The following is a 139,493-nucleotide window of genomic DNA, read 5'->3' as shown; positions in this document are numbered from 1 at the left end:
TTTTGTGTTCTCCGGTCTTTTCGGTGGAAGCAAATATTTGAAGTAGGGGGTCATTTCATTGGAAGCGTGTTCTCTGTGCTAGGGAGTCATTTCGTAGGAAGCAAGCTTTTTGTCTTCTGGGGTGATTTAGTTGCAAGCAAATTTTTTGTGTTCAGGGTTAATTTCATTGGAAGCGAATTTTTTGTGTTCTCAGGTGATTTCGATGGAAGCAAATTTTTGAAGTATGGGGTCATATCGTTGGAAGCGTGTTTTCTGTGCTCTGGAGTCATTTCTTTGGAAGCGAATTTTTTGTCCTCTTGGGTGGTTTCGTTGGAAGCGAATTTTTTGTGTTCTCAGGTGATTTCCTTGAAAGGGAATTTTTTGTGTCCTGGGGTCATTTCGTTGGAAGCAAATTTTTTGTGTTCTGGGGTGATTTCAATGGAAGCGAATATTTTGTGTTCTGTGTTGATTTCATTGGAAATGAATATTTGTGTTCCAGGAGATTTCGTTGCAAGCGAATTTTTTGTGCTCTGGGGTGATTTCGTTGGAAGGGAATTTTTTGTGTTCTGGGGTGATTCCATTGAAAGGGAATTTTTTGTGTTCTGGGGTCATTTCGTTGGAAGCGTGTTTTCTGTGCTCTGGAGTCATTTCTTTGGAAGGGAATTTTTTGTGCTCTGGGGTGATTTCGTTGGAAGCGAATTTTTTGTGTTCTCAGGTGATTTCGTTGAAAGGGAATTTTTTGTGTTCTAGGGTGATTTCGTTGGAAGAGAATTTTCTCTGTTATGGGGTGACTTCGATGGAAGTGAATTTTTTGTGTTCTCCGGTTTTTTCGAAGTAGGGGGTGATTTCATTAGAATCGTGTTTTCTGTGCTTTGGAGTCATTTCGTTGGAAGGGAATTTTTTGTGCTCTGTGGTGATTTCGATGTAAGCAAATTTTTTCTGTTCTGTGGTAATTTCGTTGGACGTGAATTTTTTGTTTTCTCTGGTTTTTTTGATGGAAGCAAATTTTTGAAGCAGGGGGTCATTTCGTTGGAAGCGTGTTTTCTGTTCTCTGGAGTCATTTCGTTGGGAGCGAATTTTTTTGTGCTCTGGGATGATTTCTTTGGAAGCAAATATTTGTGTTTTCAGGAGGTATCGTTGGAAGCGAATTTATTGTGTTCTGGGGTAATTTCGTTGGAAGCAAATTTTTGAAGTATGGGATCATTTCGTTGAAAGCGTGTTTTCTCTGCTCTGGAGTCATTATGTTGGAAGCTAATTTTTTGTGTTCTGGGATGATTTCGTTGGAAGCGAATATATTGTTCTCAGAAGATTTTGTTGCAAACGAATTTTTTGTGTTCTGGCGTAATTTCGTTGGAAGCGATTTTTTTGTGTTCTCGGGTGATTTCGATGGAAGCAAATTTTTGAAGTATGGGATCATTTCGTTGGGAGCATGTTTTCTGTGCTCTGGAGTCATTTCGTTGGAAGCGAATTTTTTGTGTTCTGGGGTGATTTCATTGAAGCAAATTTTTTGTGTTCTGGGGTAATTTCGTTGGAAGCAAATTTTTTGTGTTCTGGGGTATTTTCGTTCGAAGGGAATTTTTTGTGTTCTCGGGTCATTTCAATGGAAGCAAATTTTTGAAGTATGGTATCATTTCGTTCGAAGCGTGTTTTCTGTGCTCTGGAGTCATTTCGTTGGAAGCGAATATTTGTGTTCTCAGACGATTTCGTTGCAAGCGAATTTTTTGTGTTCTCCTGTTTTTTTGATGGAAGCAAATTTTTGAAGTAGGGGGTCATTTCGTTGGAAGCTTGTTTTCTGTGCTCTGGAGTAATTTCATTGGAAGGGAATTTTTTGTGCTTTGGGCTGATTTCGTTGGAAGTGAATTTTTTGTGTTCTAGTGTGATTTCGTTGAAAGGGAATGTTTTGTGTTCTAGGGTGATTTTGTTGGAAGTGAATTTTTTGTGTTCTGTGGTGATTTCGAAGGAAGCAATTTTTTTCTGTTCTGTGGTAATTTCGTTGGACGTGAATTTTTGGTTTTCTCCGGTTTTTTTGATGGAAGCAAATATTTGAAGCAGGGGGTCATTTCGTTGGAAGCGTGTTTTCTGTGCTCTGGAGTCATTTCGTTGGAAGCGAATTTTTTGTGCTCTGGGGTTATTTGATTGGAAGCTAATATTTGTGTTCTCAGGATATTTCGTTGCAAGCGAATTTTTTGTGTTTTGGGGTAATTTCGTTGGAAGCGAATTTTTTGTGTTCTCCGATTTTTTCGATGGAAGCAAATTTTTTAAGTAGAGGGTCATTTCGTTGGAAGCGTGTTTTCTGTGCTCTGGAGTCATTTCTTTGGCAGTGAATTTTTAATGCTCTGGGGTGATTTCGTTGGAAGCGAATTTTTTCTATTCTCCCGTGATTTCATTGAAAGCGATTTTTTTATGTTCTAGGGTGATTTCGTTGGAAGCGAATTTTTTGTGCTCTGGGGTGATTTGGTTAGAAGGGAATTTTTTTCTTCTGTGGTTATTTCGATGGAAGCCAATTTTTTATGTTCTAGGGTGATTTCTTTGGAAGCGAATTTTTTGTGTTCTCGGGTCATTTCATTGGTACATTGTTTTCTGTGCTCTGGAATCATTTCGTTGGTAGCGAATTTTTTGTGCTCTCGGATGATTTCATTGGAAGCGTTATTTTTGTATTCTCGGGTGATTTCATTGAAAGGGAATTTTTGTGTTCTAAGCTGATTTCGTTGGTAGCGAATTTTTTGTGCTCTGGGATGATATCTTTGGAAGCGAATTTTTGTGTTCTCAGGAGTTTTCGTTGGAAAAGAATTTTTTGTCTTCTGGGGTAATATCGTTGGAAGAGAATTTTTTCTGTTCTTCGGTATTTTCGATGGAAGCAAATTTTGAAATAGTGTGTCATTTCGTTGGAAGCATGTTTTCTGTGCTCTGGAGTCATTTCGTTGGAAGCGAATTTTTTGTACTCTGTGGTGATTTCATTGGAAGTGAATTTTTTTGTGTTCTCGGGTGATTTCGTTGAAAGGGAATTTTTTGTGTTCTGGGGTCATTTCTTTGGAAGCCTATTTTCTGTGCTCTGGAGTCATTTCGTTGGAAGCGAATTTTTTGTGTTCTGGGGTGATTTCGATGGAAGCAAATTTTTTGTGTTCTCGGGTGATTTCGATGGAAGCAAATTTTTGAAGTATGTTATCATTTCGTTCGAAGCGTGTTTTCTGTGCTCTGGAGTCATTTCGTTGGAAGCGAATTTTTTGTGTTCTTGGGTGATTTCGTTGAAAGGGAATGTTTAGTGTTCAGGGTGATTTCGTGGAAGCGATTTTTTGTGTTCTGAGTTGATTTCGTTGGAAGCGAATTTTTTGTGTTCTGGGATGATTTCAGTGGAGGCAAATTTTTTGTGTTCTAGGGTGTTTTTGTTGGAAGCGTATTTTTTGTGTTCAGGTTTTCTCGATGGAAGCAAATTTTTGAAGTAGGGGGTCATTTCGTTGGAAGCATGTTTTCTGTGCTCTGGAGTCATTTCGTTGGAAGCGAATTTTTTGTGTTCTGGGGTGATTTCCTTGGAAGCGAATTTATTTTGTTCTGGGGTAATTTAGTTGGAAGCGAATTTTTTGTGTTCTCGGTTGATTTCGATGGAAGCAAATTTCTGAAGTATGGTATTTCATTCAAAGCGTGTTTTCTGTGCTCTGGAGTCATTACGTTGGAGCGAATTTTTTGTGTTCTAGGGTGATTTCGTTGAAAGGGAGTTTTTCTATTGTAGGGTGATTTCGTTGGAAGCGAATTTATTGTGTTCTGGGGTGATTTCAATGGAAGCAAATTTTTTCTGTTCTGTGGTAATTTCGTCGGACGTGAATTTTTTGTGTTCTCGGGTGATTTCGTTGAAAGGGAATTTTTTGTGCTCTATTGTGATTTCGTTGGAAGTGAATTTTTTTGTGCTCTGGGATGATTTCTTTCGAAACGAATATTTGTGTTCTCAGGAGATTTCGTTGGAAGCAAATTTTTTGTGTTCTGGGGTTATTTCGATAGAAGCGAATTTTTTGTGTTCTTCGGTTTTTCGATGGAAGCAAAATTTTTGAAGTAGGGGGTCATTTCGTTGGAAGCGTGTTTTCTGGAGTGCTCTGGAGTCATTTCGTTGGAAGGGAATTTTTTGTGCTCTTTGGTTATTTCGTTGGAAGCAAATTTTTTGTGTTCTCAGATGATTTCGTTTAAAGGGAATTTTTCGTGTTCTCGGTGACTTCGTTGGAAACGAATTTTTTGTGTTCTGGGGTCATTTCGTCGGAAGCGTGTTTTCTGTGCTCTGGAGTCAGTTCGTTGGAAGCGAATTTTTTGTGCTCTCACGTGATTTCCTTTAAAGCTAATTTTTTGTGTTCTAGGGTGATTTCGTTGGCAGCGAATTTTTTGTGTTCAGGGGTGATTTCGATGGAAGCAAAATTTTTCTGTTCTGGGGTAATTTCGTTGGACGTGAATTTTTTGTGTTCTCGGGTGATTTGGTTGAAAGGGAATTTTTTGTGTTCCAGGGTGATTTCATTGGAAACGAATTTTTTTGTGCTCTGGGATGATTTCTTTGGAAGCAAATATTTGTGTTCTTAGGAGGTATCGTTGGAAGCGAATTTATTGTGTTCTGGGGTAATTTCGTTGGAAGTGAATTTTTTGTGTTTTCGCGTGATTTCGATGGAAGCAAATTTTTGAAATATGGGGTCATTTCGTTGGAAGCGTGTTTTCTCTGCTCTGGAGTCATTATGTTGGAAGCTAATTTTTTGTGTTCTGGGGTGATTTCGTTGGAAGAGAATATATTGTTCTCAGAAGATTTTGTTGCAAGCAAATTATTTGTGTTCTGGCATAATTTCGTTGGAAGCGAATTTTTTGTGTTCTCGGGTGATTTCGATGGAAGCAAATTTTTGAAGTAATGGATCATTTTGTTGGGAGCCTGTTTTCTGTGCTCTGGAGTCATTCCATTGAAAGCGAATTATTTGTGTTCTGGGGTGATTTCGTTGGAAGCGAATATTAGTGTTCTCAGAAGATTTCGTTGCAAGCGAATTTTTTTGTGTTCTAGGGTAATTTCGTTGGAAGCGAACTTTTTGTTTTCTCCGGTTTTTTCGATGGAAGGAAATTTTTGAAGCAGGGGGTCGTTTCATTGGAAGTGTGTTTTCTGTGCTCTGGAGTCATTCCGTTGGAAGCGAATTTTTTGTGTTCTAGGGTGATTTCATGGAAGCAAATTTTTGTGTTCTGGGGTAATTTCGTTGGAAGCGAATTTTTTGTGTTCTGGGGTCATTTCGTTGGAAGCAAATTTTTTGTGTTCTGCGGTAATTTCGTTTGAAGTGAATTTTTTGTGTTCTCGGGTCATTTCAATGGAAGCAAATTTTTGAAGTATGGTATCATTTCGTTCGAAGCGTGTTTTCTGTGCTCTGGAGTCATTTCGTTGGAAGCGAATATTTGTGTTCTCAGACGATTTCGTTGCAAGCGAATTTTTTGTGTTCTCCGGTTTTTTCGATGGAAGAAAATTTTTGAAGTAGGGGGTCATTTCGTTGGAAGCTCGTTTTCTGTGCTCTGGAGTTATTTTGTTGGAAGGGAATTTTTTGTGCTTTGGGCTGATTTCGTTGGAAGCGAATTTTTTGTGTTCTAGTGTGATTTCTTTGAAAGGGAATTTTTTGTCTTCTAGGGTGATTTTGTTGGAAGCGAATTTTTTGTGTTCTGTGGTGATATTTTGATAGAAGCAATTTTTTTCTGTTCTGTGGTAATTTGGTTGGAAGTGAATTTTTGGTTTTCTCCTGTTTTTTTGAAGGAAGCAAATTTTTGAAGCAGGGGGTCATTTCGTTGGGGGCGTGCTTTCTGTACTCTGGAGTCATTTCGTTGGAAGCGAATTTTTTGTGTTCTGGGTTGATTTCGTTGGAAGCGAATTTTTGGTGCTCTGGGGTGATTTGATTGGAAGCTAATATTTGTGTTCTCAGGATATTTCGTTGCAAGCAAATTTTTTGTGTTCTGGAGTAATTTCGTTGGAAGCGAATTTTTTGTGTTCTCCGGTTTTTTCGATGGAAGCAAATTTTTTAAGTAGAGGGTCATTTTGTTGGAAGCATGTTTTCTGTGCTCTGGAGTCATTTCTTTGGCAGTGAATATTTTGTGCTCTGGGGTGATTTCGTTGGAAGCGAAATTTTTGTGTTCTCGGGTGATTTCGTTGAAAGGGAATTTTTGCGTTCTAGGGTGATTTCGTTTGAAGCAAATTTTTTGTGCTCTGGGATGATATCTTTGGAAGCGAATACTTGTGTGCTCAGGAGTTTTTGTTGGAAAAGAATTTTTTGTCTTCTGGGGTAATATCTTTGGAAGAGAATTTTTTGTGTTCTCTGGTCTTTTCGATGGAAGCAAATTTTGAAATAGTGTGTCATTTCGTTGGAAGCATGTTTTCTGTGCTCTGGAGTCATTAGGTTGGAAGCGAATATTTTGTACTCTATGGTGATTTCGTTGGCAGTGAATTTTTTGTGTTCTCGGGTGATTTCGTTGAAAGGGAATTTTTTGTGTTCTGGGGTCATCTCTTTGGAAGCCTGTTTTCTGTGCTCTGGAGTCATTTCGTTGGAAGCGTATTTTTTGTGTTCTCTGGTGATTTCGTTGGAAGCGAATTTTTTGTGTTCTGTGGAAATTTTGTTGGAAGCGAATTTTTTGTGTTCTCCGGTTTTGTCGATGGAAGCAAATTTTTGAAGTATGGGGTCATTTTGTTGGAAGCGTGTTTTCTGTGCTCTGGAGTCACTTGGTTGGAAGAGAATTTTTGGTGCTCTGGAGTGATTTCGTTGGAAATGAATTTTTTGTGTTCTGGGGTGATTTCGTTGGAAGCAAATTTTGTGAGTTCTGGGGTAATTTCGATAGAAGCGATTTTTTTGTTTCTGGGGTCATTTCGTTGGAAGAGAATTTTTTGTGTTCTTGGGTAATTTCGTTTTTTTGTGCTTTGGGCTGATTTCTTTGGAAGCGAATTTTTTGTGTTCTAGTGTGAATTCGTTGAAAGGGAATTTTTTGTGTTCTAGGGTGATTTTGTTGGAAGCAAATTTTTTGTGCTCTGTGGTGATTTCGATGGAAGCAAATTTTTTCTGTTCTGTGGTAATTTTGTTGGACCTGAATTTTTGGTTTTCTCCGTTTTTTTTGATGGAAGCAAATTTTTGAAGCAGGGGGTCATTTCATTGGAAGCGTGTTTTCTGTGCTCTGGAGTCATTTCGTTGGAAGCAAATTTTTTTGTTTTCTGGGGTGATTTCGTTGGAAGCAAATTTTTTGTGTTCTGGTGTAATTTCGTTGGAAGCGAATTTTTTGTGTTCTGGGGTCATTTCTATGGAAGCAAATTTTTGAAGTGGGGGGACTTTTCGTTGGAAGCTTGTTTTCTGTGCTCTGGAGACAGATCGTTGGAAGGGAATTTTTTGTGCTTTGGGGTGATTTCGTTGGAAGCGAATTTTTTGTGTTCTAGTGTGATTTCGTTGAAAGGAAATTTTTTGTGTTCTAGGGTGATTTCGTTGGACATGAATTTTTTGTGTTCTCGGGTAATTTCATCGAAAGGGAATTTTTTGTGTTCTAGGGTGATTTCGTTGGAAGCGAACTTTTTTTTGCTCTGGGATGATTTCTTTGGAAGCGAATATCTGTGTTCTCAGGAGATTTCGTTGCAAGCGAATTTATTTTGTTCTGGGGTAATTTCGTTGGAAGCTAATTTTTTGTATTCTCAAGTGATTTCGTTGGAAGCAAATTTTTGAAATATGGGGTCATTTCGCTGGAAGCATGTTTTCTGTGCTTTGGAGTCATTTCTTTGGAAGCGAATTTTTTGTGCTCTGGGGTGATTTCTTTGGAAGCTAATATTTGTGTTCTCAGGACATTTCGTTGCAAGTGAATTTTTTGGGTTCTGGGGTAATTTCTTTGGAAGCGAATTTTTTGTGTTCTCCGGTTTTTTCGATGGAAGCAAATTTTTTAAGTAGAGGGTCATTTCGTTGGAAGCGTGTTTTCTGTGCTCTGGAGTCTTTTCTTTGGTAGCGAATTTTTTGTGCTCTGGGGTGATTTCGTTGGAAGCGAATATTTGTGTTCTCAGGAGATTTCATTGCAAGCGAATTTTTTGTGTTCTGGGGTAATTTCGTTGGAAGCGTATTTTTGTGTTCTCCGGTTTTTTTGATGGAAGCGAATTTTTTAAGTAGGGGGTCATTCCATAGGAAGCGTGTTTTCTGTGCTCTGGAGTCATTTCGTTGGAAGGGAATTTTTTGTGTTCTGGGGTGATTTCGTTGGAAGCGAATATTTGTTTTCTCAGAAAATTTCGTTGCAAGCGAATTTTTTGTGTTCTGTGGTAATTTTGTTGGAAGCGAATTTTTTATGTTCTCCGGTTTTTCGATGGCAACAAATTTTTTAAGTAGGGGGTCATTTCGTTGGAATCGTGTTTTATGTGCTCTGGAGTCATTTCGTTGGAAGGGAATTTTTTGTGCTCTGGGGTGATTTCATTGAAAGCTAACTTTTTTGTGTTCTAGCGTGATTTCTTTGGTAGCGATTTTTTTGTGTTGTGGGGTTATTTCGATGGAAGCAAATATTTTCTCTTCTGTGGTAATTTCGTTGGACGTGAATTTTTTGTGTTATCAGGTGATTTCGTTGAAAGGGATTTTTTGTGTTCTAGGGTGATTTCGTTGTAAGCGAATTTTTTGTGCTCTGGGATTATTTCTTTGGAAGCGAATATTTGTGTTCTCAGGAGACTTCGTTGCAAGCGAATTTTTTGTGTTCTGGGGTAATTTCGTTGGAAGCGTATTTTTGTGTTCTCCGGTTTTTTCGATGGAAGCGAAATTTTTAAGTAGGGGGTCATTTCGTTGGAAGCGTGTTTTCTGTGCTCTGGAGTCATTTCGTTGGAAGCGAATTTTTTGTGTTCTCTGGTGATTTCGAAGGAAGCAAATTTTTGAAGTATGAGATCATTTTGTTGAAAGCATGTTTTCTGTGCTCTGGAGTAATTTCGCTGGAAGCGAATTTTTTTTGTTCTGGAGTGATTTTGTTGGAAGCGAATATTTGTGTTCTCAGAAAATTTCGTTGCAAGCAAATTTTTTGTGTTCTGGGGTAATTTCGTTGGAAGCTAATTTTTTGTGTTCTCCGGTTTTTTCAATGGAAGCAAATTATTGAAATAGGGGGTCATTTCATTGGAAGCGTGTTTTCTGTGATCTGGAGTCATTTCAATGGAAGCGAATTTTTTGTGTTCTGGGGTGATTTCGTTGGAAGCGAATATATGTGTTCTCAGAAGATTTCATTGAAAGCAAATTTTTTGTGCTCTGGGGTGATTGCTTTGGAAGCAAATATTTGTGTTCTCAGGAGACTTCGTTGCAAGCAAATTTTTTGTGTTCTGGGGTAATTTCGTTGGAAGCTAATTTTTTGTGTTCTCCGGTTTTTTCAATGGAAGCAAATTATTGAAATAGGGGGTCATTTCATTGGAAACGTGTTTTCTGTGATCTGGAGTCATTTCAATGGAAGCGAATTTTTTGTGTTCTGGGGTGATTTCGTTGGAAGCGAATATATGTGTTCTCAGAAGATTTCGTTGAAAGCGAATTTTTTGTGTTCTGGGGTAATTTCGTTGGAAACGTATTTTTGTGTTCTCCGGTTTTTTCGATGGAAGCAAATTTTTTAAGTAGGGGGTCATTTCGTTGGAAGTGTGTTTTCTGTGCTCTGGAGTCATTTCGTTGGAAGCGAATTTTTTGTGTTCTCGGGTGATTTCGATGGAAGCAAATTTTTGAAGTAAGGGTTCATTTCGTTGGAAGCATGTTTTCTGTGCTCTGGGGTAATTTCGTTGGAAGCTAATTTTTTGTGTTCTGGGGTGATTTCGTTTAATGCGAATATTTGTGTTCTCAGAAAATTTTGTTGCAAGCAAATTTTTTGTGTTCTGGGGTTATTTCGTTGGAAGCGAATTTTTTATCTTCTCCGGTTTTTCGATGGAAGCAAGTTTTTGAAGTAGGGGGTCATTTCGTTGGAATCGTGTTTTCTGTGCTCTGGAGTCATTTCGTTGGAAGGGAATTTTTTGTGCTCTGGGGTGATTACGTTGGAAGCCTATTTTTTGTGTTCTTGGGTGATTTCATTGAAAGCTAATTTTTGTGTTCTGCCGTGATTTCATTAGAAGCGAATTTTTTGTGTTCTGGGGTGATTTCGATGGAAGCAAATTATTTCTGTTCTGTGGTAATTTCGTTGGACGTGAATTTTTTTGTGTTCTCGGGTGATTTCGTTGAAAGGGAATTTTTTGTGTTCTAGGGTGATTTCGTTGGAAGCGAATTTTTTTGTGCTCTGTGATGATTTCTTTGGAAGCAGATATTGTGTTCCAAGGAAATTTCGTCGGAAGCGATTTTTTTGTGTTCTGGGGTAATTTCGTTAGAAGCGAAATTTTTGTGTTCTTGGATGATTTCGATGGAAGCAAATTTTTGAAATATGGGGTCATATCGTTGGAAGCATGTTTTCAGTGCTCTGGAGTCATTTCTTTGGAAGTGAATTTTTCGTACTCTAGGGTGATTTCGTTCGAAGCGAATTTTTTGTGCTCTGGAATGATATCTTTGGAAGCGAATATGTGTCCTCTCAGGAGATTTTGTTGGAAAAGAATTTTTTGTCTTCTGGGGTAATATCGTTGGAAGAGAATTTTTTGTGTTCTCGGTTGATTTCGATGGAAGCAAATTTTTGAAATAGGGGGTCATTTCGTTGGAAGCATGTTTTCTATGCTCTGGAATCATTTCGTTCGAAGCGAATTTTTTGTGCTCTGGAGTGTTTTCGTTGGAAGCGAATTTTTTGTGCTCTAGGAGGATATCTTTGGAAGAGAATATTTGTGTTCTCAGGAGATTTCATTGGAAAAGAATTTTTTATCTTCTGGGGTAATATCTTTGAAAGAGAATTTTTTGTGTTCTCCGGTCTTTTCGGTGGAAGCAAATATTTGAAGTAGGGGGTCATTTCATTGGAAGCGTGTTCTCTGTGCTAGGGAGTCATTTCGTAGGAAGCGAGCTTTTTGTCTTCTGGGGTGATTTAGTTGCAAGCAAATTTTTTGTGTTCAGGGTTAATTTCGTTGGAAGCGAATTTTTTGTGTTCTCAGGTGATTTCGATGGAAGCAAATTTTTGAAGTATGGGGTCATATCGTTGGAAGCGTGTTTTCTGTGCTCTGGAATCATTTCTTTGGAAGCGAATTTTTCTTGCCCTGGGGTGATTTTGTTGGAAGCGAATTTTTTGTGTTCTCGGGTGATTTCGTTGAAAGTGAATTTTTTATGTTCTAGGGTGATTTCGTTGGAAGTGAATATTTTTCTGCTCTGGGGTGATTTGGTTGGAAGCGAATTTTTTGGCTTCTGTGGTGATTTCGATGGAAGCGAATTTTTATGTTCTATGGTGTTTTCGTTGGAAGCGATTTTTTGTGCTCTGGGGTGATTTCGTTGGAAGCGAATATTTGTGTTCTCAGGAGATTTCGTTGCAAGCGAATTTTTTGTTTTCTGGGCTAATTTTGTTGGTGCGAATTTTTGGTGTTCTCAGGTGATTTCGATGGAAACAAATTTTTGAAGTAGGGAGTCATTTCTTTGGAAGCCTGTTTTCTGTGCCCTGGAGTCATTTCGTTGGAAGCGAATTTTTTGTGCTCTGGGTTGATTTCTTCGGAAGCGAATTTTTTGTGTTCTCGGGTGATTTAGATGGAAGCAAATTTTTGAAGGAAGGGGTCATTTCGTTGGAAGCGTGTTTTCTGTGCTCTGGAGTCATTTCGTTGGAAGCGAATTTTTTGTCCTCTGGGGTGATTTCGTTGGAAGCGAATTTTTTTGTTCTCAGGTGATTTCCTTGAAAGGGAATTTTTTGTGTTCTGGGGTCATTTCGTTGGAAGCAAATTTTTTGTGTTCCGGGGAGATTTCGTTGGAAGCGAATATTTGTGTTCTCAGAAGATTTCGTTGCAAGCGAATTTTTTCTGTTCACCGGTTTTATCGATGGAAGTAAATTTTTGAAGTAGGAGGTCATTTCGTTGGAAGCATGTTTTCGGAGCTCTGGAGACATTTCGTTGGACGTGAATTTTTTGTGCTCTGGGTTGATTTCGTTGGAAGCGAATTTTTTGTTCTCTGGGGTGATTTCGTTAGAAGCGAATTTTTTGTGTTCTGGGGTGATTTCGTTGAAAGGGAATTTTTGGTGTTCTGGGGTGATTTCGTTGGAAGCGAATTTTTTGTGCTCTGGGATGTTTTCTTTGGATGCGAATATTTGTGTTCTCAGGAGATTTCGTTGCAAGCGAATTTTTTGTGTTCTAGGGTAATTTCATTGAAATGGAATTTTTTATGTTCTAGGGTGATTTCGTTAGAAGCAAATGTTTTGTGCTCTGGAGTGATTTGGTTGGAAGCGAATTTTTTGTCTTCTATGGTGATTTCGATGGAAGCGAATTTTGTATGTTCTATGGTGATTTCGTTGAAAGCAAATTTTTTGTGTTCTGGAGTCATTTCATTGGAAGCGTGTTTTCTGTGCTCTGGAGTCATTTTGTTGGAAGCGAATTTTTTATGCTCTGGGTTGATTATGTTGGAAGCGAATTTTTTTGTATTCTCGGGTGATTTCGTTGAAAGGGAAGTTTTTTGTGTTCTAGGGTGATTTTGTTGGAAGCGAATTTTTTGTGCTCTGGGATGATTTCTTTAGAAGTGAATATTTGTGTTCTCAGAAGATTTCATTGGAAGCGAATTTTTTTGTGTTCTGGTTTCATTTCGATGGAAGCGAATTTTTTGTATTCTGGGGAGATTTCGTTGGAAGCGAATATTTGTGTTCTCAGAAGATTTCGTTGCAAGAGATTTTTTTCTGTTTTCCGGTTTTTTCGGTGGAAGTAAATTTTTGAAGTAGGAGGTCATTTCGTTGGAAGCATGTTTTCGGAGCTCTGGAGTCATTTCGTTGGAAGCGAATTTTTTGTGCTCTGGGTTGATTATGTTGGAAGCGAATTTTTTGTATGCTTGGGTGATTTCGTTGAAAGGGAATTTTTTATGTTCTAGGGTGATTTTGTTGGAAGCGAATTTTTTGTGCTCTGGGATGATTTCTTTAGAAGTGAATATTTGTGTTCTCAGAAGATTTCATTGGAAGCGAATTTTTTGTGCTCTGGGTTGATTATGTTGGAAGCGAATTTTTTTTGTTCTCGGGTGATTTCCTTGAAAGGGAATTTTTTTATTCTGGGGTCATTTCGTTGGAAGCGAATTTTTTGTGCTCTGGGGTGATTTCGTTGGTAGCGCATTTTCTGTGTTCTGGGATAATTTCATTGGAAGCGAATTTTTTGTGTTCTCGGGTGATTTCAATGGAAGCCAATTTTTGAAGTATGGGATCATTTCCTGGAAGCGTGTTTTCTGTGCTCTGGAGTCATTTCGTTGGAAGAGAATTTTTTGTGGTCTGGGGTGATTTTGTTGGAAGCAAAATTTTTGTGTTCTAGGGTAATTTCGTTGGAAGCGAATTTCTTGTGTTCTGGGGTAATTTCGTTGGACGTGAATTTTTTGTGTTCTCGGGTGATTTCTTTGAAAGAAATTTTTTTTATGATTTAGGGTTATTTTGTTGGAAGCGAATTTTTCTGTGCTCTGGGATGATTTCTTTAGAAGTGAGTATTTGTGTTCTCAGAAGATTTCGTTGGAAACGAATTTTTTTGTGTTCTGGGGTCATTTCTTTGGAAATGAATTTTTTGTGTTCTCCGGTTTGTTTGATGGAAACAAATTTTTGAAGGAGGGGGTCATTTCGTTGGAAGTGTGTTTTCTGTGCTCTGGAGTCATTTCGTTGGAAGTGAATTTTTGTGTCCTCGGGTGATTTCCTTGAAAGGGAATTTTTTGTGTTCTGGGGTGATTTCGTTGGAAGCGAATATTTTGTGTTCTGGGGAGATTTCATTGGAAGCGAATATTGGTCTTCTCAGAAGATTTCGTTGCAAGCGAAATTTTTCTGTTCTCCGGTTTTTTCGATGGAAGTAAATTTTTGAAGTAGGAGGCCATTTTGTTGGAAGCATGTTTTCGGAGCTCTGGAGTCATTTCGTTGGAAGCGAATTTTTTGTGCTCTGGGTTGATTTCGTTGGAAGCAAATTTTTTGTGTTCTGGGGTGATTTCGTTGAAAGGGAATTTTTGGTGTTCTGGGGTGATTTCGTTGGAAGCGAATTTTTTGTGCTCTGGGATGTTTTCTTTGGAAGCGAATATTTGTGTTCTCAGGAGATTTCGTTGCAAGCGAAATTTTTGTCTTCTGGGGTAATTTCATTGAAAGGGAATTTTTTATGTTCTAGGGTGATTTCGTTGAAAGCGAATTTTTTGTGTTCAGGAGTCACTTCATTGGAAGCGTGTTTTCTGTGCTCTGGAGTCATTGTGTTGGAAGCGAATTTTTTGTGCTCTGGGATGTTATCTTTGGAAGCAAATATTTTTGGTCTCAGGAGATTTCATTGGAAGCGAATTTCTTGTGTTCTGGGGTAATTTCGATGGAATAGAAATTTTTGTGCTCTCACGACTTTTGGATGGATGCAAATTTTTGAAGTAGGGAGTCATTTCGTTGAAAGCGAATTTTTTTGTGCTCTAATATGATTTCGTTGGTAGCGCATTTTCTGTGTTCTGGGATAATTTCGTTGGAAGTGAATTTTTTGTGGTCTGGGGTGATTTTGATGGAAGCCAATTTTTGAAGTATGGGATCATTTCCTTGGAAGCGTGTTTTCTGTGCTCTGGAGTCATTTCGTTGGAAGAGAATGTTTTGTGGTCTGGGGTGATATTGTTGGAAGCGAAATTTTTGTGTTCTAGGGTAATTTCGTTGGACGTGAATTTTTTGTGTTCTCGGGTGATTTCTTTGAAAGGAAATTTTTTATGTTCTAGGGTGATTTTATTGGAAACGAATTTTTTTGTGCTCTGGGATGATTTCTTTAGAAGTGAATATTTGTGTTCTCAAAAGATTTCGTTGGAAGCGGATTTTTTTGTGTTCTGGGGTCATTTCTTTGGAAATGAATTTTTTGTGTTCTCCGGATTGTTTGATGGAAACAAATTTTTGAAAAAGTGGGTCATTTCGTTGGAAGCGTGTTTTCTGTGCTCTGGAGTCATTTCGTTGGAAGCGAATTTTTTGTCCTCTGGGGTGATTTCGTTGGTAGCGCATGTTCTGTGTTCTGGGATAATTTCGTTGGAAATGAATTTTTTTTTGTTCTCGGGTGATTTCGATGGAATCCAATTTTTGAAGTATGAGATCATTTCCTTGGATGCGTGTTTTCTGTGCTCTGGAGTCATTTCGTTGGAAGCAAATTTTTTGTGTTCTGTGGTGATTTCGTTGGAAGCGAATATTTTGTGTTCTGGGGAGATTTCGTTGGAAGCGAATATTTGTGTTCTCAGAAGATTTCGTTGCAAGCAAATTTTTTCTGTTCTCCGGTTTTTTCGATGGAAGTAAATTTTGAAGTAGGAGGTCATTTCGTTGGAAGCGAATATTTTGTGTTCTGTGCTGATTTCGTTGGAATCGAGTATTTTGTGTTCTGGGGAGATTTCGTTGGAAGCAAATATTTGTGTTCTCAGAAGATTTCGTTGCAAGCGAATTTTTTCTGTTCTCTGGTTTTTTCGATGGAAGTAAATTTTTGAAGTAGGAGGTCATTTCGTTGGAAGCATGTTTTCGGAGCTCTGGAGTCATTTCGTTGGAAGCAAATTTTTTTGTGTTCTGGGGTGATTTTGTTGAAAGGGAATTTTGGGTGTTCTGTGGTGATTTCGTTGGAAGCGAATTTTTTGTGCTCTGGGATGTTTTCTTTGGAAGCGAATATTTGTGTTTTCAGGAGATTTCATTGCAAGCTAATTTTTTGTGTTCTGGGGTAATTTCATTGAAAGGGAATTTTTTGTGTTCTAGGGTGATTTCGTTGGAAGCGAATTTTTTGTGCTCTGGGATGATATCTTTGGAAGCGAATATTTGTGTTCTCAGGAGATTTCGTTGGAAAAGAATTTTTTCTTCTGGGGTAATATCGTTGGAAGTGAATTTTTTGTGTTCTCCTTTTTCTTTGATGGAAGCAAATTTTTGAAGTAGGGGGTCATTTCATTGGAAGCCTGTTTTCTGTGCTCTGGAGTCACTTCGTTGGAAGGGAATTTTTGGTGCTCAGGGGTGATTTCGTTGGAAGCACTTTTTTTGTGTTCTTGGGTGATTTCTTTAAAAGAGAATATTTTGTGTTCTAGGGTGATTTCATTGGAAGCGAATTTTTTGTGTTCTTTGGTGATTTCGTGGGAAAAGAATTTTTTGTCTTCTTGGGTAATATCTTTGGAAGAGAATTTTCTGTGTTCTTATATTATTTCAATGGAAGCAAATTTTTGAAATATGGGGTCATTTCGTTGGAAGAGTGTTTTCTGTGCTCTAGAGGCATTTCTTTGGAAGCGAATTTTTTTTGTTCTGGGGTGATTTGGTTGGAAGCGAATATATGTGTTCTCAGAAGATTTCATTGCAAGCGAATTTTTGTGATCTTGGGTAATTTCTTTGAAAGAGAAATTTTTATGTTCTAGGGTAATTCCGTTGGAAGAGAAGTTTTTGTGTTCTCAGGATTTTTCGATGGAAGCAAATTTTTGAAGTACAGAGTCATTTCGTTGGAAGCGTGTTTTCTGTGCTCTGGAGTCACTTTGTTGGAAGCAAAATTTTTGTGCTCTGGGGTGATTTCGTTGGAAGCGCATTTTTTGTGTTCAGGGATAATTTCGTTGGAAGTGAATTTTTTGTGTTCTCGGGTGATTTCGATGGAAGCCAATTTTTGAAGTATTGGATCATTTCCTCGGAAGCGTGTTTTCTGTGCTCTGGAGTCATTTCGTTGGAATCGAATTTTTTGTGCTCTGGGGTGATTTTGTTGGAAGCGAAATTTTTGTGTTCTCAGGTAATTTCGTTGGAAGCGATTTTCTTGTTTTCTGGGGTAATTTCCTTGGAAGCGAATTTTTTTGTGCTCTGGGATGATTTCTTTGGAAGCAAATATTTGTGTTCTCAGAAGATTTCCTTGCAAGCGAATTTTTTGTGTTCTGGGGTAATTTCATTGGAAGCCAATTTTTGGTGTTCTGGGGTGATTTCGTTGGAAGCGAATATTTTGTGTTCTCGGGTGATTTCAATGGAAACAAATTTTTGAAGTATGGTATCATTTCGTTCGAAGCGTTTTTTCTGTGCTCTGGAGTCATTTCGTTGGAAGCGAATTTTTTGTGTTCTGGGGAGATTTCGTTGGAAGTGAATATTTGTGTTCTCAGAAGACTTCATTGCAATCGAATTTTTTCTGTTCTCCGGTTTTTTCGATGGAAGTAAATTTTTGAAGTAGGAGGTCATTTCGTTGGAAGCGTGTTTTCAGTGCTCTGGAGTCATTTCGTTGGAAGCGAATTTTTTGTGCTCTGGGTTGATTTCGTTGGAAGCGAATTTTTTGTGTTCTCGGGTGATTTCTTTGAAAGGGAATTATTTTTATGTTCTAGGGTGATTTCGTTGGAAGCGAATTTTTTTTGTGCTCTGGGATGATTTCTTTCGAAGCGAATATTTGTGTTCTCAGGAGATTTCGTTGGAAGCGAATATTTTGTGTTCTGGGGTAATTTCGTTGAAAGCGAATTTTTTGTGTTCTCACGTGATTTCCTTTAAAGCTAATTTTTTGTGTTCTAGGGTGATTTCGTTGGAAGCGAATTTTTTGTGTTCAGGGGTGATTTCGATGGAAGCAAATTTTTTCTATTCCGTGGTAATTTCGTTGGATGTGAATTTTTTGTGTTCTCGGGTGATTTGGTTGAAAGGGAATGTTTTGTGTTCCAGGGTGATTTCATTGGAAGCGATTTTTTTTGTTGTCTGGGATGATTTCCTTGGAAGCAAATATTTGTGTTCTTAGGAGGTATCGTTGGAAGCGAATTTATTGTGTTCTTCGGTTTTTCGATGGAAGCAAATTTTTGAAGTATGGGGTCATTTCATTGGAAGCGTGTTTTCTGGAGTGCTCTGTAGTCATTTCATTGGAAGGGAATTTTTTGTGCTCTGGGGTGATTTCGTTGGAAACAAATTTTTTGTGTTCTCAGATGATTTCGTTTAAAGGGAATTTTTCGTGTTCTCGGTGATTTCGTTGGAAGCGAATTTTTTTTGTTCTGGGGTCATTTCGTCGGAAGCGTGTTTTCTGTGCTCTGGAGTCAGTTCGTTGGAAGCGAATTTTTTGTGCTCTGGTGTGATTTCATTGGAAGCGAATTTTATGTGTTCTCAGGTGATTTCCTTTAAAGCTAATTTTTTATGTTCTAGGGTGATTTCGTTGGCAGCGAATTTTTTGTGTTCAGGGGTGATTTTGATGGAAGCAAAATTTTTCTGTTCTGTGGTAATTTCGTTGGACGTGAATTTTTTGTGTTCTCGGGTGATTTGGTTGAAAGGGAATTTTTTGTGTTCCAGGGTGATTTCATTGGAAGCGATTTTTTTTTGTGCTCTGGGATGATTTCCTTGGAAGCAAATATTTGTGTTCTTAGGAGGTATCGTTGGAAGCAAATTTATTGTGTTCTGGGGTAATTTCGTTGGAAGTGAATTTTTTGTGTTTTCGGGTGATTTCTATGTAAGCAAGTTTTTGAAATATGGGGTCATTTCGTTGGAACCGTGTTTTCTCTGCTCTGGAGTCATTATGTTGGAAGCTAATTTATTGTGTTCTGGGGTAATTTCGTTGGAAGAGAATATATTGTTCTCAGAAGATTGTGTTGCAAGCAAATTTTTTGTGTTCTGGCGTAATTTCGTTGGAAGCGAATTTTTTGTTTTCTCGGGTGATTTCGATGGAAGCAAATTTTTGAAGTATGGGATCATTTCGTTGGGAGCGTGTTTTCTGTGCTCTGGAGTCACTTGGTTGGAAGAGAATTTTTGGTGCTCTGGAGTGATTTCTTTGGAAGCGAATTTTGTGAGTTCTGGGGTAATTTCGATAGAAGCGATTTTTTTGTCTCTGGGGTCATTTTGTTGGAAGAGAATTTTTTGTGTTCTGGTGTGATTTCGTTGGAAGCAAATTTTTTGTGTTCTGGGGTAATTTCGTAGGAAGCGAATTTTTTGTCTTCTCGGGGGATTTCGAAGGAAGCAAATTTTTGAAGTAGGGGGACATTTCGTTGGAAGCTTGTTTTCTGTGCTCTGGAGTCATATCTTTGGAAGGGAATTTTTTATGCTTTGGGGTGATTTCGTTGGAAGCGAATTTTTTGTGTTCTAGTGTGATTTCGTTGAAAGGGAATTTTTTGTGTTCTAGGATGATTTCGTTGAAAGGGAATTTTTTGTGTTCTCGGGTCATTTCGTTGGAATCGTGTTTTCTGTGCTATGGAGTCATTTTGTTGGAAGGGAATTTTTTGTACTCTGTGGTGATTTCGTTGGAAGTCAATTTTTTGTGTTCTCCTGTGATTTCGTTGAAAGGGAATTTTTGGTGTTCTGGGGTCATTTCGTTGGAAGCCTGTTTTCTGGGCTCTAGAGTCATTTGTTTGGAAGCGAATTTTTTGTGTTCTGCTGTGATTTCATTGGAAGCTAATTTTTTGTGTTCTCGGGTGATTTTGTCGAAAGGGAATTTTTGTGTTCCAGGGTGATTTCGTTGGAAGCGAATTTTTTTGTGCTCTTGGATGATTTCTTTGGAAGCAGATATTTGTGTTCTCAGGAGAGATTGTTTTAAGCGAATTTATTGTGTTCTGGGGTAATTTCGTTGGAAGCGAATTTTTTGTGTTTTCGGGTGATTTCGATGGAAGCAAATTTTTGAAATATGGGGTCATTTCGTTGGAACCGTGTTTTCTCTGTTCTGGAGTCATTATGTTGGAAACTAATTTTTTGTGTTCTGGGGTGATTTCGTTGGAAGCAAATTTTTTGTGTTCCCGGGTGATTTCAATGGAAGCAAATTTTTGAAGTATGGGATCATTTCTTTGGGAGCGTGTATTCTGTGCTCTGGAGTCATTCCGTTTAAAAGCAAATTTTTTGTGTTCTGGGGTGATTTCGTTGAAAGCGAATATTCGTGTTCTCAGAAGTTTTCGTTGGAAGCGAATTTTTTGTTTTCTCCGGTTTTTTCAATGGAAGCAAATTTTTGAAATATGGGGTCATTTCGTTGGAAGTGTGTTTTCTATGCTCTGGAGTCATTTCGTTGGAAGCGAATTTTTTGTGTTTTGGGGTGATTTCATGGAAGCAAATTTTTTGTGTTCTGTGGTAATTTCTTTGGAAGCAATTTTTTGTGTTCTGGGGTCATTTCGGTGGATGTAAATTTTTTGTGTTCTGGGGTAATTTCGTTGGAAGTGAATTTTTTGTGTTCTCGGGTCATTTCAATGGAAGCAAATTTTTGAAGTATGGTATCATTTCGTTCGAAGCGTGTTTTCTATGCTCTGGAGTCATTTTGTTGGAAGCGAATATTTGTGTTCTAAGATGATTTCGTTGCAAGCGAATTTTTTGTGTTCTCAGGTTTTTTCGATGGAAGCAAATTTTTGAAGTAGGGGGTCATTTCGTTGGAAGCTTGTTATCTATGCTTTGGAGTAATTTCATTGGAACGGAATTTTTTGTGCTTTGGGCTGATTTCTTTGGAAGCTAATTTTTTGTGTTCTAGTGTGATTTCGTTGAAAGGGAATTTTTTGTGTTCTAGGGTGATTTTGTTGGAAGCAAATTTTTTGTGCTCTGTGGTGATTTCGATGGAAGCAAATTTTTTCTGTTCTGTGGTAATTTTGTTGGACCTGAATTTTTTGTTTTCTTCGGTTTTTTTGATGGAAGCAAATTTTTGAAGCAGGGGGTCATTTCGTTGGAAGCGTGTTTTCTGTGCTCTGGAGTCATTTCGTTGGAAGCGAATTTTTTGTTTTCTGGGGTGATTTCGTTGGAAGCAAATTTTTTGTGTTCTGGTGTAATTTCGTTGGAAGCGAATTTTTTGTATTCTGGGGTCATTTCGATGGAAGCAAATTTTTGAAATAGGGGGACTTTTCGTTGGAAGCTTGTTTTCTGTGCTTTGGAGTCAGATCTTTGGAAGGGAATTATTTGTGCTTTGGGGTGATTTCGTTGGAAGCGAATTTTTTGTGTTCTAGTGTGATTTCGTTGAAAGGAAATTTTTTGTGTTCTAGGGTGATTTCGTTGGAAATGAATTTTTTTGTTCTCGGGTGATTTCATCGAAAGGGAATTTTTTGTGTTCTAGGGTGATTTCGTTGGAATCGAACTTTTTTTTGCTCTGGGATGATTTCTTTGGAAGCGAATATCTGTGTTCTCAGGAGATTTCGTTGGAAGCGAATTTTTTTTGTTCTGGGGTCATTTCGTCGGAAGCGTGTTTTCTGTGCTCTGGAGTCAGTTCGTTGGAAGCGAATTTTTTGTGCTCTGGTGTGATTTCATTGGAAGCGAATTTTTTGTGCTCTCAGGTGATTTCCTTTAAAGCTAATTTTTTATGTTCTAGGGTGATTTCGTTGGCAGCGAATTTTTTGTGTTCAGGGGTGATTTTGATGGAAGCAAAATTTTTCTGTTCTGTGGTAATTTCGTTGGACGTGAATTTTTTGTGTTCTCGGGTGATTTGGTTGAAAGGGAATTTTTTGTGTTCCAGGGTGATTTCATTGGAAGCGATTTTTTTTGTGCTCTGGGATGATTTCCTTGGAAGCAAATATTTGTGTTCTTAGGAGGTATCGTTGGAAGCAAATTTATTGTGTTCTGGGGTAATTTCGTTGGAAGTGAATTTTTTGTGTTTTCGGTTGATTTCTATGTAAGCAAGTTTTTGAAATATGGGGTCATTTCGTTGGAACCGTGTTTTCTCTGCTCTGGAGTCATTATGTTGGAAGCTAATTTTTTGTGTTCTGGGGTAATTTCATTGGAAGAGAATATATTGTTCTCAGACGATTGTGTTGCAAGCAAATTTTTTGTGTTCTGGCGTAATTTCGTTGGAAGCGAATTTTTTGTTTTCTCGGGTGATTTCGATGGAAGCAAATTTTTGAAGTATGGGATCATTTCGTTGGGAGCGTGTTTTCTGTGCTCTGGAGTCACTTGGTTGGAAGAGAATTTTTGGTGCTCTGGAGTGATTTCTTTGGAAGCGAATTTTGTGAGTTCTGGGGTAATTTCGATAGAAGCGATTTTTTTGTCTCTTGGGTCATTTTGTTGGAAGAGAATTTTTTGTGTTCTGGTGTGATTTCGTTGGAAGCAAATTTTTTGTGTTCTGGGGTAATTTCGTAGGAAGCGAATTTTTTGTCTTCTCGGGGGATTTCGAAGGAAGCAAATTTTTGAAGTAGGGGGACATTTCGTTGGAAGCTTGTTTTCTGTGCTCTGGAGTCATATCTTTGGAAGGGAATTTTTTATGCTTTGGGGTGATTTCGTTGGAAGCGAATTTTTTGTGTTCTGGTGTGATTTCGTTGAAAGGGAATTTTTTGTGTTCTAGGGTGATTTAGTTGGACATGAATTTTTTGTGTTCTCGGGTGATTTCGTCGTAAGTGAATTTTTTGTATTCTAGGGTGATTTCGTTGAAAGGGAATTTTTTTGTGTTCTAGGGTGATTTCGTTGAAAGGGAATTTTTTGTGTTCTCGGGTCATTTCGTTGGAATCGTGTTTTCTGTGCTATGGAGTCATTTTGTTGGAAGGGAATTTTTTGTACTCTGTGGTGATTTCGTTGGAAGTCAATTTTTTGTGTTCTCCTGTGATTTCGTTGAAAGGGAATTTTTGGTGTTCTGGGGTCATTTCGTTGGAAGCCTGTTTTCTGGGTTCTAGAGTCATTTGTTTGGAAGCGAATTTTTTGTGTTCTGCTGTGATTTCGTTGGAAGCTAATTTTTTGTGTTCTCGGGTGATTTTGTCGAAAGGGAATTTTTGTGTTCCAGGGTGATTTCGTTGGAAGCGAATTTTTTTGTGCTCTTGGATGATTTCTTTGGAAGCAGATATTTGTGTTCTCAGGAGAGATTGTTTTAAGCGAATTTATTGTGTTCTGGGGTAATTTCGTTGGAAGCGAATTTTTTGTGTTTTCGGGTGATTTCGATGGAAGCAAATTTTTGAAATATGGGGTCATTTCGTTGGAACCGTGTTTTCTCTGTTCTGGAGTCATTATGTTGGAAACTAATTTTTTGTGTTCTGGGGTGATTTCGTTGGAAGCAAATTTTTTGTGTTCCCGGGTGATTTCAATGGAAGCAAATTTTTGAAGTATGGGATCATTTCTTTGGGAGCGTGTATTCTGTGCTCTGGAGTCATTCCGTTTAAAAGCGAATTTTTTGTGTTCTGGGGTGATTTCGTTGGAAGCGATTATTCGTGTTCTCAGAAGATTTCGTTGGAAGCGAATTTTTTGTTTTCTCCGGTTTTTTCAATGGAAGCAAATTTTTGAAATATGGGGTCATTTCGTTGGAAGTGTGTTTTCTATGCTCTGGAGTCATTTCGTTGGAAGCGAATTTTTTGTGTTTTGGGGTGATTTCATGGAAGCAAATTTTTTGTGTTCTGTGGTAATTTCGTTGGAAGCAATTTTTTGTGTTCTGGGGTCATTTCGTTGAATGTAAATTTTTTGTGTTCTGGGGTAATTTCGTTGGAAGTGAATTTTTTGTGTTCTCGGGTCATTTCAATGGAAGCAAATTTTTGAAGTATGGTATCTTTTCGTTCGAAGCGTGTTTTCTATGCTCTGGAGTCATTTTGTTGGAAGCGAATATTTGTGTTCTAAGATGATTTCGTTGCAAGCGAATTTTTTGTTTTCTTCGGTTTTTCTGATGGAAGCAAATTTTTGAAGCAGGGTTCATTTCGTTGGAAGCGTGTTTTCTGTGCTCTGGAGTCAGATCTTTGGAAGGGAATTTTTTGTGCTTTGGGGTGATTTCGTTGGAAGCGAATTTTTTGTGTTCTAGTGTGATTTCGTTGAAAGGAAATTTTTTGTGTTCTAGGGTGATTTCGTTGGAAATGAATTTTTTTGTTCTCGGGTGATTTCATCGAAAGGGAATTTTTTGTGTTCTAGGGTGATTTCGTTGGAAGCGAACTTTTTTTTGCTCTGGGATGATTTCTTTGGAAGCGAATATCTGTGTTCTCAGGAGATTTCGTTGCAAGCGAATTTATTTTGTTCTGGGGTAATTTCGTTGGAAGCTAATTTTTTGTATTCTCAAGTGATTTCGATGGAAGCAAATTTTTGAAATATGGGGTCATTTCCCTGGAAGCATGTTTTCTATGCTTTGGAGTCATTTCTTTGGAAGCAAATTTTTGTGCTCTGGGGTGATTTCTTTGGAAGCTAATATTTGAGTTCTCAGGACATTTCGTTGCAAGCGAATTTTTTGGGTTCTGTGGTAATTCTTTGTAAGCGAATTTTTTGTGTTCTCCGGTTTTTTCGATGGAAGCAAATTTTTTAAGTAGAGGGTCATTTCGTTGGAAGCGTGTTTTCTGTGCTCTGGAGTCATTTCTTTGGTAGCGAATTTTTTGTGCTCTGGGGTGATTTCGTTGGAAGCAAATATTTGTGTTCTCAGGAGATTTTGTTGCAAGCGAATTTTTTGTGTTCTGGGGTAATTTCGTTGGAAGCGTATTTTTGTGTTCTTTTTGATGGAAGGGAATTTTTTTAAGTAGGGGGTCATTTCATTGGAAGCGTGTTTTCTGTGCTCTGGAGTCATTTTGTTGGAAGGGATTTTTTGTGTTCTGGGGTGATTTCGTTGGAAGCGAATATTTGTTTTCTCAGAAAATTTCGTTGCAAGTGAATTTTTTGTGTTCTGTGGTAATTTTGTTGGAAGTGAATTTTTTATGTTCTCCGGTTTTTCGATGGCAGCAAATTTTTTAAGTAGGGGGTCATTTCGTTGGAATCGTGTTTTATGTGCTCTGGAGTCATTTCCTTGGAAGGGAATTTTTTGTGCTCTGGGGTGATTTCATTGAAAGCGAATTTTTTGGGGTTCTAGCATGATTTCGTTGGAAGCGAATTTTTTGTGTTGTGGGGTTATTTCGATGGAAGCAAATATTTTCTCTTCTGTGGTAATTTCGTTGGACGTGAATTTTTTGTGTTCTCAGGTGATTTCATTGAAAGGGAATTTTTTGTGCTCTGGGATGATTTCTTTGGAAGCGAATATTTGTGTTCCCAGGAGATTTCGTTGGAAGCGATTTTTTTGTTCTCAGGAGATTTCGTTGGAAAAGAATTTTTTTGTCCTCTGGGGTAATATCATTGGAAGAGAATTTTTTATGTTGTTCGGTTTTTTCGATGGAAGCAAATTTTTGATGTAGGGGGTCATTTCTTTGTAAGCGTGTTTTCTGTGCTCTGGAGTCATTTCGTTGGAAGCAAATTTTTTGTGCTCTGGGGTGCTATGGTTGGAATCGAATTTTTTGTGTTCTCGGGTGATTTCGATTGAAGCAAATTTTTGAAGTAAGGGATCATTTCATTGGAAGCGTGTTTTCTGTGCTCTGGAGCAATTTCGTTGGAAGCAAATTTTTTGTGTTCTGGGGAGATTTCGTTGGAAGCGAATATTCGTGTTCTCAGAAGATTTCGTTGCAAGCGAATTTTTTTGTGTTCTGGGGTAATTTCGTTGGAAGCGAATATTTTGTTTTCTCCGGTTTTTTCGATGGAAGCAAATTTTTGAAGCAGGGTGTCATTTCATTGGAAGTGTGTTTTCTGTGCTCTGGAATCATTTCGTTGGAAGCGAGTATTTGTGTTCTGGGGTGATTTCATGGAAGCGAATTTTTTGTGTTCTGGGGTGATTTTGTTGGAAGCGAATTTTTTGTGTTCTGGGGTGATTTCGATGGTAGCAAATTTTTGAAGTACGAGGTCATTTCGTTGGAAGCGTGTTTTCTATGATCTGGAGTCATTTCTTTGGAAGTGAATTTTTTGTGCTCTGGGGTGATTTCCTTGGAATCGAATATTTGTGTTCTCGGGAGATTTCATTACAAGCGAATTTGTTGTGTTCTTGGGTAATTTCATTGGAAGCGAATTTTTTGTGTTCTTGTGTGATTTCGTTGAAAAGGAATTTTTTATGTTCTAGGGTGATTTCATTGGAAGCGAATTTTTTTGTGTTCTAGGGTCATTTCATTGGAAGCATGTTGTCTGTGCTGTGGAGTCATTTCATTGGAAGTGAATTTTTTTTGCTCTGGGGTGATTTCGTTGGAAGCCAATTTTTTGTCTTCTCGGGTGATTTCTTTGAAAGCTAATTTTTTGTGTTTTAGCGTTGTTTCGTTGGAAGCGAAGTTTTTGTGTTCTGGGTTGATTTCGTTGGAAGCAAATTTTTTCTGTTCTGTGGGAATTTCATTGGACGTGTATTTTTTGTGTTCTTTGGTGATTTATTTGAAAGGGAATTTTTTGTGTTCTACGGTGATTTCCTTGGAAGTGAAGTTTTTTCTGCTCTGGGGTGATTTGGTTGGAAGCGAATTTTTTGTCTTCTGTGGTGATTTCGATGGAAGCGAATTTTTTATGTTCTAGGGTGATTTCGTTGGAAGCGAATTTTTTGTGCTCTGGGGTGATTTAGTTGGAAGCGAATTTTTTCTGTTCTCGTGTGATTTCGTTGAAAGGGAATTTTTGTGTTCTGGGGTAATTTCGTTGGAAGCATATTTTTGTGTTCTCCGGTTTTTTCGATGGAAGCGAATTTTTTAAATAGGGGGTCATTTCGTTGGAAGTGTGTTTTCTGTGCTCTGGAGTCATTTCGTTGGAAGCGAATTTTTTGTGTTCTCGGGTGATTTCGATGGAAGCAAATTTTTGAAGTAAGGGTTCATTTCGTTGGAAGCATGTTTTCTGTGCTCTGGGGTAATTTCGTTGGAAGCTAATTTTTTGTGTTCTGGGGTGATTTCGTTGGAAGCGAATATTTGTGTTCTCAGAAAATTTCGTTGCAAGCAAATTTTTTGTGTTCTGGGGTTATTTCGTTGGAAGCGAATTTTTTATATTCTCCGGTTTTTCGATGGAAGCAAGTTTTTGAAGTAGGGGGTCATTTCGTTGGAATCGTGTTTTCTGTGCTCTGGAGTCATTTCGTTGGAAGGGAATTTTTCGTGCTCTGGGGTGATTTCGTTGGAAGCCTATTTTTTGTATTCTCGGGTGATTTCATTGAAAGCTAATTTTTGTGTTCTAGCGTGATTTCATTAGAAGCGAATTTTTTGTGTTCTGGGTGATTTCGATGGAAGCAAATTATTTCTGTTCTGTGGTAATTTCGTTGGACGTGAATTTTTTGTGTTCTCGGGTGATTTCGTTGAAAGGGAATATTTTGTGTTCTATGTTGATTTCGTTGGAAGCGAATTTTTTTGTGCTCTGTGATGATTTCTTTGGAAGCAGATATTGTGTTCCCAGGAAATTTCGTCGGAAGCGATTTTTTGTGTTCTGGGTAATTTCGTTGGAAGCGAAATTTTTGTGTTCTCGGGTGATTTCGATGGAAGCAAATTTTTGAAATATGAGGTCATATCGTTGGAAGCATGTTTTTGGTGCTCTGGAGTCATTTCTTTGGAAGTGAATTCGTCGTACTCTAGGGTGATTTCGTTCAAAGCAAATTTTTTGTGCTCTTGAATGATATCTTTGGAAGCGAATATTTGTGCTCTCAGGAGATTTTGTTGGAAAAGAATTTTTTGTCTTCTGGGGTAATATCGTTGGAAGAGAATTTTTTGTGTTCTCGGTTGATTTCGATGGAAGCAAATTTTTGAAATAGGGGGTCATTTTGTTGGAAGCGTGTTTTCTGTGCTCTGGAGTCATTTCGTTCGAAGCGAATTTTTTGTGCTCTGGCGTGTTATTGTTGGAAGCGAATTTTTTGTGCTCTAGGAGGATATCTTTGGAAGAGAATATTTGTGTTCTCAGGAGATTTCATTGGAAAGGAATTTTTTGTCTTCTGGGGTAATATCTTTGAAAGAGAATTTTTTGTGTTCTCAGGTGATTTCGATGGAAGCAAATTTTTGAAGTATGGGGTCATACCGTTGGAAGCGTGTTTTCTGTGCCCTGGAGTCATTTCTTTGGAAGCGAATTTTTCGTGCCCTGGGGTGATTTTGTTGGAAGCGAATTTTTTGTGTTCTAGGGTGATTTCGTTGGAAGTGAATATTTTTCTGCTCTGGGGTGATTTGGTTGGAAGCGAGTTTTTTGGCTTCTGTAGTGATTTCGATGGAAGCGAATTTTTATGTTCTAGGGTGTTTTCGTTGGAAGCGATTTTTTGTGCTCTGGGGTGATTTCGTTGGAAGCGAATTTTTTGTGTTCTGGGGTAATTACGTTGGAAGCGATTTTTTTGTGTTCTCGGGTGATTTCGTTGGCCGCGAATTTTTCGTGTTCTGGGGTCATTTCGTTGGAAGCCTGTTTTCTGTGCTCTGGAGTCATTTCGTTCGATGCGAATTTTTTGTGTTCCGGGGTGATTTCGTTGGAAGCGAATTTTTTGTGTTCTGTGGAAATTGTGTTGGAAGCGAATTTTTTGTGTTGTCCGGTTTTTTCGATGGAAGTAAATTTTTGAAGTAGGGTGTCATTTTGTTGGAAGCGTGTTTTCTGTGCTCTGGAGTCACTTGGTTGGAAGAGAATTTTTGGTGCTCTGGGTTGATTTCGTTGGAAGCGAATTTTTTGTGTTCTCGGGTGATTTCATTTAAAGGGAATTTTTTGTGTTCTCGGGTGATTTCGTTTAAAGGAAATTTTTAGTGTTCTGGCATCATTTCATTGGAAGCGTGTTTTCTGTGCTCTGGAGTCATTTCGTTTAAAGCGAATTTTTTGTGCTCTTGGGTGATTTCGTTGGAAGGAAATTTTTTTAGTTCTCGGGAGATTTCGTTGAAAGGGAAAGTTTTGTGTTCTGGGATCATTTTGTTGGAAGCCTGTTTTCTGTGCTCTGTAGTCATTTCGTTGGAAGGGAATTTTTTGTGCTCTGGGGTGATTTCGTTGGAAGCGAATATTTTGTGTTCTCGGGTGATTTCATTGAAAAGGAATTTTTTGTGTTCTAGGGTGATTTCGTTGAAAGTGAATTTTCTGTGTCCTGGGGTGATTTCGATGGAAGTGAATTTTTTGTGTCCTCCGGTTTTTTCGATCGAAGCAAATTTTTGAAGTAGCAGATCATTTCGTTGGAATCGTGTTTTCTGTGCTCTGGAGTCATTTCGTTGGAAGGTAATTTTTTGTTCTCTGGGGTGATTTCGTTGGAAGCGAATTTTTTGTGTTCTGGGGTAGTTACATTGGAAGCGAATTTTTTGTGTTCTCGGGTGATTTCTTTGGCCGCGAATTTTTAGTGTTCTGGGGTCATTTAGTTGGAAGCTTGTTTTCTGTGCTCTGGAGTCATTTCGTAGGAAGCGAATATTTTGTGATCTGGGGTGATTTCGTTGGTAGCAAATTTTTTGTGTTCTGGGAGATTTCGTTGGCAGCGAATTTTTTGTGTTCAGGGGTGATTTCGATGGAAGCAAAATTTTTCTGTTCTGTGGTAATTTCATTGGATGTGAATTTTTTCTGTTCTCGGGTGATTTTGTTGAAATGGAATTTTTTGTGTTCCAGGGTGATTTCGTTGGAAGCGAATTTTTTTGTGCTCTGGGATGATTTCTTTGGAAGCAAATATTTGTGTTCTCAGGAGGTATCGTTGGAAGCGAATTTATTGTGTTCCGGGGTAATTTTGTTGGAAGCAAATATTTTGTTTTCTCCGGTTTTTTCGATGGAAGCAAATTTTTGAAGCAGGGGGTCATTTCGTTGGAAGTATGTTTTCTGTGCTCTGGAGTCATTTCGGTGGAAGCGAATTTTTTGTGTTCTGGGGTGTTTTCATGGAAGCAATTTTTTGTGTTCTGGGGTAATTTCATTGGAAGCGAATTTTTTGTGCTCTGGGGTGATTTGATTGGAAGCTAATATTTGTGTTCTCAGGATATTTCGTTGCAAGCGAATTTTTTGTGCTCTGGGGTGATTTCGTTGGAAGCGAATTTTTTCTATTCTCGGGTGATTTCGTTGGAAGCGAATTTTTTGAGCTCTGGGGTGATTTGGTTAGAAGGGAATTTTTTGTCTTCTGTGGTTATTTCGATGGAAGCCAATTTTTATGTTCTAGGGTGATTTCTTTGGAAGCGATTTTTTTGTGTTCTCAGGTCATTTCATTGCTATATTATTTTATGTCCTCTCGAGTCATTTCGTTGGAAGCGAATTTTTTGTGCTCTGTGGTGATTTCATTGGAAACAAATATTTGTGTCCTCAGGAGATTTCGTTGGAAAAGAAATTTTTGTCTTCTGAGGTAATTTCGTTGGAAGCGAATTTTTTGTGTTCTCAGATTATTTCAATGGAAGCAAATTTTTGAAGTATGGGATCATTTCGTTGGAAGCTTGTTTTCTGTGCTCTGGATTCATTTCGTTGGAAGCCTATTTTTTGTGTTCTGGGGTAATTTCGAAGGAAGCTAATTTTTTGTGTTCTCTGGTTTTTTCAATGGAAGCAAATTATTGAAATAGGGGGTCATTTCATTGGAAGCGTGTTTTCTGTGATCTGGAGTCATTTCAATGGAAGCGAATTTTTTGTGTTCTGGGGTGATTTCGTTGGAAGCGAATATATGTGTTCTCAGAAGATTTCGTTGAAAGCGAATTTTTTGTGCTCTGGGGTGATTGCTTTGGAAGCGAATATTTGTGTTCTCAGGAGATTTCGTTGCAAGCGAATTATTTGTGTTCTGGGATAATTTCGTTGGAAGCGTATTTTTGTGTTCTCCAGTTTTATCGATGGAAGCGAATTATTTAAGTAGGGGGTCATTTCGTTTGAAGCGTGTTTTCTGTGCTCTGGAGTCATTTCGTTGGAAGCGAATTTTTTGTGTTCTCTGGTGATTTCGATGGAAGCAAATTTTTGAAGTATGAGATCATTTTGTTGAAAGCATGTTTTCTGTGCTCTGGAGTAATTTCGTTGGAAGCGAATTTTTGGGTTCTGGGGTGATTTCGTTGGAAGCGAATATTTGTGTTCTCAGAAAATTTCGTTGCAAGCGAATTTTTTGTGTTCTGGGGTAATTTCGTTGGAAGCGAATATTTGTGTTCTCAGAAAATTTCGTTGCAAGCAAATTTTTTTGTTGTGGGGTGATTTCGTTGGAAGCGAATATTTGTGTTCTCAGAAAATTTCGTTGCAAGCGAATTTTTTGTGTTCTGTGGTAATTTCTTTGGAAGCGAATTTTTTATCTTCTCCGGTTTTTCGATGGAAGCAAATTTTTTAAGTAGGGGGTCATTTCTTTGGAAGCTTGTTTTCTGTGCTCTGGAGTCCTTTCGTTGGAAGGGAACTTTTTGTGTTCTGGGGTGATTTCGTAGGAAGCGAATTTTTTGTGTTCTCGGGTGATTTCATTGAAAGGGAATTTTTGCGTTCTAGGGTGGTTTCGTTGGAAGCGAATCTTTTGTGCTCTGGGACGATTTCGTTGGAAGCGAATATTTGTGTTCTCAGGAGATTTCATTGCAAGCGAATTTTTTGTGTTCTGGGGTGATTTCATTGGAAACGAATTTTTTGTGTTCTCGGGTGATTTCTTTGAAAGGAAATTTTGTGTTTTCGGGTGATTTCGTTGAAAAAGCTAATTTTTTGTGTTGTAGCGTGATTTCGTTGGAAGAAAATTTTTTTTATTCTGGGGTGATTTCGATGGAAGCAAATTTTTTTCTGTTCTGTGATAATTTCTTTGGACGTGAATTTTTTGTGTTATCGGGGGCTTTTGTTGGAAGCGAATTTTTTTGTGCTCTGGGATGGTTTCTTTGGAAGCGAATATTTGTGTTCTCAGGAGATTTCGTTGGAAAAGAATTTTTTGTCCTCTGGGGTAATCTCGTTGGAAGAGAATTTTTTGTGTTCTCTGGTTTATTCGATGGAAGCAAATTTTTGAAGTAGGGGGTCATTTCTTTGGAAGCGTGTTTTCTGAGCCCTGGAATCATTTCGTTGGAAACGAGTTTTTTTGTGCTCTGGGGTGATTTCATTGGAAACAAATATTTGTGTCCACAGGAGATTTCGTTGGAAAAGAAATTTTTGTCTTCTGAGGTAATTTGGTTGGAAGCAAATTTTTTGTGTTCTCAGATTATTTCAATGGAAGCAAATTTTTGAAGTATGGGATCATTTCGTTGGAAGCTTGTTTTCTGTGCTCTGGATTCATTTCGTTGGAAGCCTATTTTTTGTGTTCTGGGGTAATTTCGAAGGAAGCTAATTTTTTGTGTTCTCTGGTTTTTTCAATGGAAGCAAATTATTGAAATAGAGGGTCATTTCATTGGAAGCGTGTTTTCTGTGATCTTGAGTCATTTCATTGGAAGCAAATTTTTTGTGTTCTGGGGTGATTTCGTTGGAAGCGAATATATGTGTTCTCAGAAGATTTCGTTGAAAGCGAATTTTTTGTGCTCTGGGGTGATTGCTTTGGAAGCGAATATTTGTGTTCTCAGGAGATTTCGTTGGAAGCGAATTTTTTGTGTTCTGGGGTAATTTCGTTGGAAGCGTATTTTTGTGTTCTCCGGTTTTTTCGATGGAAGCGAATTTTCTAAGTAGGGGGTCATTTCGTTGGAAGCGTGTTTTCTGTGCTCTGGAGTAATTTCGTTGGAAGCGAATTTTTTGTGTTCTCTGGTGATTTCGAAGGAAGCAAATTTTTGAAGTATGAGATCATTTTGTTGAAAGCATGTTTTCTGTGCTCTGGAGTAATTTCGCTGGAAGCGAATTTTTGTTATTCTGGAGTGATTTCGTTGGAAGCGAATATTTGTGTTCTCAGGAGATTTCATTGGAAAAGAATTTTTTGTCTTCTGGGGTAATCTCGTTGGAAGAGAATTTTTTGTGTTCTCCGGTTTATTCGAAGGAAGCAAATTTTTGAAGTAGGGGTCATTTCGTTGCAAGCGTGTTTTCTGTGCTCTGGAGTCATTTCGTTGGATGCGAATTTTTTGTGCTTTGGTGTGATTTCGCTGGAAGCGAATATTTGTGTTCTCAGGAGATTTCGTTGCAAGCGAATTTTTTATGTTCTGGGGTGATTTCGTTGGAAGTGAATTTTTTGTGTTCTCAGGTGATTTCGATGGAAACAAATTTTTGAAGTAGGGGGTAATTTCGTTGGAAGCGTGCTTTCTGTGCCCTGGAGTCATTTCGTTGGACACGACTTTTTTGTGCTCTGGGGTGATTTCATTGGAAACGAATATTTGTGTTCTCAGGAGATTTCATTGCAAGCGAATTTTTTGTGTTCTGGGGTAATTTCTTTGGAAGCGAATTTTTTGTATTCTCAGGTGATATCGTTGAAAGCGAATTTTTTATATTCTAGGGTGATTTCTTTGGAAGCGAGTTTTTTGTGCTCTGGGGTGAGTTCGTTGGAAGCGAATATTTGTGTTCTCAGGAGGTTTCGTTGGAAAAGAAATTTTTGTCTTCTGGGGTAATTTAGTTGGAAGCGAATTTTTTGTGTTCTCAGGTGATTTCCATGGAAGCAAATATTTGAAAGAGGGGGTCATGTCGTTGGATTCGTGTTTTCTGTGCTCTGGAGTCCTTTCGTTGGAAGGGAATTTTTTGTGCTCTGGCGTTATTTCGTTGGAAGGAATTTCTTGTAATCTGGGGTAATTTCGTTGGAATCGAATTTTTTGTGTTCTCGGGTGATTTTGATCGAAGCGAATTTTTTATATTCTTGGATTATTTCTTTGGAAGCGAATTTTTTATATTCTTGGGTTATTTCTTTGGAAGCGAATTTTTTTGTATTCTGGGGTGATTTCGTTGGAAGCGAATGTTTTGTGCTCTGGGGTAATTTCGTTGGAAGCGAATTTTTTGTTCTCTGGGATGATATCTTTGGAAGCGAATATTTGTGTTCTCACGAGATTTCGTTGGAAAAGAATTTTTTGTCTCTGGGGTAATATTGTTGGAAGAGAATTTTTTGTGTTCTCCTGTCTTTTCGATGGAAGCAAATTTTTCAAGTAGGGGATCATTTCTTTGGAAGCGTGTTTTCTGTGCTCTGGAGTCAACTCATTGGAAGCGAAATTTTTGTTCTCTGGGGTGATTTCATTGGAAGCGAATTTTTTTTTGTTCTCGGGTGATTTCTTTGAAAGGGAATTTTTGTGTTCTAGGGTGATTTTGTTAGAAGCGAATTTTTTGTGTTCTGGGGTGATTTCGTTGGAAGCCAATATTTGGGTTCTTGGGTGATTTTGTTGGAAGGGAATTTTTGTACTCTGGGGTGATTTCTTTGGAAGCAAATTTTTTGTGCTAAGGGTGATTTCTTTGGAAGCGAATATTTGTGTTCTTAGGAGATTTCGTTGGAAGCAAATTTTTTTTCTTCTGGGGTAATATCGTTGGAAGCGAATTTTTTGTGTTCTGGGGTGATTTCGTGGAAGGCGAATTCTTTGTGTCTCCGGTTTTTTCGAATGAAGCAAATTTTTGAAATAGGGGGTCATTTCGTTGGAAGCGTGTTTTTTTACGTGCTCTGGAGTCTTTTCGTTGGACGTGAATTTTTGTGTTTTTCGGTGATTTCGATGGAAGCGAAATTTTTGTTTTCTAGGGTCATTTCACTGGAAGCGTGTTTTCTGTGCTCTGGAGTCATTTCGTTGGATGCGAATTTTTTGTGTTCTAGGATGATTTCGTTGGAAGCAAATTTTTTGTGTTCTCGGGTGAGTTCGTTGGTAGCGTTTTTTCTGTGTTCTGGAGTCTTTTCGTTCGATGTGAATTTTTGTGTTTTGCGGTGATTTCGATGGAAGCGAACTTTTTGTTTTCTGGGGTCATTTCATTGGAAGTGTGTTTTCTGTGCTCTGGAGTCATTTCGTTGGATGCGAATTTTTTGTGTTCTAGGATGATTTCGTTGGAAGCGAATTATTTGTGTTCTCGAGTGATTCCGTTGGTAGCGTTTTTTCTGTGTTCTGGAGTCATTTCGTTGGAAGCGAAATTTTTGTGTTCTGCGGTGATTTCTTTGGGAGCAAATTTTTTGTGTTCTGGGGTGATTTTGTTGGAAGCGAATTTTTGTGTTCTGTGGTGATTTCTTTGGAAGCAAAGTTTTGTGTTCTGGGGTGATTTCGATGGAAGCAAATTTTTTCTGTTCTGGGGTAATTTCATTGTTAGCAAATATATGCGTACTCAGGTGATTTTATTCAGTTCTGGGGTAATTTCGTTGGAAGCCAATATTTGTGTTCTTGGGTGATTTTGTTGGAAGGGAATTTTTTGTGCTCTGGGTTGATTCGGTTGGAAGTAATTTTTTTCTATTCTGGCTTAATTTTTTTGGATGCGAATTTTTTGTGTTCTTCGGTTTTCGTCGGAAGCGAATATTTGTGTTCTCAGGAGATTTCGTTGCAAGCTAATTTTTTGTGTTTTGGTGTAATTTCATTGGAAGCTAATTTTTTGTGTTCGCTGGTTGTTTCGATGGAAGAAAATTTTTCAAGTAGGCGGTCATTTCGTTGGAAGCGTGTTTTCTGTGCTTTGGAGTCTTTTCATTGGAGGTGAATTTTTGTGTTTTGCGGTGATTTCGATGGAAGCGAATTTTTTATGTTCTAGGGTGATTTCGTTGGAAGCGAAATTTTTGTTTTCTGGGGTCATTTCATTGGAAGCGTGTTTTCTGTGCTCTGGAGTCATTTCGTTGGAAGCGAATTTTTTATGTTCTCCGGTTTTTTCGATGGAAGCAAATTTTGGAATTAGGGGGTCATTTCGTTGGAAGCGTGTTTTCTGTGCTCTGGAGTCATTTTATTGGAAGCGAATTTTTTATGTTCTGGGGTGATTTCGTTGGAAGCATATATATGTGTTCTCAGAAGATTTCGTTGCAAGCAAATTTTTTGTGTTCTGGGGTAATTTCGTGGGAAGTGAATTTTTTATGTTCTCCGGTTTTTCGATGGAGTCATTTCGTTCGAAGGGAATTTTTTGTGCTCTGGGGTGATTTCATTGAAAGCTAATTTTCGTTGGAAGAGAATTTTTTCTGTTCTGTGATAATTTCGCTGGACATGAATTTTTTGTGTTATCAGATGATTTCTTTGAAAGGGAATTTTTTGTGTTCTAGGTTGATTTCATAGAAAGCGAATTTTTTTGTGCTCTGGGATGATTTCCTTGGAAGCGAATATTTGTGTTCTCAGGAGATTTCTTTGAAAAGAATTTTTTGTGTTCTGGGGTAATTTCTTTGGAAGCGAATTTTTTGTGCTCTGGGATGATATCTTTGGAAGCGAATGTTTGTGTTCTGATGTAATTACGTTAGAAGACAATGTTTTGTGTTTTGGGGTGATTTCGTTGGAAGCGTGTTTTCTGTGCTCTGGAGTCCTTTCGTTGGAAGTGAACATTTATGTTCTCAGGAGATTTCATTGCAAGCGAATTTTTTGTGCTCTGGGGTGATTTCATTGGAAGCGAATTTTTTGTGTTCTCGGGTGATTTCGTTGAAAAAGCTAATTTTTTGTGTTCTAGCGTGATTTCGTTGGAAGTGAATTTTTTGTGTTCTGGTGTGATTACATTGGGAACGAATATTTCGTGCTCTGTGGTGACTACGATAGAAGCAAATTTTTTCTATCCTGGGGTAATTTCGTTGAAAGGGAATTTTTTGTGTTCTAGGATGATTTCGTCGATATCGAATTTTTTGTGCTTTAGGGTGATTTCGTTGCAAGCGAATTTTTTGTACTCTGGGGTGATTTCGTTGGAAGCAAATGTTTTCTGCTCTGGGATAATTTCGTTGGACGAGAATATTTTTAAGTATGGGGTGATTTCGTTAGAAGCGTGTTTTCTGTGCTCAGGAGTCATTTCGTAGGAAGCGAATGTTTTATGTTCTGGGGAGATTTCATTGGAAGCGAATTTTTTGTGTTCTCGGGTGATTTCGTTGGAAGCAAATGTTTGAAGTAGGGGGTCATTTTGTTCGAAGCATGTTTTCTAGCTATGGAGTCATTTCGTTGGAAGCAAATTTTTTGTGCTCTTGGGTGATTTCGTTGGAAGCGAATTTTTTGTGTTCTGGGGTAATTTCGTTGGAAATGAATTTTTTTGTGCTCTGGGGTGATTTTGTTGGAAGAGTGTGTCTTGTGTTCTGGGGTAATTTCGTTGTAATTGAATTTTTTGTGCTCTGGGGTGATCTCGTTGAAAGGAAAAGATTTTGTTCTGGGGTGATTTTGTTGGAAGCGAATTTTTTTGAAGTATGGGTTTCTTTTGTAGGTAGGGTGTTTTCTGTTCTCTAGAGTAATTTTTTGGAAGCAAATTTTTTGTGTTCTGGGGTGATTTCGTTGGAGGCGAATTCTTTGTGTCTCCAGTTTTTTTGAATGAAGCAAATTTTTGAAATAGGGGGTCATTTCGTTGAAAGCATATTTTCTGTGCTCTGGGTCTTTTCGTTGGATGTGAATTTTTGTGTTTTGCGGGGATTACGATGGAAGCGAAATTTTTGTTTTCTGGGGTCATTTCATTGGAAGCGTGCTTTCTGTGCTCTGGAGTCATTTCGTTGGATGCGAATTTTTTGTGTTCTAGGATGATTTCGTTGGAAGCGAATTTTTTTGTTCTAGGGTGATTTCGTTGGAAGTGAAATTTTTGTTTTCTGGGGTCATTTCATTGGAAGCGTGTTTTCTGTGCTCTGGAGTCATTTCTTTGGAAGCGAATTTTTTATGTTCTCCGGTTTTTTCGATGGAAGCAAATTTTAGAATTAGGGGGTCGTTTCGTTGGAAGAGTGTTTTCTGTGATCTTGAGTCATTTCATTGGAAGCGAATTTTTTGTGTTCTGGGGTGATTTCGTTGGAAGCGAATATATGTGTTTTCAGAAGATTGCGTTGCAAGCGAATTTTTTTGTTCTCTGTGGTGATTTCTTTGGAAGCGAATATTTGTGTTCTCAGGAGATTTCCTTCCAAGCAAATTTTTTGTGTTCTGGGGTAATTTCTTTGGAAGCGTATTTTTGTGTTCTCCGGTTTTTTCGATGGAAGCGAATTTTTGAAGTAGGGGGTCATTTTGTTGGAAGCGTGTTTTCTGTGCTCTGGAGTCATTTCGTTGGAAGCGAATTTTTTTGTTCTGGGGTGATTTCGTTGGAAGTGAATATTTGTCTTCTTAGAAAATTTCGTTGCAAGAGAATTTTTTGTGTTCTGGGGTAATTTCAGTGGAAGCGAATTTTTTATGTTCTCCGGTTTTTCGATGGAAGCGTGTTTTCTGTGCTCTTGAGTCATTTCGTTGGAAGCGAAATTTTTGTGTTCTGGGGTGATTTCAATGGAAGCCAATATTTGTGTTCTTGGGTGATTTTGTTGGAAGGGAATTTTTGTACTCTGGGGTGATTTCTTTGGAAGCAAATTTTTTGTGCTCTGGGATGATTTCTTTGGAAGCCAATATTTGTATTCTCAATAGTTTTCTTTAGAAGTGAATTTTTTGTGTTCAGGGGTAATTTTTTTGAAAGCGAATTTTATGTGTTCTCTGGTCTTTTCGATGGAAGAAAATTTTTGAAGTCTGAGTTCATTTCTTTGGAAGCGAATTTTTTATGTTTTCGGGTGATTTCGATGGAAACAAATTTTTGAAGTATGGGGTCATTTCTTTGCAAGCGTGTTTTCTGTGCTCTGGAGTCACTTCGTTGTAAGCGAATTTTTTATGCTCTAGTGTGATTTCTTTGGAAGCGAATATTTGTGTTCTCCGAAGATTTGGTTGCAAGCGAATTTTTTGTTTTCTTGGGTAATTTCGTAGGAAGCGAATTTTTTGTGTTCTACTGTTTTTCGCTGGAAGAAAATTTTTGACGTAGGGGGTTATTTCGTTGGAAGAGAATTTTTTGTGCTCGGGTGATTTCGTTGGAAGCGAATTTTTTGTATCCCCTGTTCATTTTGTTGAAAGCGAAGTTTTTATGTTCCAGGGTGATTTCGTTGTAAGCAATTTTTTTTGTGCTCTGGGGTATTTGGTTGGAAGCGCATATTTTGTCTTCTCTGGTGATTTCGATTGAAGCGAATTTTTTATGTTATAGGGTCATTTTACGGGAAGCGAATTTTTTGTGCTCTGTGGTGATTACGTTGGAAGTGAATTTTTTTTCTCGGATGATTTCGTTGAAAGCGAATTTTTTGTGTTCTAGGTGATTTTGTTGGCAGTGAATTTTTTGTGTTCTGGGGTCATTTCTTTGGAAGCGTGTTTTCTGTGCTCTGGAGTCATTTCGTTGGAAGCTAATTTTTTGTGCTCTGTGGTGATTTCGTTGGAAGCGAATTTTTTTTGTTCTCGGGTGTTTTCGTTGAAAGAGAATTTTTTGTGTTCTAGGGTGATTTCGTTGGAAGTGAATTTTTTGTGCTAAGGGTGATTTCTTTGGAAGCGAATATTTGTGTTCTCAGGAGATTTCGTTGGAAGCGAATTTTTTTTCTTCTGGGGTAATATCGTTGGAAGCGAATTTTTTGTGTTCTTGGGTATTTAGTTGGAAGCGAATTTTTTGTGCTGTCTGGTGATTTTGTTTGAAGCGAATTTTTTCTCTTCAGGGTTAATTTCGTTGGAAGCTAATTTCTTGTGTTCAGGTGTGATAACATTGGAATGAATATTTCGTGCTCTGTGGTGACTACGATAGAAGCAAATTTTTTCTCTCCTGGGGTAATTTCGTTGAAAGGGAATTTTTTGTGTTCTAGGATGATTTCGTTGATATCAAATTTTTTGTGCTTTAGGGTGATTTTGTTGGAAGCGAATTTTTTGTGCTTTGGGGTGATTTCGTTGGAAGCAAATGTTTTCTGCTCTGGGATAATTTTGTTGGACGAGAATATTTTTAAGTATGGGGTGATTTCCTTAGAAGCGTGTTTTCTATGCTCAGGAGTCATTTTGTTGGAAGCGAATGTTTTATGTTCTGGGGTGATTTTGTTGGAAGCGAATTTTTTGTGTTCTCGGGTGATTTCGATGGAAGCAAATGTTTGAAATAGGGGGTCATTTCGTTCGAAGCGTGTTTTCTAGCTATGGAGTCATTTCGTTGGAAGCAAATTTTTTGTGCTCTGGGGTGATTTCGTTGGAAGCGAATTTTTTGTGTTCTGGGGTAATTTCATTGGAAGCAAATTTTTTTGTGTTCTCGGGTGATTTTGTAGAAAGCCAATTTTTTGTGTTCCAGGGTGATTTCGTTGGAAACGAATTTTTTGTGCTCTGGGGCGATTTTGTTGGAAGAGTATTTCTTGTGTTCTGGGGTAATTTTGTTGTAATCGAATTTTTTGAGCTCTGGGGTGATTTCGTTGAAAGAAAAAGATTTTGTTCTGGGGTGATTTTGTTGGAAGCGAATTTTTTGTGTTCTGGGGTGATTTCGTTGGAGGCGAATTCTTTGTGTCTCCGGTTTTTTCGAATGAAGCAAATTTTTGAAATAGGGGGTCATTTCGTTGGAAGCGTGTTTTCTGTGCTCTGGAGTCTTTTTATTGGATGTGAATTTTTGTCTTTTGCGGTGATTTCGATGGAATCGAAATTTTTGTTTTCTGGGGTCATTTCATTGGAACCGTGTTTTCTGTGCTCTGGAGTCATTTCATTGGATGCGAATTTTTTGTGTTCTAGGATGATTTCGTTGGAAACGAATTTTTTTGTGTTTTCGGGTGATTTCGTTGGTAGCGTTTTTTCTGTGTTCTGGAGTCATTTCGTTGGAAGCAAAATTTTTGTGTTCTGTGGTGATTTCTTTGGGAGCAAAGTTTTGTGTTCTTGGGTGATTTCGTTGGAAGCCAATATTTGTGTTCCTGGGTGATTTTGTTGGAAGGGAATTTTTTGTGCTCTGGGTTGATTTGGTTGGAAGTAATTTTTTTCTATTCTGGGGTAATTTCGTTGGATGCGAATTTTTTCTGTTCTTCGGTGATTTCGTTGGAAGCGAATATTTGTGTTTTTGCTTGATTTGGTCGGAAGCAAATATTTGTGTTCTCAGGAGATTTCGTTGCAAGCTAATTTTTTGTCTTTTGAGGTAATTTCATTGGAAGCTAATTTTTTGTGTTCGGTGATTTTTCCGATGGAAGAAAATTTTTCAAGTAGGGGGTCATTTCTTTGGAAGTGTGTTTTCTGTGCTCTGGAGTCTTTTCGTTGGATGTGAATTTTTGTGTTTTGCGGTGATTTCGATGGAAGCGAATTTTTTATGTTCTAGGGTGATTTCGTTGGAAGTGAAATTTTTGTTTTCTGGGGTCATTTCATTGGAAGCGTGTTTTCTGTGCTCTGGAGTCCTTTCTTTGGAAGCGAATTTTTTGTGTTCTCGGGTGATTTCGTTGAAAGCGAATTTTTTATGTTCTAGGGTGATTTTGTTGGAAGCAAATTTTTTGTGCTCAGGAGGGCTTTAGTTGGAAGCGTGTTTTCTGTGCTCTGGAGTCATTTCTTTGGAAGCAAATTTTTTGTGCTCTGGGGTGATTTTGTTGGAAGCGAATTTTTTGTGTTCTGTGGATTTTTCAATTGAAGCAAATTTTTGAAGTAGGGGGTCATTTCGTTGGAAGCGTGTTTTCATTGCTCTGGAGTCATTTGTTGGAAGCCAATTTTTTGTGCTCTGGGGTGATTTCTATGGAAGCAAATTTTTTGTGTTCTCTGGTGATTTCGTTGAAAGCGAATATTTGTGTTCCCAGGTGATTTCATTGGAAGCGAATTTTTTGTCTTCTGGGGTAATATCGTTGGAAGAAAATTTTTTGTGTTCTCCGGTTTTTTCGATGGAAGCAAATTTTTGAAATACGGGGTCATTTCGTTGGAAGCGTGTTTTCTGTGCTCTGGAGTCACTTCGTTGGAAGCGAATTTTTGTGCTCTGGGGTGATTTCGTTGGAAGCGAATTTTTTGTGTTCTCGCGTGATTTCGTTGAAAGGGAATTTTTGCGTTCTAGGGTGATTTCGTTGGAAGCGAATATTTTGTGCTCTGGGATGATATTTTTGGAAGCGAAAATTTGTGTTCTCAGGAGATTTCGTTGTAAAAGAATTTTTTGTCTTCTGGGGTAATATCGTTGGAAGAGAATTTTTTGTGTTCTCCGGTTTTTTCGATGGAAGCAAATTTTTGAAGTAGTGGGTCATTTCGTTTTTAGCGTGTTTTCTGTGCTCTGGAGTCGTTTCTTTGGAAGCGAATTTTCTGTGTTCTGGGGTGATTTCTTTGGAAGCGAATTTTTTGTGTTCTGTGGTAATTTCGTTGGAAGCGAATTTTTTGTGCTTTGGGGTGATTTCGATGGAAGCGAATTTCTTGTGTTCTGGGGTATTTTAGTTGGAAGCTATTTTTTTGTGTTTTAAGGTGATTTCGATGGAAGCAAATTTTTGAAGTATGGGTAATTTCATTGGAAGCGAATTTTTTTGTATTCTCGGGTGATTTCGGTGGTCCCGAATTTCTTGTGTTCTGGGTAGATGTCGTTGGAAGCAAATTTTTTGTGTTCTGGGTTAAGTACGTTGGAAGGAAATTTTTTGTGTTTTGGGGTGATTTCTTTGTAAGCATGTTTTCTGTGCATTGGAGTCATTTCCTTGAAAGCAAATTTTTTGTGTTCTGGGGTGATTTTTTTGGAAGCGAATTTTTTGTGTTCTAGGGTGATTTCTTTGGAAGCAATTTTTTGTGCTCTGCGGGAATTTCGTTGGAAGCGAATTTTTTGTGTTCTGGGGGATTTCGATGGAAGTAAAAATTTTCCGTTCTGGGGTAATTTCTTTGGAAGCCAATATTTGTGTTCTCGGGTGATTTTTTTGGAAGGGAATTTTTCGTGCTCTGGCTTGATTTGGGTGGAAGTAAATTTATCTATTCTGGGGTAATTTTTTGGAAGCGAATTTTTTCTGTTCTCGGGTGATTTGGATAGAAGCACATTTTTTGTGTTCTGGGTTGATTTTGTTGGAAGCGAATTTTTTGTGCTCTTGGGTGATTTCATTGGAAGCGTGTTTTCTGTGTTTTGGAGTCATTTCGTTGGAAGGGAAATTTTTATGTTCTGTGTGATTTCTTTGGATGCGAATTTTTTGTGTCCTGGGTTGATTTCGTTGGACGCGAATTTTTTGTGTTCTCAGGTGATTTCGTTGAAAGTGAATTTTTTTTTTTTTTTTTTGCCTTGGGTAAATTCGTTGTAAGCGAATTTTTTGTGCTCTGGGTTGATTTCTTTGGAAGGGAATATTTGTGTTCTCAGGAGATTTCGTTGGAAGCAAATTTTTTGTGCTTTAGGATGATTTCATTGGAAGCTAATATTTGTGTTCCCGGGTGATTTCGTTAGAAACGAATTTTTTCTTTTCTCGGGTGATTTCGATGGAAGCAAATTTTTTGTGTTCTGGGTTGATTTCGTTGGAAGCGAATTTTTTGTGTTCTGGGGCAATTTAGTTGGAAGCGAATTTTTTTGAAGTATGGGGTGATTTCATTGGAAGCGTGTTTTCTGTGCTCTGGAGTCATTTCTTTGGAATCAAATTTTTTGTGCTCTGGGGTGATTTCTTTGGAAGCGAATATTTGTCTTCTCAGGACATTTCTTTGCAAGCGAATTTTTTGTGTTCTGTGGTAATTTCGTGGAAGTGAATTATTTGTGTTCTGGGGTGATTTTGATGGAAGCGAATATTTTGTGTTCTGGGTTGATTTCGTTGGAAGAGAATTTTTTGTGTTCTGGGCAATTTTTTGAAAGCGAATTTTTTTGAATTATGGGGTGATTTTGTTGGAAGCGTATTTTCTGTGCATTGGAGTCATTTCTTTGGAAGCAAATTTTTTGTGTTCTGGGGTGATTTTGTTGGAAGCGATTTTTTGTGTTCTAGGGTGATTTCTTTGGAAGCAATTTTTTTTGTGCTCTGCGGGGATTTCTATGGAAGCGAATTTTTTGTATTCTGGGGTAATTTCTTTGGAAGCGCATTTTTTCTGTTCTCAGGTGATTTGGATAGAAGCAAATTTTTTGTGTTCTAGGTTGATTTCGTTGGAAGCCAATTTTTTGTGCTCTGGGGTGATTTCATTGGAAGCGTGTTTTCTGTGTTTTGGAGTCATTTCGTTGGAAGGGAAATTTTTGTGTTCTGAGTGATTTCTTTGGATGCGAATTTTTTGTGTTCTGGGTTGATTTCATTGGACACGAATTTTTTGTGTTCTCAGGTGATTTCGTTGAAAGTGAAATTTTTTTCCTTAGGGTTATTTCGTTGGAAGTGAATTTTTGGTGCTCTGGGGTGATTTCTTTGGAAGCGAATATTTGTGTTCTCAGGAGATTTCGTTGGAAAAGAATTTTTTGATTTTAGGGTGATTTCATTGGAAGCTAATATTTGTGTTCCCGGGTGATTTCGTTAGAAGCGATTTTTTCTGTTCTCGGGTGATTTCGATGGAAGCAATTTTTTTGTGTTCTGGGTTGATTTCGTTGGAAGCGAATTTTTTGTGTTCTGGGGCAATTTAGTTGGAAGTGAATTTTTCTGAAGTATGGGGTGATTTCATTGGAAGCATGTTTTCTGTGCTCTGGAGTCATTTCTTTGGAAGCAAATTTTTTGTGTTCTGGGGTGATTTCCTTGGAAGCGAATTTTTGTGTTCTGGGGTAATTTCTTTGGAAGCGAATTTTTTGTGTTCTCGGGTGATTTCGATGAAGCAAATTTTTCAAGTATGGGCTCATTTCATTGAAAGCGAATTTTTTGTGCTTGGGGTGATTTCGTTGGAAGCGAATTTTTTGTGCTCTGGGGTGATTTCTTTGGAAGCGAATATTTGTCTTCTCAGGAGATTTCTTTGCAAGCGAATTTTTTGTGTTCTGGGGTAATTTCGTTGGAAGCGAATTTTTTGTGTTCTCAGGTAATTTCGATGGAAGCAAATTTTTGAAGTATAGGGACATTTCGTTGGAAGCGAATTTATTATGTTCCTGGGTGATTTCGTTGGATGCAAATATTTTTGTTCCCTGGTGATTTCGTTGGAAGCTAATTTTTCATGTTCTGGGGTATTTTTGTTGGAAGCGAATTTTGCTCTGTTCTCGGGTGATTTCAATAGAAGCAAATTTTTCGTGTTCTGGGTTGATTTCTTTGGAAGTAAATTTTTTGTGTGTTGGGGTGATTTCGTTGGAAGCGATTTTTTTGTGTTCTGGGGTGATTTCGATGGAAGCAAACTTTCCATTCTGGGGTAATTTCGTGGGAAGTCAATATTTGTGTTCTCGGGTGATTTTGTTGGAAGGGAATTTTTTGTGCTCTAGGTTGATTTGGTTGGAAGTAAATTTTTTCAATTCTCGGGTAATTTCGTTGTATGTGAATTTTTTGTGTTCTCGGGTGATTTCGTTGAAAGTGAATTTTTTTTGCTTTAGGGTGATTTCGTTGAAAGCGAATTTTTTGTGCTCTGTGGTGATTTCTTTGGAAGCGAATTTTTTGTGTTCTGGGGTGATTTTATTGGAAGCGAATTTTTTGTGTTCTAGGGAGATTTCGTTGGAAGCGAATTTTTTGTGTTCTCTGTTTTTTTCGATGGAAGCAAATTTTTGAAGTAGGGGGTCATTTCATTGGAAGCGTGTTTTCTGTACTCTGGAGCCATTTCGTTGGAAGGGAATTTCTTCTGTTCTGAGGTAATTTCGTTGGAAGCGAATTTTTTTGTGTTCTCGGGTGATTTCGATGGAAGCGATTTTTTTATGTTGTAGCGTGATTTCGTTTGAAGCTAATATTTTTGTTCTCATGTGATTTCATTGGATGCGAATTTTTGGTTGTCTGGCGTAATTTCTTTGGAAGCGAATTTTTTCTGTTCTCGGGTGATTTCGATGTAAGTAAATTTTTTGTGTTATGGGTTCATGTCGTTGGAAGCGAATTTTTTGTGTTCTGGGGTAATTTCGTTTGAAGCGAATTTTTGGTGTTCTTGGGTGATTTCGATGGAAGCAAATTTTTGAAGTATGGGATCATTTCTTTGGAAGCGTTTTTTCTGTACTCTGAAGTCTTTTCGTTGGCAGCTAATTTTTTGTGCTCTGCGGTGATTTCTTTGGAAGCGAATATTTTGTGTTCTCGGGTGATTTCGTTGAAAGCGAATTTTTTATGTTCTAGGGTAATTTCGTAAAAGCGAATTTTTTGAGCTCTGGGGTGATTTGGTTGGAAGTGAATTTTTTGTCTTCTTTGGTGATTTCGATGGAAGCGAATTTTTTATGTTCTAGGGTGATTTCATTGGAAGCGAATTTTTTGTGTTCTAGGGTAATTTCATTTGAAGCTTCTTTTCTGTGCTCTGGAGTCATTTCGTTGGAAGCGAATTTTTTGTGCTCTGCGGTGATTTTGTTGGAAGCGAATTTTTTGTGTTCTCTGGGGATTTCGATGGAAGCATATTTTTGAAATATGGGGTCATTTCATTGGAATCATATTTTCTGTGCTCTGGAGTCTTTTCTTTGGAAGCGAATTTTTTGTGCTCTGTGGTGATTTCGTTGGAAGCGAATTTTTTGTGTTCTCGGGTGATTTCGTAGAAAGGGAATTTTTGTGTTCTAGGGTGATTTAATTGGAAGCAATTTTTTTCTGATCTGGGATGATATCTTTGGAAGTGAATATTGGTGTTCTCAGGAGATTTCCTTGGAAAAGATTTTTTTGTCTTCTGGGGCAATATCTTTAAAAGAGAATTTTTTGTGTACTACGGTCTTTTCGATGGAAGCAAATTTTTGAAGTAGAGGGTCATTTCGTTGGAAGCGTGTTTTCTGTGCTCTGCAGTCATTTCATTGGAACCAAATTTTTTGTGTTCTGGGGTGATTTCGTTGGAAGTGAATTTTTTGTGTTCTGGGTTGATTTCTTTGGAAGCGAATTTTATTGTGTTCTGGGGTAATTTCGTTGGAAGAGAATATTTTGTATTCTCGGGTGATTTCGATGGAAGCAAATTTTTGAAGTATGGTATCATTTCGTTCGAAACGTGTTTTCTGTGCTCTGGAGTCATTTCGGTGGAAGCAAATTTTTTCTGCTCTGGGGTGATTTCTTTGGAAGGGAATTTTTTTGTTCTAAGGTGATTTCGATGGTAGCAAAATTTTGTGCTCTGGGATGATATCTTTGGAAGAGAATATTTGTGTTCTCAGGAGATTTCGTTAGAAAAGAATATTTCGTCTTCTGGGGTAATATGGTTGGAAGCGAATTTTTTGTGTTCTCTGGTTTTTTCGATGGACGCAAATTTTTGAAGTAGGGGGTCATTTCGTTGGAAGCATGTTTTCTGTGCTCTGGAGTCATTTCATTGGAAGCGAATTTTTTGTGCTCCGCGGTGATTTCGTTTGAAGCGAATATTTGTGTTCTCAGGAGATTTCGTTGTAAGCGAATTTTTTGTGTTCTAGGGTAATTTCGCTGGAAGCGAATTTTTTGTGTTCTCGGGTGATTTCGTTGAAAGCGAATTTTTTATGTTCTATGGTGATTTCTTTGGAAGCGAATTTTTTGTCTTTTGGGTCCTTTCATTGGAAGCTTGTTTTCTGTGCTCTGCAGTTATTTCATTGGAAACAAATTTTTTGTGTTCTGTTGTGATTTCGTTGGAAGTGAATTTTTTGTGTTCTGGGTTGATTTCTTTGGAAGCGAATTTTTTTGTGTTCTGGGGTAATTTCGTTGGAAGAGAATATTTTGTATTCTCAGGTGATTTCGATTGAAGCAAATTTTTGAAGTATGGTATCATTTCGTTCGAAACGTGTTTTCTGTGCTCTGGAGTCAGTTCTTTGGAAGCGAATTTTTTTGTGTTCTCGGGTGATTTATTTGAAAGCGAATTTTTTATGTTCTAGGGTGATTTTGTTGGAAGCGAATTTTTTGAGCTCAGGAGGTCTTTAGTTGGAAGCGTGTTTTCTTGTGCTCTGGAGTCATTTCGTTGGAAGCAAATTTTTTGTGCTCTGGGGTGATTTTGTTGGAAGCGAATTTTTTGTGTTCTGGGGTAATTTCGTTGGAAGGAAATTTTTTGTTTTCTGGGTTGATTTCGTTGGACACGAATTTTTTTGTTCTGGGGTGACTTCGTTGAAAGCGAATTTTGAGTGCTCTAGGTTGATTTCGTTGGAAGGGAATTTTTTGTGCTCTGGGTTGATTTCGTTGGAAGCAAATTTTTTCTGTTCTGGGGTAATTTCGTTGGAAGTGATTTTGAAGTATGGGGTGATTTCGTTAGTAGCTTGTTTTCTGTGTTCTTGAGTCATTTTGTTGGAAGCGAATATTTGTGTTCCGGTTGATTTTGTTGGAAGCGAATTTTTTGTGTTCTGTGGTAATTACGTTGGAAGCAAATTTTTTGTGTTCTGGGGTCATTTCCTTGGAAGCGTCTTTTTTGTGCTCTGGAGTCATTTCGTTGGTAGAGAATATTTTGTGCTCTGGAGTTGTTTCATTGGAAGCGAATTTTTTTGTGTTCCTGGGTGACTTTTTGAAGTGTGTTTTCTGTGTTAAGGAGTCATTTCGTTGAAAGCGAATTTTTTGTGCTCTGGGGTGATTTCTTTGGAAGCAAATATTTGTGTTTTCTGGAGCTTTCGTTGGAAGTGAATTTTTTGTCTTCTGGGGTAATATCGTTGGAAGAGAATTTTTTGTGTTCTGGGGTGATTTCGTTGGAAGTGAAATTTTTGTGTTCTGGGGTGATTTCGATGGAAGCAAATTTTTTCTGTTCTGGGGTAATTTCGTTGTTAGCAAATATTTGCGTACTCGGGTGATTTTATTGGAAGGGAATGTTTTGTGCTCTGGATTGATATGGTTGGAAGTAAATTTTCTCTATTGTGGGGTAATTTCGTTGGACGCGAATTTTTTGTGTTCTCGGGTGATTTCGTTGAAGGGAATTTTTTGTGTTCTAGGGTAATTTTGTTGGAAACGAATTTTTTGTGCTCTGGGATGATTTCTTTGGAAGCGAATATTTGTGTTCTCAGGAGATTTTGTTGGAAGCGATTTTTTTTTGTTCTGGGGTAATTTCTTTGGAAGCGAATTTTTTGTGTTCTTGGGTGATCTAGATGGAAGCAAATTTTTGAAGTATGGGGTCATGTCGTTGGAAGCGTGTTTTCTGTGACCTGGAGTCATTTTGTTGGAACCAAATTTTTTGTGTTCTGTGGAGATTTAGTTGGAAGCGAATATTTGTGTTCTCAGAAGATTTCGTTACGAGCGAATTATTTTTTCTGGGGCAATTTCATTGCAAGCGACTTTTTTGTGTTCTCCGGTTTTTTCGATGGAAGCAAATTTTTGAAGTATGGGGTCATTTCGATGGAAGCGTGTTTTCTGTGCTCTGGAGTCATTTCTTTGAGAGCGAATTTTTTGTGCGCTGTGATGATTTCGTTGGAAGCGATATTGGTGTTCTCTGGAGATTTCATTGCAAGCAATTTTTTGTGTTCTGCGTAAATTTCGGTGGAAGCGAATTTTTTGTGTTCTCTGGTTTTTTCGATTGAAGCAAATTTTTGAAGTAGGGGGTCATATCGTTAGAAGCGTGTTTTTTGTGCCCTGGAGTCATTTCGCTGGAAACGTGTTTTTTGTGCTCTGGGGTGATTTCGATGGAAGCGAATATTTGTGTTCTCAGGAGATTTTGTTAGAAAAGAATTTTTTGTCTTCTGGGGTAATTTCGTTGAAAGAGAATTTTTGTGTTCTCCGGTTTTTTCGATGGAAGCAAATTTTTGAAGTAGGGGGTCATTTTGTTGGAAGTGTGTTTTCTGTGCTCTGGAGTCATTTAGTTGGAAGCGAATTTTTTGTGTTCTGGGGTGATTTCGTTGGAAGCGAATTTTTTGTGTTCTCTGGTTTTTTCGATTGAAGCAAATTTTTGAAGTAGGGGGTCATTTCGTTGGAAGCATGTTTTCATTGCTCTGGAGTCATTCGTTGGAAGCCAATTTTTTGTGCTCTGGGGTGATTTCTTTGGAAGCAAATTTTTTGTGTTCTCGGGTGATTTCGTTGAAAGCGAATATTTGTGTTCCCAGGTGATTTCATTGGAAGCGAATTTTTTGTCTTATGGGGTAATATCGTTGGAAGAGAATTTTTTGTGTTCTCCGGTTTTTTCGATGGAAGCATATTTTTGAAATACGGGGTCATTTCGTTGGAAGCGTGTTTTCTGTGCTCTGGAGTCATTTCGTTGGAAGCGAATTTTTGTGCTCTGGGGTGATTCGTTGGTAGCAAATTTTTTGTGTTCTCGGGTGATTTCGTTGAAAGGGAATTTTTGCGTTCTAGGGTGATTTCGTTGGAAGCGAATTTTTTGTGCTCTGGGATGATATTTTTGGAAGCGAATATTTGTGTTCTCAGGAGATTTAGTTGGAAGCGAATTTTTTGTCTTCTGGGGTAATATCGTTGGAAGAGAATTTTTTGTTTTCTCCTTTTTTTTTTTTTTTGATGGAAGCAAGTTTTTGAAGTAGTAGGTCATTTTGTTGGAAGCGTGTTTTCTGTGCTCTGGAGTCATTTCGTTGGATGCAAAATTTTTGTGTTCTGTGGTGATTTCTTTGGAAGCGAATTTTTTGTGTTCTGGGGTAATTTCAATAGAAGCAATTTTTGTGTTCTGGGGTAATTACTTTGGAATCAAATTTTTTGTTTTCTGGGCTGATTTCGATGGAAACGAATTTTTTGTGTTCTGGGGTGATTTTGATGGAAGCGAATATTTTGTGTTCTGGGTTGATTTCTTTGGAAGAGAAATTTTTGTGTTCTGGGGCAATTTTGTTGAAAGTGATTTTTTTTGAAGTATGGGGTGATTTCGTTGGAAGCTCTTTTTCTGTGCATTGGAGTCATTTCCTTGGAAGCAAATTTTTTGTGTTCTGGGGTGATTTTGTTGGAAGCGAATTTTTTGTGTTCTAGGGTGATTTCTTTGGAAGCAATTTTTTTGTGCTCTGCGGGAATTTCGTTGGAAGCGAATTTTTTGTGTTCTGGGGGATTTCGATGGAAGTAAAAATTTTCCGTTCTGGGGTAATTTCGTTGGAAGCCAATATTTGTGTTCTCGGGTGATTTTTTTGGAAGGGAATTTTTTGTGCTCTGGCTTGATTTGGGTGGAAGTAAGTTTATCTATTCTGGGGTAATTTCTTTGGAAGCGAATTTTTTCTGTTCTCGGGTGATTTGGGTAGAAGCACATTTTTTGTGTTCTGGGTTGATTTTGTTGGAAGTGAATTTTTTGTGCTCTGGGGTGATTTAATTGGAAGCGTGTTTTCTGTGTTTTGGAGTCATTTCGTTGGAAGGAAAATTTTTGTGTTCTGGGTGATTTCTTTGGATGCGAATTTTTTGTGTTCTGGGTTGATTTCGTTGGACGCGAATTTTTTGTGTTCTCAGGTGATTTCGTTGAAAGTGAATTTTTCTTTTTTTTTGCCTTAGGGTAAATTCGTTGGAAGCGAATTTATTTGTGCTTTAGGATGATTTCATTGGAAGCTAATATTTGTGTTCGCTGGGTATTTCGTTAGAAAGGAATTTTTTTTGTTCTCGTGTGATTTCGATGGAAGCAAAGTTTTTGTGTTCTGGGTTGATTTCGTTGGACACGAATTTTTTGTGTTCTCAGGTGATTTCGTTGAAAGTGAAATTTTTTCCTTAGGGTTATTTCGTTGGAAGTGAATTTTTGGTGCTCTGGGGTGATTTCTTTGGAAGCGAATATTTGTGTTCTCAGGAGATTTCGTTGGAAAAGAATTTATTGATTTTAGGGTGATTTCATTGGAAGCTAATATTTGTGTTCCCGGGTGATTTCATTAGAAGCGAATTTTTTCTGTTCTCGGGTGATTTCGATGGAAGCAAATTTTTTGTGTTCTGGGTTGATTTCGTTGGAAGCGAATTTTTTGTGTTCTGGGGCAATTTAGTTGGAAGCGAATTTTTTTGAAGTATGGGGTTATTTCATTGGTAGCATGTTTTCTGTGCTCTGGAGTCATTTCTTTGGAATCAAATTTTTTGTGTTCTGGGGTGATTTCGTTGGAAGTGAATTTTTGTGTTCTGGGGTAATTTCGTTGGAAGCGAATTTTTTGTGTTGTTCGGTGATTTCGATGGAAGCAAATTTTTGAAGTATGGGCTCATTTCGTTGAAAGCGAATTTTTTGTGCTTGGTGTGATTTTGTTGGAAGCGAATTTTTTGTGCTCTGGGGTGATTTCTTTGGAAGCGAATATTTGTCTTCTCAGGACATTTCTTTTCAAGCGATTTTTTTTTTGTTCTGGGGTAATTTCGTGGAAGTGAATTTTTTGTGTTCTGGGGTGACTTTGATGGAAGCGAATATTTTGTGTTCTGGGGTGATTTCGTTGAAAGCAAATTTTTTGTGCTTGGTGTGATTTTGTTGGAAGGGAATTTTTTGTGCTCTGGATGATATCTTTGGAAGCGAATATTTGTGTTCTCAGGAGATTTCATTGTAAAAGAATTTTTTCTCTTCTGGGGTAATATCGTTGGAAGAGAATTTTTTGTGTTCCCCGGTTTCTTCAATGGAAGCAAATATTTGAAGTAAGGGGTCATTTCGTTCGAAACGAGTTTTCTGTGCTCTGGAGTCATTTCATTGGAAGCAAATTTTTTGTGCTCTGGGGTGATTTCGTTGGAAGCGAATTTTTTGTTTTCTTGGGTGATTTCTCTAAAAGGGAATTTTTGTGTTCTAGGGTGATTTCGTTGGAAGCGAATTTTTTTTTGTGCTCTGGGATGATATCTTTGGAAGCGAATATTTGTGTTCTCAGGAGATTTCGTTGGAAAAGAATTTTTTCTCTTCTGGGGTAATAGCGTTGGAAGAGAATTTTTTGTGTTCTCCGGTTTCTTCAATGGAAGCAAATTTTTGAAGTAAGGGGTCATTTCGTTCGAAACGAGTTTTCTGTGCTCTGGAGTCATTTCTTTGGAAGCGAATTTTTTGTGTTCTCAGATGATTTCAACGGAAACAAATTTTTGAAGTATGGTATCATTTCGTTCGAAGCGTGTTTTCTGTGCTCTGGAGTCATTTCGTTGGAAGCGAATATTTTGTGTTCTGGGGAGATTTCGTTGGAAGCGAATATTTTGTATTCTGGAGAGATTTCGTTGTAAGTGAATATTTGTGTTCTCAGAAGATTTCGTTGCAAGCGAATTTTTTCTGTTCTCCGGTTTTTTCGATGGAAGTAAATTTTTGAAGTAGGAGGTCATTTGGTTGGAAGTATGTTTTCGGAGCTCAGGAGTAATTTCGTTGGAAGCGAATTTTTTCTGCTCTGGGTTGATTTCGTTGAAAGGGAAATTTTGGTGTTCTGGGGTGATTTCGTTGGAAGTGAATTTTTTGTGCTCTGGGATGTTTTTTTTGGAAGCGAATATTTGTGTTCTCAGGAGATTTCGTTGGAAGCGAATTTTTTGTGTTCTGGGGTAATTTCATTGAAAGGGAATTTTTTATGTTCTAGGGTGATTGTGTTCGAAGCAAATTTTTTGTGCTCTGGAGTGATTTGGTTGGAAGCGAATTTTTTGTCTTCTATGGTGATTTCGATGGAAGCGAATTTTTTATGTTCTAGGGTGATTTCGTTGAAAGCAAATTTATTGTGTTCTGGAGTCATTTCATTGGAAGCGTGTTTTCTGTGCTCTGGAGTCATTTTTTTGGAAGCAAATTTTTTGTCCTCTGGGTTGATTATGTTGGAAGCGAATTTTTTGTATTTTCGGTGATTTCGTTGAAAGGGAATTTTTTGTTCGAGGGTGATTTCGTTGGAAGCGAATTTTTTTCGCTCTGGGATGTTTTCTTTGGAAGCAAATGATTTCGTTAGAAGCAAATTTTTTGTGTTCTGGAGTAATTTCGATGGAATAGAAATTTTTGTGCTCTCAGGATTTTTCGATGGAAGCAAATTTTTGAAGTAGGGAGTCATTTTGTTGGAAGCGTGTTTTCTGTGCTCTGGAGTCATTTTGTTGTAAGTGAATTTTTTGTGCTCTGGGGTGATTTCGTTGGTAGCTCATTTTCTGTGTTCTGGGATAATTTCGTTGGAAATGAATTTTTTGTGTTCTCGGGTGATTTCGATGGAAGCCAATTTTTGAAGTATGGGATCATTTCCTTGGAAGCGTGTTTTCTGTGCTCTGGAGTCATTTCGTTGGAAGAGAATGTTTTGTGGTTTGGGGTGATTTTGTTGGAAGCGAAATTTTTGTGTTCTAGGTTAATTTCGTTGGAAGCGAATTTCTTGTGTTCTGGGGTAATTTCGTTGGACGTGAATTTTTTGTGTTCTCGGGTGATTTCTTTGAAAGGAAATTTTTTATATTCTAGGGTTATTTTGTTGGAAGCGAATTTTTTTGTGCTCTGGGATGATTTCTTTAGAAGTGAGTATTTGTGTTCTCAGAAGATTTCGTTGGAAGCGAATTTTTTTGTGTTCTGGGGTCATTTCTTTGGAAATGAATTTTTTGTGTTCTCCGGTTTGTTTGATGGAAGCAAATTTTTGAAGGAAGGGGTCATTTCGTTGGAAGCGTGTTTTCTGTGCTCTGGAGTCATTTCGTTGGAAGCGAATTTTTTGTCCTCTGGGGTGATTTCGTTGGAAGCGAATTTTTTTGTTCTCAGGTGATTTCCTTGAAAGGGAATTTTTTGTGTTCTGGGGTCATTTCGTTGGAAGCAAATTTTTTGTGTTCCGGGGAGATTTCGTTGGAAGCGAATATTTGTGTTCTCAGAAGATTTCGTTGCAAGCGAATTTTTTCTGTTCACCGGTTTTATCGATGGAAGTAAATTTTTGAAGTAGGAGGTCATTTCGTTGGAAGCATGTTTTCGGAGCTCTGGAGACATTTCGTTGGACGTGAATTTTTTGTGCTCTGGGTTGATTTCGTTGGAAGCGAATTTTTTGTTCTCTGGGGTGATTTCGTTAGAAGCGAATTTTTTGTGTTCTGGGGTGATTTCGTTGAAAGGGAATTTTTGGTGTTCTGGGGTGATTTCGTTGGAAGCGAATTTTTTGTGCTCTGGGATGTTTTCTTTGGATGCGAATATATGTGTTCTCAGGAGATTTCGTTGCAAGCGAATTTTTTGTGTTCTAGGGTAATTTCATTGAAATGGAATTTTTTATGTTCTAGGGTGATTTCGTTGGAAGCAAATGTTTTGTGCTCTGGAGTGATTTGGTTGGAAGCGAATTTTTTGTCTTCTATGGTGATTTCGATGGATGCGAATTTTTTATGTTCTATGGTGATTTCGTTGAAAGCAAATTTTTTGTGTTCTGGAGTCATTTCATTGGAAGCGTGTTTTCTGTGCTCTGGAGTCATTTTGTTGGAAGCGAATTTTTTATGCTCTGCGTTGATTATGTTGGAAGCGAATTTTTTTGTATTCTCGGGTGATTTCGTTGAAAGGGAATTTTTTGTGTTCTAGGGTGATTTTGTTGGAAGCGAATTTTTTGTGCTCTGGGATGATTTCTTTAGAAGTGAATATTTGTGTTCTCAGAAGATTTCATTGGAAGCGAATTTTTTTGTGTTCTGGTTTCATTTCGATGGAAGCGAATTTTTTGTATTCTGGGGAGATTTCGTTGGAAGCGAATATTTGTGTTCTCAGAAGATTTCGTTGCAAGAGAATTTTTTCTGTTTTCCGGTTTTTTCGGTGGAAGTAAATTTTTGAAGTAGGAGGTCATTTCGTTGGAAGCATGTTTTCGGAGCTCTGGAGTCATTTCGTTGGAAGCGAATTTTTTGTGCTCTGGGTTGATTATGTTGGAAGCGAATTTTTTGTATGCTCGGGTGATTTCTTTGAAAGGGAATTTTTTGTGTTCTAGGGTGATTTTGTTGTAAGCGAATTTTTTGTGCTCTGGGATGATTTCTTTAGGAGTGAATATTTGTGTTCTCAGAAGATTTCATTGGAAGCGAATTTTTTGTGCTCTGGGTTGATTATTTTGGAAGCGAATTTTTTGTGTTCTCGGGTGATTTCCTTGAAAGGGAATTTTTTGTATTCTGGGGTCATTTCGTTGGAAGCGAATTTATTGTGCTCTGAGGTGATTTCGTTGGTAGCGCATTTTCTGTGTTCTGGGATAATTTCATTGGAAGCGAATTTTTTGTGTTCTCGGGTGATTTCAATGGAAGCCAATTTTTGAAGTATGGGATCATTTCCTGGAAGCGTGTTTTCTGTGCTCTGGAGTCATTTCGTTGGAAGAGAATTTTTTGTGGTCTGGGGTGATTTTTTTGGAAGCAAAATTTTTGTGTTCTAGGGTAATTTCGTTGGAAGCGAATTTCTTGTGTTCTGGGGTAATTTCGTTGGACGTGAATTTTTTGTGTTCTCGGGTGATTTCTTTGAAAGGAATTTTTTTCATGATTTAGGGTTATTTTGTTGGAAGCGAATTTTTCTGTGCTCTGGGATGATTTCTTTAGAAGTGAGTATTTGTGTTCTCAGAAGATTTCGTTGGAAACGAATTTTTTTGTGTTCTGGGGTCATTTCTTTGGAAATGAATTTTTTGTGTTCTCCGGTTTGTTTGATGGAAGCAAATTTTTGAAGGAGGGGGTCATTTCGTTGGAAGTGTGTTTTCTGTGCTCTGGAGTCATTTCGTTGGAAGTGAATTTTTGTGTAATCGGGTGAATTCCTTGAAAGGGAATTTTTTGTGTTCTGGGGTGATTTCGTTGGAAGCGAATATTTTGTGTTCTGGGGAGATTTCATTGGAAGCGAATATTGGTCTTCTCAGAAGATTTCGTTGCAAGCGAAATTTTTCTGTTCTCCGGTTTTTTCAATGGAAGTAAATTTTTGAAGTAGGAGGCCATTTTGTTGGAAGCATGTTTTCGGAGCTCTGGAGTCATTTCGTTGGAAGCGAATTTTTTGTGCTCTGGGTTGATTTCGTTGGAAGCAAATTTTTTGTGTTCTGGGGTGATTTCGTTGAAAGGGAATATTTGGTGTTCTGGGGTGATTTCGTTGGAAGCGAATTTTTTGTGCTCTGGGATGTTTTCTTTGGAAGCGAATATTTGTGTTCTCAGGAGATTTCGTTGCAAGCGAAATTTTTGTCTTCTGGGGTAATTTCATTGAAAGGGAATTTTTTATGTTCTAGGGTGATTTCGTTGAAAGCGAATTTTTTGTGTTCTGGAGTCACTTCATTGGAAGCGTGTTTTCTGTGCTCTGGAGTCATTTTGTTGGAAGCGAATTTTTTGTGCTCTGGGATGTTTTCTTTGGAAGCAAATATTTTTGGTCTCAGGAGATTTCATTGGAAGCGAATTTGTTGTGTTCTGGGGTAATTTCGATGGAATAGAAATTTTTGTGCTCTCACGACTTTTGGATGGATGCAAATTTTTGAAGTAGGGAGTCATTTCGTTGGAAGCGAATTTTTTGTGCTCTAATATGATTTCGTTGGTAGCGCATTTTCTGTGTTCTGGGATAATTTCGTTGGAAGTGAATTTTTTGTGGTCTGGGGTGATTTTGATGGAAGCCAATTTTTGAAGTATGGGATCATTTCCTTGGAAGCGTGTTTTCTGTGCTCTTGAGTCATTTCGTTGGAAGAGAATGTTTTGTGGTCTGGGGTGATTTTGTTGGAAGCGAAATTTTTGTGTTCTAGGGTAATTTCGTTGGACGTGAATTTTTTGTGTTCTCGGGTGATTTCTTTGAAAGGAAATTTTTTATGTTCTAGGGTGATTTTATTGGAAACGAATTTTTTTGTGCTCTGGGATGATTTCTTTAGAAGTGAATATTTGTGTTCTCAAAAGATTTCGTTGGAAGCGGATTTTTTTGTGTTCTGGGGTCATTTCTTTGGAAATGAATTTTTTGTGTTCTCCGGATTGTTTGATGGAAACAAATTTTTGAAAAAGGGGGTCATTTCGTTGGAAGCGTGTTTTCTGTGCTCTGGAGTCATTTCGTTGGAAGCGAATTTTTTGTCCTCTGGGGTGATTTCGTTGGAAGCGAATTTTTTGTGTTCTCGGGTGATTTCCTTGAAAGGGAATTTTTTGTGTTCTGGGGTCATTTCGTTGGAAGTGAATTTTTTGTGTTCTGGAGTGATTTCGTTGGAAGCGAATATTTTGTTTTCTGGGGAGATTTCATTGGAAGCAAATATTTGTGTTCTCAGTAGATTTCGTTGCAAGCGAATTTTTTCTGTTCTCCGGTTTTTTCGATGGAAGTAAATTTTTGAAGTAGGAGGTCATTTCGTTGGAAGCATGTTTTCGGAGCTCTGGAGTCATTTCGTTGGAAGCGAATTTTTTGTGCTCTGGGTTGATTTTGTTGGAAGCGAATTTTTTGTGTTCTGGGGTTATTTCATTGAAAGGGTATTTTTGGTGTTCTGGGGTGATTTCGTTGGAAGCGAATTTTTTGTGATCTGGGATGTTTTCTTTGGAAGCGAATATTTGTGTTCTCAGGAGATTTCGTTGGAAGCGAATTTTTTGTGTTCTGGGCTAATTTCATTGAAAGGGAATTTTTTATGTTCTAGGGTGATTTCGTTGAAAGCAAATTTTTTGTGTTCTGGAGTCATTTCATTGGAAGCGTGTTTTCTATGCTCTGGAGTCATTTTTTTGGAAGCAAATTTTTTGTGCTCTGGGTTGATTATGTTTGAAGCGAACTTTTTGTATTCTCGGGTGATTTCGTTGAAAGGGAATTTTTTGTGTTCGAGGGTGATTTCGTTGGAAGCGAATTTTTTGTGCTCTGGGATGTTTTCTTTGGAAGTGAATATTTGTGTTCTCAGGAGATTTCGTTGGAAGCGAATTTTTTGTGTTCTGGTGTAATTTCGTTGGAATAGAAATATTTGTGCTCTCAGGATTTTTGATGGAAGCAAATTTTTGAAGAATGGAGTCATTTCGTTGGAAGCATGTTTTCTGTGCTCTGGAGTCATTTCGTTGGAAGCGAATTTTTTGTGCTCTGGGGTGATTTCGTTGGTAGCGCATGTTCTGTGTTCTGGGATAATTTCGTTGGAAGTGAATTTTTTTTTTGTTCTCGGGTGATTTCGATGGAATCCAATTTTTGAAGTATGGGATCATTTTCTTGGATGCGTGTTTTCTGTGCTCTGGAGTCATTTCGTTGGAAGCAAATTTTTTGTGTTCTGTGGTGATTTCGTTGGAAGCGAATATTTTGTGTTCTGGGGAGATTTCGTTGGAAGCGAATATTTGTGTTCTCAGAAGATTTCGTTGCAAGCAAATTTTTTCTGTTCTCCGGTTTTTTCGATGGAAGTAAATTTTGAAGTAGGAGGTCATTTCGTTGAAAGCGAATATTTTGTGTTCTGTGCTGATTTCGTTGGAAGCGAATATTTTGTGTTCTGGGGAGATTTCGTTGGAAGCAAATATTTGTGTTCTCAGAAGATTTCGTTGCAAGCGAATTTTTTCTGTTCTCTGGTTTTTTCGATGGAAGTAAATTTTTGAAGTAGGAGGTCATTTCGTTGGAAGCATGTTTTCAGAGCTCTGGAGTCATTTCGTTGGAAGCGAATTTTTTTGTGTTCTGGGGTGATTACTTTGAAATGGAATTTTGGGTGTTCTGGGGTGATTTCGTTGGAAGCGAATTTTTTGTGCTCTGGGATGTTTTCTTTGGAAGCGAATATTTGTGTTCTCAGGAGATTTCATTGCAAGCTAATTTTTTGTGTTCTGGGGTAATTTCATTGAAAGGGAATTTTTTATGTTCTAGGGTGATTTCATTGAAAGCAAATTTTTTGTGCTCAGGAGTGATTTGCTTGGAAGCGAATTTTTTGTCTTCTATGGTGATTTCGTTGGAAGCGAATATTTTGTGTTCTGGGGAGATTTCGTTGGAAGCGAATATTTGTGTTCTCAGAAGATTTCGTTGCAATCAAAATTTTCTGTTCTCCGGTTTTTTGATGGAAGTAAATTTTTGAAGTAGGAGGTCATTTCGTTGGAAGCATGTTTCGGTGCTCTGGAGTCATTTCGTTGGAAGCGAATTTTTTGTGCTCTGGGTTGATTTCGTTGGAAGCGAATTTTTTGTGTTCTCGGGTGATTTCTTTGAAAGGGAATTATTTGTGTTCTAGGGTGATTTCGTTGGAAGCGAATTTTTTTGTGCTCTGGGATGATTTCTTTCGAAGGGAATATTTGTGTTCTCAGGAGATTTCGTTGGAAGCGAATATTTGTGTTCTGGGGTAATTTCATTGAAAGCGAATTTTTTGTGTTCTCGGGTGATTTCAATGGAACCAAATTTTTGAAATATGGGGTCATTTCGTTGGAAGCTTGTTTTCTCTGCTCTCGAGTCATGTTGGAAGTGAATTTTTTGTGTTCTGGGGTGATTTCGTTGGAAGCGAATGTATGTGCTTTCAGAACATTTCGTTGCAAGCGAATATATCGTGTACTGGCGTAATTTCGTTGGAAGCGAATTTTGTGTGTTCTCGGGTGATTTCGATGGAAGCAAATTTTTGAAGATTGGGATCATTTCGTTGGGAGTGTGTTTTCTGTGCACTGGAGTCATTGCGTTGAAAGCGAATTTTTTGTGTTCTGGGGTGATTTCGTTGGAAGCGAATATTCGTGTTCTCAGAAGATTTCGTTGCAAGCGAATCTTTTTGTGTTCTGGGGTAATTTCCTTTGAAGGGAATTTTTTGTTTTCTCCGGTTTTTTCCAATGAAGCAAATTTTTGAAGCAGGGGGTCATTTCGTTGGAAGTGTGTTTTCTGTGCTCTGGAGTCATTTCGTTGGAAGCGAAATTTTTGTGTTCTGCGGTGATTTCGTTGGAAGCAAATTTTTTGTGTTCTGGGGCAATTTCGTTGGAAGCGAATTTTTTGTGTTCTGGGGTGATTTCGTTGGAAGCGAATTTTTGGTGGTCTGGGGTGATTTCGTTGGAAGCGTGTTTTCTGTGGTCTGGAATGATTACTTTGGAAGCGAATATTTGTGTTCTCCGGAGATTTCGTTGGAAGCGAATTTTTTGTGTTCTGGGGTAATATCATTGGAAGCAGGTTTTATGTCCTTTGGAGTCATTTTGTTAGAAGCGAATTATTCTCTGTTTTGGTTTGATTTCTTTGGAAATGAAGTTTTTGAGATCTGGGTTGATTTGGTTGGAAACGAATTTTTTTGTTCTGGTGTGATTTCTTTGGAAAGAATTTCTTGTCCTCTGGGATGATATCATTGGAAGCAAATTTCATCTGTTCTGGGGTAATTTTGTTGGAAGCGATTTTTTTCTGCTCTGGGGTGGTTTCGTTGGAAGCGAATTTTTTGTGTTCTCTGGTTATTTCGATGGAAGCGAATTTTTTTGTTCTGGGTTGATTTCGTTGGAAGCGAATTTTTTGTGTTCTGGGATGATTTCAGTGGATTCAAATTTTTGGTGTTCTGGCGTAATTTCTTAGGAAGCAGGTTTTATGTCCTTTGGAGTAATTTCGTTAGAAGCGAATTTTTCTCTGTTCTGGTGTGATTTTTTTGGAAATGAAGTTTTTGTGATCTGCGGTGATTTCGTTGGAAACGAATTTTTTGTGCTCTGGGGTGATTTCCTTTGAAGCTAATTTTTTGCCTTCTTGGGTAATTTCATTGGAAGCTAATTTTTTTGTGTTCTCCGGTGATTTCTTTGTAAGCTAATTTTTTGTGATCTCGGGTGATTTCGATGGAAGCAAATTTTTTGTGATCTTGATTTTGTTGGAAATGATGTTTTTGTGATCGGGGTAATTTTTTTTGGAAGCGAACTTTTTTGTTCTGGGTTGATTTCGATCGAAGCGAATTTTTTTTGTGTTGTGGGGTGATTTCGTTGGAAGCGAATTCTTTGTGTTCTGGGGTAATATCTCTGGAAGCAGGTGTTATGTCCTTTGGAGTCATTTCGTTAGAAGCAAATTTTTCTCTTTTCTGGTGCGATTTCTTTGGAAATGAAGTTTTTGTGATCTGGGGTGATTTCGTTGGAAGAGAATTTTTTGTGTTCTGGTGTGATTTCTTTGGAAACGAATTTTTTGTCCTCTGTGGTGATTTCGTTGTAAGCAAATTTTTGTGTTCTGGGGTAATTTGTTTGGAAGCAAATTTTTTGCATTCTCGGGTGATTTCGTTGGAAGCAAATTATTTGTGTTCTAGGGTGTTTTCGTTGAAAACGAATTTTTTGTGCTCTGGGGTGATTTTGTTGGAAGCGAATATTTTGTGTTCCTCTGGTGATTTCGATGGAAGTGAATTTTTTGTGTTCTCGGGTGATTATGTTGAAAGGGAATTTTTAGTGTTCTGGCGTCATTTCGTTGGAAGTGTGTTTTCTGTCCTCTGGATTCATTTCTTTGGAAGCGAATTTTTTGTGTTCTGGGGTGATTTCGTTGGAAGCGAATTTTTGGTGGTCTGGGGTGATTTCGTTGGAAGCGTGTTTTCTGTGGTCTGGGGTGATTACTTTTGAAGCGAATATTTGTGTTCTCAGGAGATTTCGTTGGAAGTGAATTTTTTGTGTTCTGGGGGTGATATTGTTGGAAGCGAATTTTTTGTGTTCTGTTGTGATATAGTTGGAAGTGAATTTTTTGTTTTCTGGGGTAATATCCTTGGAAGCGGGTTTTATGTCCTTTGGAGTCATTTTGTTAGAAGCGAATTTTTCTCTGTTCTGGTGTGATTTCTTTGGAAATGAAGTTTTTGAGATCTGGGGTGATTTCATTGGAAGCAAATTTTTTGTGTCCTGGTGTAATTTTGTTGGAATCGAATTTTTTGCGTCTTCGGGTGATTTCGTTGAAAGGGAATTTTTAGTGTTCTGGCGTCATTTCGTTGGAAGCGTGTTTTCTGTGCTCTGGATTCATTTCGTTGGAAGCGAATTTTTTGTGCTCTGGGGTGATTTCGTTGAAAACAAATTTTTTGTGTTCTGTGGTGATTTTGTTGAAAGGGAATTTTTTGTGTTCTGGGGTCAATTCGTTGGAAGAGAATTTTCTGTGTTTTGGGGTGATTTCGATGGAAGTGAATTTTTTGTATTCTCCGGTTTTTTCAATGGAAGCAAATTTTTGAAGTAGGGGGTCATTTCGTTGGAAGCATGTTTTCTGTGCTCTGGAGTCATTTCATTGGAAGGGAATTTTTTGTGCTCTGGGGTGATTTCGTTGGAAGCGAAGTTTATGTGTTCTCGGGTGATTTCGTTTAAAGCGAATTTTTTGTGTTCAAGGGTGATTTCGTTGGAGGCGAATTTTTTGTGTTCTGGGGTAATTACGTTGGAAGCGAATATTTTGTGTTCTCGGGTGATTTCGTTGGCCGCGAATTTTTCGTGGTCTGGGGTCATTTAGTTGGAAGCGTGTTTTCTGTGCTCTGGAGTCATTTCGTTGGAAGCAAATTTTTTGTGCTCTGTGGTGATTTCGTTGGAAGCGAATTTTTTGTGTTCTGGGATGATTTCGATGGAAGCAAATTTTTGAAATATGGTATCATTTCGTTCAAAGCGGGTTTCCTGTGCTCTGGTGTCATTTCTTTGGAAGCGAATTTTTTGTGTTCTCGGGTGATTTCGTTGAAAGGGAATGTTTTGTTTTCTAGGGTGATTTCGTTGGAAGCGAATTTTTTGTGTTCTGGGTTGATTTCGTTGGAAGCTAATTTTTTGTGTTCTGGGATGATTTCAGTGGAGGCGAATTTTTTGTGTTCTAGGGTATTTTCGTTGGAAGTGTATTTTTTGTGTTCTCAGGTTTTCTCGATGGAAGCAAATTTTTGAAGTAGGGGGTCATTTCGTTGGAAGCATGTTTTCTGTGCTCTGGAGTCATTTCGTTGGAAGCGAATTTTTTGTGTTCTGGGGTGATTTCCTTGGAAGCGAATTTGTTCTGTTCTGGGGTAATTTCTTTGGACGCGAATTTTTTGTGTTCTGGGGTGAGTTTTTTGGAAGAGAATTTTTTGTGTTCTGGGGCAATTTTGTTGAAAGGGAATTTTTTGGAAGTATGGGGTGATTTCGTTGAAAGAGTGTTTTCTTTGCTCTGGAGTCATTTTTTGGAAGCAAATTTTTTGTGTTCTGAGTTGATTTCATTGGAAGCAAATTTTTTGTGTTCTGGGGTATTTTCGTTGGAAGCGAATTTTTTTGTGTTCTCCGGTTTTTTCGATAGAAGCAAATTTTTGAAGTAGGGGGTCACCTCGTTGGAAGTGAAATTTTTTGTGTTCAGGGGTGATTTCGTTGGAAGCAAATGTTTTGTGTTCTGGGGTAATTTCGTTGGAAGCGAATTATTTTGTGTTCTCAGGTGATTTCGATGGAAGCAAATTTTCGAAGTATGGGGACATTTCGTTGGAAGCTAATTTATGTGCTTTGGTGTGATTTCGTTGGAAGCGAATTTCTTGTGTTCAGGGGTAATTTCTTTTGAAGCAAATTTTTTGTGTTCTGGGGTGATTTCAATGGAAGCGAATATTTTGTGTTCTGTGTTGATTTCATTGGAAATGAATATTTGTGTTCCAGGAGATTTCGTTGCAAGCGAATTTTTTGTGCTCTGGGGTGATTTCGTTGGAAGGGAATTTTTTGTGTTCTGGGGTGATTCCATTGAAAGGGAATTTTTTGTGTTCTGGGGTCATTTCGTTGGAAGCGTGTTTTCTGTGCTCTGGAGTCATTTCTTTGGAAGGGAATTTTTTGTGCTCTGGGGTGATTTCGTTGGAAGCGAATTTTTTGTGTTCTCAGGTGATTTCGTTGAAAGGGAATTTTTTGTGTTCTAGGGTGATTTCGTTGGAAGAGAATTTTCTCTGTTATGGGGTGACTTCGATGGAAGTGAATTTTTTGTGTTCTCCGGTTTTTTCGAAGTAGGGGGTGATTTCATTAGAATCGTGTTTTCTGTGCTTTGGAGTCATTTCGTTGGAAGGGAATTTTTTGTGCTCTGTGGTGATTTCGATGTAAGCAAATTTTTTCTGTTCTGTGGTAATTTCGTTGGACGTGAATTTTTTGTTTTCTCTGGTTTTTTTGATGGAAGCAAATTTTTGAAGCAGGGGGTCATTTCGTTGGAAGCGTGTTTTCTGTTCTCTGGAGTCATTTCGTTGGGAGCGAATTTTTTTGTGCTCTGGGATGATTTCTTTGGAAGCAAATATTTGTGTTTTCAGGAGGTATCGTTGGAAGCGAATTTATTGTGTTCTGGGGTAATTTCGTTGGAAGCAAATTTTTGAAGTATGGGATCATTTCGTTGAAAGCGTGTTTTCTCTGCTCTGGAGTCATTATGTTGGAAGCTAATTTTTTGTGTTCTGGGATGATTTCGTTGGAAGCGAATATATTGTTCTCAGAAGATTTTGTTGCAAACGAATTTTTTGTGTTCTGGCGTAATTTCGTTGGAAGCGATTTTTTTGTGTTCTCGGGTGATTTCGATGGAAGCAAATTTTTGAAGTATGGGATCATTTCGTTGGGAGCATGTTTTCTGTGCTCTGGAGTCATTTCGTTGGAAGCGAATTTTTTGTGTTCTGGGGTGATTTCATTGAAGCAAATTTTTTGTGTTCTGGGGTAATTTCGTTGGAAGCAAATTTTTTGTGTTCTGGGGTATTTTCGTTCGAAGGGAATTTTTTGTGTTCTCGGGTCATTTCAATGGAAGCAAATTTTTGAAGTATGGTATCATTTCGTTCGAAGCGTGTTTTCTGTGCTCTGGAGTCATTTCGTTGGAAGCGAATATTTGTGTTCTCAGACGATTTCATTGCAAGCGAATTTTTTGTGTTCTCCTGTTTTTTTGATGGAAGCAAATTTTTGAAGAAGGGGGTCATTTCGTTGGAAGCTTGTTTTCTGTGCTCTGGAGTAATTTCATTGGAAGGGAATTTTTTGTGCTTTGGGCTGATTTCGTTGGAAGTGAATTTTTTGTGTTCTAGTGTGATTTCGTTGAAAGGGAATGTTTTGTGTTCTAGGGTGATTTTGTTGGAAGCGAATTTTTTGTGTTCTGTGGTGATTTCGAAGGAAGCAATTTTTTTCTGTTCTGTGGTAATTTCGTTGGACGTGAATTTTTGGTTTTCTCCGGTTTTTTTGATGGAAGCAAATATTTGAAGCAGGGGGTCATTTCGTTGGAAGCGTGTTTTCTGTGCTCTGGAGTCATTTCGTTGGAAGCGAATTTTTTGTGCTCTGGGGTTATTTGATTGGAAGCTAATATTTGTGTTCTCAGGATATTTCGTTGCAAGCGAATTTTTTGTGTTTTGGGGTAATTTCGTTGGAAGTGAATTTTTTGTGTTCTCCGATTTTTTCGATGGAAGCAAATTTTTTAAGTAGAGGGTCATTTCGTTGGAAGCGTGTTTTCTGTGCTCTGGAGTCATTTCTTTGGCAGTGAATTTTTTATGCTCTGTGGTGATTTCGTTGGAAGCGAATTTTTTCTATTCTCCCGTGATTTCATTGAAAGCGAATTTTTTATGTTCTAGGGTGATTTCGTTGGAAGCGAATTTTTTGTGCTCTGGGGTGATTTGGTTAGAAGGGAATTTTTTTCTTCTGTGGTTATTTCGATGGAAGCCAATTTTTTATGTTCTAGGGTGATTTCTTTGGAAGCGAATTTTTTGTGTTCTCGGGTCATTTCATTGGTACATTGTTTTCTGTGCTCTGGAATCATTTCGTTGGTAGCGAATTTTTTGTGCTCTCGGGTGATTTCATTGGAAGCGTTATTTTTGTATTCTCGGGTGATTTCGTTGAAAGGGAATTTTTGTGTTCTAAGCTGATTTCGTTGGTAGCGAATTTTTTGTGCTCTGGGATGATATCTTTGGAAGCGAATTTTTGTGTTCTCAGGAGTTTTCGTTGGAAAAGAATTTTTTGTCTTCTGGGGTAATATCGTTGGAAGAGAATTTTTTCTGTTCTTCGGTATTTTCGATGGAAGCAAATTTTGAAATAGTGTGTCATTTCGTTGGAAGCATGTTTTCTGTGCTCTGGAGTCATTTCGTTGGAAGCGAATTTTTTGTACTCTGTGGTGATTTCATTGGAAGTGAATTTTTTGTGTTCTCGGGTGATTTCGTTGAAAGGGAATTTTTTGTGTTCTGGGGTCATTTCTTTGGAAGCCTATTTTCTGTGCTCTGGAGTCATTTCGTTGGAAGCGAATTTTTTGTGTTCTGGGGTGATTTCGATGGAAGCAAATTTTTTGTGTTCTCGGGTGATTTCGATGGAAGCAAATTTTTGAAGTATGTTATCATTTCGTTCGAAGCGTGTTTTCTGTGCTCTGGAGTCATTTCGTTGGAAGCGAATTTTTTGTGTTCTTGGGTGATTTCGTTGAAAGGGAATGTTTAGTGTTCAGGGTGATTTCGTGGAAGCGATTTTTTGTGTTCTGAGTTGATTTCGTTGGAAGCGAATTTTTTGTGTTCTGGGATGATTTCAGTGGAGGCAAATTTTTTGTGTTCTAGGGTGTTTTTGTTGGAAGCGTATTTTTTGTGTTCAGGTTTTCTCGATGGAAGCAAATTTTTGAAGTAGGGGGTCATTTCGTTGGAAGCATGTTTTCTGTGCTCTGGAGTCATTTCGTTGGAAGCGAATTTTTTGTGTTCTGGGGTGATTTCCTTGGAAGCGAATTTATTTTGTTCTGGGGTAATTTAGTTGGAAGCGAATTTTTTGTGTTCTCGGTTGATTTCGATGGAAGCAAATTTCTGAAGTATGGTATTTCATTCAAAGCGTGTTTTCTGTGCTCTGGAGTCATTACGTTGGAGCGAATTTTTTGTGTTCTAGGGTGATTTCGTTGAAAGGGAGTTTTTCTATTGTAGGGTGATTTCGTTGGAAGCGAATTTATTGTGTTCTGGGGTGATTTCAATGGAAGCAAATTTTTTCTGTTCTGTGGTAATTTCGTCGGACGTGAATTTTTTGTGTTCTCGGGTGATTTCGTTGAAAGGGAATTTTTTGTGCTCTATTGTGATTTCGTTGGAAGTGAATTTTTTTGTGCTCTGGGATGATTTCTTTCGAAACGAATATTTGTGTTCTCAGGAGATTTCGTTGGAAGCAAATTTTTTGTGTTCTGGGGTTATTTCGATAGAAGCGAATTTTTTGTGTTCTTCGGTTTTTCGATGGAAGCAAAATTTTTGAAGTAGGGGGTCATTTCGTTGGAAGCGTGTTTTCTGGAGTGCTCTGGAGTCATTTCGTTGGAAGGGAATTTTTTGTGCTCTTTGGTTATTTCGTTGGAAGCAAATTTTTTGTGTTCTCAGATGATTTCGTTTAAAGGGAATTTTTCGTGTTCTCGGTGACTTCGTTGGAAACGAATTTTTTGTGTTCTGGGGTCATTTCGTCGGAAGCGTGTTTTCTGTGCTCTGGAGTCAGTTCGTTGGAAGCGAATTTTTTGTGCTCTCACGTGATTTCCTTTAAAGCTAATTTTTTGTGTTCTAGGGTGATTTCGTTGGCAGCAAATTTTTTGTGTTCAGGGGTGATTTCGATGGAAGCAAAATTTTTCTGTTCTGGGGTAATTTCGTTGGACGTGAATTTTTTGTGTTCTCGGGTGATTTGGTTGAAAGGTAATTTTTTGTGTTCCAGGGTGATTTCATTGGAAACGAATTTTTTTGTGCTCTGGGATGATTTCTTTGGAAGCAAATATTTGTGTTCTTAGGAGGTATCGTTGGAAGCGAATTTATTTTGTTCTGGGGTAATTTCGTTGGAAGTGAATTTTTTGTGTTTTCGCGTGATTTCGATGGAAGCAAATTTTTGAAATATGGGGTCATTTCGTTGGAAGCGTGTTTTCTCTGCTCTGGAGTCATTATGTTGGAAGCTAATTTTTTGTGTTCTGGGGTGATTTCGTTGGAAGAGAATATATTGTTCTCAGAAGATTTTGTTGCAAGCAAATTATTTGTGTTCTGGCATAATTTCGTTGGAAGCGAATTTTTTGTGTTCTCGGGTGATTTCGATGGAAGCAAATTTTTGAAGTAATGGATCATTTTGTTGGGAGCCTGTTTTCTGTGCTCTGGAGTCATTCCATTGAAAGCGAATTATTTGTGTTCTGGGGTGATTTCGTTGGAAGCGAATATTAGTGTTCTCAGAAGATTTCGTTGCAAGCGAATTTTTTTGTGTTCTAGGGTAATTTCGTTGGAAGCGAACTTTTTGTTTTCTCCGGTTTTTTCGATGGAAGGAAATTTTTGAAGCAGGGGGTCGTTTCATTGGAAGTGTGTTTTCTGTGCTCTGGAGTCATTCCATTGGAAGCGAATTTTTTGTGTTCTAGGGTGATTTCATGGAAGCAAATTTTTTGTGTTCTGGGGTAATTTCGTTGGAAGCGAATTTTTTGTGTTCTGGGGTCATTTCGTTGGAAGCAAATTTTTTGTGTTCTGCGGTAATTTCGTTTGAAGTGAATTTTTTGTGTTCTCGGGTCATTTCAATGGAAGCAAATTTTTGAAGTATGGTATCATTTCGTTCGAAGCGTGTTTTCTGTGCTCTGGAGTCATTTCGTTGGAAGCGAATATTTGTGTTCTCAGACGATTTCGTTGCAAGCGAATTTTTTGTGTTCTCCGGTTTTTTCGATGGAAGAAAATTTTTGAAGTAGGGGGTCATTTCGTTGGAAGCTCGTTTTCTGTGCTCTGGAGTTATTTTGTTGGAAGGGAATTTTTTGTGCTTTGGGCTGATTTCGTTGGAAGCGAATTTTTTGTGTTCTAGTGTGATTTCTTTGAAAGGGAATTTTTTGTCTTCTAGGGTGATTTTGTTGGAAGCGAATTTTTTGTGTTCTGTGGTGATATTTTGATAGAAGCAATTTTTTTCTGTTCTGTGGTAATTTGGTTGGAAGTGAATTTTTGGTTTTCTCCTGTTTTTTTGAAGGAAGCAAATTTTTGAAGCAGGGGGTCATTTCGTTGGGGGCGTGCTTTCTGTACTCTGGAGTCATTTCGTTGGAAGCGAATTTTTTGTGTTCTGGGTTGATTTCGTTGGAAGCGAATTTTTGGTGCTCTGGGGTGATTTGATTGGAAGCTAATATTTGTGTTCTCAGGATATTTCGTTGCAAGCAAATTTTTTGTGTTCTGGAGTAATTTCGTTGGAAGCGAATTTTTTGTGTTCTCCGGTTTTTTCGATGGAAGCAAATTTTTTAAGTAGAGGGTCATTTTGTTGGAAGCATGTTTTCTGTGCTCTGGAGTCATTTCTTTGGCAGTGAATATTTTGTGCTCTGGGGTGATTTCGTTGGAAGCGAAATTTTTGTGTTCTCGGGTGATTTCGTTGAAAGGGAATTTTTGCGTTCTAGGGTGATTTCGTTTGAAGCAAATTTTTTGTGCTCTGGGATGATATCTTTGGAAGCGAATACTTGTGTGCTCAGGAGTTTTTGTTGGAAAAGAATTTTTTGTCTTCTGGGGTAATATCTTTGGAAGAGAATTTTTTGTGTTCTCTGGTCTTTTCGATGGAAGCAAATTTTGAAATAGTGTGTCATTTCGTTGGAAGCATGTTTTCTGTGCTCTGGAGTCATTAGGTTGGAAGCGAATATTTTGTACTCTATGGTGATTTCGTTGGCAGTGAATTTTTTGTGTTCTCGGGTGATTTCGTTGAAAGGGAATTTTTTGTGTTCTGGGGTCATCTCTTTGGAAGCCTGTTTTCTGTGCTCTGGAGTCATTTCGTTGGAAGCGTATTTTTTGTGTTCTCTGGTGATTTCGTTGGAAGCGAATTTTTTGTGTTCTGTGGAAATTTTGTTGGAAGCGAATTTTTTGTGTTCTCCGGTTTTGTCGATGGAAGCAAATTTTTGAAGTATGGGGTCATTTTGTTGGAAGCGTGTTTTCTGTGCTCTGGAGTCACTTGGTTGGAAGAGAATTTTTGGTGCTCTGGAGTGATTTCGTTGGAAATGAATTTTTTGTGTTCTGGGGTGATTTCGTTGGAAGCAAATTTTGTGAGTTCTGGGGTAATTTCGATAGAAGCGATTTTTTTGTTTCTGGGGTCATTTCGTTGGAAGAGAATTTTTTGTGTTCTTGGGTAATTTCGTTTTTTTGTGCTTTGGGCTGATTTCTTTGGAAGCGAATTTTTTGTGTTCTAGTGTGAATTCGTTGAAAGGGAATTTTTTGTGTTCTAGGGTGATTTTGTTGGAAGCAAATTTTTTGTGCTCTGTGGTGATTTCGATGGAAGCAAATTTTTTCTGTTCTGTGGTAATTTTGTTGGACCTGAATTTTTGGTTTTCTCCGGTTTTTTTGATGGAAGCAAATTTTTGAAGCAGGGGGTCATTTCATTGGAAGCGTGTTTTCTGTGCTCTGGAGTCATTTCGTTGGAAGCAAATTTTTTGTTTTCTGGGGTGATTTCGTTGGAAGCAAATTTTTTGTGTTCTGGTGTAATTTCGTTGGAAGCGAATTTTTTGTGTTCTGGGGTCATTTCTATGGAAGCAAATTTTTGAAGTGGGGGGACTTTTCGTTGGAAGCTTGTTTTCTGTGCTCTGGAGTCAGATCGTTGGAAGGGAATTTTTTGTGCTTTGGGGTGATTTCGTTGGAAGCGAATTTTTTGTGTTCTAGTGTGATTTCGTTGAAAGGAAATTTTTTGTGTTCTAGGGTGATTTCGTTGGACATGAATTTTTTGTGTTCTCGGGTAATTTCATCGAAAGGGAATTTTTTGTGTTCTAGGGTGATTTCGTTGGAAGCGAACTTTTTTTTGCTCTGGGATGATTTCTTTGGAAGCGAATATCTGTGTTTTCAGGAGATTTCGTTGCAAGCGAATTTATTTTGTTCTGGGGTAATTTCGTTGGAAGCTAATTTTTTGTATTCTCAAGTGATTTCGTTGGAAGCAAATTTTTGAAATATGGGGTCATTTCGCTGGAAGCATGTTTTCTGTGCTTTGGAGTCATTTCTTTGGAAGCGAATTTTTTGTGCTCTGGGGTGATTTCTTTGGAAGCTAATATTTGTGTTCTCAGGACATTTCGTTGCAAGTGAATTTTTTGGGTTCTGGGGTAATTTCTTTGGAAGCGAATTTTTTGTGTTCTCCGGTTTTTTCGATGGAAGCAAATTTTTTAAGTAGAGGGTCATTTCGTTGGAAGCGTGTTTTCTGTGCTCTGGAGTCTTTTCTTTGGTAGCGAATTTTTTGTGCTCTGGGGTGATTTCGTTGGAAGCGAATATTTGTGTTCTCAGGAGATTTCATTGCAAGCGAATTTTTTGTGTTCTGGGGTAATTTCGTTGGAAGCGTATTTTTGTGTTCTCCGGTTTTTTTGATGGAAGCGAATTTTTTAAGTAGGGGGTCATTCCATAGGAAGCGTGTTTTCTGTGCTCTGGAGTCATTTCGTTGGAAGGGAATTTTTTGTGTTCTGGGGTGATTTCGTTGGAAGCGAATATTTGTTTTCTCAGAAAATTTCGTTGCAAGCGAATTTTTTGTGTTCTGTGGTAATTTTGTTGGAAGCGAATTTTTTATGTTCTCCGGTTTTTCGATGGCAACAAATTTTTTAAGTAGGGGGTCATTTCGTTGGAATCGTGTTTTATGTGCTCTGGAGTCATTTCGTTGGAAGGGAATTTTTTGTGCTCTGGGGTGATTTCATTGAAAGCTAACTTTTTTGTGTTCTAGCGTGATTTCTTTGGTAGCGATTTTTTTGTGTTGTGGGGTTATTTCGATGGAAGCAAATATTTTCTCTTCTGTGGTAATTTCGTTGGACGTGAATTTTTTGTGTTATCAGGTGATTTCGTTGAAAGGGATTTTTTGTGTTCTAGGGTGATTTCGTTGTAAGCGAATTTTTTGTGCTCTGGGATTATTTCTTTGGAAGCGAATATTTGTGTTCTCAGGAGACTTCGTTGCAAGCGAATTTTTTGTGTTCTGGGGTAATTTCGTTGGAAGCGTATTTTTGTGTTCTCCGGTTTTTTCGATGGAAGCGAAATTTTTAAGTAGGGGGTCATTTCGTTGGAAGCGTGTTTTCTGTGCTCTGGAGTCATTTCGTTGGAAGCGAATTTTTTGTGTTCTCTGGTGATTTCGAAGGAAGCAAATTTTTGAAGTATGAGATCATTTTGTTGAAAGCATGTTTTCTGTGCTCTGGAGTAATTTCGCTGGAAGCGAATTTTTTTTGTTCTGGAGTGATTTTGTTGGAAGCGAATATTTGTGTTCTCAGAAAATTTCGTTGCAAGCAAATTTTTTGTGTTCTGGGGTAATTTCGTTGGAAGCTAATTTTTTGTGTTCTCCGGTTTTTTCAATGGAAGCAAATTATTGAAATAGGGGGTCATTTCATTGGAAGCGTGTTTTCTGTGATCTGGAGTCATTTCAATGGAAGCGAATTTTTTGTGTTCTGGGGTGATTTCGTTGGAAGCGAATATATGTGTTCTCAGAAGATTTCATTGAAAGCGAATTTTTTGTGCTCTGGGGTGATTGCTTTGGAAGCAAATATTTGTGTTCTCAGGAGACTTCGTTGCAAGCAAATTTTTTGTGTTCTGGGGTAATTTCGTTGGAAGCTAATTTTTTGTGTTCTCCGGTTTTTTCAATGGAAGCAAATTATTGAAATAGGGGGTCATTTCATTGGAAACGTGTTTTCTGTGATCTGGAGTCATTTCAATGGAAGCGAATTTTTTGTGTTCTGGGGTGATTTCGTTGGAAGCGAATATATGTGTTCTCAGAAGATTTCGTTGAAAGCGAATTTTTTGTGTTCTGGGGTAATTTCGTTGGAAACGTATTTTTGTGTTCTCCGGTTTTTTCGATGGAAGCAAATTTTTTAAGTAGGGGGTCATTTCGTTGGAAGTGTGTTTTCTGTGCTCTGGAGTCATTTCGTTGGAAGCGAATTTTTTGTGTTCTCGGGTGATTTCGATGGAAGCAAATTTTTGAAGTAAGGGTTCATTTCGTTGGAAGCATGTTTTCTGTGCTCTGGGGTAATTTCGTTGGAAGCTAATTTTTTGTGTTCTGGGGTGATTTCGTTTAATGCGAATATTTGTGTTCTCAGAAAATTTTGTTGCAAGCAAATTTTTTGTGTTCTGGGGTTATTTCGTTGGAAGCGAATTTTTTATCTTCTCCGGTTTTTCGATGGAAGCAAGTTTTTGAAGTAGGGGGTCATTTCGTTGGAATCGTGTTTTCTGTGCTCTGGAGTCATTTCGTTGGAAGGGAATTTTTTGTGCTCTGGGGTGATTACGTTGGAAGCCTATTTTTTGTGTTCTTGGGTGATTTCATTGAAAGCTAATTTTTGTGTTCTGCCGTGATTTCATTAGAAGCGAATTTTTTGTGTTCTGGGGTGATTTCGATGGAAGCAAATTATTTCTGTTCTGTGGTAATTTCGTTGGACGTGAATTTTTTTGTGTTCTCGGGTGATTTCGTTGAAAGGGAATTTTTTGTGTTCTAGGGTGATTTCGTTGGAAGCGAATTTTTTTGTGCTCTGTGATGATTTCTTTGGAAGCAGATATTGTGTTCCAAGGAAATTTCGTCGGAAGCGATTTTTTTGTGTTCTGGGGTAATTTCGTTAGAAGCGAAATTTTTGTGTTCTTGGATGATTTCGATGGAAGCAAATTTTTGAAATATGGGGTCATATTGTTGGAAGCATGTTTTCAGTGCTCTGGAGTCATTTCTTTGGAAGTGAATTTTTCGTACTCTAGGGTGATTTCGTTCGAAGCGAATTTTTTGTGCTCTGGAATGATATCTTTGGAAGCGAATATGTGTCCTCTCAGGAGATTTTGTTGGAAAAGAATTTTTTGTCTTCTGGGGTAATATCGTTGGAAGAGAATTTTTTGTGTTCTCGGTTGATTTCGATGGAAGCAAATTTTTGAAATAGGGGGTCATTTCGTTGGAAGCATGTTTTCTATGCTCTGGAATCATTTCGTTCGAAGCGAATTTTTTGTGCTCTGGAGTGTTTTCGTTGGAAGCGAATTTTTTGTGCTCTAGGAGGATATCTTTGGAAGAGAATATTTGTGTTCTCAGGAGATTTCATTGGAAAAGAATTTTTTATCTTCTGGGGTAATATCTTTGAAAGAGAATTTTTTGTGTTCTCCGGTCTTTTCGGTGGAAGCAAATATTTGAAGTAGGGGGTCATTTCATTGGAAGCGTGTTCTCTGTGCTAGGGAGTCATTTCGTAGGAAGCGAGCTTTTTGTCTTCTGGGGTGATTTAGTTGCAAGCAAATTTTTTGTGTTCAGGGTTAATTTCGTTGGAAGCGAATTTTTTGTGTTCTCAGGTGATTTCGATGGAAGCAAATTTTTGAAGTATGGGGTCATATCGTTGGAAGCGTGTTTTCTGTGCTCTGGAATCATTTCTTTGGAAGCGAATTTTTCTTGCCCTGGGGTAATTTTGTTGGAAGCGAATTTTTTGTGTTCTCGGGTGATTTCGTTGAAAGCGAATTTTTTATGTTCTAGGGTGATTTCGTTGGAAGTGAATATTTTTCTGCTCTGGGGTGATTTGGTTGGAAGCGAATTTTTTGGCTTCTGTGGTGATTTCGATGGAAGCGAATTTTTATGTTCTATGGTGTTTTCGTTGGAAGCGATTTTTTGTGCTCTGGGGTGATTTCGTTGGAAGCGAATATTTGTGTTCTCAGGAGATTTCGTTGCAAGCGAATTTTTTGTTTTCTGGGCTAATTTTGTTGGTGCGAATTTTTGGTGTTCTCAGGTGATTTCGATGGAAACAAATTTTTGAAGTAGGGGGTCATTTCTTTGGAAGCCTGTTTTCTGTGCCCTGGAGTCATTTCGTTGGAAGCGAATTTTTTGTGCTCTGGGTTGATTTCTTCGGAAGCGAATTTTTTGTGTTCTCGGGTGATTTAGATGGAAGCAAATTTTTGAAGGAAGGGGTCATTTCGTTGGAAGCGTGTTTTCTGTGCTCTGGAGTCATTTCGTTGGAAGCGAATTTTTTGTCCTCTGGGGTGATTTCGTTGGAAGCGAATTTTTTTGTTCTCAGGTGATTTCCTTGAAAGGGAATTTTTTGTGTTCTGGGGTCATTTCGTTGGAAGCAAATTTTTTGTGTTCCGGGGAGATTTCGTTGGAAGCGAATATTTGTGTTCTCAGAAGATTTCGTTGCAAGCGAATTTTTTCTGTTCACCGGTTTTATCGATGGAAGTAAATTTTTGAAGTAGGAGGTCATTTCGTTGGAAGCATGTTTTCGGAGCTCTGGAGACATTTCGTTGGACGTGAATTTTTTGTGCTCTGGGTTGATTTCGTTGGAAGCGAATTTTTTGTTCTCTGGGGTGATTTCGTTAGAAGCGAATTTTTTGTGTTCTGGGGTGATTTCGTTGAAAGGGAATTTTTGGTGTTCTGGGGTGATTTCGTTGGAAGCGAATTTTTTGTGCTCTGGGATGTTTTCTTTGGATGCGAATATTTGTGTTCTCAGGAGATTTCGTTGCAAGCGAATTTTTTGTGTTCTAGGGTAATTTCATTGAAATGGAATTTTTTATGTTCTAGGGTGATTTCGTTGGAAGCAAATGTTTTGTGCTCTGGAGTGATTTGGTTGGAAGCGAATTTTTTGTCTTCTATGGTGATTTCGATGGAAGCGAATTTTGTATGTTCTATGGTGATTTCGTTGAAAGCAAATTTTTTGTGTTCTGGAGTCATTTCATTGGAAGCGTGTTTTCTGTGCTCTGGAGTCATTTTGTTGGAAGCGAATTTTTTATGCTCTGGGTTGATTATGTTGGAAGCGAATTTTTTTGTATTCTCGGGTGATTTCGTTGAAAGGGAAGTTTTTTGTGTTCTAGGGTGATTTTGTTGGAAGCGAATTTTTTGTGCTCTGGGATGATTTCTTTAGAAGTGAATATTTGTGTTCTCAGAAGATTTCATTGGAAGCGAATTTTTTTGTGTTCTGGTTTCATTTCGATGGAAGCGAATTTTTTGTATTCTGGGGAGATTTCGTTGGAAGCGAATATTTGTGTTCTCAGAAGATTTCGTTGCAAGAGAATTTTTTCTGTTTTCCGGTTTTTTCGGTGGAAGTAAATTTTTGAAGTAGGAGGTCATTTCGTTGGAAGCATGTTTTCGGAGCTCTGGAGTCATTTCGTTGGAAGCGAATTTTTTGTGCTCTGGGTTGATTATGTTGGAAGCGAATTTTTTGTATGCTCGGGTGATTTCGTTGAAAGGGAATTTTTTGTGTTCTAGGGTGATTTTGTTGGAAGCGAATTTTTTGTGCTCTGGGATGATTTCTTTAGAAGTGAATATTTGTGTTCTCAGAAGATTTCATTGGAAGCGAATTTTTTGTGCTCTGGGTTGATTATGTTGGAAGCGAATTTTTTTTGTTCTCGGGTGATTTCCTTGAAAGGGAATTTTTTTATTCTGGGGTCATTTCGTTGGAAGCGAATTTTTTGTGCTCTGGGGTGATTTCGTTGGTAGCGCATTTTCTGTGTTCTGGGATAATTTCATTGGAAGCGAATTTTTTGTGTTCTCGGGTGATTTCAATGGAAGCCAATTTTTGAAGTATGGGATCATTTCCTGGAAGCGTGTTTTCTGTGCTCTGGAGTCATTTCGTTGGAAGAGAATTTTTTGTGGTCTGGGGTGATTTTGTTGGAAGCAAAATTTTTGTGTTCTAGGGTAATTTCGTTGGAAGCGAATTTCTTGTGTTCTGGGGTAATTTCGTTGGACGTGAATTTTTTGTGTTCTCGGGTGATTTCTTTGAAAGAAATTTTTTTTATGATTTAGGGTTATTTTGTTGGAAGCGAATTTTTCTGTGCTCTGGGATGATTTCTTTAGAAGTGAGTATTTGTGTTCTCAGAAGATTTCGTTGGAAACGAATTTTTTTGTGTTCTGGGGTCATTTCTTTGGAAATGAATTTTTTGTGTTCTCCGGTTTGTTTGATGGAAACAAATTTTTGAAGGAGGGGGTCATTTCGTTGGAAGTGTGTTTTCTGTGCTCTGGAGTCATTTCGTTGGAAGTGAATTTTTGTGTCCTCGGGTGATTTCCTTGAAAGGGAATTTTTTGTGTTCTGGGGTGATTTCGTTGGAAGCGAATATTTTGTGTTCTGGGGAGATTTCATTGGAAGCGAATATTGGTCTTCTCAGAAGATTTCGTTGCAAGCGAAATTTTTCTGTTCTCCGGTTTTTTCGATGGAAGTAAATTTTTGAAGTAGGAGGCCATTTTGTTGGAAGCATGTTTTCGGAGCTCTGGAGTCATTTCGTTGGAAGCGAATTTTTTGTGCTCTGGGTTGATTTCGTTGGAAGCAAATTTTTTGTGTTCTGGGGTGATTTCGTTGAAAGGGAATTTTTGGTGTTCTGGGGTGATTTCGTTGGAAGCGAATTTTTTGTGCTCTGGGATGTTTTCTTTGGAAGCGAATATTTGTGTTCTCAGGAGATTTCGTTGCAAGCGAAATTTTTGTCTTCTGGGGTAATTTCATTGAAAGGGAATTTTTTATGTTCTAGGGTGATTTCGTTGAAAGCGAATTTTTTGTGTTCAGGAGTCACTTCATTGGAAGCGTGTTTTCTGTGCTCTGGAGTCATTGTGTTGGAAGCGAATTTTTTGTGCTCTGGGATGTTATCTTTGGAAGCAAATATTTTTGGTCTCAGGAGATTTCATTGGAAGCGAATTTCTTGTGTTCTGGGGTAATTTCGATGGAATAGAAATTTTTGTGCTCTCACGACTTTTGGATGGATGCAAATTTTTGAAGTAGGGAGTCATTTCGTTGAAAGCGAATTTTTTTGTGCTCTAATATGATTTCGTTGGTAGCGCATTTTCTGTGTTCTGGGATAATTTCGTTGGAAGTGAATTTTTTGTGGTCTGGGGTGATTTTGATGGAAGCCAATTTTTGAAGTATGGGATCATTTCCTTGGAAGCGTGTTTTCTGTGCTCTGGAGTCATTTCGTTGGAAGAGAATGTTTTGTGGTCTGGGGTGATATTGTTGGAAGCGAAATTTTTGTGTTCTAGGGTAATTTCGTTGGACGTGAATTTTTTGTGTTCTCGGGTGATTTCTTTGAAAGGAAATTTTTTATGTTCTAGGGTGATTTTATTGGAAACGAATTTTTTTGTGCTCTGGGATGATTTCTTTAGAAGTGAATATTTGTGTTCTCAAAAGATTTCGTTGGAAGCGGATTTTTTTGTGTTCTGGGGTCATTTCTTTGGAAATGAATTTTTTGTGTTCTCCGGATTGTTTGATGGAAACAAATTTTTGAAAAAGTGGGTCATTTCGTTGGAAGCGTGTTTTCTGTGCTCTGGAGTCATTTCGTTGGAAGCGAATTTTTTGTCCTCTGGGGTGATTTCGTTGGTAGCGCATGTTCTGTGTTCTGGGATAATTTCGTTGGAAATGAATTTTTTTTTGTTCTCGGGTGATTTCGATGGAATCCAATTTTTGAAGTATGGGATCATTTCCTTGGATGCGTGTTTTCTGTGCTCTGGAGTCATTTCGTTGGAAGCAATTTTTTTGTGTTCTGTGGTGATTTCGTTGGAAGCGAATATTTTGTGTTCTGGGGAGATTTCGTTGGAAGCGAATATTTGTGTTCTCAGAAGATTTCGTTGCAAGCAAATTTTTTCTGTTCTCCGGTTTTTTCGATGGAAGTAAATTTTGAAGTAGGAGGTCATTTCGTTGGAAGCGAATATTTTGTGTTCTGTGCTGATTTCGTTGGAATCGAGTATTTTGTGTTCTGGGGAGATTTCGTTGGAAGCAAATATTTGTGTTCTCAGAAGATTTCGTTGCAAGCGAATTTTTTCTGTTCTCTGGTTTTTTCGATGGAAGTAAATTTTTTAAGTAGGAGGTCATTTCGTTGGAAGCATGTTTTCGGAGCTCTGGAGTCATTTCGTTGGAAGCAAATTTTTTTGTGTTCTGGGGTGATTTTGTTGAAAGGGAATTTTGGGTGTTCTGTGGTGATTTCGTTGGAAGCGAATTTTTTGTGCTCTGGGATGTTTTCTTTGGAAGCGAATATTTGTGTTTTCAGGAGATTTCATTGCAAGCTAATTTTTTGTGTTCTGGGGTAATTTCATTGAAAGGGAATTTTTTGTGTTCTAGGGTGATTTCGTTGGAAGCGAATTTTTTGTGCTCTGGGATGATATCTTTGGAAGCGAATATTTGTGTTCTCAGGAGATTTCGTTGGAAAAGAATTTTTTCTTCTGGGGTAATATCGTTGGAAGTGAATTTTTTGTGTTCTCCTTTTTCTTTGATGGAAGCAAATTTTTGAAGTAGGGGGTCATTTCATTGGAAGCCTGTTTTCTGTGCTCTGGAGTCACTTCGTTGGAAGGGAATTTTTGGTGCTCAGGGGTGATTTCGTTGGAAGCACTTTTTTTGTGTTCTTGGGTGATTTCTTTAAAAGAGAATATTTTGTGTTCTAGGGTGATTTCATTGGAAGCGAATTTTTTGTGTTCTTTGGTGATTTCGTGGGAAAAGAATTTTTTGTCTTCTTGGGTAATATCTTTGGAAGAGAATTTTCTGTGTTCTTATATTATTTCAATGGAAGCAAATTTTTGAAATATGGGGTCATTTCGTTGGAAGAGTGTTTTCTGTGCTCTAGAGGCATTTCTTTGGAAGCGAATTTTTTTTGTTCTGGGGTGATTTGGTTGGAAGCGAATATATGTGTTCTCAGAAGATTTCATTGCAAGCGAATTTTTGTGATCTTGGGTAATTTCTTTGAAAGAGAAATTTTTATGTTCTAGGGTAATTTCGTTGGAAGAGAAGTTTTTGTGTTCTCAGGATTTTTCGATGGAAGCAAATTTTTGAAGTACAGAGTCATTTCGTTGGAAGCGTGTTTTCTGTGCTCTGGAGTCACTTTGTTGGAAGCAAAATTTTTGTGCTCTGGGGTGATTTCGTTGGAAGCGCATTTTTTGTGTTCAGGGATAATTTCGTTGGAAGTGAATTTTTTGTGTTCTCGGGTGATTTCGATGGAAGCCAATTTTTGAAGTATTGGATCATTTCCTCGGAAGCGTGTTTTCTGTGCTCTGGAGTCATTTCGTTGGAATCGAATTTTTTGTGCTCTGGGGTGATTTTGTTGGAAGCGAAATTTTTGTGTTCTCAGGTAATTTCGTTGGAAGCGATTTTCTTGTTTTCTGGGGTAATTTCCTTGGAAGCGAATTTTTTTGTGCTCTGGGATGATTTCTTTGGAAGCAAATATTTGTGTTCTCAGAAGATTTCCTTGCAAGCGAATTTTTTGTGTTCTGGGGTAATTTCATTGGAAGCCAATTTTTGGTGTTCTGGGGTGATTTCGTTGGAAGCGAATATTTTGTGTTCTCGGGTAATTTCAATGGAAACAAATTTTTGAAGTATGGTATCATTTCGTTCGAAGCGTTTTTTCTGTGCTCTGGAGTCATTTCGTTGGAAGCGAATTTTTTGTGTTCTGGGGAGATTTCGTTGGAAGTGAATATTTGTGTTCTCAGAAGACTTCATTGCAATCGAATTTTTTCTGTTCTCCGGTTTTTTCGATGGAAGTAAATTTTTGAAGTAGGAGGTCATTTCGTTGGAAGCGTGTTTTCAGTGCTCTGGAGTCATTTCGTTGGAAGCGAATTTTTTGTGCTCTGGGTTGATTTCGTTGGAAGCGAATTTTTTGTGTTCTCGGGTGATTTCTTTGAAAGGGAATTATTTTTATGTTCTAGGGTGATTTCGTTGGAAGCGAATTTTTTTTGTGCTCTGGGATGATTTCTTTCGAAGCGAATATTTGTGTTCTCAGGAGATTTCGTTGGAAGCGAATATTTTGTGTTCTGGGGTAATTTCGTTGAAAGCGAATTTTTTGTGTTCTCACGTGATTTCCTTTAAAGCTAATTTTTTGTGTTCTAGGGTGATTTCGTTGGAAGCGAATTTTTTGTGTTCAGGGGTGATTTCGATGGAAGCAAATTTTTTCTATTCCGTGGTAATTTCGTTGGATGTGAATTTTTTGTGTTCTCAGGTGATTTGGTTGAAAGGGAATGTTTTGTGTTCCAGGGTGATTTCATTGGAAGCGATTTTTTTTGTTGTCTGGGATGATTTCCTTGGAAGCAAATATTTGTGTTCTTAGGAGGTATCGTTGGAAGCGAATTTATTGTGTTCTTCGGTTTTTCGATGGAAGCAAATTTTTGAAGTATGGGGTCATTTCATTGGAAGCGTGTTTTCTGGAGTGCTCTGTAGTCATTTCATTGGAAGGGAATTTTTTGTGCTCTGGGGTGATTTCGTTGGAAACAAATTTTTTGTGTTCTCAGATGATTTCGTTTAAAGGGAATTTTTCGTGTTCTCGGTGATTTCGTTGGAAGCGAATTTTTTTTGTTCTGGGGTCATTTCGTCGGAAGCGTGTTTTCTGTGCTCTGGAGTCAGTTCGTTGGAAGCGAATTTTTTGTGCTCTGGTGTGATTTCATTGGAAGCGAATTTTATGTGTTCTCAGGTGATTTCCTTTAAAGCTAATTTTTTATGTTCTAGGGTGATTTCGTTGGCAGCGAATTTTTTGTGTTCAGGGGTGATTTTGATGGAAGCAAAATTTTTCTGTTCTGTGGTAATTTCGTTGGACGTGAATTTTTTGTGTTCTCGGGTGATTTGGTTGAAAGGGAATTTTTTGTGTTCCAGGGTGATTTCATTGGAAGCGATTTTTTTTTGTGCTCTGGGATGATTTCCTTGGAAGCAAATATTTGTGTTCTTAGGAGGTATCGTTGGAAGCAAATTTATTGTGTTCTGGGGTAATTTCGTTGGAAGTGAATTTTTTGTGTTTTCGGGTGATTTCTATGTAAGCAAGTTTTTGAAATATGGGGTCATTTCGTTGGAACCGTGTTTTCTCTGCTCTGGAGTCATTATGTTGGAAGCTAATTTTTTGTGTTCTGGGGTAATTTCGTTGGAAGAGAATATATTGTTCTCAGAAGATTGTGTTGCAAGCAAATTTTTTGTGTTCTGGCGTAATTTCGTTGGAAGCGAATTTTTTGTTTTCTCGGGTGATTTCGATGGAAGCAAATTTTTGAAGTATGGGATCATTTCGTTGGGAGCGTGTTTTCTGTGCTCTGGAGTCACTTGGTTGGAAGAGAATTTTTGGTGCTCTGGAGTGATTTCTTTGGAAGCGAATTTTGTGAGTTCTGGGGTAATTTCGATAGAAGCGATTTTTTTGTCTCTGGGGTCATTTTGTTGGAAGAGAATTTTTTGTGTTCTGGTGTGATTTCGTTGGAAGCAAATTTTTTGTGTTCTGGGGTAATTTCGTAGGAAGCGAATTTTTTGTCTTCTCGGGGGATTTCGAAGGAAGCAAATTTTTGAAGTAGGGGGACATTTCGTTGGAAGCTTGTTTTCTGTGCTCTGGAGTCATATCTTTGGAAGGGAATTTTTTATGCTTTGGGGTGATTTCGTTGGAAGCGAATTTTTTGTGTTCTAGTGTGATTTCGTTGAAAGGGAATTTTTTGTGTTCTAGTGTGATTTCGTTGAAAGGGAATTTTTTGTGTTCTAGGGTGATTTCGTTGAAAGGGAATTTTTTGTGTTCTCGGGTCATTTCGTTGGAATCGTGTTTTCTGTGCTATGGAGTCATTTTGTTGGAAGGGAATTTTTTGTACTCTGTGGTGATTTCGTTGGAAGTCAATTTTTTGTGTTCTCCTGTGATTTCGTTGAAAGGGAATTTTTGGTGTTCTGGGGTCATTTCGTTGGAAGCCTGTTTTCTTGGCTCTAGAGTCATTTGTTTGGAAGCGAATTTTTTGTGTTCTGCTGTGATTTCGTTGGAAGCTAATTTTTTGTGTTCTCGGGTGATTTTGTCGAAAGGGAATTTTTGTGTTCCAGGGTGATTTCGTTGGAAGCGAATTTTTTTGTGCTCTGTAATGATTTCTTTGGAAGCAAATATTTGTGTTCTCAGGAGAGATTGTTTTAAGCGAATTTATTGTGTTCTGGGGTAATTTCGTTGGAAGCGAATTTTTTGTGTTTTCGGGTGATTTCGATGGAAGCAAATTTTTGAAATATGGGGTCATTTCGTTGGAACCGTGTTTTCTCTGTTCTGGAGTCATTATGTTGGAAACTAATTTTTTGTGTTCTGGGGTGATTTCGTTGGAAGCAAATTTTTTGTGTTCCCGGGTGATTTCAATGGAAGCAAATTTTTGAAGTATGGGATCATTTCTTTGGGAGCGTGTATTCTGTGCTCTGGAGTCATTCCGTTTAAAAGCAAATTTTTTGTGTTCTGGGGTGATTTCGTTGAAAGCGAATATTCGTGTTCTCAGAAGTTTTCGTTGGAAGCGAATTTTTTGTTTTCTCCGGTTTTTTCAATGGAAGCAAATTTTTGAAATATGGGGTCATTTCGTTGGAAGTGTGTTTTCTATGCTCTGGAGTCATTTCGTTGGAAGCGAATTTTTTGTGTTTTGGGGTGATTTCATGGAAGCAAATTTTTTGTGTTCTGTGGTAATTTCTTTGGAAGCAATTTTTTGTGTTCTGGGGTCATTTCAGTGGATGTAAATTTTTTGTGTTCTGGGGTAATTTCGTTGGAAGTGAATTTTTTGTGTTCTCGGGTCATTTCAATGGAAGCAAATTTTTGAAGTATGGTATCATTTCGTTCGAAGCGTGTTTTCTATGCTCTGGAGTCATTTTGTTGGAAGCGAATATTTGTGTTCTAAGATGATTTCGTTGCAAGCGAATTTTTTGTGTTCTCAGGTTTTTTCGATGGAAGCAAATTTTTGAAGTAGGGGGTCATTTCGTTGGAAGCTTGTTATCTATGCTTTGGAGTAATTTCATTGGAACGGAATTTTTTGTGCTTTGGGCTGATTTCTTTGGAAGCTAATTTTTTGTGTTCTAGTGTGATTTCGTTGAAAGGGAATTTTTTGTGTTCTAGGGTGATTTTGTTGGAAGCAAATTTTTTGTGCTCTGTGGTGATTTCGATGGAAGCAAATTTTTTCTGTTCTGTGGTAATTTTGTTGGACCTGAATTTTTTGTTTTCTTCGGTTTTTTTGATGGAAGCAAATTTTTGAAGCAGGGGGTCATTTCGTTGGAAGCGTGTTTTCTGTGCTCTGGAGTCATTTCGTTGGAAGCGAATTTTTTGTTTTCTGGGGTGATTTCGTTGGAAGCAAATTTTTTGTGTTCTGGTGTAATTTCGTTGGAAGCGAATTTTTTGTATTCTGGGGTCATTTCGATGGAAGCAAATTTTTGAAATAGGGGGACTTTTCGTTGGAAGCTTGTTTTCTGTGCTTTGGAGTCAGATCTTTGGAAGGGAATTATTTGTGCTTTGGGGTGATTTCGTTGGAAGCGAATTTTTTGTGTTCTAGTGTGATTTCGTTGAAAGGAAATTTTTTGTGTTCTAGGGTGATTTCGTTGGAAATGAATTTTTTTGTTCTCGGGTGATTTCATCGAAAGGGAATTTTTTGTGTTCTAGGGTGATTTCGTTGGAATCGAACTTTTTTTTGCTCTGGGATGATTTCTTTGGAAGCGAATATCTGTGTTCTCAGGAGATTTCGTTGGAAGCGAATTTTTTTTGTTCTGGGGTCATTTCGTCGGAAGCGTGTTTTCTGTGCTCTGGAGTCAGTTCGTTGGAAGCGAATTTTTTGTGCTCTGGTGTGATTTCATTGGAAGCGAATTTTTTGTGCTCTCAGGTGATTTCCTTTAAAGCTAATTTTTTATGTTCTAGGGTGATTTCGTTGGCAGCGAATTTTTTGTGTTCAGGGGTGATTTTGATGGAAGCAAAATTTTTCTGTTCTGTGGTAATTTCGTTGGACGTGAATTTTTTGTGTTCTCGGGTGATTTGGTTGAAAGGGAATTTTTTGTGTTCCAGGGTGATTTCATTGGAAGCGATTTTTTTTGTGCTCTGGGATGATTTCCTTGGAAGCAAATATTTGTGTTCTTAGGAGGTATCGTTGGAAGCAAATTTATTGTGTTCTGGGGTAATTTCGTTGGAAGTGAATTTTTTGTGTTTTCGGGTGATTTCTATGTAAGCACGTTTTTGAAATATGGGGTCATTTCGTTGGAACCGTGTTTTCTCTGCTCTGGAGTCATTATGTTGGAAGCTAATTTTTTGTGTTCTGGGGTAATTTCATTGGAAGAGAATATATTGTTCTCAGAAGATTGTGTTGCAAGCAAATTTTTTGTGTTCTGGCGTAATTTCGTTGGAAGCGAATTTTTTGTTTTCTCGGGTGATTTCGATGGAAGCAAATTTTTGAAGTATGGGATCATTTCCTTGGGAGCGTGTTTTCTGTGCTCTGGAGTCACTTGGTTGGAAGAGAATTTTTGGTGCTCTGGAGTGATTTCTTTGGAAGCGAATTTTGTGAGTTCTGGGGTAATTTCGATAGAAGCGATTTTTTTGTCTCTTGGGTCATTTTGTTGGAAGAGAATTTTTTGTGTTCTGGTGTGATTTCGTTGGAAGCAAATTTTTTGTGTTCTGGGGTAATTTCGTAGGAAGCGAATTTTTTGTCTTCTCGGGGGATTTCGAAGGAAGCAAATTTTTGAAGTAGGGGGACATTTCGTTGGAAGCTTGTTTTCTGTGCTCTGGAGTCATATCTTTGGAAGGGAATTTTTTATGCTTTGGGGTGATTTCGTTGGAAGCGAATTTTTTGTGTTCTAGTGTGATTTCGTTGAAAGGGAATTTTTTGTGTTCTAGGGTGATTTAGTTGGACATGAATTTTTTGTGTTCTCGGGTGATTTCGTCGTAAGTGAATTTTTTGTATTCTAGGGTGATTTCGTTGAAAGGGAATTTTTTGTGTTCTAGGGTGATTTCGTTGAAAGGGAATTTTTTGTGTTCTCGGGTCATTTCGTTGGAATCGTGTTTTCTGTGCTATGGAGTCATTTTGTTGGAAGGGAATTTTTTGTACTCTGTGGTGATTTCGTTGGAAGTGAATTTTTTGTGTTCTCCTGTGATTTCGTTGAAAGGGAATTTTTGGTGTTCTGGGGTCATTTCGTTGGAAGCCTGTTTTCTGGGTTCTAGAGTCATTTGTTTGGAAGCGAATTTTTTGTGTTCTGCTGTGATTTCGTTGGAAGCTAATTTTTTGTGTTCTCGGGTGATTTTGTCGAAAGGGAATTTTTGTGTTCCAGGGTGATTACGTTGGAAGCGAATTTTTTTGTGCTCTTGGATGATTTCTTTGGAAGCAGATATTTGTGTTCTCAGGAGAGATTGTTTTAAGCGAATTTATTGTGTTCTGGGGTAATTTCGTTGGAAGCGAATTTTTTGTGTTTTCGGGTGATTTCGATGGAAGCAAATTTTTGAAATATGGGGTCATTTCGTTGGAACCGTGTTTTCTCTGTTCTGGAGTCATTATGTTGGAAACTAATTTTTTGTGTTCTGGGGTGATTTCGTTGGAAGCAAATTTTTTGTGTTCCCGGGTGATTTCAATGGAAGCAAATTTTTGAAGTATGGGATCATTTCTTTGGGAGCGTATATTCTGTGCTCTGGAGTCATTCCTTTTAAAAGCGAATTTTTTGTGTTCTGGGGTGATTTCGTTGGAAGCGATTATTCGTGTTCTCAGAAGATTTCGTTGGAAGCGAATTTTTTTGTTTTCTCCGGTTTTTTCAATGGAAGCAAATTTTTGAAATATGGGGTCATTTCGTTGGAAGTGTGTTTTCTATGCTCTGGAGTCATTTCGTTGGAAGCGAATTTTTTGTGTTTTGGGGTGATTTCATGGAAGCAAATTTTTTGTGTTCTGTGGTAATTTCGTTGGAAGCAATTTTTGTGTTCTGGGGTCATTTCGTTGGATGTAAATTTTTTGTGTTCTGGGGTAATTTCGTTGGAAGTGAATTTTTTGTGTTCTCGGGTCATTTCAATGGAAGCAAATTTTTGAAGTATGGTATCATTTCGTTCGAAGCGTGTTTTCTATGCTCTGGAGTCATTTTGTTGGAAGCGAATATTTGTGTTCTAAGATGATTTCGTTGCAAGCGAATTTTTTGTTTTCTTCGGTTTTTTTGATGGAAGCAAATTTTGGAAGCAGGGGGTCATTTCGTTGGAAGCGTGTTTTCTGTGCTCTCGAGTCATTTCGTTGGAAGCGAATTTTTTGTTTTCTGGGGTGATTTCGTTGGAAGCAAATTTTTTGTGTTCTGGTGTATTTTCGTTGGAAGCGAATTTTTTGTGTTCTGGGGTCATTTCGATGGAAGCAAATTTTTGAAATAGGGGGACTTTTCGTTGGAAGCTTGTTTTCTGTGCTCTGGAGTCAGATCTTTGGAAGGGAATTTTTTGTGCTTTGGGGTGATTTCGTTGGAAGCGAATTTTTTGTGTTCTAGTGTGATTTCGTTGAAAGGAAATTTTTTGTGTTCTAGGGTGATTTTGTTGGAAGCGAACTTTTTTTTGCTCTGGGATGATTTCTTTGGAAGCGAATATCTGTGTTCTCAGGAGATTTCGTTGCAAGCGAATTTATTTTGTTCTGGGGTAATTTCGTTGGAAGCTAATTTTTTGTATTCTCAAGTGATTTCGATGGAAGCAAATTTTTGAAATATGGGGTCATTTCCATGGAAGCAAATTTTTGTGTTCTGGGGTGATTTCTTTGGAAGCTAATATTTGAGTTCTCAGGACATTTCGTTGCAAGCGAAATTTTTGGGTTCTGCGGTAATTCTTTGTAAGCGAATTTTTTGTGTTCTCCGGTTTTTTCGATGGAAGCAAATTTTTTAAGTAGAGGGTCATTTCGTTGGAAGCGTGTTTTCTGTGCTCTGGAGTCATTTCTTTGGTAGCGAATTTTTTGTGCTCTGGGGTGATTTCGTTGAAAGCAAATATTTGTGTTCTCAGGAGATTTCGTTGCAAGCGAATTTTTTGTGTTCTGGGGTAATTTCGTTGGAAGCGTATTTTTGTGTTCTTCGGTTTTTTTGATGGAAGGGAATTTTTTTAAGTAGGTGGTCATTTCATTGGAAGCGTGTTTTCTGTGCTCTGGAGTCATTTCGTTGGAAGGGATTTTTTTTGTGTTCTGGGGTGATTTTTTTTGTGTTCTGGGGTGATTTCGTTGGAAAAGAATTTTTTTGTGCTCTGGCGTGTTATTGTTGGAAGCGAATTTTTTGTGCTCTAGGAGGATATCTTTGGAAGAGAATATTTGTGTTCTCAGGAGATTTCATTGGAAAAGAATTTTTTGTCTTCTGGGGTAATATCTTTGAAAGAGAATTTTTTGTGTTCTCAGGTGATTTCGATGGAAGCAAATTTTTGAAGTATGGGGTCATATCGTTGGAAGCGTGTTTTCTGTGCTCTGGAGTCATTTCTTTGGAAGCGAATTTTTCGTGCCCTGTGGTGATTTTTTGTGTGCTAGGGTGATTTCGTTGGAAGTGAATATTTTTCTGCTCTGGGATGATTTGGTTGGAAGCGAGTTTTTTGGCTTCTGTAGTGATTTCGATGGAAGCGAATTTTTATGTTCTAGGGTGTTTTCGTTGGAAGCGATTTTTTGTGCTCTGGGGTGATTTCGTTGGAAGCGAATTTTTTGTGTTCTCGGGTGATTTCGTTGAAAGTGAGTTTTTGTGTTCTGGGGTAATTTCGTTGGAAGCGTATTTTTGTGTTCTCCGGTATTTTCGATGGAAGCGAATTTTTTAAGTAGGGGGTCATTTCGTTGGAAGTGTGTTTTCTGTGCTCTGGAGTCATTTCGTTGGAAGCGAATTTTTTGTGTTCTCGGGTGATATCCATGGAAGCAAATTTTTTGTGTTCTGGGTTGATTTCGTTGGAAGCGAATTTTTTGTGTTCTGGGGCAATTTAGTTGGAAGCGAATTTTTTTGAAGTATGGGGTGATTTCATTGGAAGCGTGTTTTCTGTGCTCTGGAATCATTTCTTTGGAATCAAATTTTTTGTGTTCTGGGGTGATTTCGTTGGAAGCGAATTTCTTGTGTTCTTAGGTGATTTCGATGGAAGCAAATTTTTGAAGTATGGGCTCATTTCGTTGAAAGCGAATTTTTTGTGCTTGGTGTGATTTTGTTGGAAGCGAATTTTTTGTGCTCTGGGGTGATTTCTTTGGAAGCGAATATTTGTCTTCTCAGGACATTTCTTTGCAAGCGAATTTTTTCTGTTCTGGGGTAATTTCGTGGAAGTGAAATTTTGTGTTCTGGGGTGATTTTGATGGATGCGAATATTTTGTGTTCTGGGTTGATTTCGTTGGAAGATAATTTTTTGTGTTCTTGGGCAATTTTTTGAAAGCGAATTTTTTTGAATTATGGGGTGATTTTGTTCTGGGGTCATTTCGTTGGAAGCGTGTTTTCTGTGCATTGGAGTCATTTCTTTGGAAGCAAATTTTTGTGTTCTGGGGTGATTTTGTTGGAAGCGAATTTTTCGTGTTCTATGGTGATTTCTTTGGAAGCAATTTTTTTTGTGCTCTGCGGGGATTTCTATGGAAGCGAATTTTTTGTATTCTGGGGTAATTTCTTTGGAAGCGCATTTTTTCTGTTCTCAGGTGTTTTGGATAGAAGCGAATTTTTTGTGCTCTGGTGTGATTTCATTGGAAGCGTGTTTTCTGTGTTTTGGAGTCATTTCGTTGGAAGGGAAATTTTTGTGTTCTGAGTGATTTCTTTGGATGCGAATTTTTTGTGTTCTGGGTTGATTTCATTGGACACGAATTTTTTGTGTTCTCAGGTGATTTCGTTGAAAGTGAAATTTTTTTCCTTAGGGTTATTTCGTTGGAAGTGAATTTTTGGTGCTCTGGGGTGATTTCTTTGGAAGCGAATATTTGTGTTCTCAGGAGATTTCGTTGGAAAAGAATTTTTTGATTTTAGGGTGATTTCATTGGAAGCTAATATTTGTGTTCCCGGGTGATTTCGTTAGAAGCGAATTTTTTCTGTTCTCGGGTGATTTCGATGGAAGCAATTTTTTTGTGTTCTGGGTTGATTTCGTTGGAAGCGAATTTTTTGTGTTCTGGGGCAATTTAGTTGGAAGTGAATTTTTCTGAAGTATGGGGTGATTTCATTGGAAGCATGTTTTCTGTGCTCTGGAGTCATTTCTTTGGAAGCAAATTTTTTGTGTTCTGGGGTGATTTCCTTGGAAGCGAATTTTTGTGTTCTGGGGTAATTTCTTTGGAAGCGAATTTTTTGTGTTCTCGGGTGATTTCGATGAAGCAAATTTTTCAAGTATGGGCTCATTTCATTGAAAGCGAATTTTTTGTGCTTGGGGTGATTTCGTTGGAAGCGAATATTTGTCTTCTCAGGAGATTTCTTTGCAAGCGAATTTTTTGTGTTCTGGGGTAATTTCTTTGGTAGCGAATTTTCTGTGTTCTCAGGTAATTTCGATGGAAGCAAATTTTTGAAGTATAGGGACATTTCGTTGGAAGCGAATTTTTATGTTCCTGGGTGATTTCGTTGGATGCAAATATTTGTGTTCCCTGGTGATTTCGTTGGAAGCTAATTTTTCATGTTCTGGGGTATTTTTGTTGGAAGCGAATTTTTTTCTGTTCTCGGGTGATTTCAATAGAAGCAAATTTTTCGTGTTCTGGGTTGATTTCTTTGGAAGTAAATTTTTTGTGTGTTGGGGTGATTTCGTTGGAAGCGATTTTTTTGTGTTCTGGGGTGATTTCGATGGAAGCAAACTTTTTCCTTTCTGGGGTAATTTCGTGGGAAGCCAATATTTGTGTTCTCGGGTGATTTTGTTGGAAGGGAATTTTTTGTGCTCAAGGTTGATTTGGTTGGAAGTAAATTTTTTCAATTCTCCGGTAATTTCGTTGTATGTGAATTTTTTGTGTTCACGGGTGATTTCGTTAAAAGTGAATTTTTTTTGCCTTAGGGTGATTTCGTTGAAAGCGAATTTTTTGTGCTCTGTGGTGATTTCTTTGGAAGCGAATTTTTTGTGTTCTGGGGTGATTTTATTGGAAGCGAATTTTTTGTGTTCTAGGGTGATTTCGTTGGAAGCGAAATTTTTGTGTTCTCTGGTTTTTTCGATGGAAGCAAATTTTTGAAGTAGGGGGTCATTTCATTGGAAGCGTGTTTTTTATACTCTGGAGCCATTTCGTTGGAAGGGAATTTCTTCTGTTCTGAGGTAATTTCGTTGGAAGCGAATTTTTTTGTTTTCTAGGGTGATTTCGATGGAAGCGATTTTTTTTATGTTGTAGCGTGATTTCGTTGGAAGCTAATATTTTTGTTCTCGTGTGATTTCATTGGATGCGAATTTTTGGTGGTCTGGCGTAATTTCTTTGGAAGCGAATTTTTTCTGTTCTCGGGTGATTTCGATATAAGCAAATTTTTTGTGTTATGGGTTCATGTCGTTGGTAGCGTATTTTTTGTGTTTTGGGGTAATTTCGTTTGAAGCGAATTTTTGGTGTTCTTGGGTGATTTTGATGGAAGCAAATTTTTGAAGTATGGGATCATTTCTTAGGAAGCGTGTTTTCTGTACTCTGAAGACTTTTCGTTGGCAGCTAATTTTTTGGGCTCTGCGGTGATTTCTTTGGAAGCGAATATTTTGTGTTCTCGGGTGATTTCGTTGAAAGCGAATTTTTTATGTTCTAGGGTAATTTCGTAAAAGCGAATTTTTTGAGCTCTGGGGTGATTTGGTTGGAAGTGAATTTTTTGTCTTCTGTGGTGATTTCGATGGAAGCGAATTTTTTATGTTCTAGGGTGATTTCGTTGGAAGCGAATTTTTTGTGTTCTGGGGTAATTTCATTTGAAGCTTCTTTTCTGTGCTCTGGAGTCATTTCGTTGGAAGCGAATTTTTTGTGCTCTGCGGTGATTTCGTTGGAAGCGAATTTTTTGTGTTCTCTGGGGATTTCGATGGAAGCGTATTTTTGAAATATGGGGTCATTTCATTGGAATCATATTTTCTGTGCTCTGGAGTCTTTTCTTTGGAAGCGAATTTTTTTGCTCTGTGGTGATTTCGTTGGAAGCGAATTTTTTGTGTTCTCGGGTGATTTCGTAGAAAGGGAATTTTTGTGTTCTAGGGTGATTTAATTGGAAGCAATTTTTTCTGATCTGTGATGATATCTTTGGAAGTGAATATTGGTGTTCTCAGGAGATTTCCTTGGAAAATATTTTTTTGTCTTCTGGGGTAATATCTTTAAAAGAGAATTTTTTGTGTACTACGGTCTTTTCGATGGAAGCAAATTTTTGAAGTAGAGGGTCATTTTGTTGGACGCGTGTTTTCTGTGCTCTGGAGACATTTCTTTGGAAGCGAATTTTTTGTGCTCTGCGGTGATTTCGTTGGAAGCGAATATTTTCTTCTCAGGAGATTTCGTTGCAAGCAAATTTTTTGTGTTCTCGGGTGATTTCGTTGGCAGCGAATATTTGTGTTCTATGAAGATTTCGTTGCAAGCGAATTTTTTGTGTTCTCCGGTTTTTTGGATGGAAGTAAATTTTTGAAGTATGGGGTCATTTCTTTTGAAGCATGTTTTCTGTGCTCTGGAGTAATTTCGTTGGAAGGGAATTTTTTTTGCTCTGGGGTGAATTCGTTTGAAGCGAATATTTGTGTTCTTAGGAGATTTCATTGCAAGCGAATTATTTGTGTTCTTAGGTGATTTCGTTGAAAGGGAATTTTTTGTGTTCTCGGGTGATTTCGTTGGAAGCGAATTTTTTGGTGCTCTGCGATGATTTCTGTCGAAGCGAATATATGTGTGCTCAGAAGATTTCGTTGCAAGCGAATTCTTTGTGTTCTGGGGTAATTTCGTTGGAAGCGAATTTTTTGTGTTTTTGGGTGATTTCGATGGAAGCAAATTTTTGAAGTATGGGGTCATTTCGTTGGAAGCGTGTTTTCTGTGCTCTGGAGTCATTTCGTTGGCAGCGAATTTTTTGTGCTCTGGGGTGATTTCGTTGGAAGCGAATATTTTGTGTTCTCGGGTGATTTCGTTGAAAGCGAATTTTTTATGTTCTAGGGTGATTTCGTTGGTAGCGTATTTTTTGTGTTCTGTGGTAATTTCGTTGGACGTGAATTTTTTGTGTTCTCGGGTGATTTCGTTAAAAGGGAATTTTTTATGTTCTAGGGTGATTTCATTCGAAGCGAATTTTTTGTGCTCTGGGGTGATTTGGTTAGAAGCGAATTTTTTGTCTTCTGTGGTGATTTCGATGGAAGTGAATTTTTTATGTTCTAGGGTGATTTCGTTGGAGGCGAATTTTTTGTGTTCTGGGGTCATTTCATTGGAAGCGTTTTTTCTGTGCTCTGGAGTCATTTTCTTGGAAGCGAATTATTTGTGCTATGTGGTGATTTCGTTGGAAGCGAATATTTTGTGTTCTTGGGTGATTTCGTTGAAAGGGAATTTTTTGTGTTCTAGGGTGATTTCGTTGGAAATGAATTTTTTGTGATCTGTAATGTTTTCTTTGGGAGCGAATATTTGTGTTCTCAGGAGATTTAGTTGCAAGCGAAATTTTGTGTTCTGGGGTAATTTCGTTGGAATCAAATTTTTGTTTTCTCCGGTTTTTTCGATGGAAGCAAATATTTCAAGTATGGAATCATTTCGTTGAAAAGTAATTTTTTGTGCTTGGGGTGATTTCGTTGGAAGTGAATTTTTTGTGCTCTGGGGTGATTTCTTTGGAAGCGAATATTTGTCTTCTCAGGAGATTTCTTTGCAAGCGAATTTTTTGTCTTCTCAGGTAATTTCGATGGAAGCAAATTTTTGAAGTATAGGGACATTTCGTTGGAAGCGAATTTTTTGTCCTTTGGGGTGATTTCATTGGAAGCGAATTTCTTGTGTTCTGGGGTAATTTCGTTGGAAGCGAATTTTTTTGTGTTCTCGGGTGATTTCGATGGAAGCGAATTTTTTATGTTCCTGGGTGATTTCGTTCGAAGCAAATATTTGTGTTCCCTGTTGATTTCTTTGGAAGCTAATTTTTTATGTTCTGGGGTATTTTTGTTAGAAGCGATTTTTTTTCTGTTCTCGGGTAATTTCGATAGAAGCAAATTTTTCGTGCTCTGGGTTGATTTCTTTGGAAGTAAATTTTTTGTGTGTTGGGGTGATTTCATTGAAAGCGAATTTTTTGTGTTCTCTGGGGATTTCGATGGAAGCGAATTTTTGAAATATGGGGTCATTTCGTTGGAATCATGTTTTCTGTGCCCTGGAGTCATTTCTTTGGAAGCGAATTTTTTGTGCTCTGTGGTGATTTCGTTGGAAGCGAATTTTTTGTGTTCTCGGGTGATTTCGTTGAAAGGGAATTTTTGTGTTCTAGGGTGATTTAATTGGAAGCAATTTTTTTCTGATCTGGGATGATATCTTTGGAAGTGAATATTGGTGTTCTCAGGAGATTTCCTTGGAAAAGATTTTTTTGTCTTCTGTGGTAATATCTTTAAAAGAGAATTTTTTGTGTACTACGGTCTTTTCGATGGAAGCAAATTTTTGAAGTAGGGGGTCATTTCATTGGAAGCGTGTTTTCGGTGCTCTGGAGTCATTTCGTTGGAAGCGAATTTTTTGTGCTCTGCGGTGATTTCGTTGGAAGCGAATATTTGTGTTCTCAGGAGATTTCATTGCAAGTGAATTTTTTGTGTTCTGGGGTAATATCGTTGGAAGAGAAGTTTTGTGTTCTCCGTTTTTTTCAATGGGAGTAAATTTTTGAAGTAGGTGGTCATTTCGTTGGAAGCATGTTTTCTGTGCTCAGGAGTCATTTGGTTGGAAGCGAATTTTTTGTGCTCTGGGGTGATTTCTTTGGAAGCGAATTTTTTGTGTTCTCGGGTGATTTCGATGGAAGCAAATTTTTGAAGTATGGGGTCTTTTCTTTGGAAGCATGTTTTCTGTGCTCTGGAGTCATTTAGTTGGAAGCGAATTTTTTGTGTTCTGGTGTGATTCCGTTGGAAGCGAATATATGTGTTCTCAGACGATTTTGTTGCAAGCGAATTTTTTGGGTTCTGGGGTAATTTCGTTGGAAGCAAATTTTTTATGTTCTCGGATGATTTCAATGGAAGCAAATTTTTGAAGTTTGGGGTCATTTTGTTGGAAACGTGTTTTCTGTGCTCTGGAGTCATTTCGTTGGCAGCGAATTTTTTATGTTTAAGAGTGATTCCTTTGGAAGCGAATTTTTTGTGCTCTGGGGTGATTTCCTTGGAAGCGAATATTTTCTTCTAAGGAGATTTTGTTGCAAGCAAATTTTTTGTGTTCTCAGGTGATTTCGTTGGCAGCGAATATTTGTGTTCTATGAAGATTTCGTTGCAAGCGAATTTTTTGTGTTCTCCGGTTTTTTCGATGGAAGTAAATTTTTGAAGTATGGGGTCATTTCTTTTGAAGCATGTTTTCTGTGCTCTGGAGTCATTTCGTTGGAAGCGAATTTTTTGTGTTCTGGGGTGATTTCGTTGGAAGCGAATTTTTTGTGTTCTCTGGTTTTTTCGATTGAAGCAAATTTTTGAAGTATGGGGTCATTTCTTTTGAAGCATGTTTTCTGTGCTCTGGAGTCATTTCGTTGGAAGGGAATTCTTTTTGCTCTGGGGTGAATTCGTTTGAAGCGAGTATTTGTGTTCTTAGGAGATTTCATGGCAAGCGAATTATTTGTGTTCTAAGGTGATTTCGTTGAAAGGGAATTTTTTGTGTTCTCGGGTGATTTCGTTGAAAGGGAATTTTTTGTGTTCTAGGGAGATTTCGTTGGAAGCGAATTTTTTTGGGCTCTGCGATGATTTCTGTGGAAGCAAATATATGTGTGCTCAGAAGATTTCGTTACAAGCGAATTTTTTGTGTTCTGGGGTAATTTCGTTGGAAGCGAATTTTTTGTGTTCTCGGGTGATTTCGTTGAAAGCGAATTTTTTATGTTCTATGGTGATTTCTTTGGAAGCGAATTTTTTGTCTTCTGGGGTACTTTCATTGGAAGCGTGTTTTCTGTGCTCTGCAGTTATTTCATTGGAACCAAATTTTTTGTGTTCTGGGGTGATTTTGTTGGAAGTGAATTTTTTGTGTTCTGGGTTGATTTCTTTGGAAGCGAATTTTTTTGTGTTCTGGGGTAATTTCGTTGGAAGAGAATATTTTGTATTCTCAGGTGATTTTGATGGAAGCAAATTTTTGAAGTATGGTATCATTTCGTTCGAAACGTGTTTTCTGTGCTCTGGAGTCAGTTCTTTGGAAGCGAATTTTTTGTGTTCTCGGGTGATTTATTTGAAAGCGAATTTTTTATGTTCTAGGGTGATTTTGTTGGAAGCGAATTTTTTGTGCTCAGGAGGTCTTTAGTTGGAAGCGTGTTTTCTTGTGCTCTGGAGTCATTTCGTTGGAAGCAAATTTTTTGTGCTCTGGGGTGATTTTGTTGGAAGCGAATTTTTTGTGTTCTGGGGTAATTTCGTTGGAAGGAAATTTTTTGTTTTCTGGGTTGATTTCGTTGGACACGAATTTTTTTTGTTCTGGGGTGATTTCGTTGAAAGCGAATTTTGAGTGCTCTAGGTTGATTTCTTTGGAAGGGAATTTTTTGTGCTCTGGGTTGATTTCGTTGGAAGCAAATTTTTTCTGTTCTGGGGTAATTTCGTTGGAAGTGATTTTGAAGTATGGGGTGATTTCGTTAGTAGCTTGTTTTCTGTGTTCTGGAGTCATTTTGTTGGAAGCGAATATTTGTGTTCCGGGTGATTTTGTTGGAAGCGAATTTTTTGTGTTCTGTGGTAATTACGTTGGAAGCAAATTTTTTGTGTTCTGGGGTCATTTCCTTGGAAGCGTCTTTTCTGTGCTCTGGAGTCATTTCGTTGGTAGAGAATATTTTGTGCTCTGGAATTGTTTCATTGGAAGCGAATTTTTTTTGTGTTCCTGGGTGACTTTTTGAAGTGTGTTTTCTGTGTTAAGGAGTCATTTCGTTGAAAGCGAATATTTTGTGCTCTGGGGTGATTTCTTTGGAAGCAAATATTTGTGTTTTCTGGAGCTTTCGTTGAAAGCGAATTTTTTGTCTTCTGGGGTAATATCGTTGGAAGAGATTTTTTTGTGTTCTGGGGTGATTTCGTTGGAAGTGAAATTTTTGTGTTCTGGGGTGATTTCGATGGAAGCAAATTTTTTCTGTTCTGGGGTAATTTCGTTGTTAGCAAATATTTGCGTACTCGGGTGATTTTATTGGAAGGCAATTTTTTGTGCTCTGGATTGATATGGTTGGAAGTAAATTTTCTCTATTGTGGGGTAATTTCGTTGGATGCGAATTTTTTGTGTTCTTGGTTGATTTCGTTGAAGGGAATTTTTTGTGTTCTATGGTGAATTCGTTGGAAACGAATTTTTTGTGCTCTGGGATGATTTCTTTGGAAGCGAATATTTGTGTTTTCAGGAGATTTTGTTGGAAGCGATTTTTTTTTGTTCTGGGGTAATTACTTTGGAAGCGAATTTTTTGTGTTCTTGGGTGATCTCGATGGAAGCAAATTTTTGAAGTATGGGGTCATGTCGTTGGAAGCGTGTTTTCTGTGACCTGGAGTCATTTTGTTGGAACCGAATTTTTTGTGTTCTGTGGAGATTTAGTTGGAAGCGAATATTTGTGTTCTCAGAAGATTTCGTTACGAGCGAATTATTTTTTCTGCGGCAATTTCATTGCAAGCGACTTTTTTGTGTTCTCCGGTTTTTTCGATGGAAGCAAATTTTTGAAGTAGGGGGTCATTTCGTTGGAAGCGTGTTTTCTGTGCTCTGGAGCCATTTCATTGGAAGCGAATTTTTTGTGCTCTGCGGTGATTTCGTTGGAAGCGAATATTTGTGTTCTCAGGAGATTTCATTGCAAGCGAATTTTTTGTGTTCTGGGGTGATTTCGTTGGAAGCGAATATTTGTGTTCTTAGGAGATTTTGTTGGAAGCAAATTTTTTGTGTTCTGGGGTGATTTCGATGGAAGCAAGTTTTTGAAGTATGTGGTCATTTCGTTGGAAGCGTGTTTTCTGTGCTCAGGAGTCATTTGGTTGGAAGCGAATTTTTTGTGCTCTGGGGTGATTTCTTTGGAAGCGAATTTTTTGTGTTCTCGGGTGATTTCGATGGAAGCAAATTTTTGAAGTATGGGGTCTTTTCTTTGGAAGCATGTTTTCTGTGCTCTGGAGTCATTTAGTTGGAAGCGAATTTTTTGTGTTCTGGTGTGATTCCGTTGGAAGCCAATATATGTGTTCTCAGACGATTTTGTTGCAAGCGAATTTTTTGGGTTCTGGGGTAATTTCGTTGGAAGCAAATTTTTTATGTTCTCGGATGATTTCAATGGAAGCAAATTATTGAAGTTTGGGGTCATTTTGTTGGAAACGTGTTTTCTGTGCTCTGGAGTCATTTCGTTGGCAGCGAATTTTTTATGTTTAAGAGTGATTCCTTTGGAAGCGAATTTTTTGTGCTCTGGGGTGATTTCCTTGGAAGCGAATATTTTCTTCTAAGGAGATTTTGTTGCAAGCAAATTTTTTGTGTTCTCAGGTGATTTCGTTGGCAGCGAATATTTGTGTTCTATGAAGATTTCGTTGCAAGCGAATTTTTTGTGTTCTCCGGTTTTTTCGATGGAAGTAAATTTTTGAAGTATGGGGTCATTTCTTTTGAAGCATGTTTTCTGTGCTCTGGAGTCATTTCGTTGGAAGGGAATTCTTTTTGCTCTGGGGTGAATTCGTTTGAAGCGAATATTTGTGTTCTTAGGAGATTTCATTGCAAGCGAATTATTTGTGTTCTAAGGTGATTTCGTTGAAAGGGAATTTTTTGTGTTCTCGGGTGATTTCGTTGAAAGCGAATTTTTTATGTTCTATGGTGATTTCTTTGGAAGCGAATTTTTTGTCTTCTGGGGTCCTTTCATTGGAAGCGTGTTTTCTGTGCTCTGCAGTTATTTCATTGGAACCAAATTTTTTGTGTTCTGGGGTGATTTCGTTGGAAGTGAATTTTTTGTGTTCTGGGTTGATTTCTTTGGAAGCGAATTTTTTTGTGTTCTGGCGTAATTTCGTTGGAAGAGAATATTTTGTATTCTCAGGTGATTTTGATGGAAGCAAATTTTTGAAGTATGGTATCATTTCGTTCGAAACGTGTTTTCTGTGCTCTGGAGTCAGTTCTTTGGAAGCGAATTTTTTGTGTTCTCGGGTGATTTATTTGAAAGCGAATTTTTTATGTTCTAGGGTGATTTTGTTGGAAGCGAATTTTTTGTGCTCAGGAGGTCTTTAGTTGGAAGCGTGTTTTCTTGTGCTCTGGAGTCTTTTCGTTGGAAGCAAATTTTTTGTGCTCTGGGGTGATTTTGTTGGAAGCGAATTTTTTGTGTTCTGGGGTAATTTCGTTGGAAGGAAATTTTTTGTTTTCTGGGTTGATTTCGTTGGACACGAATTTTTTTTGTTCTGGGGTGATTTCGTTGAAAGCGAATTTTGAGTGCTCTAGGTTGATTTCTTTGGAAGGGAATTTTTTGTGCTCTGGGTTGATTTCGTTGGAAGCAAATTTTTTCTGTTCTGGGGTAATTTCGTTGGAAGTGATTTTGAAGTATGGGGTGATTTCGTTAGTAGCTTGTTTTCTGTGTTCTGGAGTCATTTTGTTGGAAGCGAATATTTGTGTTCCGGGTGATTTTGTTGGAAGCGAATTTTTTGTGTTCTGTGGTAATTACGTTGGAAGCAAATTTTTTGTGTTCTGGGGTCATTTCCTTGGAAGCGTCTTTTCTGTGCTCTGGAGTCATTTCGTTGGTAGAGAATATTTTGTGCTCTGGAATTGTTTCATTGGAAGCGAATTTTTTTTGTGTTCCTGGGTGACTTTTTGAAGTGTGTTTTCTGTGTTAAGGAGTCATTTCGTTGAAAGCGAATTTTTTGTGCTCTGGGGTGATTTCTTTGGAAGCAAATATTTGTGTTTTCTGGAGCTTTCGTTGAAAGCGAATTTTTTGTCTTCTGGGGTAATATCGTTGGAAGATATTTTTTTGTGTTCTGGGGTGATTTCGTTGGAAGTGAAATTTTTGTGTTCTGGGGTGATTTCGATGGAAGCAAATTTTTTCTGTTCTGGGGTAATTTCGTTGTTAGCAAATATTTGCGTACTCGGGTGATTTTATTGGAAGGGAATGTTTTGTGCTCTGGATTGATATGGTTGGAAGTAAATTTTCTCTATTGTGGGGTAATTTCGTTGGACGCGAATTTTTTGTGTTCTCGGGTGATTTCGTTGAAGGGAATTTTTTGTGTTCTATGGTGAAATTAGTTGGAAACGAATTTTTTGTGCTCTGGGATGATTTCTTTGGAAGCGAATATTTGTGTTCTCAGGAGATTTTGTTGGAAGCGATTTTTTTTTTGTTCTGGGGTAATTTCTTTGGAAGCGAATTTTTTGTGTTCTTGGGTGATCTCGATGGAAGCAAATTTTTGAAGTATGGGGTCATGTCGTTGGAAGCGTGTTTTCTGTGACCTGGAGTCATTTTGTTGGAACCGAATTTTTTGTGTTCTGTGGAGATTTAGTTGGAAGCGAATATTTGTGTTCTCAGAAGATTTCGTTACGAGCGAATTATTTTTTCTGGGGCAATTTCATTGCAAGCGACTTTTTTGTGTTCTCCGGTTTTTTCGATGGAAGCAAATTTTTGAAGTAGGGGGTCATTTCTTTGGAAGCGTGTTTTCTGTGCTCCAGAGCCATTTCATTGGAAGCTAATTTTTTGTGCTCTAGGATAATTTCGTTGGAAACGAAGTTTTTGTGTTCTCAGGTGATTTCGTTGAAAGGGAATCTTTTGTGTTCTAGGGTGATTTCGTTGGAAGCGATTTTTTTGTGCTCTGGGATGATATCTTTGAAAGCGAATATTTGTGTTCTCAGGAGATTTCGTTGAAAATGAATTTTTATTGGTCTGGGGTAATATCTTTGGAAGCGAATTTTTTGTGTTCTCGGGTGATTTCGATGGAAGCAAGTTTTTGAAGTATGGGGTCATTTCGTTGGAAGCGTGTTTTCTGTGCCCTGGAGTCATTTCGCTGGAAACGTGTTTTTTGTGCTCTGGGGTGATTTCGTTGGAAGCGAATATTTGTGTTCTCAGGAGATTTTGTTAGAAAAGAATTTTTTGTCTTCTGGGGTAATTTCGTTGAAAGAGAATTTTTGTGTTCTCCGGTTTTTTCGATGGAAGCAAATTTTTGAAGTAGGGGGTCATTTCGTTGGAAGTGTGTTTTCTGTGCTCTGGAGTCATTTAGTTGGAAGCGAATTTTTTGTGTTCTGGGGTGATTTCGTTGGAAGCGAATTTTTTGTGTTCTCTGGTTTTTTCGATTGAAGCAAATTTTTGAAGTAGGGGGTCATTTCGTTGGAAGCATGTTTTCATTGCTCTGGAGTCATTCGTTGGAAGCCAATTTTTTGTGCTCTGGGGTGATTTCTTTGGAAGCAAATTTTTTGTGTTCTCGGGTGATTTCGTTGAAAGCGAATATTTGTGTTCCCAGGTGATTTCATTGGAAGCGAATTTTTTGTCTTCTGGGGTAATATCGTTGGAAGAGAATTTTTTGTGTTCTCCGTTTTTTTCGATGGAAGCATATTTTTGAAATACGGGGTCATTTCGTTGGAAGCGTGTTTTCTGTGCTCTGGAGTCATTTCGTTGGAAGCGAATTTTTGTGCTCTGGGATGATTTCGTTGGTAGCAAATTTTTTGTGTTCTCGGGTGATTTCGTTGAAAGGGAATTTTTGCGTTCTAGGGTGATTTCATTGGAAGCGAATTTTTTGTGCTCTGGGATGATATTTTTGGATGCGAATATTTGTGTTCTCAGGAGATTTAGTTGGAAGTGAATTTTTTGTCTTCTGGGGTAATATCGTTGGAAGAGAATTTTTTGTTTTCTCCTTTTTTTTCGATGGAAGCAAGTTTTTGAAGTAGTAGGTCATTTTGTTGGAAGCGTGTTTTCTGTGCTCTGGAGTCATTTCGTTGGATGCAAAATTTTTGTGTTCTATGGTGATTTCTTTGGAAGGAAATTTTTTGTGTTCTGGGGTAATTTCAATAGAAGCAATTTTTGTGTTCTGGGGTAATTACTTTGGAATCGAATTTTTTGTTTTCTGGGGTGATTTCGATGGAAACGAATTTTTTGTGTTCTGGGGTGATTTTGATGGAAGCGAATATTTTGTGTTCTGGGTTGATTTCGTTAGAAGAGAATTTTTTGTGTTCTGGGGCAATTTTGTTGAAAGTGATTTTTTTTTTGAAGTATGGGGTGATTTCGTTGGAAGCATGTTTTCTGTGTATTGGAGTCATTTCCTTGGAAGCAAATTTTTTGTGTTCTGGGGTGATTTTGTTGGAAGCGAATTTTTTGTGTTCTAGGGTGATTTCTTTGGAAGCAATTTTTTTGTGCTCTGCGGGAATTTCGTTGGAAGCGAATTTTTTTGTGTTCTGGGGGATTTCGATGGAAGTAAAAATTTTCCGTTCTGGGGTAATTTCTTTGGAAGCAAATTTTTTCTGTTCTCGGGTGATTTGGGTAGAAGCACATTTTTTGTGTTCTGGGTTGATTTTGTTGGAAGCGAATTTTTTGTGCTCTGGGGTGATTTCATTGGAAGCGTGTTTTCTGTGTTTTGGAGTCATTTCGTTGGAAGGGAAATTTTTGTGTTCTGGGTGATTTCTTTGGATGCGAATTTTTTGTGTTCTGGGTTGATTTCGTTGGACGTTAATTTTTTGTGTTCTCAGGTGATTTCGTTGAAAGTGAATTTTTTTTTTGCCTTAGGGTAAATTCGTTGGATGCGAATTTTTTTGTGCTTTAGGATGATTTCATTGGAAGCTAATATTTGTGTTTGCTGGTGATTCCGTTAGAAACGAATTTTTTCTGTTCTCGGGTGATTTCGATGGAAGCAAAGTTTTTGTGTTCTGGGGCAATTTAGTTGGAAGCGAATTTTTTTGAAGTATGGGGTTATTTCATTGGAAGCGTGTTTTCTGTGCTCTGGAGTCATTTCTTTGGAATCAAATTTTTTGTGTTCTGGGGTGATTTCGTTGGAAGCGAATTTTTGTGTTCTGGGGTAATTTCGTTGGAAGCGAATTTTTTGTGTTCTTAGGTGATTTCGATGGAAGCAAATTTTTGAAGTATGGGCTCATTTCGTTGAAAGCGAATTTTTTGTGCTTGGTGTGATTTTGTTGGAAGCGAATTTTTTGTGCTCTGGGGTGATTTCTTTGGAAGCGAATATTTGTCTTCTCAGGACATTTCTTTTCGAGCGAATTTTTTGTGTTCTGCGGTAATTTCGTGGAAGTGAATTTTTTGTGTTCTGGGGTGATTTTGATGGAAGCGAATATTTTGTGTTCTGGGGTGATTTCGTTGAAAGCGAATTTTTTGTGCTTGGTGTGATTTTGTTGGAAGCGAATTTTTTGTGCTCTGGGGTGATTTCTTTGGAAGCGAATATTTGTCTTCTCAGGACATTTCTTTGCAAGCGAATTTTTTGTGTTCTGGGGTAATTTTGTTGGAAGCGAATTTTTGTATCTGGGATGATATCTTTGAAAGCGAATATTTGTGTACTCAGGAGATTTCGTTGGAAAAGAATTTTATGTATTCTGGGGTAATATCGTTGGAAGAGAATTTTTTGTTTTCTCCTTTTTTTTTCGATGTAAGCAAGTTTTTGAAGTAGTAGGTCATTTTGTTGGAAGCGTGTTTTCTGTGCTCTGGAGTCATTTCGTTGGATGCAAAATTTTTGTGTTCTGTGGTGATTTCTTTGGAAGTGAATTTTTTGTGTTCTGGGGTAATTTCAATAGAAGCAATTTTTGTGTTCTGGGGTAATTACTTTGGAATCGAATTTTTTGTTTCCTGTGGTGATTTCGATGGAAGCGAATTTTTTGTGTTCTGGGGTGATTTTGATGGAAGCGAATATTTTGTGTTCTGGGTTGATTTCGTTGGAGGGAATTTTTTGTGTTCTGGGGCAATTTTTTTGAAAGTGATTTTTTTGAAGTATGGGGTGATTTCGTTGAAAGCATGTTTTCTGTGCATTGGAGTCATTTCCTTGGAAGAAAATTTTTTGTGTTCTGGGGTGATTTTGTTGGAAGCGAATTTTTTGTGTTCTAGGGTGATTTCTTTGGAAGCAATTTTTTTTGTGCTCTGCGGGGATTTCGATGGAAGCGAATTTTTGTATTCTGGGGTAATTTCTTTGGAAGCGAATTTTTTCTGTTCTCAGGGGTTTTGGATAGAAGCAAATTTTTTGTGTTCTAGGTTGATTTCATTGGAAGCGAATTTTTTGTGCTCTGGGGTGATTTCATTGGAAGCGTGTTTTCTGTGTTTTGGAGTCATTTCGTTGGAAGGGAAATTTTGGTGTTCTGAGTGATTTCTTTGGATGCGAATTTTTTGTGTTCTGGGTTGATTTCATTGGACACGAATTTTTTGTGTTCTCAGGTGATTTCGTTGAAAGTGAAATTTTTTTCCTTAGGGTAATTACGTTGGAAGCGAATTTTTGGTGCTCTGGGGTGATTTCTTTGGAAGCGAATATTTGTGTTCTCAGGAGATTTCGTTGGAAAAGAATTTTTTGGTTTTAGGGTGATTTCATTGGAAGCTAATATTTGTGTTCCCGGGTGATTTCGTTAGAAGCAAATTTTTTCTGTTCTCGGGTGATTTCGATGGAAGCAAATTTTTTGTGTTCTTGGTTGATTTCGTTGGAAGCGAATTTTTTGTATTCTGGGGCAATTTAGTTGGAAGTGAATTTTTCTGAAGTATGGGGTGATTTCATTGGAAGCATGTGTTCTGTGCTCTGGAGTCATTTCTTTGGAAGCAAATTTTTTGTGTTCTGGGGTGATTTCCTTGGAAGCGAATTTTTGTGTTCTGGGGTAATTTCTTTGGAAGCGAATTTTTTGTGTTCTCGGGTGATTTCGATGAAGCAAATTTTTCAAGTATGGGCTCATTTCATTGAAAGCGAATTTTTTGTGCTTGGGGTGATTTCGTTGGAAGCGAATATTTGTCTTCTCAGGAGATTTCGTTGGAAAAGAATTTTTTGGTTTTAGGGTGATTTCATTGGAAGCTAATATTTGTGTTCCCGGGTGATTTCGTTAGAAGCAAATTTTTTCTGTTCTCGGGTGATTTCGATGGAAGCAAATTTTTTGTGTTCTTGGTTGATTTCGTTGGAAGCGAATTTTTTGTATTCTGGGGCAATTTAGTTGGAAGTGAATTTTTCTGAAGTATGGGGTGATTTCATTGGAAGCATGTGTTCTGTGCTCTGGAGTCATTTCTTTGGAAGCAAATTTTTTGTGTTCTGGGGTGATTTCCTTGGAAGCGAATTTTTGTGTTCTGGGGTAATTTCGTTGGAAGCGAATTTTTTGTGTTCTCGGGTGATTTCGATGAAGCAAATTTTTCAAGTATGGGCTCATTTCATTGAAAGCGAATTTTTTGTGCTTGGGGTGATTTCGTTGGAAGCGAATTTTTTGTGCTCAGGGGTGATTTCGTTGGAAGCGAATTTTTTTGTGTTCTCGGGTGATTTCGATGGAAGCGAATTTTTCATGTTCCTGGGTGATTTCGTTGGAAGCAAATATTTGTGTTCCCTGGTGATTTCTTTGGAAGCTAATTTTTTATGTTCTGGGGTATTTTTTTGAAGCGAATTTTTTTCTGTTCTCGGGTGATTTCGATAGAAGCAAATTTTTCGTGTTCTGGGTTGATTTCTTTGGAAGTAAATTTTTTTGTGTTGGGGTGATGTCGTTGGAAGTGATTTTTTTGTGTTCAGGGGTGATTTCGATATAAGCAAATTTTTTCTGTTCTGGGTTGATTTCGTTGGAAGCGAATTTTTTGTGTTCTGGGGCAATTTAGTTGGAAGTGAATTTTTCTGAAGTATGGGGTGATTTCATTGGAAGTGTGTTTTCTGTGCTCTGGATTCATTTCTTTGGAAGCAAATTTTTTGTCTTCTGGGGTGATTTCCTTGGAAGCGAATTTTTGTGTTCTGGGGTAATTTCGTTGGAAGCGAATTTTTTTTGTTCTCGGGTGATTTCGATGAAGCAAATTTTTCAAGTATGGGCTCATTTCATTGAAAGCGAATTTTTTGTGCTTGGGGTGATTTCGTTGGAAGCGAATTTTTTGTGCTCTGGGGTGATTTTGTTGGAAGCGAATTTTTCATGTTCCTGGGTGATTTCCTTAAAAGCTAATTTTTTGTGTTCTAGCGTGATTTCGTTGGAAGCGAATTTTTTGTGTTCTGGGGTGATTTCGATGGGAGCAAGTTTTTTCTGTTCTGTGGTAATTTCGTTGGACGTGAATTTTTTGTGTTCTCGGGTGATTTCGTTGAAAGGGAATTTTTTATGTTCTAGGGTGATTTCATTCGAAGCGAATTTTTTGTGCTCTGGGGTGATTTGGTTAGAAGCGAATTTTTTGTCTTCTGTGGTGATTTCGATGGAAGTGAATTTTTTATGTTCTAGGGTGATTTCGTTGGAGGCGAATTTTTTGTGTTCTGTGGTCATTTCTTTGGAAGCGTTTTTTCTGTGCTCTGGAGTCATTTTGTTGGAAGCGAATTTTTTGTGCTATGTGGTGATTTCGTTGGAAGTGAATATTTTGTGTTCTTGGGTGATTTCGTTGAAAGGGAATTTTTTGTGTTCTAGGGTGATTTCGTTGGAAATGAATTTTTTGTGATCTGTGATGTTTTCTTTGGAAGCGAATATTTGTGTTCTCAGGAGATTTAGTTGCAAGCGAAATTTTGTGTTCTGGGGTAATTTCATTGGAATCAAATTTTTGTTTTCTCCGGTTTTTTCGATGGAAGCAAATTTTTCAAGTATGGACTCATTTCGTTGAAAACTAATTTTTTGTGCTTGGGGTGATTTCGTTGGAAGCGAATTTTTTGTGCTCTGGGGTGATTTCTTTGGAAGCGAATATTTGTCTTCTCAGGAGATTTCTTTGCAAGTGAATTTTTTGTGTTCTGGGGTAATTTCGTTGGAAGCGAATTTTTTGTCTTCTCAGGTAATTTCGATGGAAGCAAATTTTTGAAGTATAGAGACATTTCGTTGGAAGCGAATTTTTTGTCCTTTGGGGTGATTTCATTGGAAGCGAATTTTTTGTGTTCTGGGGTAATTTCGTTGGAAGCGAATTTTTTTGTGTTCTTGGGTGATTTCGATGGAAGCGAATTTTTTATGTTCCTGGGTGATTTCGTTGGAAGCAAATATTTGTGTTCCCTGGTGATTTCGTTTGAAGATATTTTTTTATGTTCTGGGGTATTTTTGCTGGAAGCGAATTTTTTGTGTTCTCGGGTGATATCGTTGAAAGGGAATTTTTGTGTTCTAGGGTGATTTAATTGGAAGCAATTTTTTTCTGATCTGGGATGATATCTTTGGAAGGGAATATTGGTGTTCTCAGGAGATTTCCTTGGAAAAGATTTTTTTTGTCTTCTGGGGTAATATCTTTAAAAGAGAATTTTTTGTGTACTACGGTCTTTTCGATGGAAGCAAATTTTTGAAGTAGGGGGTCATTTCATTGGAAGCGTGTTTTCGGTGCTCTGGAGTCATTTCCTTGGAAGCAAATTTTTTGTGCTCTGTGGTGATTTCGTTGGAAGCGAATATTTGTGTTCTCAGGAGATTTCATTGCAAGCGATTTTTTTGTGTTCTGGGGTGATTTTGTTGGAAGCGAATATTTGTGTTCTCAGGAGATTTCGTTGGAAGCGAATTTTTTGTGTTCTGGGGTGATTTCGATGGAAGCAAATTTTTGAAGTATGTGGTCATTTCGTTGGAAGCATGTTTTCTGTGCTCAGGAGTCATTTGGTTGGAAACGAATTTTTCGTTCTCTGGGGTGATTTCTTTGGAAGCGAATTTTTTGTGTTCTCGGGTGACTTCGATGGAAGCAAATTTTTGAAGTATGGGGTCTTTTCTTTGAAAGCGTGTTTTCTGTGATCTGGAGTCATTTAGTTGGAAGCGAATTTTTTGTGTTCTGGTGTGATTCCGTTGCAAGCAAATATATGTGTTCTCAGACGATTTTGTTGCAAGCGAATTTTTGGGTTCTGGGGTAATTTCGTTGGAAGCAAATTTTTTATGTTCTCGGATGATTTCAATGGAAGCAAATTTTTGAAGTTTGCGGTCATTTTGTTGGAAGCGTGTTTTCTGTGCTCTGGAGTCATTTCGTTGGCAGCGAATTTTTTATGTTTAAGAGTGATTCCTTTGGAAGCGAATTTTTTGTGCTCTGGGGTGATTTCCTTGGAAGCGAATATTTTCTTCTAAGGAGATTTCGTTGCAAGCAAATTTTTTGTGTTCTCAGGTGATTTCGTTGGCAGCGAATATTTGTGTTCTATGAAGATTTCGTTGCAAGCGAATTTTTTGTGTTCTCCGGTTTTTTCGATGGAAGTAAATTTTTGAAGTATGGGGTCATTTCTTTTGAAGCATGTTTTCTGTGCTCTGGAGTCATTTCGTTGGAAGGGAATTCTTTTTGCTCTGGGGTGAATTCGTTTGAAGCGAATATTTGTGTTCTTAGGAGATTTCATTGCAAGCGAATTATTTGTGTTCTAAGGTGATTTCGTTGAAAGGGAATTTTTTGTGTTCTCGGGTGATTTCGTTGAAAGGGAATTTTTTGTGTTCTAGGGAGATTTCGTTGGAAGCGAATTTTTTTGTGCTCTGCGATGATTTCTGTGGAAGCGAATATATGTGTGCTCAGAAGATTTCGTTGCAAGCGAATTTTTTGTGTTCTGGGGTAATTTCGTTGGAAGCGAATTTTTTGTGTTCTTGGGTGATTTCGATGGAAGCAAATTTTTGAAGTATGTGGTCATTTCTTTGGAAGCGTGTTTTCTGTGCTCTGGGGTGATTTCGTTGGAAGCGAATATTTTGTGTTCTCGGGTGATTTTGTTGAATGCGAATTTTTTATGTTCTAGGGTAATTTCGTAAAAGCGAATTTTTTGAGCTCTGGGGTGATTTCGTTCGAAGGAAATTTTTTGAGCTCTGGGGTGATTTGGTTGGAAGCGAATTTTTTGTCTTCTGTGGTGATTTCGAAGGAAGCGAATTTTTTATGTTCTAGGGTGATTTCGTTGGAAGCGAATTTTTTTGTGTTCTGGGGTAATTTCATTTGAAGCTTGTTTTCTGTGCTCTGGAGTCATTTCGTTGGAAGCGAATTCTTTGTGCTCTGGGGTGATTTCATTGGAAACAAATTTTTTGTCTTCTGTGGTGATTTCCATGGAAGCGAATTTTTTATGTACTAGGGTGATTTCTTTGGAATAATTTTTGTGTTCTGTATTCATTTTTTTGGAAGCGTGTTTTCTGTGCTTTGGAGTCATTTCGGTGGAAGCAAATTTTTTCTGCTCTGGGGTGATTTCTTTGGAAGGGAATTTTTTTGTTCTAAGGTGATTTCGTTGGGAGCAAAATTTTGTGCTCTGGGATGATATCTTTGGAAGAGAATATTTGTGTTCTCAGGAGATTTTGTTGGAAAAGAATACTTCGTCTTCTGGGGTAATATGGTTGGAAGCGAATTTTTTGTGTTCTCTGGTTTTTTCGATGGACGCAAATTTTTGAAGTAGGGGGTCATTTCGTTGGAAGCATGTTTTCTGTGCTCTGGAGTCATTTCATTGGAAGCGAATTTTTTGTGCTCCGTGGTGATTTCGTTTGAAGCGAATATTTGTGTTCTCAGGAGATTTCGTTGTAAGCGAATTTTTTGTGTTCTAGGGTAATTTCGTTGGAAGGGAATTTTTTGTGTTCTCGGGTGATTTCGTTGAAAGCGAATTTTTTATGTTCTATGGTGATTTCTTTGGAAGCGAATTTTTTGTCTTTTGGGTCCTTTCATTGGAAGCATGTTTTCTGTGCTCTGCAGTTATTTCATGGGAACCAAATTTTTTGTGTTCTGTGGTGATTTCGTTGGAAGTGAATTTTTTGTGTTCTGGGTTGATTTCTTTGGAAGCGAATTTTTTTGTGTTCTGGGGTAATTTCGTTGGAAGAGAATATTTTGTATTCTCAGGTGATTTCGATTGAAGCAAATTTTTGAAGTATGGTATCATTTCGTTCGAAACGTGTTTTCTGTGCTCTGGAGTCAGTTCTTTGGAAGCGAATTTTTTGTGTTCTCGGGTGATTTATTTGAAAATCGAATTTTTTATGTTCTAGGGTGATTTTGTTGGAAGGGAATTTTTTGAGCTCAGGAGGTCTTTAGTTGGAAGCGTGTTTTCTTGTGCTCTGGAGTCATTTCGTTGGAAGCAAATTTTTTGTGCTTTGGGGTGATTTTGTTGGAAGCGAATTTTTTGTGTTCTGGGGTAATTTCGTTGGAAGGAAATTTTTTGTTTTCTGGGTTGATTTCGTTGGACACGAATTTTTTTGTTCTGGGGTGACTTCGTTGAAAGCGAATTTTGAGTGCTCTAGGTTGATTTCGTTGGAAGGGAATTTTTTGTGCTCTGGGTTGATTTCGTTGGAAGCAAATTTTTTCTGTTCTGGGGTAATTTCGTTGGAAGTGATTTTGAAGTATGGGGTGATTTCGTTAGTAGCTTGTTTTCTGTGTTCTTGAGTCATTTTGTTGGAAGCGAATATTTGTGTTCCGGGTGATTTTGTTGGAAGCGAATTTTTTGTGTTCTGTGGTAATTACGTTGGAAGAAAATTTTTTGTGTTCTGGAGTCATTTCCTTGGAAGCGTCTTTTCTGTGCTCTGGAGTCATTTCGTTGGTAGAGAATATTTTGTGCTCTGGAGTTGTTTTATTGGAAGCGAATTTTTTTGTGTTCCTGGGTGATTTTTTGAAGTGTGTTTTCTGTGTTAAGGAGTCATTTCGTTGAAAGCGAATTTTTCGTGCTCTGGTGTGATTTCTTTGGAAGCAAATATTTGTGTTTTCTGGAGCTTTCGTTGGAAGCGAATTTTTTGTCTTCTGGGGTAATATCGTTGGAAGAGAATTTTTTGTGTTCTGGGGTGATTTCGTTGGAAGTGAAATTTTTGTGTTCTGGGGTGATTTCGATGGAAGCAAATTTTTTCTGTTCTGGGGTAATTTCGTTGTTAGCAAATATTTGCGTACTCGGGTGATTTTATTGGAAGGGAGTTTTTTGTGCTCTGGATTGATATGGTTGGAAGTAATTTTTCTCTATTGTGGGGTAATTTCGTTGGACGCGAATTTTTTGTGTTCTCGGGTGATTTCGTTGAAGGGAATTTTTTGTGTTCTATGGTGAATTCGTTGTAAACGAATTTTTTGTGCTCTGGGATGATTTCTTTGGAAGCGAATATTTGTGTTCTCAGGAGATTTTGTTGGAAGCGATTTTTTTTTGTTCTGGGGTAATTTCTTTGGAAGCGAATTTTTTGTGTTCTTGGGTGATCTCGATTGAAGCAAATTTTTGAAGTATGGGGTCATGTCGTTGGAAGCGTGTTTTCTGTGACCTGGAGTCATTTTGTTGGAACCGAATTTTTTGTGTTTTGTGGAGATTTAGTTGGAAGCAAATATTTGTGTTCTCAGAAGATTTCGTTACGAGCGAATTATTTTTTCTGGGGCAATTTCATTGCAAGCGACTTTTTTGTGTTCTCCGGTTTTTTCGATGGAAGCAAATTTTTGAAGTAGGGGGTCATTTCTTTGGAAGCGTGTTTTCTGTGCTCTGGAGCCATTTCATTGGAAGCGAATTTTTTGTGCTCTAGGATAATTTCGTTGTAAACGAAGTTTTTGTGTTCTCAGGTGATTTCGTTGAAAGGGAATCTTTTGTGTTCTAGGGTGATTTCGTTGGAAGCGATTTTTTTGTGCTCTGGGATGATATCTTTGAAAGCGAATATTTGTGTTCTCAGGAGATTTCGTTGAAAATGAATTTTTTTTGTTCTAGGGTAATATCTTTGGAAGAGAATTTTTTGTGTTCTCGGGTGATTTCGATGGAAGCAAGTTTTTGAAATATGGGGTCATTTCGTTGGAAGCGTGTTTTCTGTGCTCTGGAGTCATTTCTTTGAGAGCGAATTTTTTGTGCGCTGTGATGATTTCGTTGGAAGCGATAATGGTGTTCTCAGGAGATTTCATTGCAAGCAATTTTTTGTGTTCTGCGTAAATTTCGGTGGAAGCGAATTTTTTGTGTTCTCCGGTTTTTTCGATTGAAGCAAATTTTTGAAGTAGGGGGTCATATCGTTAGAAGCGTGTTTTCTGTGCCCTGGAGTCATTTCGCTGGAAACGTGTTTTTTATGCTCTGGGGTGATTTCGTTGGAAGCGAATATTTGTGTTCTCAGGAGATTTTGTTAGAAAAGAATTTTTTGTCTTCTGGGGTAATTTCGTTGAAAGAGAATTTTTGTGTTCTCCGGTTTTTTCGATTGAAGCAAATTTTTGAAGTAGGGGCTCATTTCGTTGGAAGCATGTTTTCATTGCTCTGGAGTCATTCGTTGGAAGCCAATTTTTTGTGCTCTGGGGTGATTTCTTTGGAAGCAAATTTTTTGTGTTCTCGGGTGATTTCGTTGAAAGCGAATATTTGTGTTCCCAGGTGATTTCATTGGAAGCAAATTTTTTGTCTTCTGGGGTAATATCGTTGGAAGAGAATTTTTTGTGTTCTCCGGTTTTTTCGATGGAAGCATATTTTTGAAATACGGGGTCATTTCATTGGAAGCGTGTTTTCTGTGCTCTGGAGTCATTTCGTTGGAAGCGAATTTTTGTGCTCTGGGGTGATTCGTTGGTAGCAAATTTTTTGTGTTCTCGGGTGATTTCGTTGAAAGGGAATTTTTGCGTTCTAGGGTGATTTCGTTGGAAGCGAATTTTTTGTGCTCTGGGATGATATTTTTGGAAGCGAATATTTGTGTTCTCAGGAGATTTAGTTGGAAGCGAATTTTTTGTCTTCTGGGGTAATATCGTTGGAAGAGAATTTTTTGTTTTCTCCTTTTTTTTTCGATGGAAGCAAGTTTTTGAAGTAGTAGGTCATTTTGTTGGAAGCGTGTTTTCTGTGCTCTGGAGTCATTTCGTTGGATGCAAAATTTTTGTGTTCTGTGGTGATTTCTTTGGAAGCGAATTTTTTGTGTTCTGGGGTAATTTCAATAGAAGCAATTTTTGTGTTCTGGGGTAATTACTTTGGAATCAAATTTTTTGTTTTCTGGGGTGATTTCGATGGAAACGAATTTTTTGTGTTCTGGGGTGATTTTGATGGAAGCGAATATTTTGTGTTCTGGGTTGATTTCGTTGGAAGAGAATTTTTTGTGTTCTGGGGCAATTTTGTTGAAAGTGATTTTTTTTGAAGTATCGGGTGATTTTGTTGGAAGCTTTTTTTCTGTGCATTAGAGTCATTTCCTTGGAAGCAAATTTTTTGTGTTCTGGGGTGATTTTGTTGGAAGCGAATTTTTTGTGTTCTAGGGTGATTTCTTTGGAAGCAATTTTTTTGTGCTCTGCGGGAATTTCGTTGGACGCGAATTTTTTGTGTTCTGGGGGATTTCGATGGAAGTAAAAATTTTCCGTTCTGGGGTAATTTCGTTGGAAGCCAATATTTGTGTTCTCGGGTGATTTTTTTGGAAGGGAATTTTTTGTGCTCTGGCTTGATTTGGGTGGAAGTAAGTTTATCTATTCTGGGGTAATTTCTTTGGAAGCGAATTTTTTCTGTTCTCGGGTGATTTGGGTAGAAGCACATTTTTTGTGTTCTGGGTTGATTTTGTTGGAAGCGAATTTTTTGTGCTCTGGGGTGATTTAATTGGAAGCGTGTTTTCTGTGTTTTGGAGTAATTTCGTTGGAAGGGAAATTTTTGTGTTCTGGGTGATTTCTTTGGATGCGATTTTTTTGTGTTCTGGGTTGATTTCGTTGGACGCGAATTTTTTGTGTTCTCAGGTGATTTCGTTGAAAGTGAATTTTTTTTTTTTTTTGCCTTAGGGTAAATTCGTTGGAAGCGAATTTATTTGTGCTTTAGGATGATTTCATTGGAAGCTAATATTTGTGTTCGCTGGGGATTTCGTTAGAAAGGCATTTTTTGTGTTCTCGTGTGATTTCGATGGAAGCAAAGTTTTTGTGTTCTGGGTTGATTTCGTTGGACACGAATTTTATGTGTTCTCAGGTGATTTCGTTGAAAGTGAAAATTTTTTCCTTAGGGTTATTTCGTTGGAAGTGAATTTTTGGTGCTCTGGGGTGATTTCTTTGGAAGCGAATATTTGTCTTCTCAGGACATTTCTTTGCAAGCGAATTTTTTTTTGTTCTGGGGTAATTTCGTGGAAGTGAATTTTTTTGTGTTCTGGGGTGATTTTGATGGAAGCGAATATTTTGTGTTCTGGGGTGATTTCGTTGAAAGCGAATTTTTTGTGCTTGGTGTGATTTTGTTGGAAGCGAATTTTTTGTGCTCTGTGGTGATTTCTTTGGAAGCGAATATTTGTCTTCTCAGGACATTTCTTTGCAAGCGAATTTTTTGTGTTCTGGGGTAATTTTGTTGGAAGCGAATTTTTGTATCTGGGATGATATCTTTGAAAGCGAATATTTGTGTACTCAGGAGATTTCGTTGGAAAAGAATTTTATGTATTCTGGGGTAATATCGTTGGAAGAGAATTTTTTGTTTTCTCCTTTTTTTTTCGATGGAAGCAAGTTTTTGAAGTAGTAGGTCATTTTGTTGGAAGCGTGTTTTCTGTGCTCTGGAGTCATTTCGTTGGATGCAAAATTTTTGTGTTCTGTTGTGATTTCTTTGGAAGCGAATTTTTTGTGTTCTGGGGTAATTTCAATAGAAGCAATTTTGTGTTCTGGGGTAATTACTTTGGAATCGAATTTTTTGTTTTCTGGGGTGATTTCGATGGAAGCGAATTTTTTGTGTTCTGGGGTGATTTTGATGGAAGCGAATATTTTGTGTTTTGGGTTGATTTCGTTGGAAGAGAATTTTTTGTGTTCTGGGGCAATTTTGTTGAAAGTGATTTTTTTTGAAGTATCGGGTGATTTCGTTGGAAGCATGTTTTCTGTGCATTGGAGTCATTTCCTTGGAAGAAAATTTTTTGTGTTCTGGGGTGATTTTGTTGGAAGCGAATTTTTTGTGTTCTAGGGTGATTTCTTTGGAAGCAATTTTTTTGTGCTCTGCGGGGATTTCGATGGAAGCGAATTTTTTGTATTCTGGGGTAATTTCTTTGGAAGCACATTTTTTCTGTTCGTAAAAGCGAATTTTTTGTGCTCTTGGGTGATTTGGTTGGAAGCGCATTTTATGTCTTCTGTGGTGATTTCGAAGGATGCGAGCGTTTTATGTTCTAGGGTGATTTTCTTTGAAGGGAATTTTTTGTGTTCTGGGGTCATTTCATTGAAAGCGTGTTTTCTGTGCTCTGGAGTCATTTCGTTGGAAGCGAATTTTTTTGTGTTCTCGCGTGATTTCGTTGAAAGGGAATTTTTGCGTTCTAGGGTGATTTCGTTGGAAGCGAATATTTTGTGCTCTGTGGTGATTCCGTTTGAAGCGAATTTTTTGTGTTCTCATGTGATTTCGTTTAAAGCTAATTTTTTGTGTTCTGGGGTGATTTCGATGGAAACAAATTTTTTCTGTTCTGTGGTAATTTCGTTGGACGTGAATTTTTTGTGTTCTCGGGTGATTTCACTGAAAGGGAATTTTTTGTGTTCGAGGGTGATTTTGTTGGAAGGGAATTTTTTTGTGCCCTTGGATGATTTCTTTGGAAGCGAATATTTGTGTTATCAGGAGATTTCGTTTGGAAGTGAATTGTTTGTGTTCTTCGGTAATTTCGTTGGAAGCGAATTTTTTGTGTTCTTGGGTGATTTCGATGGAAGCGAATTTTTGAAATATGGGGTAATTTTATTGGAAGCGTGTTTTCTGTGCTCTGGACTCATTTCGTTGGAAGCGAATTTTTTGTGTTCTCGGGTGATTTCGATGGAAGCAAATTTTTGAAATATCGGGTCATTTCTTTGGAAGCGTGTTTTCTGTGCTCTGGAGTCACTTCGTTGGAAGCGAATTTTTTGTGTTCTTGGTTGATTTCGTTGGAAGCGAATATATGTGTTTTTGGAAGATTTCGTTGCAAGCGAATTTTTTGTATTCTGGGGTAATTTCTTTGGAAGCAAATTTTGTGTGCTCTTGGGTGATTTGTTTGGAAGCGAATTTTTTGTCTTCTGTGGTAATTTCGAAGGAAGCTAGTGTTTTATATTCTAGGGTGATGTCGTTGGAAGGGAATTTTTTGTGTTCTGTGCTCATTTCATTGGATGCGTGTTTTGTGTGCTCTGGAGTCATTTCGTTGGAAGCGAATATTTTGGTGCTCCGGGGTGATTTCATTGGAAGCGAATATTTGTGTTCTCAGGCGATTTCCTTGCAAGGGAATTTTTTGTGTTCTGCGGTGATTTCGTTGGAAGCGAATTTTTTGTGTTCTCGGGTGATTTCGTTGAAAGGGTATTTTTCTGTTTTAGGGTGATTTCGTTGGAAGCGAATTTTTTGTGCTCTGTGATGATATCTTTGGAAGCAAATATTTGGGTTCTCAGGAGATTTTGTTGAAAAAGAATTTTTTGTCTTCTGGGGTAATATCATTAGAAGAGAATTTTTTGTGTTTTCCGGTATTTCCATGGAAGCAAATTTTTGTAGTAGGGGGTCATTGCATTGGAAGCGTGTTTTCTGTGCTCTGGAGTCACTTCGTTGGAAGCGAATTTTTTGTGTTCTGGGTTGATTTCATTGGAAGCGAATATTTCTGTTTTCGGAAGATTTCGTTGGAAAAGAATTTTTTGTCTTCTGGGGTAATATCATTAGAAGAGAATTTTTTTTGTTTTCCAGTATTTCCATGGAAGCAAATTTTTGTAGTAGGGGGTCATTGCGTTGGAAGCATGTTTTCTGTGCTCTGGAGTCATTTCGTTGGAAGCGAATATTTTGTGCTCTGGGGTGATTTCGTTGGAAGCAAATTTTTTGTGTTCTCGGGTGATTACTTTGAAAGGGAATATTAGTGTTCTAGGGTGAGTTCGTTGGAAGTGAATTTGTTGTGCTCTGGAATGATATCTTTGGAAGCGAATATTTGTGTTCTCAGGAGATTTCATTGGAAAAGAATTTTTTGTCTTCTGGGGTAATATCGTTGGAAGCTAATTTTTTGTGTTCTCCGGTTTTTTCGATGGAAGCAAATTTTTGAAGTAGGGGTTCATTTCGTTGGAAGCGTGTTTTCTGTGCTCTGGAGTCATTTCGTTGGAAGTGAATTTTTTGTGTTCTCGGGTGATTTCGTTGAAAGGGAATTTTTGTGTTCTGGGGTCATTTCTTTGGAAGCCTGTTTTCTGTGCTCTGGAGTCATTTCGTTAGAAGCGAATTTTTTGTGTTCTGGGCTGATTTCGTTGGAAGCGAATTTTTTGTGTTCTGTGGTAATTTCTATGGAAGCCAATTTTTTGTGCTCTGGGGTGATTTCGTTGGAAGCGAATTTTTGTGTTCTCAGGAGATTTCGTTGCAAGCGAATTTTTTGTGATCTGGGTTGATTTCATTGGAAGCGAATTTTTTGTGTTCTCGGGTGATTTCATTGAAAGGGAATTTTTGTATTCTAGGGTGATTTCATTGGAAGAAAATTTTTTGCTCTGGGATGATAATTTTGAGACGAATATTTGTTTTCTCATGAGAATTCGTAGGAAAAGAATTTTTTGTCTCCTGGGGCAATATCGTTGGAAGAGAATTTTTTGTGTTCTCCGGTCTTTTCAATGGTAGCAAATTTTTGGAGTAGGGGGTCATTTCTTTGGAAGCATTTTCTCTATGCTCTGGAGTCATTTCTTTGGAAGCCAATTTTTTGTGCTCTGGGGTGATTTCGTTGGAAGCCAATATTTGTGTTCTCAGGAGATTTCGCTGCAAGCGAATATTTTGTGTTCAGGGGTAATTTCGTTGAGAGGGAATTTTTTGTGTTCTCAGGTGATCTCGATGGAAACAAATTTTTGAAGTAGGGGGTCATTTCGTTGTAAGCGTGTTTTCTGTGCTCTGGGATGATATCTTTGGAATCAAATGTTTGTGTTCTTATAAGATTACGTTGGAAAAGATTTTTTTGTCTTCTGGCGTAATATCGTTGGAAGAGAATTTTTGTGCTTTCCGGTCTTTTCAATGGAAGCAAATTTTTGAAGTAGAGGTTCATTTCGTTGGAAGCGTGTTTTCTGTGCTCTGGAGTCATTTATTTGGAAGCGAATTTTTTGTGTTCTGGGGTGATTTGGTTGGAAGCGAATATATGTGTTCTCAGAAGATTTCTTTGCAAGCAAATTTTTTGTGTTCTGGGGTAATTTCGTGGGAAGCGAATTTTTTGTGTTCTCGGGTGATTTCTTGGAAAGCGAATTTTTTATGTTCTAGGGTGATTTCGTTGGAAGCGAATTTTTTGTGTTCTGGGGTCCTTTCATTGGAAGCGTGTTTTCTGTGCTATGGAGTCATTTCATTGGAAGCGAATATCTTGAGCTCTGTGGTGATTCCGTTTGAAGCGAATTTTTTGTGTTTTCAGGTGATTTCGTTTAAAATTAATTTTTTGTGTTCTAGCGTGATTGCGTTGGAAGCTAATTTTTTGTGTTTTGGGGTGATTTCGATGGAAGCAAATTTTTTCTGTTCTGTGGTAATTTCGTTGGACGTGAATTTTTTCTGTTCTTGAGTGATTTCGTTGAACGGGATTTTTTTGTGTTCTAGGGTGATTTTGTTGGAAGCGAATTTTTTTGTTCTCTGGGATGATTTCTTTGGAAGCGAATATTTGTATTATCAGGAGATTTCATTGGAATCAAATTTTTTGTGTTCTGGGGTCATTTCATTGGAAGCGTGCTTTCTGTGCTCTGGAGTCATTTCGTTGGAAGCGAATTTTTTGTGCTCTGGGGTGATTTCGTTGAAAGGGAATTTTTGTGTTCTAGGGTAATTTTGTTGGAAGCAAATTTTTGTGTCTGGGATGATATCTTTGAAAGCGAATATTTGTGTTCTCAGCAGATTTCGTTGCAAGGGAAGTTTTTGTGTTCTGCGGTGATTTCGTTGGAAGCGAATTTTTTGTGTTCTCGGGTGATTTCGTTGAAAGGGTATTTTTCTGTTTTAGGGTGATTTCGTTGGAAGCAAATTTTTTGTGCTCTGTGATGATATCTTTGGAAGCGAATATTTGTGTTCTCAGGAGATTTCGTTGGAAAAGAATTTTTTGTCTTCTGGGGTAATATCGTTAGAAGAGAATTTTTTGTGTTTTCCGGTATTTCCATGGAAGCAAATTTTTGAAGTAGGGGGTCATTGCGTTGGAAGCGTGTTTTCTGTGCTCTGGAGTCATTTCGTTGGAAGCGAATTTTTGTGTTCTGGGGTCCTTTCATTGGAAGCATGTTTTCTGGGCTTTGGAGTCATTTCTTGGAAGCGAATATTTTGTGCTCTGTGTTGATTTTTTTGGAAGCGAATTTTTTGTGTTCTCAGGTGATTTCGATTATAGCTCATTTTTTGTGTTCTATCGTGATTGCATTGGAAGCGAATTTTTTGTGTTCTGGGGTGATTTCGATGGAAGCAAATTTTTTCTGTTCTGTGGTAATTTTGTTGGAAGTGAACTTTATTATTCTCAGGTGATTTCGTTGAAAGCGAATTTTTTGTGTTCTAGGGTGATTTTGTTGGAAGCGAATTTTTTTGTTCTCTGGGATGATTTCTTTGGAAGCGAATATTTGTGTTATCAGGAGATTTCGTTGGAAGCGAATTTTTTGTGTTCCGGGGTAATTTCTTTGGACGCGAATTTTTTGTGTTCTTGGTTGATTTCAATGGAAGCAAATTTTTGAAATATGGGGTCATTTCGTTGGAAGCGTGTTTTCTGTGCTCTGGAGTCATTTAGTTGGAAGCGAATTTTTTGTGCTCTGGGGTGATTTCGTTTGAAGCGAATTTTCTGTGCTCTGGGGTGATTTGTTTGGAAGCGAATTTTTTGTCTTCTGTGGTGATTTCGATGGAAGCGCATTTTTTATGTTTTAGGGTGATTTCATTGGAGGCGAATTTTTTGTGTTCAGGGGTCATTTTATTGGAAGCATGCTTTCTGTGCTCTGGAGTCATATCTTCGGAAGCAAATTTTTTGTGTTTTCGGGGGATTTCGTTGAAAGGGAATTTTTGTGTTCTAGGGTGATTTCTTTGGAAGCGAATTTTTTCTACTCTGTGATGATATCTTTGGAAGCGAATATTTGTGTTCTCAGGAGATTTTGTTGGAAAAGAATTTTTTGTCTTCTGTGGTAATATCGTTGGAAGAGATTTTTTTGTGTTCTCCGGTGTTTTCGATGGAAGCAAATTTTTGAAGTAGGGGGTCATTTCGTTGGAAGCGTGTTTTCTGTGCTCTGGAGTCATTTCGTTGGAAGCGAATATTTTGTGTTCTGGGGTGATTTCGTTGGAAGCAAATATTTGTGTTCTCAGGAGATTTCGTTGCAAGCGAATTTTTTGTGTTCTAGGGTAATTTCGTTGGAAGCGAATTTTTTGTGCTCTTGGGTGATTTGGTTGGAAGCGCATTGTTTGTCTTCTGTGGTGATTTCGAAGGTAGCGAGTGTTTTATGTTCTAGGGTGGTTTTCTTGGAAGGGAATTTTTTTGTGTTCTGGGGTCATTTCATTGGAAGCGTGCTTTCTGTGCTCTGGAGTCATTTCGTTGAAAGCGAATTTTTTATGTAATAGGGTGATTACATTGGAAGCGAATTTTTTGTTCTGGGGTCCTTTCATTGGAAGCGTGTTTTCTGTGCTTTGGAGTCATTTCATTGGAAGCGAATATTTTGTGCTCTGTGGTGATTGCGTTGGAAGCGAATTTTTTGTGTTGTGGGGTGATTTCATTAGAAGCAAATTTTTTCTGTTCTGTAGTAATTTCGTTGGACGTGAATTTTTTGTGTTTTCGTTGAAAGGGGATTTTTTGTGTTCGAGGGTGATTTTGTTGGAAGCGAATTTTTTTGTGCCCTGGGATGATTTCTTTGGAAGCGAATATTTGTGTTATCAGGAGATTTCGTTGGAAGTGAATTTTTTGTGTTCTGGGGTAATTTCGTTGGAAGCGAATTTTTTGTGTTCTTGGGTGATTTCGATGGAAGCAAATTTTTGAAATATCAGGTCATTTCGTTGGAAGCATGTTTTCTGTGCTCTGGAGTCATTTCATTGGAAGCGAATTTTTTGTGTTCTCGAGTGATTTCGATGGAAGCAAATTTTTGAAATATCGGGTGATTTCTTTGGAAGCGTGTTTTCTGTGCTCTGGAGTCACTTCGTTGGAAGCGAATTTTTTGTGTTCTGAGTTGATTTCGTTGGAAGCGAATATATGTGTTTTTCGGAAGATTTAATTGCAAGCGAATTTTTTGTATTCTGGGATAATTTCATTGGAAGCAAATTTTTTGTGTTCTCGGGTGATTTCGTTGAAATCGATTTTTTTATGTTCTAGGGTGATTTCGTTGGAAGGGAATTTTTTGTGCTCTTGGGTGATTTGGTTTGAAGCTAATTTTTTGTCTTCTGTGGTGATTTCGAAGGCAGCGAGTGTTTTATATTCTAGGGTGATTTTGTTGGAAGGGAATTTTTTGTGTTCTGGTGTCATTTCATTGGAAGCGTGTTTTGTGTGCTCTGGAGTCATTTCATTGGAAGCAAATTTTTTTTGTGCTCTGGGATGATTTCGTTGGAAGCGAATATTTGTGTTCTCAGGAGATTTCATTGCGAGGGAATTTTTTGTGTTCTGCGGTGATTTCGTTGGAAGCGAATTTTTTGTGTTTTCGTTGAAAGGGTATTTTTCTGTTTTAGTGTGATTTCGTTGGAAGCGAATATTTGTGTTCTCAGGAGATTTCGTTGGAAAAGAATTTTTTGTCTTCTGGGGTAATATCGTTAGAAGAGAATTTTTTGTGTTTTCCGGTATTTCCATGGAAGCAAATTTTTGAAGTAGGGCGTCCTTGCGTTGGAAGCGTGTTTTCTGTGCTCTGGAGTCATTTTGTTGGAAGCGAATTTTTTGTGTTCTGCGGTGATTTCGTTGGAAGCGAATTTTTGTGTTCTGGGGTAACTTCATTCGAAGCGAATTTTTTGTGTTCTGGGTTCCTTTCATTGGAAGCATGTTTTCTTTGCTTTGGAGTCATTTCATTGGAAGCGAATATTTTGTGCTCTGTGGTGATTTTGTTGGAAGCGAATTTTTTGTGTTCTCAGGTGATTTCGTTTATAGCTCATTTTTTGTATTATAGCGTGATTGCTTTGGAAGCGAATTTTTTGTGTTCTGGGGTGATTTCAATGGAAGCAAATTTTTTCTGTTCTATGGTAATTTTGTTGGAAGTGAACTTTTAGTGTTCTCGGGTGATTTCGTTGAAAGCGGATTTTTTGTGTTCTAGGGTGATTTTGTTTGAAGCGAATTTTTTTGTGCTCTTGGATGATTTCTTTGGAAGCGAATATTTGTGATATCAGGAGATTTTGTTGGAAGCGAATTTTTTGTGTTCTGGGGTAATTTCTTTGGACGCAAATTTTTTGTGTTCTTGGGTGATTTCAATGGAAGCAAATTTTTGAAATATGGGGTCATTTCGTTGGAAGCATGTTTTCTGTGCTCTGGATTCATTTCGTTGGAAACGAATTTTTTGTGCTCTGGGGTGATTTCGTTCGAAGCAAATTTTTTGTGCTCTGGGGTGATTTGGTTAGAAGCGAATTTTTTGTCTTCTGTGGTGATTTCGATGGAAGCAAATATTTTATGTTTTAGGGTGATTTCGTTGGAGGCGAATTTTTTGTGTTCAGGGGTCATTTCATTGGAAGCATGCTTTCTGTGCTCTGGAGTCATATCTTTGGAAGCGAATTTTTTGTGCTCTGGGGTGATTTTGTTGGAAGCAAATTTTTTGTGTTTTCGGGGGATTTCGTTGAAAGGGAATTTTTGTGTTCTAGGGTGATTTCTTTGGAAGCGAATTTTTTCTACTCTGTGATGATATCTTTGGAAGCGAATATTTGTGTTCTCAGGAGATTTCGTTGGAAAAGAATTTTTCGTCTTCTGGGGTAATATCGTTGGAAGAGAATTTTTTGTGTTCTCCGGTGGTTTCGATGGAAGCAAATTTTTGAAGTAGGGGGTCATTTCGTTGGAAGCGTGTTTTCTATGCTCTGGAGTCATTTCTTTGGAAGCGAATTTGTTGTGTTCTGTGGTGATTTGGTTGGAAGTGAATCTAAGTGTTCTCAGAAGATTTTGTTGCAAGCGAATTTTTTGTGTTCTGGGTTATTTTCGTTGGACGTGAATTTTTTGTGTTCTCGGGAGATTTCGTTGAAAGTGAATTTTTTGTGTTCTAGGGTAATTTTGTTGGAAGCGAATTTTTTTGTGCTCTGGAATGATATCTTTGGAAGCGAATATTTGTGTTCTCAGGAGATTTCGTTGGAAAAGAATTTTTTGTCTTCAGGGGTAATATCTTTGGAAGAATATTTTTTTTGTTCTCCAGTTTTTTCAATGGAAGCAAATTATTGAAGTAGGGGGTCTTTTCATTGGAAGCGTGTTTTCTGTGCTCTGGAGTCATTTTGTTGGAAGCGAATTTTTTGTGCTCTGGGGTGATTTCGTTGGAAGCGAATATTTGTGTTCTCAGGAGATTTCGTTGCAAGCGAATATTTTGTGTTTTAGGGTGATTTCGTTGGAAGCGAATTTTTTGTGCTCTTGGGTGATTTGGTTGGAAGCGCATTTTTTTGTCTTCTGTGGTGATTTCGAAGGTAGGGAAGGTTTTATGTTCTAGGGTGATTTTCTTGGAAGGGAATTTTTTGTGTTCTGGGGTCATTTCATTGGAAGCGTGTTTTCTGTGCTCTGGAGTCATTTCGTTGGAAGCGAATTTTTTTGTGTTCTTGGGTGATTTCGTTGAAAGCGAATTTTTTATGTTCTAGGGTGATTTCATTGGAAGCGAATTTTTTGTGTTCTGGGGTCCTTTCTTTGGAAGCGTGTTTTCTGTGCTTTGGAGTCATTTCATTGGAAGCGAATATTTTGTGCTCTGTGGTGATTCCGTTTGAAGCGAATTTTTTGTGTTCTCAGGTGATTTCGTTTAAAGCTAATTTTTTGTGTTCTGGGGTGATTTCGATGGAAGCAAATTTTTTCTGTTCTTTGGTAATTTCGTTAGACGTGAATTTTTTGTGTTCTCGGGTGATTTCACTGAAAGGGAATTTTTTGTGTTCTAGGGTGATTTTGTTGGAAGCGAATTTTTTTGTGCCCTTAGATGATTTCTTTGGAAGCGAATATTTGTGTTTTCAGGAGATTTCGTTGGAGGTGAATTGTTTGTGTTCTTCGGTAATTTCGTTGGAAGCGAATTTTTTGTGTTCTTGGGTGATTTCGATGGAAGCAAATTTTTGAAATATGGGGTCATTTCGTTGGAAGCATGTTTTCTGTGCTCTGGAGTCATTTCGTTCGAAGCGAATTTTTTTGTGTTCTCGGGTGATTTCGATGGAAGCAAATTTTTGAAATATCGGGTCATTTCTTTGGAAGCGTGTTTTCTGTGCTCTGGAGTCACTTCGTTGGAAACGAATTTTTTGTGTTCTGAGTTGATTTCGTTGGAAGCGAATATATGTTTTTTCGGAAGATTTCGTTGCAAGCGAATTTTTTGTATTCTGGGGTAATTTCTTTGGAAGCAAATTTTTTGTGCTCTTGGGTGATTTGGTTGGAAGCGAATTTTTTGTCTTCTGTGGTGATTTCGAAGGAAGCGAGTGTTTTATATTCTAGGGTGATTTCGTTGGAAGGGAATTTTTTGTGTTCTGTGCTCATTTCATTGGAAGCATGTTTTGTGTGCTCTGGAGTCATTTCATTGGAAGCGAATTTTTTGGTGTTCCGGGGTGATTTCGTTGGAAGCGAATATTCGTGTTCTCAGGAGATTTCCTTGCAAGGGAATTTTTTGTGTTCTGCGGTGATTTCGTTGGAAGCGAATTTTTTGTGTTCTGGGGTAATTTCGTTGGAAGCGAATATTTGTGTTCTCAGGAGATTTCGTTGCAAGCGAATTTTTTGTGTTCTGGGGTGATTTCGTTGGAAGCGAATTCTTTTTGTTCTCGGGTGATTTCGTTGAAAGGGAATTTTTGTGTTCAAGGGTGCTTTCGTTGGAAGCGAATTTTTTGTGCTCTGGGATGATATCTTTGGAAGCGAATATTTTTGTTCTCAGGAGATTTCGTTGGAAAAGAATTTTTTGTCTTCTGGGGTAATCTCGTTGGAAGAGAATTTTTTTGTGTTCTCCGGTATTTCGATAGAAGCAAATTTTTGAAATAGGGGGTCATTGCCTTGGAAGCGTGTTTTTGTGCTCTGGAGTCATTTCGTTGGAAGCAAATTTTTTGTGTTCTGGGGTAACTTCGTTAGAAGGGAATTTTTTGTGTTCTGGGGTGATTTCAATTGTAGGAAATTTTTGAAGTATGGGATCATTTCGTTGGAAGTGTGTTTTCTGTGCTCTGGAGTCATTTCTTTTGAAGCGAATTTTTTGTGTTCTGGGGTGAGTTCGATGGAAGCAAATATTTGTGTTCTGAGAAGATTTCGTTGCAAGCGACTTTTTTGTGTTTGGGGCAATTGGTTTGGAAGCGAATTTTTTGTGTCCTCATGTGATTTCAATGGAAGCAAATTTTTGAAGTATACGGTCATTTCTTTGGAAGCAAATTTTTTCTGCTTTGGGGTGATTTTGTTGGAAGCGAATTTATTGTGCTCTGGGGTGATTTGGTTGGAAGCGAATTTTTTGTCTCTGTGGTGATTTCGATGGAAGCAATTTTTTTATGTTCTAGGGTGTTTTCTATGTTCTGGAGTCATTTCTTTGGAAGCGAATTTTTGGTGTTCTGGGGTCATTTCATTGGAAGCGTATTTTCTGTGCTCTGGAGTCATTTTGTCGGAATCGAATTTTTTGTGCTCTGGGTTGATTATGTTGGAGGCGAATTTTTTGTATTCTCGGGTGATTTCGTTGAAAGGGAATTTTTTGTGTTCTTGGGTGATTTCGATGGAAACCAATTTTTGAAGTATGGGATCATTTCCTTGGAAGCGTGTTTTCTGTGCTCTGGAGTCATTTCGTTGGAAGACAATTTTTTGTGCTATGGGGTGATTTTGTTGGAAGCGAAACTTTTGTCTTCTGTGTTGATTTCGATGGAAGCGAATTTTTTATGTTTTAGGGTGATTTCGTTGGAAGCGAATTTTTTGTGCTCTGGGATGATATCTTTGGAAGCGAATAGTTGTGTTCTCAGGAGATTTCGTTGGAAAAGAATTTTTTCTTCTGGGGTAATATCGTTGGAAGAGAATTTTTTGTGTTCTCCTTTTTCTTCGATGGAAGCAAATTTTTGAAGTAGGGGGTCATTTCGTTGGAAGCGTGTTTTCTGTGCTCTGGAGTCACTTCGTTGGAAGGGAATTTTTGGTGCTCAGGCGTGATTTCGTTGGAAGCACATTTTTTGTGTTCTCGGGTGATTTCTTTTAAAGAGAATTTTTTGTGTTCTAGGGTGATTTCGTTGGAAGCGAATTTTTTGTGTTCTCGGGTGATTTCGTGGGAAAACAATTTTTTGTCTTCTTGTGTAATATCTTTGGAAGAGAATTTTCTGTGTTCTTATATTATTTCAGTGGAAGCAAATTTTTGAAATATGGGGTCATTTCGTTGGAAGAGTGTATTCTGTGCTCTAGAGGCATTTCTTTGGAAGCAAATTTTTTTTGTTCTGGGGTAATATTGTTGGAATAGAAATTTTTGTGTTCTCAGGATTTTTCGATGGAAGCAAATTTTTGAAGTAGGGAGTCATTTCGTTGGAAGCGTGTTTTCTCTACTCTGGAGTCACTTCGTTGGAAGCAAATTTTTTGTGCTCTTGGGTGATTTCGTTGGAGGCGCATTTTTTGTTTTCAGGGATAATTTCGTTGGAAGTGAATTTTTTGTGTTCTCGGGTGATTTCGATGGAAGCCAATTTTTGAAGTATTGGATCATTTCCTTGAAAGCGTGTTTTCTGTGCTCTGGAGTCATTTCGTTGGAATCGAATTTTTTGTGCTCTGCGGTGATTTTGTTGGAAGCGAAATTTTTGTGTTCTCGGGTAATTTTGTTGGAAGCGATTTTCTTGTGTTCTCGGGTAATTTCGTTGGACGTGAATTTTTTGTGTTCTAGGGTGATTTTCTTGGAAGCAAATTTTTTTGTGCTCTGGGATGATTTCTTTGGAAGCGAATATTTGTTTTCTCAGAAGATTTCCTTGCAAGCGAATTTTTTGTGTTCTGGGGTGATATCGTTGGAAGCGAATATTTTGTGTTCTCGGGTGATTTCAATGGAAACAAATTTTTGAAGTATGGTATCATTTCGTTCGAAGCGTGTTTTCTGTGCTCTGGAGTCATTTTGTTGGAAGCGAATTTTTTGTGTTCTTGGGTGACTTCCTGGAAGCGAATATTCGTGTTCTCAGAAGATTTCGTTGCAAGTGAATTTTTTTGTGTTCTGGGGTAATGTTGTTGGAAGCGAATTTTTTGTGTTCTCAGGTTTTTTCGATGGAAGCAAATTTTTGATGTAGGGGGTCATTTCGTTAGAAGCGTGTTTTCTGTGCTTTGGAGTCACTTCGTTGGAAGGGAATTTTTGTTGCTCTGGGGTGATTTCGTTGGAAGCAAATTTTTTGTGTTCTCGGGAGATTTCGTTAAAAGGGAATTTTTTGTGTTCTGGGGTCATTTCGTTGGAAGCGTGTTTTCTGTGCTCTGGAGTCATTTCGTTGGAAGCGAATTTTTTGTGCTCTGGGGTGATTTTGTTGGAAGCGCAATTTTTGTGTTCTCGGGTAATTTCGTTGGAAGCGATTTTCTTGTGTTCTGGGGTAATTTCGTTGGACGTGAATTTTTTGTGTTCTAGGGTGATTTTTTTGGAAGCAAATTTTTTTGTGCTCTGGGATGATTTCTTTGGAAGCAAATATTTGTGTTCTCAGAAGATTTCCTTGCAAGGGAATTTTTTGTGTTCTGGGGTAATTTCATTGGAAGCGAATTTTTTGTGTTCTGGGGTGATTTCCTTGGAAGCGAATTTTTTGTGTTCTGGGGTGATTTCGTTGGAAGTGAATATTTTGTTTTCTCGGGTGATTTCAATGGAAACAAATTTTTGAAGTATGGTATCATTTGTTCGAAGCGTGTTTTCTGTGCTCTGGAGTCATTTCGTTGAAAGCGAATTTTTTGTGTTCTGGGGAGATTTCGTTGGAAGCGAATATTTGTGTTCTCAGAAGATTTAGTTGCAATCGAATTTTTTCTGTTCTCTGGTTTTTTCGATGGAAGTAAATTTTTGAAGTAGGAGGTCATTTCGTTGGAAGCATGTTTTCGGTGCTCTGGAGTCATTTCGTTGGAAGCGAATTTTTTGTGCTCTAGGTTGATTTCGTTGGAAGCGAATTTTTTGTGTTCTCGGGTGATTTCTTTGAAAGGGAATTATTTGTGTTCTAGGGTGATTTCGTTGGAAGCGAATTTTTTTGTGCTCTGGGATGATTTCTTTCAAAGCGAATATTTGTGTTCTCAGGAGATTTCGTTGGAAGCGAATATTTTGTGTTCTGGGGTAATTTCGTTGAAAGCTAATTTTTTGTGTTCTCGGGTGATTTCAATGGAAGCAAATTTTTGAAATATGGGGTCATTTCGTTGGAAGCCTGTTTTCTGTGCTCTGGAGTCATTTCGTTGGAAGCGAATTTTTTGTGTTCTCGGGTGATTTCGATGGAACAAATTTTTGAAGTATGGTATCATTTCATTGGTTGGGTGTTTTCTGTGCTCTAGAGTCATTTCGTTGGAATCGAATTTTTTGTGCTCTGGGGTGATTTTGTTGGAAGCGCAATTTTTGTGTTCTCGGGTAATTTCGTTGGAAGCGATTTTCTTGTGTTCTGGGGTAATTTCGTTGGACGTGAATTTTTTGTGTTCTAGGTTGATTTTTTTGGAAGCGAATTTTTTTGTGCTCTGGGATGATTTCTTTGGAAGCAAATATTTGTGTTCTCAGAAGATTTCCTTGCAAGCGAATTTTTTGTGTTCTGGGGTAATTTCATTGGAAGCGAATTTTTTGTGTTCTGGGGTGATTTCCTTGGAAGCGAATTTTTTGTGTTCTGGGGTGATTTCGTTGGAAGTGAATATTTTGTGTTCTCGGGTGATTTCAATGGAAACAAATTTTTGAAGTATGGTATCATTTGTTCGAAGCGTGTTTTCTGTGCTCTGGATTAATTTCATTGGAAGCGAATTTTTTGTGTTCTGGGGAGATTTCGTTGGAAGCGAATATTTGTGTTCTCAGAAGATTTCGTTGCAATCGAATTTTTTCTGTTCTCCGGTTTTTTCGATGGAAGTAAATTTTTGAAGTAGGAGGTCATTTCGTTGGAAGCATGTTTTCGGTGCTCTGGAGTCATTTCGTTGGAAGCGAATTTTTTGTGCTCTGGGTTGATTTCATTGGAAGCGAATTTTTTGTGTTCTCGGGTGATTTCTTTGGAGGGAATTATTTGTGTTCTAGGGTGATTTCGTTGGAAGCGAACTTTTTTGTGCTCTGGGATGGTTTCTTTCGAAGCGAATATTTGTGTTCTCAGGAGATTTCGTTGGAAGCGAATATTTTGTGTTCTGGGGTAATTTCGTTGAAAGCTAATTTTTTGTGTTCTCGGGTGATTTCAATGGAAGCAAATTTTTGAAATATGGGGTCATTTCATTGGAAGCCTGTTTTCTGTGCTCTGGAGTCATTTCGTTGGAAGCAATTTTTTTGTGTCCCGGGGTGATTTCTTTGGAAGCGAATTTTTTGTGTTCTAAGGTAATTTCATTGGAAGCGAATTTTTTGTGTTCTCCGGTTTTTTCGATGGTAGCAAATTTTTGAAGTAGGGGGACACTTCGTTGGAAGCGTGTTTTCTGTGCTCTGGAGTCATTTCGTTGGAAGCGAATTTTTTGTTCTCTGTGGTTATTTCTTTGGACGTGAATATTTTGTGTTCTCGGGTGATTTCGTTGAAAGGAAATGTTTTGTGTTCTAGGGTGATTTCGTTGGAAGCGAATTTTTTGTGTTCAGGGGTGATTTCGATGTAAGCAAATTTTTTCTGTTCTGTGGTAATTTCGTTGGACGTGAATTTTTTGTGTTCTCGGGTGTTTTCGATGAAAGGGATTTTTTTGTGTTCCAGGGTGATTTCGGTGGAAGCGAATTTTTTTGTGCTCTGGGATGATTTCTTTGGAAGCAAATATTTGTGTTCTCGGGTGATTTCTTTGAAAGGGAATTATTTGTGTTCTAGGGTGATTTCGTTGGAAGCAAATTTTTTTGTGCTCTGGGATGATTTCTTTCGAAGCGAATATTTGTGTTCTCAGGTGATTTCGTTGGAAGCGAATATTTTGTGTTCTGGGGTAATTTCGTTGAAAGCGAATTATTTGTGTTCTTGGGTAAATTCGTTGGAAGGGAATTTTTTGTGTTCTCGGGTGATTTCGATGGAACTAAATTTTTGAAATATGGGGTCATTTCGTTGGAAGCGTGGTTTCTCTGCTCTCGAGTCATTATGTTGGAAGCGAATATTTTGTGCTCTGTGGTGATTTTGTTGGAAGCGAATGTTTTGTGTTCTCAGGTGATTTCGTTTATAGCTCATTTTTTGTATTCTAACGTGATTGCTTTGAAAGCGAATTTTTTGTGTTCTGGGGTGATTTCAATGGAAGCAAATTTTTTCTGTTCTGTGGTAATTTTGTTGGAAGTGAACTTTTAGTGTTCTCGGGTGATTTCGTTGAAAGCGAATTTTTTGTGTTCTAGGGTGATTTTGTTGGAAGCGAATTTTTTTGTGCTCTTGGATGATTTCTTTGGAAGCGAATATTTGTGATATCAGGAGATTTTGTTGGAAGTGAATTTTTTGTGTTCTGGGGTAATTTCTTTGGACGCAAATTTTTTGTGTTCTTGGGTGATTTCAATGGAAGCAAATTTTTGAAATATGGGGTCATTTCGTTGGAAGCATGTTTTCTGTGCTCTGGATTCATTTCGTTGGAAACGAATTTTTTGTGCTCTGGGGTGATTTCGTTCGAAGCAAATTTTTTGTGCTCTGGGGTGATTTGGTTAGAAGCGAATTTTTTGTCTTCTGTGGTGATTTCGATGGAAGCAAATTTTTTATGTTTTAGGGTGATTTCGTTGGAGGCGAATTTTTTGTGTTCAGGGGTTATTTCATTGGAAGCGTGCTTTCTGTGCTCTGGAGTCATATCTTTGGAAGTGAATTTTTTGTGCTCTGGGGTGATTTCGTTGGAAGCAAATTTTTTGTGTTCTCGGGGGATTTCGTTGAAAGGGAATTTTTGTGTTCTAGGGTGATTTCGTTGGAATCGATTTTTTTCTTCTGTGATGATATCTTTGGAAGCGAATATTTCTGTTCTCAGGAGATTTCGTTGGAAAAGAATTTTTTTGTCTTCTGGGGTAATATTGTTGGAAGATTTTTTTGTGTTCTCCGGTTTTTTCGATGGAAGCAAATTTTTGAAATAGGGGGTCATTTCGTTGGAAGCATGTTTTCTGTGCTGTAGAGTCATTTTGTTGGAAGCGAATTTTTTGTGCTCTGGGATGATTTCGTTGGAAGCGAATATATGTGTTCTCAGGAGATTTCGTTGAAAGCGAATTTTTTGTGTTCTAGGGTGATTTCGTTGGAAGCGAATTTTTTGTGCTCTGGGATGATATCTTTGGAAGCGAATATTTGTGTTCTCAGGAGATTTCGTTGGAAAAGAATTTTTTGTCTTCTGGGGTAATATCGTTGGAAGAGAATTTTTTGTGTTCTCCGGTGTTTTCGATGGAAGCAAATTTTTGAAGTAGGGGGTCATTTCGTTGGAAGTGTGTTTTCTGTGTTCTGGAGTCATTTCTTTGGAAGCGAATTTGTTGTGTTCTGTGGTGATTTGGTTGGAAGTGAATATAAGTGTTCTCAGAAGATTTTGTTGCAAGCGAATTTTTTGTGTTCTGGGTTATTTTCGTTGGACGTGAATTTTTTGTGTTCTCGGGAGATTTCGTTGAAAGTGAATTTTTTGTGTTCTAGGGTAATTTTGTTGGAAGCGAATTTTTTTGTGCTCTGGAATGATATCTTTGGAAGCGAATATTTGTGTTCTCAGGAGATTTCGTTGGAAAAGAATTTTTTGTCTTCAGGGGTAATATCTTTGGAAGAATATTTTTTTTGTTCTCCAGTTTTTTCAATGGAAGCAAATTATTGAAGTAGGGGGTCTTTTCATTGGAAGCGTGTTTTCTGTGCTCTGGAGTCATTTTGTTGGAAGCGAATTTTTTGTGCTCTGGGGTGATTTCGTTGGAAGCGAATATTTGTGTTCTCAGGAGGTTTCGTTGCAAGCGAATTTTTTGTGTTTTAGGGTGATTTCGTTGGAAGCGAATTTTTTGTGCTCTTGGGTGATTTGGTTGGAAGCGCATTTTTTGTCTTCTGTGGTGATTTCGAAGGAAGGGAAGGTTTTATGTTCTAGGGTGATTTTCTTGGAAGGGAATTTTTTGTGTTCTGGGGTCATTTCATTGGAAGCGTGTTTCCTGTGCTCTGGAGTCATTTCGTTGGAAGCGAATTTTTTTGTGTTCTTGGGTGATTTCGTTGAAAGCGAATTTTTTATGTTCTAGGGTGATTTCATTGGAAGCGAATTTTTTGTGTTCTGGGGTCCTTTCTTTCGAAGCGTGTTTTCTATGCTTTGGAGTCATTTCATTGGAAGCGAATCTTTTGTGCTCTTTGGTGATTCCGTTTGAAGCAAATTTTTTGTGTTCTCAGGTGATTTCGTTTAAAGCTAATTTTTTGTGTTCTCGGGTGATTTCACTGAAAGGGAATTTTTTGTGTTCTAGGGTGATTTTGTTGGAAGCGAATTTTTTTGTGCCCTTGGATGATTACTTTGGAAGCGAATATTTGTGTTATCAGGAGATTTCGTTGGAAGTGAATTGTTTGTGTTCTTCGGTAATTTCGTTGGAAGCGAATTTTTTGTGTTCTTGGGTGATTTCGATGGAAGCAAATTTTTGAAATATGGGGTCATTTCGTTGGAAGCATGTTTTCTGTGCTCTGGAGTCATTTCGTTCGAAGCGAATTTTTTTGTGTTCTCGGGTGATTTCGATGGAAGCAAATTTTTGAAATATCGGGTCATTTCTTTGGAAGCGTGTTTTCTGTGCTCTGGAGTCACTTCGTTGGAAACGAATTTTTTGTGTTCTGGGTTGATTTCGTTGGAAGCGAATATATGTTTTTTCGGAAGATTTCGTTGCAAGCGAATTTTTTGTATTCTGGGGTAATTTCTTTGGAAGCAAATTTTTTGTGCTCCTGGGTGATTTGGTTGGAAGCGAATTTTTTGTCTTCTGTGGTGATTTCGAAGGAAGCGAGTGTTTTATATTCTAGGGTGATTTCGTTGGAAGGGAATTTTTTGTGTTCTGTGCTCATTTCATTGGAAGCGTGTTTTGTGTGCTCTGGAGTCATTTCATTGGAAGCGAATTTTTTGGTGCTCCGGGGTGATTTCGTTGGAAGCAAATATTTGTGTTCTCAGGAGATTTCCTTGCAAGGGAATTTTTTGTGTTCTGCAGTGATTTCGTTGGAAGCGAATTTTTTGTGTTCTGGGGTAATTTCGTTGGAAGCGAATATTTGTGTTCTCAGGAGATTTCGTTGCAAGCGAATTTTTTGTGTTCTGGGGTGATTTCGTTGGAAGCGAATTCTTTTTGTTCTCGGGTGATTTCTTTGAAAGGGAATTTTTGTGTTCAAGGGTGCTTTCGTTGGAAGCGAATTTTTTGTGCTCTGGGATGATATCTTTGGAAGCGAATATTTTTGTTCTCAGGAGATTTCGTTGGAAAAGAATTTTTTGTCTTCTGGGGTAATCTCGTTGGAAGAGAATTTTTTGTGTTCTCCGGTATTTCGATAGAAGCAAATTTTTGAAATAGGGGGTCATTGCCTTGGAAGCGTGTTTTTGTGCTCTGGAGTCATTTCGTTGGAAGCAAATTTTTTGTGTTCTGGGGTAACTTCGTTAGAAGGGATTTTTTTTGTGTTCTGGGGTGATTTCGATTGTAGGAAATTTTTGAAGTATGGGATCATTTCGTTGGAAGTGTGTTTTCTGTGCTCTGGAGTCATTTCTATTGAAGCGAATTTTTTGTGTTCTGGGGTGAGTTCGATGGAAGCAAATATTTGTGTTCTCAGAAGATTTCGTTGCAAGCGACTTTTTTGTGTTCTGGGGTAATTGGTTTGGAAGCGAATTTTTTGTGTCCTCATGTGATTTCAATGGAAGCAAATTTTTGAAGTATACGGTCATTTCTTTGGAAGCAAATTTTTTCTGCTTTGGGGTGATTTTGTTGGAAGCAAATTTATTGTGCTCTGGGGTGATTTGGTTGGAAGCGAATTTTTTGTCTCTGTGGTGATTTCGATGGAAGCAATTTTTTTATGTTCTAGGGTGTTTTCTATGTTCTGGAGTCATTTCTTTGGAAGCGAATTTTTGGTGTTCTGGGGTCATTTCATTGGAAGCGTATTTTCTGTGCTCTGGAGTCATTTTGTCGGAATCGAATTTTTTGTGCTCTGGGTTGATTATGTTGGAGGCGAATTTTTTGTATTCTCGGGTGATTTCGTTGAAAGGGAATTTTTTGTGTTCGAGGGTGATTTCGTTGGAAGCGAATTTTTTGTGTTCTGGTGTAATTTCATTGGAATAGAAATTTTTGTGCTCTCAGGATTTTTCGATGGAAGCAAATTTTTGAAGTAGGGAGTCATTTCGTTGGAAGCGTGTTTTCTGTGCTCTGGAGTCATTTCGATGGAAGCGAATTTTTTTGTGCTCTGGGGTGATTTCTTTGGAAGCGCTTTTTTTGTGTTCTGGGATAATTTCGTTGGAAGTGAATTTTTTGTGTTCTTGGGTGATTTCGATGGAAGCCAATTTTTGAAGTATGGGATCATTTCCTTGGAAGCGTGTTTTCTGTGCTCTGGAGTCATTTCGTTGGAAGACAATTTTTTGTGCTATGGGGTGATTTTGTTGGAAGCGAAATTTTTGTCTTCTGTGGTGATTTCGATGGAAGCGAATTTTTTATGTTTTAGGGTGATTTCGTTGGAAGCGAATTTTTTGTGCTCTGGGATGATATCTTTGGAAGCGAATATTTGTGTTCTCAGGAGATTTCGTTGGAAAAGAATTTTTTCTTCTGGGGTAATATCGTTGGAAGAGAATCTTTTGTGTTCTCCTTTTTCTTCGATGGAAGCAAATTTTTGAAGTAGGGGGTCATTTCGTTGGAAGCGTGTTTTCTGTGCTCTGGAGTCACTTCGTTGGAAGGGAATTTTTGGTGCTCAGGCGTGATTTCGTTGGAAGCACATTTTTTGTGTTCTCAGGTGATTTCTTTTAAAGAGAATTTTTTGTGTTCTCGGGTGATTTCGTGGGAAAACAATTTTTTGTCTTCTTGTGTAATATCTTTGGAAGAGAATTTTCTGTGTTCTTATATTATTTCAATGGAAGCAAATTTTTGAAATATGGGGTCATTTCGTTGGAAGAGTGTATTTTGTGCTCTAGAGGCATTTCTTTGGAAGCGAATTTTTTTTGTTCTGGGGTAATATCGTTGGAAGAGAAATTTTTGTGTTCTCAGGATTTTTCGATGGAAGCAAATTTTTGAAGTAGGGAGTCATTTCGTTGGAAGCGTGTTTTCTCTACTCTGGAGTCACTTCGTTGGAAGCAAATTTTTTGTGCTCTGGGGTGATTTCGTTGGAGGCGCATTTTTTGTTTTCAGGGATAATTTCGTTGGAAGTGAATTTTTTGTGTTCTCGGGTGATTTCGATGGAAGCCAATTTTTGAAGTATTGGATCATTTCCTTGAAAGCGTGTTTTCTGTGCTCTGGAGTCATTTCGTTGGAATCGAATTTTTTGTGCTCTGCGGTGATTTTGTTGGAAGCGAAATTTTTGTGTTCTCGGGTAATTTTGTTGGAAGCGATTTTCTTGTGTTCTCGGGTAATTTCGTTGGACGTGAATTTTTTGTGTTCTAGGGTGATTTTTTTGGAAGCGAATTTTTTGTGCTCTGGGATGATTTCTTTGGAAACGAATATTTTTTTTCTCAGAAGATTTCCTTGCAAGCGAATTTTTTGTGTTCTGGGGTGATATCGTTGGAAGCGAATATTTTGTGTTCTCTGGTGATTTCAATGGAAACAAATTTTTGAAGTATGGTATCATTTCGTTCGAAGCGTGTTTTCTGTGCTCTGGAGTCATTTTGTTGGAAGCGAATTTTTTGTGTTCTTGGGTGACTTCCTGGAAGCGAATATTCGTGTTCTCAGAAGATTTCGTTGCAAGCGAATTTTTTTGTGTTCTGGGGTAATGTTGTTGGAAGCGAATTTTTTGTGTTCTCAGGTTTTTTCGATGGAAGCAAATTTTTGATGTAGGGGGTCATTTCGTTAGAAGCGTGTTTTCTGTGCTCTGGAGTCACTTCGTTGGAAGGGAATTTTTGTTGCTCTGGGGTGATTTCGTTGGAAGCGAATTTTTTGTGTTCTCGGGAGATTTCGTTAAAAGGGAATTTTTTGTGTTCTGGGGTCATTTCGTTGGAAGCGTGTTTTCTGTGCTCTGGAGTCATTTCGTTGGAAGCGAATTTTTTGTGTTCTCGGGTGATTTCGATGGAACAAATTTTTGAAGTATGGTATCATTTCATTGGAAGGGTGTTTTCTGTGCTCTGGAGTCATTTCATTGGAATCGAATTTTTTGTGCTCTGGGGTGATTTTGTTGGAAGCGCAATTTTTGTGTTCTCGGGTAATTTCGTTGGAAGCGATTTTCTTGTGTTCTGGGGTAATTTCGTTGGACGTGAATTTTTGGTGTTCTAGGGTGATTTTTTTGGAAGCGAATTTTTTTGTGCTCTGGGATGATTTCTTTGGAAGCAAATATTTGTGTTCTCAGAAGATTTCCTGGCAAGCGAATTTTTTGTGTTCTGGGGTAATTTCATTGGAAGCGAATTTTTTGAGTTCTGGGGTGATTTCCTTGGAAGCGAATTTTTTGTGTTCTGGGGTGATTTCGTTGGAAGTGAATATTTTGTGTTCTCGGGTGATTTAATGGAAACAAATTTTTGAAGTATGGTATCATTTGTTCGAAGCGTGTTTTCTGTGCTCTGGAGTCATTTCGTTGGAAGCGAATTTTTTGTGTTCTGGGGAGATTTCGTTGGAAGCGAATATTTGTGTTCTCAGAAGATTTAGTTGCAATCGAATTTTTTCTGTTCTCCGGTTTTTTCGATGGAAGTAAATTTTTGAAGTAGGAGGTCATTTCGTTGGAAGCATGTTTTCGGTGCTCTGGAGTCATTTCGTTGGAAGCGAATTTTTTGTGCTCTGGGTTGATTTCGTTGGAAGCGAATTTTTTGTGTTCTCGGGTGATTTCTTTGAAAGGGAATTATTTGTGTTCTAGGGTGATTTCGTTGGAAGCGAATTTTTTTGTGCTCTGGGATGATTTCTTTCGAAGCGAATATTTGTGTTCTCAGGAGATTTCGTTGGAAGCGAATATTTTGTGTTCTGGGGTAATTTCGTTGAAAGCTAATTTTTTGTGTTCTCGGGTGATTTCAATGGAAGCAAATTTTTGAAATATGGGGTCATTTCGTTGGAAGCCTGTTTTCTGTGCTCTGGAGTCATTTCGTTGGAAGCAATTTTTTTGTGTCCCGGGGTGATTTCTTTGGAAGCGAATTTTTTGTGTTCTCCGGTTTTTTCGATGGTAGCAAATTTTTGAAGTAGGGGGAGACTTCGTTGGAAGCGTGTTTTCTGTGCTCTGGAGTCATTTCGTTGGAAGCGAATTTTTTGTTCTCTGTGGTGATTTCTTTGGACGTGAATATTTTGTGTTCTCGGGTGATTTCGTTGAAAGGAAATGTTTTGTGTTCTAGGGTGATTTCGTTGGAAGCGAATTTTTTGTGTTCAGGGGTGATTTCGATGTAAGCAAATTTTTTCTGTTCTGTGGTAATTTCGTTGGACGTGAATTTTTTGTGTTCTCGGGTGTTTTCGATGAAAGGGATTTTTTTGTGTTCCAGGGTGATTTCGGTGGAAGCGAATTTTTTTGTGCTCTGGGATGATTTCTTTGGAAGCAAATATTTGTGTTCTCAGAGATTTCGTTGGAAGCAAATTTTTTGTGTTCTTGGGTAAATTTGTTGGAAGCGAATTTTTTGTGTTCTCGGGTGATTTCGATGCAACTAAATTTTTGAAATATGGGGTCATTTCATTGGAAGCGTGGTTTCTCTGCTCTCGAGTCATTATGTTGGAAACGAATTTTTTGTGTTCTGGGGTGATTTCGTTGGAAGCGAATATATGTGTTCTCAGAAGATTTCGTTGCAAGCGAATATTTTGTGTTCTGGCGTAATTTCGTTGGAAGCGAATTTTGTGTGTTTTCGGGTGATTTCGATGGAAGCAAATTTTTGAAGATTGGGATCATTTCGTTTGGAGCGTGTTTTCTGTGCTCTGGAGTCATTGCGTTGAAAGCGAATTTTTTTGTGTTCTGGGTAATTTCCTTTGAAGGGAATTTTTTGTTTTCTCCGTTTTTTTCCAATGAAGCAAATTTTTGAAGCAGGGGGTCATTTCTTTGCAAGCGTGTTTTCTGTGCTCTGGAGTCATTTCCTTGGAAGCGAAATATTTGTGTTCTGGGGTGATTTCGTTGTAAGCAAATTTTTTGTGTTCTGGGGCAATTTCGTTGGAAGCGAATTTTTTGTCTTCTGGGGTGATTTCGTTGGAAGCGAATTTTTGGTGGTCTGGGGTGATTTCGTTGGAAGCGTGTTTTCTGTGGTCTGGAGTGATTACTTTGGAAGCGAATATTTGTGTTCTCAGGAGATTTCGTTGGAAGCGAATTTTTTGTGTTCTGGGGTGATATTGTTGGAAGCGAATTTTTTGTGTTCTGGGGTGATTTCGTTGGAAGCGATTTTTTTGTGTTCTGGGGTAATGTCCTTGGAAGCAGGTTTTATGTCCTTTGGAGTAATTTCGTTAGAAGCGAATTTTTCTCTGTTCTGGTGTGATTTCGTTGGAAATGAAGTTTTTATGATCTGCGGTGATTTCGTTGGAAACGAATTTTTTTGTGCTCTGGGGTGATTTCCTTTGAAGCGAATTTTTTGCGTTCTTTGTTAATTTCATTGGAAGCTAATTTTTTCTGTTCTCGGGTGATTTCTTTGTAAGCTAATTTTTTGTGATCTCGGGTGATTTCGATGGAAGCAAATTTTTTGTGATCTTTGTTGATTTTGTTGGAAATGATGTTTTTGTGATCGGGGTAATTTTGTTGGAAGCGAACTTTTTATGTTCTGGGTTGATTTCGATTGAAGCGAATTTTTTTGTGTTGTGGGGTGATTTCGTTGAAAGTGAATTCTTTGTGTTCTGGGGTAATATCTCTGGAAGCAGGTGTTATGTCCTTTGGAGTCATTTCGTTAGAAGCGAATTTTTCTCTGTTCTGGTGTGATTTATTTGGAAACGAAGTTTTTGTCCTCTGTGGTGATTTCGTTGGAAGCAAATTTTTGTGTTCTGGGGTAATTTGTTTGGAAGCAAATTTTTTGCATTCTCGGGTGATTTCGTTGGAAGCAAATTTTTTGTGATCCTGGGTGATTTCGAAGGAAGCAAATTTTTTGTGGTCTGGGATGATATCGTTGTTACCGAATTTTTTGAAGTATGGGGTGATTTATTTGGAAGCGTGTTTCCTGTTCTCTGGAGTCATTTTGATGGAAGCGAATTTTTTGTGTTCTGGGTTGATTTCTATCGAAGCGATTTTTTTGTGTTCTGGGGAGATTTCCGTGGGAACGAATTTTTGGCGTTCTGGGGTAATTTTGTTGGAAGAGGGTTTTATGTCCTTTGTAGTCATTTCATTGGAAGCGAATTTTTCTCTGTTCTGGTGTGATTTTGTTGGAAACGCATTTTTTTTGCTCTGGAATGTTTTTGTTGTAAGAGAATGTTTTGCGTTCTGGGGTAATTTCATTGGAAGCGAATTTTTTTGTGTGTGTGTTCTGGGGTGATTTCATTGGAAGGGAATTTTTTGTGATCTGGGGTAATTTTGTTGGAAGCGGGTTTTATGTCCTTTGGAGTCATTTCGCTAAAAGCGAATTTTTCTCTGTTCTGGTGTGATTTCGTTGGAAATGAAGATTTTGTGATCTGGGGTGATTTCGTTGGTAGCGAATTTTTTGTGGTCTGGTATGATTTCTTTGGAAACAAACTATTTGTGTTCTAGGGTGATTTTGATGGAAGCGAATTTTTTGTGTTCTGGGGTCATTTCGTTGGTAGCGTGTTTTCTATGCTCAGGAGTCATTTCGTTGGAAGCGAATTTTTTGTGTTCTCGGTTGATTTCGATGGAAGCAAATTTTTGAAGTATGGTATCATTTTGTTCGAAGCTTGTTTTCTGTGCTCTGGAGTCATTTTGTTGGAAGCGAATTTTTTGTGTTGCAGGGTGATTTCGAGGAAGTGAATTTTTTTGTGCTCTGGGATGATTTCTTTGGAAGCGAATATTTGTGTTCTCAGGATAGTTCGTTGGAAGCTAATTTTTTGTGTTCTTGGGTAATTTCGTTGGAAGCAAATTTTTTGTGTTCTAGGGTGATTTTGATGGAAGCAAATTTTTGAAGTAGGGGGCCATTTTGTTGGAAGCGTGTTTTCTGTGCTCTGGAGTCAATTCATTGGAAGTTAATTTTTTGTGCTCTGGGGCAATTTCGTTGGAAGCGAATATTTTGTGTTCTCGGGTGATTTCGTTGGAAGCCAATTTTTTGTGTTCTTGGGTGATTTCCATGAAAGCAAATTTTTTATGTTCTGGGGTAATTTCGTTGGAAGCGAATTTTTTGTGTTCTCGGGTGTTTTCGATGGAAGCAAATTTTTGAAGTATGGGATCATTTCGTTGGAAGCCTGTTTTCTGTGCTCTAGAGTCATTTCGTTGGAAGCGAATTTTTTGTGTTCTTGGGTGATTTCGTTGGAAGAGAATATTCATGTTCTCTGAAGATTTCATTGCAAGCGAATTTTTTTGTGTTCTGGGGTAATTTCGTT

The sequence above is a fragment of the Meriones unguiculatus genome, chromosome 5 (genome assembly GCF_030254825.1).
Source record: "Meriones unguiculatus strain TT.TT164.6M chromosome 5, Bangor_MerUng_6.1, whole genome shotgun sequence".
In the NCBI taxonomy this organism is placed as follows: Eukaryota; Metazoa; Chordata; class Mammalia; order Rodentia; family Muridae; genus Meriones; species Meriones unguiculatus.
This window is presented reverse-complemented; position numbering follows the sequence as displayed.